The following is a 109,619-nucleotide window of genomic DNA, read 5'->3' on the forward strand; positions in this document are numbered from 1 at the left end:
ATGACGAAAAAGTAACCTCATAAGATAAGCTGAAAGCTAGACTCTGAATGCAATTTTTCTACATCACATTCCCCATAGACGGAATCTGTTTTACACTTCCCCACATCTTAGCATTTCTTTGAAAGAAAGTTTTCTCTGCGTGAATGCACTGGACTTGGACGTGTAAGGAGGAATGTGCCTTTCCTGCCTTCATTTCCTGATACTTGCTGCCGGCTGGTGGCGTTACCGCGCAATAACTAATATTTTTTGCCTTTCAGAACAGCGGAGCACAGTGTCGGACTCAGCTGCAGCTGGATGGGTCTTTTTTTTTTTAATTGCCTCGCCGCGCAGCTTATGGGATTTCATCAATAGTTCCCCGACTAGGGATTTAATCTTGCCCTCTTCAGTGACAGCGTTGACTGGATCCCAGGGAATTCCTAAATCCAACTTTTCTGATCTTTTAGGAAACGCATCCCCGTGAATTTGCCAGCCTAGGGGACTCGACTCACAGTAAGTTCAGCACCACCGCTTCAAGGGTCCAAGGGGACGATCTCGGAGACGACCAAGACCACGCAGGCCTTTTTGATCCGAAGACTCGCCCAGTTCTCCCTTGCGCCCCCAGGAGGTGCAACCTGGTGGTGGGGGACTGCGCATGCGCGGTTTGTCGGACATTGCGCCGTCAACGCTTCCGGTGGCCTCGGGTCTCCCGTTACAGCATGAAGATGGGGGAGGACGTCAGAGGAGCGCACAGCGAAGGGCCACAAAAGCTAGTCCTCTGTGTTCTCTGCGGCCTGCCCGCTGCAGGAAAGTCAACTTTCGCGCGCGCCCTCAGACACCAGCTACAGCAGGAACTGGGCTGGGCGGTGGGCGTCGTCGCCTATGATGACGTCATGCCGGAAGCGGTCCTTGAGAAGGCAAGCGCACGCCCATTGGTCAGTACGAAAGGGGCGGGGCCTAGGCCGGAGTTCCGTTCAGCTCATTTGCTCAGTCGTGTCCGACTCTTTGTGACCCCTTGGACTACAGCACGCCAGGCCTCCCTGTCCATCACCAACTCCCGGAGTTTACTCAGGCTCACGTCCATTGAGTCGGTGATGCCATCCAACCATCTCATCCTCTGTCGTCTCCTTCTCCCGCCTTCCACAGCCAAGGGAAATGTATTATTGGAGGAGACCCTGATGCTGGGAAATGGGAAAGACTGAGGGCTGGAGAAGAAGGGGACGACAGAGGATGAGATGGTTGGATGGCACCATAGGTGGGTGTACTGGATAATGCGTGGTGTGGGAGAAGGATCCCTGATGGAGAAGAGACGGGAGTTCGAGGAAAGTGAGCTGGTTTGCACAGAATAAGTTGACTGTGAATATGACAGGTACAAACAGCCACAGGTATAGGGTTAGATTCTGAAGTTAGCGTGCAAGGTGGAAATCTCCCATTGTCAGATACCCTCCTGAAAATCCTTTGGGAAGGTTGTTCTGTAAAGAGGGACAGACGCTCTCAAAAATTCCAACACAGCCAATTTAACAATCAGCCAGGAAAATCCAGGTTTTATGGGGCTTTAAGTTATGCAGTTTGAGGGAAACTCTTTTAAAGAAGAATACAAAATTACAAGTAACAAGGTACTTACTAGGGTGCCTCCTGTGAAAGTCTAGTCTGTACAAATGGGGAATTCCGCCTCTGAAGCTTGATCTTCATTTGTAATTGGTGTAAACCTGCCACTGCCAGAATAGGAAAAGATGTTGGTTTCTTAGTTGACCACCAGATGAAGTAATAGGCTTGTGTTTGGGTACCAAGTACATACTCAGCTTTTAGCCCTCAGATCACCCTCAGCGGGATGAGATGCATCCCTCTGAGAAACATAAAAACAAAGACTTTTGGGGTAACAGTAGATTGACGGCATTCATCTCATGCTAACTCTAGAGAAAATACTCAGTGACATATTCTGAAATTTTTAAGTAGTTTTGTTGTTTAGTGCTGAATGTAGATGTTTGCATAAATAAAATGCAAATATGGTGTGATTTCAGTCTGTGAGTATATTTGCAAAAATACAGTACATTTGGCATGTGAAAAATTTTGGGCTTCACCAGCAAAGTTATATATTTCCCCATTCTTGGTTAATTGTGAGGTAAATGTGGTATCAGTCCCATAGTAGCAGTGGATTTACTTAGGTAATAGTATTTCACCACTCTGGAGGAAGCTGGAACTTGTCAATAGAGATTGTATTTGCTGTGGTTTTCCCTCCGTTTTCTTACTGTATATTTTCCACTCTCCCCCTACAAAGGCCCTGGGGCTCATCTTGTTACCATGATTAGGATATCTCACATTTTAGGAAGTGATCTATGTTGCTGTTTTCTTTTCAGTGGATTTCACTGATATATTGGCTTGGCCAAAAAATTCATTTGGGTTTTTCTGTAAGAGGGCATGGAAAAATCCGAACGAACTTTTTAGCCAAGCCAATATTAGTTTTGTGTGCTGTAATCTCAGTGATGTGATGGGGCGTGGACAGACAGGAGAGGGATCCTCATCTCCCGTCCTTGTGTTTGCCCTCCAGCCTTGACCTCATAACTGAGTCAGTGCTCTCAAGAGCCCTTGAGCAGCAGCAAGGTTACTTGTGTTTCCAAGCTATTTATTCTCTTCCCCTCAATCTGCTTACTCTCTTTCCCTATCCCATTCCATTTCTATTGTTAGCCTGAGGTCCTTTCATCTGGACCCAGAGACTTTTCAGCTGATCCTCTTTCTGTCTGAAACTTTTCTTATTTCAAGGGCACATGGGCATTGCTATATCTTAGCCAGACTGTTTTTATTTTGGCAGGATATTTATTTTGGTTCCTTCTTTCTCCTGGATGGTAACAGCTTTTCATTCTTTCATTTACTCACTTATTCAGTCATTTCATAAACATTTCCGGAGCATCTGTTAGGTGTCAAACCCTCTGCTGAAGGCTGGGTATACAGCAGACGATTGATCTAGCAGGGACATGGAGTTGCCTAAACAGTGTAAACCCTCTTAGAGTGGAGACTCAGTGTATACAGGTGTCATACTGTAGGCGAAGGAGGGTCTGCATGCCTTCTGCATGGTTGAGTCTGAAAGGAATTCACAGAGAGCTAATATCGCTGACTAGTTTTTCAGTAGAGGGAATAGCTTATATGAAGACATGAAAATAAGAAAGCAAGCTGGGACTAGAGACCTCCAAATGGTTCAGAAATTATCATATGGACCAGGGGGGTGTTGAGGCGTCACCACACTACTGGCCAAAGCCTAATATAATTTTCAGTTCTCTGGTATTTTGCAGCCATCCCAGTGGAAATTGCTTCGCCAGGAACTGTTGAAGTACCTTGAACACTTCTTGCTGGCTGTCATTAACGGGTGTCAGATGTCTGCCCCAGCCAGCAGGACTGAAGCCATGTGGAAGGATTTTATAACCTGCTTGAAGGATCAAGATCTGATATCTTCTGCAGCTGTTGAGGCCCAGTCTCTCTACCCCTTAACGAAGACTGCTGTGTCTAGACCTCTGCTTTTGATTTTAGATGACAACTTTTACTATCAAAGTATGAGATATGAAGTCTATCAGCTGGCTCGGAAATGTAATTAACACATTTTTTTTTCTCACACACAAGGATATTTATTCACATATCAAATTTATTAGTGCTGGGACTTCCCTAGTGATCCAGTGATTAAGACTTCACCTTCCAATGCAAAGGGTGAGGGTTTGATCCCTGGTCAGGGAGCTGATATCCCACTTGCCTTGTGGCCAATAAACCAAAACATAAAACAGAAGCAACACTGTCACAAATTCAGTAAAGACTTTAAAAATGGTTTTTAGTGAGAACTTAAGTGGATTAGGAGGTTTATATGGATTTACTTCATTTTCAAAGCTACCCGTTCAGTACTGTGAATGGTCTTTCCTTCTGCAGATGGGATAACTTATATAAATACGTTTAGTTCACATTTTGGAAAAATACTGCCTGAGTAATTTTGTGGTTTTTGAATTGTTTTCAGATTCATTAGGCTTTTGCCAGCTCTTTTTAGATTGTGCTCTCGAGACCTGTCTACAGAGGAATGCCCAGAGACCACGACCACTGCCTGCCGAGACCATCCACCAGATGGGAAACAAAATAGAAAAGCCCAACCCCGAGAAAAATGCTTGGGAACACCACAGCCTCGAAATTCAGAGTCCAGCATGTGCTTCAGAGGCCAGGTAGCCCACTCAGAGGTGTCTTTTCACCAGGTGCCTCGCTGAGCCAGGCCCTGGGCTGCATACTTCTGTATCCATTTGATTGCTCTTCACACAAGCCTTGGAAAGAGATTATTTCTTCCCATTTGTGTAGAAGAGAAAACCCAGTGAGGAAGTTTAGCTTGCCCAGAGTCACTGAGGTTGTCAGTTACACCTGAGAGGTGAATCCAGGTTTGTTTGCAAATATGTCCTCTTGTTAAAGTTATACAGTTTCCCAGGGATCAGGGCAGGGAGTTCAGAGTAGGGTACCTCTCTGATACTCTTGCTGAAGTAGTGTAGTCTAGATTGCCCAGCAGTTTTCTTTCCTTTGTCAGTTTTTTAAAAAACTTTTTATTTATTTTTTTGGCTGCACCACGAGGCTTGTGGGATCTTAGTTCCATGAGCAGGGATCGAACCCACATCCTCTTCACTGGGAGCGCAAAGTCTTAACCACTGGACCACCAGGGAAGTCCCCCCTGTAGTTTTCTTATACAGAGAAAAGGAATGGAACTGAATCCTGGTTGCGCCTTAAATCTCACTCCGTTACATTGCTTGTGTAGGTGTGAGGCTTGTGGCTATGCTCTCTAATGCATTTGATTACTGAAATAGGTCTTGAGAGTTCTAGAGTTCTAGTTTACAACATTTCTGATAGAAATTTCACCGATGATGGGACTGTTCTGTGTTTGTTTTGCCCGGTATGGTAGCTGCTGCTGCTGCTGCTGCTAAGTCACTTCAGTAGCTGCTGGCCACGTGCAACTGACCATCAAGCACTAGACGTAAAACCAGTGCAAGTTATGACCTGAATTTTGTTTATTTATTTGGCTGCTCTGGGTCGTCTTTGCTGCATGTGAGCTCTCTCTCTAGTTGCAGAGAGTAGGGCTGCTCTCTAGTCACTGCTCATGGGATTCTCCTTTCGGTAGGTTCTTTTGTTGTGGACCACAGTCTCTAGAGCACAGCCTAAGTAGCTGTGGCCCACGGGCTTAGTTGCTCTGAGGCATGTGGGATCTTCCCAGACCACGGATCCAACCCATGTGTCCTGTATTGGCAGGTAGATTCTTAAACACTGGACCACCAGGGAAATCCCATGACCTGAATTTTAAATGTTATTTTGATCACTTTAAACTTGACTGGCTGCATGTGGCCTGTGGGTGCTGCAGGAACAACACAACCCTAGAGGTATGTCCCCCACAGTCCCTTAGTTCCTGCCTCACTGTCCATATGCGATCAACAATTTTTAAAATGCTGTTTTAAACTCTGTACTTTGTATTCTCTTCCAATCATATAAATCTTTTTCTTAAACTCAGTCTTCAAAATGTTTAGTTCCCAAGATAACAGTTTCCATGCATTTTGTAATACTCCTTAGAAGAAAAGTTATGAGCAACCTAGATAGTATATTCAAAAGCAGAGACATTACTTTGCCGACTAAGGTCCGCCTAGTCAAGGCTATGGTTTTTCCAGTAGTCATGTATGGATGTGAGAGTTGGACTGTGAAGAAGGCTGAGCGCTGAAGAATTGATGCTTTTGAACTGTGGTGTTGGAAAAGACTCTTGAGAGTCCCTTGGACTGCAAGGAGATCCATTCTGAAGATCAACCCTGGGATTTCTTTGGAAGGAATGATGCTGAAGCTGAAACTCCAGTACTTTGGCCACCTCATGCGAAGAGTTGACTCATTGGAAAAGACTCTGATGCTGGGAGGGATTGAGGGCAGGAGGAGAAGGGGACGACCGAGGATGAGATGGCTGGATGGCATCACTGACTCGATGTATGCGAGTTTGAGTGAACTCCGGGAGTTGGTGATGGACAGGGAGGCCTGGCATGCTGCGATTCATGAGGTCACAAAGAGTTGGACACGACTGAGTGACTGAACTGAACATTCTAAAAACATTCAAAATTGGATTTAAGTATTGTTCATAGGGTTAATGAAATAAGCTACGGCTGAGATTTCTAATTTTAACTTCCTGTAATATCTTGAAACTTTGAGCAGGCGAACACATAGCTGATTGATGGCTTGTGTTTCTGGAATACTGAAAATGTTTTCCTTCGAAAATGAATGGCTGGTTGAGATATTTAGATATCCCATGAGAGCAACCCAAGGTTATCATCACTGCTTTGGGGGCTAGTTCTTCCTAGAAGTAGGAAGGAGTGTGAGCTGTGCCAGGGCCAGGGCCAACCCTGAGCAGAATCTGCAGGTTTGTCTTGAGTCTTAAGAACGTGGTCCAGGGACTTCCCTGATGGTCCAGTGCCTAAGCTTCTGTACTCCCAAAGCAGGGGACCCAGATTCAACTCCTAGTCCGGGAACTAGATCCTATGTGCCACAGCTAAAGAGATTCCACATTCCACAGCTAAGACCCTGTGCATCCAAATAAATAAATATATAATTTAAAAAAGAAAAACACCTAAACCAGGGAGAAAACAACAACAACAACAACAAAAACAACCCCTGGTCTAAAATAGTCCCAGCATAGCTGTGAAGGGGTTGTCTAAAATCTGGTGGCCTTCTATTGGAAGTTGAAAGATGATATGACAGATATGCCTTTCCCAGGCTTCTGTGAAATACTACAGCTACTAACTGGCAGTTCAGCACTAAAGAATCCGCCTGCAGTGCAGGGACTGCAGGTTTCATCCCTGGGTCAGGAAGATCCCCTGGAGGAGGAATCGGCAGCCGACTCCAGGATTCTAGCCTGGAGAATCCCATGGACAGAGGACCCTGGTGGGTTAGAGTCCATAGAGTCACAAAGAGTTGGGCATGACAACTGAGCTCACATACACAGACACACACACACACACACAAATGAGTAGAAGCCAGGAAATGACTAAGCATGCTTCTCTGGGGAATATAAAGTTGTAGGTGCCTAAAGTTCAGCACTTAATGAGAGAAAAGAGAGTGCCTTTTCAAAGCTTATTAATAGGGGTCTTGGGAAGTTAGTATTTTTTACAGGAGGGATTTTGGGGGGGCTTCTTGAAGTTCTACATTTGAATTTTGCAAGTAGAAGGTAGCTTCCAAATCACTTTGCTTTTCCCCTTCTGTTTAGAATTTTAGATATACCACTTTTATTCCTCTAGAAATCTGCTCAATGCTCAAAAACACAAGTTCTTTTAAAAACATGTTTGATATAAGAATTTATTTAATCCTACTTCCTCTTACAGGCTGAAGCTGACTGATTTATTGATTACTGCTTTGGAAAATCCAATAAAATACGTGGAGGAGAATTTGGAACAAAAAGTAAGTCTTCCAGTTGAGATTTAGCATAAAGAAGGAACTTTCTCTCGGAAGAAGGATCTCCTGTAGGAAGAGCCTTTGGAGCTGAGCATAAAGTATACGTAACGTGTGGAAGATGATCTCTGTCCCTGCCCCAGCATCTCACCAGCATCCAGTCCCTGACACTTGGGTGCAGCAGTGCTCTGGAGGCGGCCTGCGCTGCTTGCTCAAAGGCAGCTGTTAAATTTTCAGAAACATTGGAGCCTGCTGATGTTACACTGGTAGTTTGAAGTGGGCATGGATGGGAATATTTACACCATTGTTGTTGTTGTTCAATCTCTCAGTCGTGTCTGACTCTTTGCAACCTCAGGGACTGCAGCACGCCAGGCTGCCCTGTTCTTCACCATCTCCCAGAGCTTGCTCAGACTCACGTCCTTTGAGTCAGTGATGCCATCCAACCATCTCATCCTCTGTCATCCCCTTCTCCTCCTGCCTTCAGTCTTTCCCAGCATCAGGGTCTTTTCCAGTGAGTCACCTCCTTGCATCAGGTGACCAAAGTATTGGAGCTCCAGCTTCAGCATCAGTCCTTCCAATGAATATTCAGGACTGATTTCCTTTAGGATTGACTAGTTTGATCTCCTTGCAGTCCAAAGGACTCTCAAGAGTCTTATCCAGCACCATAATTCAAAACCATCAATCCTTCAGTGCTTAGCCTTCTTTATGGTCCAACTCTCATATCTATACACGACTACTGGAAAAACCATAGCTTTGACTAAACGAACCTTTGTTGGAAAAGTAATGTCTATGTTTTTTAATATACTGTTTAGGTTTGTCATAGCTTTTCTTCCAAGCAGCAAGTGTCTTTTAATTTCATGGCTGCAGTTACCATCTGCAGTCATTTTGGAGCCCAAGAAAATAAAGTGTCACTGTTTCCATTGTTTCCCCCATCTATTTGCCATGAAGTAACTGGGACCAGATGGCATGATCTTAATGTTTTGAATTGAGTTCTAAGCCAGCTTTTTCACTCTCCTCTCTCACCTTCATCAAGAGGCTTTTTAGTTCCTCTTCACTTTTTGCCATAAGGGTGGTATCATCTGCATATGAGGTTATTGATATTTCTCCCTCCAATCTTGATTCCAGCTAGTATTTCATCTAGCCCAACATTTCACTTGATGTACTCTGCATATAAGTTAAATAAGCAGGGTGACAATATAGAGCCTTGATGTACTCCTTTCCCAATTTGGAACCAGTCTGTTGTTCCATGTCCAGTTCTAACTATTGCTTCTTGACCTGCACACAGATTTGTCAGGAGGCAGGTCAGGTGGTCTGGTATTCCCACCTCTTGAAGAATTTTCCAGTTTGTTGTGATCCACACAGTCAAAGGCTTTATCATAGTCAATAAAGCAGGAGTAGATGTTTTTCTGGAATTCTCTTGCTTTTTCTATGATCCAGTGGATGTTGGCAATTTGATCCCTGGTTCCTCTCCCTTTTCTAAATCCATCTTGAACATCTGGGAGTTCTTAGTTTACATGCTGTTGAAGCCTAGCTTGGAGAATTTTTAGCTTTACTTTGCCAGCATGTGAAATGAGTGCAACTGTGTGGTAGTTTGACCATTCTTTGGCACTGCCCTTTTTGGGGATTCGAATGAAAACTGACATTTTCCAGTCCTGTGACCACTGCTGAGTTTTCCAAATTTGCTGGCATATTGAGTGCAGCACTTTCACAGCATCATCTTTTAGGATTTGAAATATGTCATCTGGAATTCCATCACCTCCACTAGCTTTGCTTATTGATGCTTCCTAAGGCCCACTTGACTCCTCACTCCAAGATGTCTGGCTTTAGGTGAGTGATCACACCACCGTGGTTATCAGAGTCGTTAAGATCTTTTTTGTATAGTTCTTCTGTCTATTCTTGCCACCTCTTCTTAATATCTTCTGCTTTTGTTAGGTCCATACCTTTCCTGTCCTTTATTGTTCCCAACTTTGCATGGTATGTTCCCTTGGTATCTCAAATTTTCTTGAATAGAGAATCTTTCCCATTCTAAATAGACAAACACTATAGATGGGTTTGTTTCTGTCTTTGAAAGCCTATTCTTAGACATTAACCAGCATACTGCCTACACGGAATCCTGTTTACAACTTGATATATTTCATTTAGACCCTCTCCTAGAGAAGAAGGGGGCTTCCCTGGTGGTGCAGATGGCAAAGAATCTGCCTGCAATGCAGGAGACCTGGATTTGATCCCTGGGTTGGAAGATCCCCTGGAGACAGGAATGGCCACCCACTCCAGTATTCTTGGCTGGGAAATACCATGAACAGAGGAGCCAGGCAGGCTACAGTCCATGGGGTCACAAAGAGTCGAACACGACTGAGCGAATAACACTTCCACTAAAGGAGAATGCCTGGAAGAGAAAAGCTACTTCTTCTTTTCTTTCAGTCTCTTCACCTGTGTATCACCTACACTTTAGTCATTTCTTTTATACAACTAGGTAACTGTCCCAATAACAATGTCTTATTACCTAGGAAACAGACAGACTTATCTGTTCAACTAATATTCTTCATCAAGCTGATCAGACCCTCCGAAGAATTGTCTCTCAGACAATGAAGGAAGCCAAAGGTATGCTGAGTAGTTAAGATTCTATTCAATTGAGACTGTTCTCTCCTGCTCCTCTTGTTCCCTGGACACGAGTACTTTATGTACTTTCATTTGTGATGTTTACATCATGTTTTCATTTTTAATGTGCAACTCGGTTGTGTTAAACTTCAACCCCTGGAATCAGGCTTTCATCCATCCAGTAGGTTTTTATCAAGTGGCTACTCTGTACTAGGCTTTATTCTAGATATTGGAACATTTGGAGGGAACAGAATGTCATACTGAGGAGACACACACAAAAAAGAAATATATGAATATATGCCAGCGCTCTGAAGAAAAATAAAGTAGGGCAAGTCAGTGTAGTGATGGGAGGATATATTTTTAAAATAGCAATCATGAAGACTTCTCAGAGGAAATGACATTTAAGCAAAGATGCGAATGAAAGGAAATAGCAAGCCATACTGATGCCTGGAGTATCATTCCAAGTAGTGCCGAAAGCTACTTTACCTGTACCAGGTAAAGCTGGTATATTCTAGAATACAAAAGAAGCCATTGAGTCTAGAGTGAAGTAAGGGATGGGGAGAGATAGTCAGGGCCAGTTGGAAAATCAGCATGGTATCTGAACAAGCTCAGAGCACCGTCAGTCTGAACTTAGATGAAATATGTGGTAATTACAGTTTTGGAAAATTATTCCTTTAGGTTTTAAATATTGAACTCTTTACTATCACCCTTGATTTAAAAAGAAATAACAGCAGCTTAATACTTCTTGAACTCCTTTTATATGCCAAGAGCCTTATATATTATTTCTAGTCTTCAGAATCCTATCAGGGAAGTTTAGTTTTACAAATGGGGAAATGGAGGGTCTGAGAGGATAAGAGTACCTGCTTAAGGCTACACTGAACAGTGGCTATATACTTGGGCAGCTTGGGGCTCAGAGTTAAGTCTGATTCTAGTCTATGCTTTCTGTTATGCTCCCGCACATCATCAGCATTTATTATTAATACCTTTAGAAAAACTTAGGACATTGGAAAAAGAAACAGTGTACTAACTATATTATGTTTTTCAGACTTCTTTTTTTAACCCTGATCCATAACTCGATTTTAATACTGTAACCTAGTGTGTGTAGCCCCTTAACGTGAACACACTCCTGCATAGAAACAAGTTTCACAAAACGCTCCCATGTTTAATGAACTCTACTGTGGTCTATTTGATTGCATCTTAGAAAAACACTGGTTGCAACATGCAACCCAGGTATGAGTTATGATACAAAGTTTGGAAAAGAGCTGGAACAAAAATGGTCTTATGTCAGAAAGAAAACAAGAATAGTTGTAGTAGAAGTTTTCAGCCATTTGCCTTTGTCTATAAAATGAGTTAGGACTGTGACATCACTTCATGGCAGATAGAAGGGGGAAAAGTGGAAGCAGTGATGGATTTTATTTTCGTGGGTTCCAAAATCACTGAAGATGGTGACTGCAGCCATGAAATTAAAAGACACTCCTTGGAAGGAAAGCTATGACAAACTTAGACAATGTATTAAAAAGCAGAGACATCACTTTGCTGACCAAGGTCCATATAGTCAAAACTATAGTTTTTCCAGTAGTCATGTATGGATATGACACTGCTGCTACTGCTAAGTCACTTCAGTCATGTCCGACTCTGTGCGACCCCACAGACGGCAGCCCACCAGGCTCCCCCGTCCCTGGGACTCTCCAGGCAAGAACACTGGAGTGGGTTGCCATTTCCTTCTCCAATGCATGTAAGTGAAGTTGCTCAGTTGTGTCCAACCCTCAGCAACCCCATAGACTGCAACCTACCAAGCTCCTCCGTCCATGGGATTTTCCAGGATGGATATGATAGTTGGACCATAAAGAAGGCTGAATGTCAAAGAACTGATGCTTTTGAATTATGGTGCTGGAGAAGACTCTTGAGAGTCCCTTGTACTGCAAGAAGATCCAACCAGTCCATCCTAAAGGAAATCAGTCTTGACTGTTCATTGGAAGGACTGATGCTGAAGCTGAACTCCAATCCTTTGGCCACCTGATGCGAAGAACTGAGTCATTGGAAAAGACCCTGATGCTGGGAAAGATTGAAGGCAGGAGAAGGGGGCAGCAGAAGATGAGATGGTTGGATGGCATCACCAACTCAATGGACATGAGTTTGAGCAAGCTCCAGGAGATAGTGAAGGACAGGGAAGCCCAGCATGCTATGATTCACGGGGTGGCAAAGAATTGGACATGACTTAGCGACTAAACAACAACATAAAGTCAAGGGGGACTAGGGTTATACCCAAATTACTCTCAACTCTCTTCCTATCTATTAAAAATTTTTTTTCCCCTGGTGAAGGAGATGGCTAGCTTCTGGAACTCTGCTTAAATAAAATTAAATAATTTGGTTCTCTTTCCATCAAGAAGTAAAAGAAAAATCCACAAAATGGGAGAAAATATTTTCAAATCAAATCTCATAAGGGACTTATGCCCAAAATATATAAAGGACTCTCACAACTCAATAATAAAGACAAATAACCCTATTTTTTAAATGGGCAAAGAATCTGAGTAGAAATTTCTTTAGGGAAAATATACAAATGGCCAGTAACTGCATGGAAACACACCTGGCATTATGAGTTATCAGGGAAATACAGATCAAAACCACAGTGAGATACCACTGCACACTCACTAGGCCAGCTAGAATCTAAAAGTCCAAGTTTTAGTGAAGATATGGAGAACTCAGAATCCATGGACACCGCTGGTGGCAATGTAAAATGGTGCAGCTGCTTTGGAAAACAGCCTAGCAGCTCCTCAGAAGATTAAATGTAGTTACCATGGGACCTAGAAATGAAAACATATTCATATAAAAATCCGTACACAAGTGCTTATAGCATCATTATTACTAATAGCCAAAAGGTAGAAGTAACCCAAATGTCCATCAGCTGACAAACATATGGATATGTCCATCTATCCATAAAATGGATTATTCAACCATAAAAAGCAAGAAAATACTACAACATGGATGAACCTTGAAAACATTATGTAAAGTGCTAGAAGCCAGTCAACAAAAGGTCACATAGTATGAGTCCAGTCATGTGAAATGTCCAGCATGGGGAAATCTGGAAACACGAGGTAGATTACTGGTTGCTTAGGGATTGAGGGCAGAGAGAGGGGGGATGGGGCAGGAGGGTATATTAGTTATCACAGATGGTAAAAATGTTTTTTAAGATTGACTATGATCATTGCTGCTTATATCTGTGAATATACTAAAACTACTGAATTCTAGTTTAAATGGTAAGCTGTAATGTTAATTTTACCTCCATAAAGCTGTTCAACAAAAAAAAATCAGTTCTCAGTTACACCACCCACATGGCTTGTGGCTGCTGGACTGAAGGGCAGACATAGCACATTTCCATCATTGTAGGAAACTCTATTGGACAACTATTCTAGGCATATGAGCTTCAAACCCGTCATTTTCTAGCTCTGCTCTTTGGCCTTCCTACTTGTTAATCCAATAAGATGGTAAGTCAACTTGATTTGGCAACAAAAAGCCTTTTCTGCTCACACATTTCATAGCAAGTAATTTAAGTGATTTGCTTGTATTGCATTAAGGTGACCTTTATCTACACATACATTATACCAGCTTAGTTATTATTTGTAGAAGGATCTGATTGGTTTGTCTGAAGTAATCAAATTAATTTCCTAGTGTCATCAGTTCAGCTAAATTTAATCTACCCAAATAATTTTGAGTATCTTTATTTTAGATGAACAGATGCTTCCGTACAACTTGAAGCTTTTGGCAGAAGAACTTAACAAACTCAAAGCAGAGTTTTTGGAAGACCTAAGACAAGGAAACAGAAAATACCTGTGCTTTCAACAAACCATTGACTTATCAGATGTTATTTCTTTTTTCCATTATGAGAAAGATAACATTGTAAGGAAGTATTTTTCAAAGCAGCATTAAAACTTCTGAATCTTCAATCAAATATCTAGTTTGGTTATGATTTTGCAAACTAATTAAAACAATTATGTATTACTGGATGTGTTCTAGTCTAATAATGTGAATTGCCTAATGCAGAGTTGCAAAGAATAGCAAGGAGAGATAAGAAAGCCTTCCTCAGCAATCAATGCAAAAAAATAGAGGAAAACAACAGAATGGGAAAGACTAGAGATCACTTCAAGAAAATCAGAGATACCAAGGGAACATTTCATGCAAAGATGGGCACAATAAAGGACAGAAATGGTATGGACCTAACAGAAGCAGAAGATATTAAGAAGAGGTGGCAAGAATACACGAAGAACTGTACAAAATAGATCTTCATGACCCAGATAATCATGAAGGTGTGACCACTCACCTTCAGCCAGACATCCTGGCACATGAAGTCAAGGGGGCCTTAGGAAGCATCACTACGAACAAAGCTAATGGGGGTGATGGAATTCCAGTTGAGTGGTTTAAAATCCTGAAAGATGACAATGTGAAAGTGCCGCACTCAATATGCCAGCAAATATGGAAAACTCAGCACTGGCCACAGGACTGGAAAAGGTTAGTTTTCATTCCAATCCCAAAAAAAGACAATGACAAAGAATGCTCAAACTACCTCACAATTGCACTCATCTCACAAGCTAGTAAAGTAATGCTTAAAATTCTCCAAGCCAGGCTTCAGCAATATCTGAGCCATGAACTTCCAAATGTTCAAGCTGGTTTTAGAAAAGGCAGAGGAACCAGAGATCAAATTGCCAACATCCGTTGGATCATTGAAAAGGCAAGAGAGTTCCAGAAAAACATCTATTTCTGCTTTATTGACTATGCCAAAGCCTTTGACTGTGTGTATCACAATAAACAGTGGAAAATTCTAAAAGAGATTGGCATACCTGACCACCTGACCTGCCTCTTAACCTGTATGCAGGTTAGGAAGCAACAGTTAGAACTGGACATGGAACAACAGACTGGTTCCAAATAGGAAAAGGAGTACGTCAAGGCTATATATTGTCACCCTGCTTATTTAACTTGTATGCAGAGTACATCATGAGAAACACTAGGCTGGAGGAAGCACAAGCTGGAATCAAGATTGCTGGGAGAAATATCAATAACCTCAGATACGCAGATGACACCACCCTTATGGCAGAAAGTGAAGAGGAACTAAAGAGCCTCTTGATGAAAGTAAAAGAGGAGAGTGAAAAAGTTGGCTTAAAGCTCAACATTCAGAAAACAAAGATCATGGCATCCAGTCTCATCAATCACTTCATGGGAAATAGATGGGGAAACAGTGGGAACAGTGGCTGACTTTATTTTTTTGGTCTCCAAAATCACTGCAGATGGTGGTTCCAGCCATGAAATTAAAAGATGCTTACTCCTTGGAAGGAAAGTTATGACCAACCTAGATAGCATATTCAAAAGCAGAGACATTACTTTGCCAACAAAGCTCTGTCTAGTCAAGGCTATGGTTTTTCCATTGGTCATGTATGGATGTGAGAGTTGGACTATGAAGAAAGTTGAGCGCTGAAGAATTGATGCTTTTGAACTGTGGTGTTGGAGAAGATTCTTGAGAGTCCCTTGGACTGCAAGGAGATCCAACCAGTCCATCCTAAAGGAGATCAGTCCCAGGTGTTCATTGGAAGGACTGATGTTGAAGCTGAAGCTCCAATACTTTGGCCACCTGATGTGAAGAGCTGACTCATTTGAAAAGACCATGATGCTGGGAAAGATTGAGGGCAGGAGGAGAAGGGGAAAACAGAGGATGAGATGGTTGGATGGCATCACCGAGTCAATGGACATGGGTTTGGGTGGACTCCGGGAGTTGGTGATGGAAAGGGAGGCCTGGTGTGCTGCGGTTCATGGGGTCGCAAAGAGTCGGACACCACTGAGTGAACTCAACTGAACTGAACTGAAAGACCTGTTTAAAAAAAAAAAATCAGTCCATTCTTCGAACAAATTCTTAGAAAGGTACAGTCTCCTTAGACGGAACCAGGAAGAAATAGAAAATATGAACAGAGCAATCACAAGCACTGAAATTCAAACCGTGATTAAAAACCTCCCAGCAGACAAAAGTCCAGGACCTGATGGCTTCACAGGCAAATTTTTTCAAGAGAAGAGTTAACATCTATCCTTCTGAAACTGTTCCAAAAAGTCACAGAGGAAGGAAAACTTCCCAACGCATTTTATGAGGCCACCACCACCCTGATATCAAAACCAGACAAAGATACCACAAAAAGAGAAAATTACAGGCCAATATCACTGATGAACATAGATTCAAAAATCGTCAACAAAATACTCGCAATCCATATCCAACAATACATTAAAAAGTTCATATACCATGATCAAGTGGTGAATCCCTGGGACTCATCCCAGGGATGCAAGGATTCTTCAGCATCTGCAAATCAATCACTGTGATACATCATATCAACAAATTGAATATAAACCATATGGTCATCTCAATATATACAGAAAAAGTTTTTGACAATTCAACACCCATTTATGATAAAAACTCTCCAGAAAGTGGATATAGAGGGTACATTCCTCAACATGAGAAAGGCCTTATGACAAACCTATAGCTAGCATCATGCTCAGTGGCGAAAAGCATTCCCTCAAAGATCAGGAACAAGACAAGGATGTCCACTCTCATCTGTTTTCTTCAACATAATTTTGGAAGTCCTAGCTACAATAATCAGAGAAGAAAAAGAAGTAATGGGACTCCAAATTGGAAAGTGAGTTCAACTGTCACTGTTTACAGGTAGTGTGATTCTGTACCTCAGTTCAGTCAGTTCAGTCATGTCCAACTCTTTGCGACCCCATGAATTGCAGCACTCCAAGCCTCCCTGTCCATCACCAACTCTCGGAGTTCACTCAGACTCACGTCCACTGAGTCCATGATGCCATCCAGCCATCTCATTCTCTGTCGTCCCCTTCTCCTCCTGCCCCCAATCCCTTCCAGCATCAGAGTCTTTCCAATGAGTCAACTCTTCGCATGAGGTGGCCAAAGTATTGGAGCTTCAGCTTCAACAGCAGTCCTTCCAATGAACACCTGGGACTGATCTCCTTTCGGATGGACTGGTTGAATCTCCTTGCAGTCCAAGGGACTCTCAAGAATCTTCTCCAACACCACAGTTCAAAAGCATCAATTCTTCGGCGCTCAGCTTTCTTCACAGTACAATTCTCACATCCATACATGACCACTGGAAAAACCATAGCCTTGACTAGATGGACTATTGTTGGCAAAGTAATGTCTCTGCTTTTGAATGTTATCTAGGTTGGTCATAACTTTCCTTCCAAGGAGTAAGCATCTTTTAATTTCATGGCTGGAACCACCATCTGCAGTGATTTTGGAGCCCCCAGAAATAAAGTCTGACACTGTTTCCACTGATTCCCCATCTATTTCCCATGAAGTGATGGGACCAGATCCCATGATGTTAGTTTTCTGAATGTTGAGCTTTAAGCCAACTTTTTCACTCTCCTCTTTCACTTTCATCGAGGCTTTTTAGTTCCTCTTCACTTTCTGCCATAAGGGTGGTGTCATCTGCGTATCTGAGGTTATTGATATTTCTCCCAGCAATCTTGATTCCAGCTTGTGCTTCCTCCAGCCCAGCGTTTCTCATGATGTACTCTGCATACAAGTTAAATAAGCAGGGTGACAATATACAGCCTTGACGTACTCCTTTTCCTGTTTGGATGGAACCAGTCTGTTGTTCCATGTCCAGTTCTAACTGTTGCTTCCTGACCTGCATATAGGTTTCTCAAGAGGCAGGTCAGGTGGTTCTGTACATAAAAGATACTAAAGATGCTACCAGAAAACTAGAGCTCATCAACGAATTTGGTAAAGTTGCAGGTTACAAAATTTAACACATGAAATCTGTTGCATCTCTACACACTAACAAACAATGAAAGATCAGAAAGAGAAATTCAAGAAGCAATTCCATTTACCACTGCATCAAAAAGAATAACATACCTAGGAATAAACCTACCTAAGGAGACTGGTGGTGCAGATGGTAAAGCATCCGCCTACAATGCAAGAGACCCGGGTTCGATCCTTGGGTCAGGAAGATCCCCTGGAGAAGGAAATGGCAACCCACTCCAGTACTCTTGCCTGGAAAATCCCATGGACAGAGGAGCACGGTAGGCTACAGTCCATGGGGTCGCAAAGAGTTGGACACGACTGAGCAACTTCACTTCACTAAGGAGACAAAAGACCTTTAGTTTGAAAACTATAAGATGCTGATGAAAGAAATCAAAGAGGACATAAACAGATGGAAAGATATACCATGTTTGTGGATTCAGTTCAATTCAGTTCAGTTCAGTTGCTCAGTCGTGTCCGACTTTGTGACCCCATGAATCGCAGCACGCCAGGCCTCCCTGTCCATCACCAACTCCCAGAGTTCCCTCAGACTCACGTCCATCGAGTCAGTGATGCCATCCAGCCATCTCATCCTCTGTCATCCCCTTCTCCTCCTGCCCCCAATCCCTCCCAGCATCAGAGTCTTTTCCAATGAGTCAACTCTTCGCATGAGGTGGCCAAAGTACTGGAGCTTCAGCTTTAGCATCATTCCTTCCAACGAAATCCCAGGACTGATCTCCTTCAGAATGGACTGGTTGGATCTCCTTGCAGTCCAAGGGACTCTCAAGTCTTCTCCAACACCACAGTTCAAAAGCATCAATTCTTCAGCGCTCAGCCTTCTTCACGGTCCAACTCTCACATCCATACATGACTACTGAAAAAACCATAGCCTTGACTAGATGGACCTTAGGAATCAATATTGTCAAAATAACTATACTACTTAAGGCAATCTACAGATTCAATGCAATCCCTGTCAAATTACCAATGGCATTTTTCACAGAACTAGAACAGAAAATCTCAAAATCTGTATGGAGACACAAAAGACCCTGAATAGCCAAAGCAATCTTGGAGGGGGAGAAAAAGAAAACAGAGTTGGTGGAATCAGGCTCCCTGATGTCAGACTATACTACAAAGCTAGTCATCAAAACAGTATGGTACTGGCTGCTAAGTCGCTTCAGTCGTGTCCAACTCTGTGTGACCCCATAGATGGTAGCCCACCAGGCTCCCCCATCCCTGGGATTCTCCAGGCCAAGAATACTCGAGTGGGTTGCCATTTCCTTCTCCAATGCATGAAAGTGAAAAGTGAAAGTCAAGCCGCTCAGTCGTGTCGGTCTCTTCGCGACCCCATGGACTGCAGCCTACCAGGCTCCTCTGTCCATGGGATTTTCCAGGCAAGAGTACTGGAGTGGGGTGCCATTGCCTTCTCCATAGATCAATGGAACAGGATAGAAAACTCAGTAATAAGCCCATGCAACTATAGTCAATCTATGACAAAGGAGGCAGGACTACACAGTGTTGGAAAAGACAGCCTCTTCAACAAATGGTGCTGGGAAAACTGGACAGCCACATGTAAAAAAATGATATTAGATCATTCCTTAACTCCATATACAAAAATAAGCTCAAAATGGATTAAAGACCCAAATGTAAGACTGGACACTATAAAACTCTTAAGAGGAAAACAGGCAAAACACTCTCTGACATAAATCCTAACAACATCATTTTTGATCCATCTCCCAGAATAATGGAAATAAAAGCAAAAATAAGCGAGTGAGACCTACTTAAACTCAAAAACTTTTGCAAAGGAAATAAAATGAAAAGACAACCCACAGTGGGAGAAAATACTTGCAAATTATGTGACTGATATGGGGTTAAGTCTCCAAAACTTAGAAACAGCTTGACACTTAATAGCATCAAAACAAACAACCCACTCAAAAAATAGGCAGACGACCTGAATAGACATTTATCCAAGAGGACAGATGTCCAATAGGCACATGAAAAGATGTTCAACATTGCTAGTTATTAGAGAAATGCAAATCAAAACTACAGTGAGAAACAACCTCACAGCAGCTAGAGTGGCTGTAATCAAAACCTCCACAAACAAGAAATGCTGGAGAGGGTGTGGAGAGAATTTAAATTGGTGAGAATATAAATTCTCACTGTTGGTGACAATGTAAATTGGTATAGCCACTATGGAGAACAATATGGAGGTTCCTTCAGTTCAGTTCAGTTCAGTCACGTCTGACTCTTTGTGACCGCATGAATCGCAGCACACCAGGCCTCCCTGTCTATCACTAAATCCCAGAGTTTCAAACTCATGTCCATTGAGTCGGTGAGGCCATCCAGCCACCTCATCCTCTGTCGTCCCCTTCTCCTCCTGCCCCCAATCCCTCCCAACATCAGTCTTTTCCAATGAGTCAACTCTTTGCATGAGGTGGCCAAAGTATTGGACTTTCAGCTTCAACATCAGTCCTTCCAATGAACACTCAGGACTGATCTCCTTTAGAATGGACTGGTTGAATCTCCTTGCAGTCCAGGGACTCTCTCGAGTCTTCTCCAATATCATAGTTCAAAAGCATCAACTCTTCGGCACTCAGCTTTCTTCATAGATATGTGAAGAAACTTTCACATCCATACATAAGCACTGGAAAAACCATAGCCTTGACTAGACGGACCTTTGTTGGCAAAGCAATGTGTCTGCTTTTGAATATGCTATCTAGGTTGGTCATAACTTTCCTTCCAAGGAGTAAGCATCTCTTAATTTCATGGCTGCAATCACCATCTGCAGTGATTTTGGAGCTCAAAAAAGTAGTCTGACACTGTTTCCACTGTTTCCCTATTTCCCATGAAGTGATGGGACCAGATGCCATGATCTTAGTTTTCTGAATGTTGAGCTTTAAGCCAATTTTTCCACTCTCCTCTTTCACTTTCATCAAGAGGCTTTTTAGTTCTTCACTTTCTGCCATAAGGGTGGTGTCATCTGCATATCTGTTATTGATATTTCTCCCAGCAATCTTGATTCCAGCTTGTGCTTCTTACAGCCCAGTCTGACAAAGTCAGACTCAACTGAGACTGAACTGAACTGAATGTTCACTGCAGCACTGTTGATGATAGCCAAGACATGGAAGCAACCTAAATGTCCATCGACAGAGGAATGGACAAAGATGTGGTACATATATACGATGGAATGTTCAGTTCAGTTCAGTCACTCAGTCGTGTCCGACTCTGCAACCCCATGAATTTTTCGGCGCTCAGCTTTCTTTATAGTCCAACTCGCATGTTACTCAGCCATTAAGAATGAAATAAGGCCATTTGCAGCAACAGCACCTAGAATGTCATATTCAGTGAAGTAAGAGAAGGAAATAAAATCAGTTCATTTGTCATAACAGAAACTCCTTCAATCAGTCACTTGTCAGATGTGACATTGTCAGGAAGCATTTAACAGGAGGCTTCTTGTGTGCTGTTTTGGATCTGTCAGGAATTTTCTGTTCCTGAATATTCAGGAATTAAGAGGAGAGGCAAGCCTCTGGGGGGTGGGGGTGGGGGGGCGGGGAATCCAAGCATTTCCTTCATTAGTTTTTCTATATGGTGTTAAGTACCCTCTTCCTTCTTGTGAAAGTGAAAGTGAACCATATGGTAAAAGTGATTATTTACAACCCTCTCTCTTTCATATGCATGACCTCATGGTTCCTTGATAACTTGTAAGTTTTGATTTTATCTCTGCTGAAAATAGCTATCTTGTAAGACAGTATAAATACCTACAAAATGTTGAATAAAACACCTTAGCTTCATCAGAGCTTTGGTCCCCGTGTCTTGCTTTCTCTCTCTCCCCCTCTCTCTTTCAGGCTGATCCCCTGGAACGCAAAGGCTCTCTGAGTTCACTTTCCTGCTCAGGCTTCTAAGACCCTCTTGAGAAGGTGCTCTGCGCCTTCACCCCATCGAGAGGGCGCCGTGTCAGGGGCTTTACTGGCCTTCTCCATAAACCAAGGAGAATCAGCCTCTTTCTCTCTCCTTTACTTTCTTATCGGTTGACTCTGGATCACCAGGTTCCGGTCCATTAAAGGAACCCAACATGACATGAATAATTTGAGCAGCAGAGGATCCTCATTCCTGTGCCACAACACTTTAAGGGGGTCACACCTTAAATAAAGAGAAATTATGAAGGAGACAAAATGCTAATTATGTTACCATTTTTGTTTTTGGTAACTCATGTGACAGATCTTCTCATGGGTAAGGCATTCTACAAATCGAAACCAATGTAGCCATAAAAACTTTTCTTTAAAAAAAAAAAAAATTAACATTGACATACTGAAAAAATATTAACAAAACTAGATCCTAGTTTTTAAAAAAGAAAAATCGAGATCCATTAGAAAGTGTGATTTTTTTATTCATACATTACAAAAGCAAAGCTTCATTCACAATATGAACTACATACTAGATAGAGTTATTTCAGCATTAAACTGCTCTCTGGAATCCCTAAATATAGTGTGTTTTGCAACCATACTCAAGTTTTATATTTTACATACAAAATATGTTCTTTACATCAAAGTACATATTAATGAAACCAAGTTCTAGAAATCATATCTCCTCTAAGACTACTTAATGAAATGTCCTTAGCAGGGAATTTTTTAAAAATAATATTTCCATTTGATAAATATTTTTGTAGAACTTAAATGAGGTTTATCTCTGGACATTTTTTTTAGGTAATATTCCCTTTGTCAAACAGTTCTGCAGATGAATGGCAAACACATTTCTAAAATGAGACAGCACTGGAAAATATCCAATTAAATTTTTTCAAAGTAAAAGTCTAGCTTTTACTTGAGTTTCAAGAAGTTGTAGCTACATACTATATTAGTAAAAATCTGAAATAAAATTATTCCGTGTTAATCTCGTCACAGTTTCTTAAAAAAATATTAGTGGAGATAAATTATCTACCAACTTTAAAAATCTAAACTTATGTTCACTGAACAAAAATAAATTTAGTTTCAGAACATTGCCTGTTATCAGCAAAGTATTATAAATAGTGCGTGTTAAACTTTTCTCAACTCATTTCTATAAAATATATGATTAAAAATAAAATGGGAGAAACATATTCAATACTTAATGGAAGATAATATCTTTCCAATACAGAATTTAATTCTCAAAAAATTTAAATAAAATCCTAAATATTTTAAAAAATACAATACTAAAAAAGTTTCTAAGTTAGATTTGCTTCAAAAACATTAGTGCATTTAGAATTAACTGTAGCTTTCAAGCATTGATACCTTTGGAATACAACTATGCTCTTTAAGTCATAGGAATTTTAACATTATACATTCTAGTTTGTAATTATGAAAAAATTATCTTAACTAAAATGCTCTTTCAAAGCATCTTTAATTGTCAGGAAAAAAAAAAAAAAAACTTGTCACTATTTGGCCCGGAATATACAGTAAATAAACTGGTTTTAACATGAGAGTTCTTCCTTTTTGTTTAATGAAAACTTCCATTTTCTATTTTGTGGTATTGCTTTTATATGAAGAATAAAATAGAAGAAAAAAATAAATACAAAAGCGTCCAAATGACAGCACCCTGTTTCTGACAGTATATACATATGAGGGTCAAGTTACACATTTGGAAAAGGCTGCTCTAAAACTGATCCGAAGAGCAAGAGCTCCAAGCAACAGAGCAGAAGAGACTGCAGACTTGAGATTCACAAGCCTCAGACTGACAAGGAGAGCTGTCTAGAGAAACTCCTCAGTGCTGGTCTTTCCACAGAGCAGTGGAGATTAGATTAAACCACAGAACTCATTTTAATGGCTTTGTAGTATTTGGAAGAGAGGGCAAAAGATCCATTAACTTGGCACTTGGGGGTTTTTGTGGACAGATACCACCAATATTTCCCTTTCACTTTAAGAGTAGAAGTCCTTTTTAGTTAATGCTTAATAATTAAAATGTTTGCTTTAAGAGGCCAATTAGTAACACTTTTAAGATTTGAACCAAATTAAAAACAAAAATTTTGCAAAGTACACAGAAACCAACAGTTAGTAACAATATATTTTATTGTTTGACCAAGCTGTCCTCAGAGTAAGCTAGTTATTACACAATATAAAAACAACAGCCTCCTATTCAAAATTATTCTAGATTTATATAGCAAGTTTTATTTTTGTAAACAAATATGTTTAAATGCATTTTTATATGTATATCCTCTTCTACTAAGGCGACAATTCAGTTCACAGTTTTCATATAGTTTTCTTGCCGTACACGAAAGACTGGTAAAACCGCAAGTAAGTGTTATAACTTGAATTCACAGAAAATATCTTAAACGGCCAATTCTGAAGAGGAGAACAGAATTCGTTGTGGACATATGTTCTCATTTTTGTAAATGTTACTTCACCAACACATTTTCCCATTTGTTTCTATATCTACCTTTCCTTGAGAATTATGCCAATAAATGGATAGAAGGCAGGAAAAGGAAACTTCAGATTTTTTTTTTGGAAGGACCACATTTCCTAGGAATAAGATGGATGACTTCCACTGTACCTCTTTGGTCACCAAAGGAATGGAAGGAATAACAGATTCTCAGTTTGGTTGTAAAATGCATATATAACATTAGAATGAAGATTTAAATGAAAAATTCAAATTAAAAGGAAAAAAGCCATCTTCATAGATAAGCTTCTGATATTTCTAGCGTTCTGGAGTACTTCCTGGTAGTTTTTAAAATAAATTACAATAAAAATACAATGGAAAACTGCTGTGTTTAAACTAGAAACTGAATAAGCAGGTATTTTAAATATTAAACTCCATTTTCAATTTACAGTTTTAAAGTTTCATTTATTTTCAGAACCTTTACTTCATATATTTATAACTTTAATTTTAAAAGAATTAAATGTTTTACATTTGCCCTTATGGAAAAAAGAAAGATTTACTACACTGATACTGCTTTACTATTACCAGGTAATAGTTGAAATATTCAACTAAACTATGTTAACTAATTTTTAATTAAGGGCAATTTCAAAGGCAATTCCTCTACAAAACATTGAAATAAGTTGGAATAGATTTTGAAAGAGAAAGTAATTTATTCTACCATTTTGAAATTATGGCAGAAATAACATCTAGCGGCAATTTAGATGTTGAAATACCAAGAGTATCCATCAGCCTTGATGTTTTTATGGACTGTAAATGTGAGAAATTTAAATAACCACTTGTAAGATTATGATTGCACTCAAATTCTCAAATGTCTAAATGAAAGGAAAAAAAAAAATTAAGATACCAATGTGTCCAACTCTTCTAATACATAAATGACCCTGACGAGGCTTCTATGAAAAAAAGAAAACAGACATTTTGTTTCCACTGTCAAACTTATACTCTATATGTATAAAACTTTAAATTAGCAGACACCTTATTAGGGATGACACCACCCCACCCCTCCCCCGCAAGAAACAACAGTAAACTACAAAACACAAAAAGGCAAAGCAAGGGAAGCAGAGCGCGATTGTTTTCAGTGTTGGTTATGTTGCCCTCTTGCAAAATGACAGGCAAAATCATACTTGTTTTTACATTTGCACCCACATATGTTACACTGAAAAGGATTTTCATACCCATGACATCCCATGTGGATGGTGTAAAGGATATTGTCGGCAAAGTACATGTCACAGTGCTGGCAGTGGTGGAGAAGCTGCGGGTCCTGGACAGGCAGGGTGGGAGCTGGAGTGCTCGGCTGGCTGTTTCCCACGCTTGGAGTACTTGTGTGGGCACTCGGTTCACTGCTCGGCCCTGCCACCGGACTGTAGTTCCTTTGACCGTGTGACGGCCGAGGCTCGGGGCTGGTGGGAGAGGAGCTCTGCGGAAGACTTGCTGACACGGCAGAAACTACCGCCTGGGCAGAGGGCTGCTGCACCATGAAGGGCTTCTCCTCGGCGCAGGGAACTACATCCGGGGACGCGGGGTTTTGGTTTTCAGGTGGCAAACTGGACAGCTGTCCGGCTAGAGTTGAGAGCTGGTTTAAAGGGTTGTCAACCATGAGTTCTTGGGGGTCTCTTGGCAGGCCTCCAGTTGGTGTGGTTTTCGCCATACTTTCATAGGAGTCAGTCTGGATGTTTGGGATTTCGTGGGTAAAATCATTAAGGTAGTCTGGCTTCTGAACCACCATGGAAGGCGGGCTTAAGTTGATGAGTGCTCTTCTGCTATAGTTCAGGTTGCTAGTTTTCTTCTGTAAAACCCCCCACATTTTCTTGCTGCTTAAGGAAGACCTAGTACCTTTAATTGGTACCATTTTATGCTTGCGCCTTCGATGATGGGACAGGTTGCTTCGGTCACTGCAGCGGAAGGAACACAATTCACATTTGTATGGTTTTTCTCCTGTATGGGAACGCATGTGGGCTTCCAGATGACGCTCATAGGCAGATGCAAATGGACACAAGTGACATCGATGAGGTTTCTCACCTGTTTAAAAGGAAAAATGGGAGAGAAACTGCAGGAGTAGCTCATTTATGAGAAGTTTCATATTCTGTCCATTCATTATTTAGAAACTGATCAAAAATAAAACGCTTTTCGGAAATACACACATGCACAAAAGATTATTAAAATCTGTTAAGAAAGCTGCATACAACAATCTTCATACCATACTGACTAGTGGAAGATATTCCTTACACAGAAGGGATGGCTAAGGCAACGTCTAAGGGTTAGCAGTGTCGCCTGCAACTGTACAGAAAGCTCCTCCCTAGTCTGCAATGGCAATGGACTTAGGATAAAGATAAAAACATTTATCACTTCATTCTGCCTTCAGCATTAAGCTGGCCAACATGAGAAGCTGACAGATACGGAGTCTAGATCACGAAGGAAGATAGCTAAGGAAGGGGGAGCTTACAAGGGGCCTTCCTTCCTTGTATGCTGTCATGCTATTGCTTTGTAAAACTGGATTCACTTCTCCATTTACTCAAACCTTACATCAACCTTCATTTTCAAACAATCACAACTATTTATATGACAGATCAACCTGCCCTCCTTGGCCCCTCTCCAGCCCCTTCTCTGTTACCTGTGTGAATTCTAATGTGTTCAATGAGCCGGGCGGTGCCTTTGCTGGCATAGTTGCAGTACCGACACTTGAGCTTTCCATCAAAGGTCCTTTCAAACCCGTCTACTAACATTCCTGAGTTTTCATCCAGGGAAACTTCAACAGATGGGTGATCAAGTCCATTTTGATCACCATCTGTTCCAGCTACAAACAAAGTATAGCAAAAGAAATTATGCATCTCAGCATCAACTCAATTTAGCAATTTAGTGTTGAGTGGTAGGAAATCTTTCATAAACTGACAGGTCACTTAGCATAAAAGTTAAATTCACAAAAATCACATAGTCTTTCTGAACTGACATTAATTCCATACAAAAGCAGAATATAGGAGGGGTTCTCAAATCACTAACACATATCAGTGCTCAACATGCTTTTGAGGAAGAGAACGAGGCATTACCTTTATCTGACAGGTAAGGAGACAGAGGGGAGTAAACAGTGATGGCAATTACATGTTTAAGATTCTAGCCACTTCTATAAATACAATGGGCTGTCATGATCATCTCCCCAAATCCTAGTCTATTTAATCTAGAGTAATTCATGTTGAGTTTTATAGTTCCACTCAGCTTACATGTATGTTCTAGACCCTGGGTTGCATTTAGGATCTTCAAATTCTAATTAAGCACATAAAGGGAAATACTGTACCTCACATCTCTGGATGTCAGAACCTGTAAGAATTTCAGTTAAGAGATGTTTGGCTGTTTAATTTTAATCAACTAATTTGTATAGGTAAACTGAAGGAACAAGCGCTCAGGTCTGGAAAACCAGCAGATGGTGGGGACTACAACCCTGCTCTCTCGGATCTGAGTCCAGGAATTGTACACCAGAGCATTAAGAGGGAGTGTCTATTCCTCCAGTTTCATGGGAAAAGCACTTCTACACCTTCTTCAGGAGGCAGCCATGGATGGACAGTATGGACAGTTTGAGCCCTCTGCTCTATGGCTTCCTCCATCCCTCACCAGGAGGAGAGAAGGGACTTTGCTGGTTAGTGCAAGTCCAAAATCCAGTAGGTCCACTGCACTGGAGGGACAACAAGGCTCAGTGTCCCCCTTTCTCCCATTGCTTTTCTAAGGCAGTGACTTCCAAAATTTTACGTGCTTATGGAATCACGTGGGAAGTGTATTAAAATACACCTGCTGATTCAGTAGATCTGGGGTGGGCCTGATGGTCTGCACTTCTCACCAGCTCGCAGGTGATGCCTCATCTCTGCTGTTGGTGGTCCCTGGATTACAAAGCCCTAGGCCATCTAGGTCAAAGGTTAGCATACTTTTCCCACAAGGGTCAGATAGCAAATACTTCAGGCTTTGTGGGCCACAGGGTCTCTCACAGCTACTGGACTCTGCTGCTGTAACTCAAAAACAGCTACTGAAAATAGCTCAGCAAGCATGGCTCTGTTTCAGTAAAACTATGGATGCTGAAGTTTGAATTTCGTGTTAGTTTTCATGTGTCATGACATTATTTTTCTTTTTCCCACCAACCATTTACAAATGTAGAAACCACTCTTAGCAACCACACCAGCAGTCCAGATGGGGCCCACAGGCTGCAGTTTGCTGCCTCCCAAGAGAGGGTCAGGAAGAGACCTCAGTCCGTGCGGGAGCAAACCTGCCGGTCTCTCTGTAGGGCAGGCAGGACAGATTCAAGTACTCACTGCTTTCTCTCTGCTAGTTTCACCTCCTAGGTGAGCACACGTGGTGGGCCCTCTCTTCATTTTAAGAGAAGAAACAGAAACCTCTATTTTGTCTCAGGTCTAATACAAATTTCCTAATGGCCAAAGGCCTTGTGTAGTGAAGATGGATCCCCTTTGGGCTCCTTGTAACCACTGTTAGCTAATGGAACCTGGAGAATGGGAAGGAAATTTAGAATCTCCAACTTTTGCACAGGAGAGAATGCATCTCTGGACCCCAGGGTAAGCTCTGGGGAGGGGGCTTCCTCTCGCTCAGCAAAACCTGACCCGCTTAAAGAAAGGGGAAAAAAACTGCCCATCTTCTGCCCAAAACAGAATGATTCACATTAGCAAGCAACAGTGGCTTCACACTATGGATAACAACACACAAACATTACATGTATAAAAAATGAATTATTTAATGGTATTAAGAGGAATCTACCTCCCTGAAGAGCCTCTGCTTCTTTGTCCCCACTAACTGATCCAGAAATCATGTTGACATGATGGGTCTGCTGAGTTAGGTATTCCTGGAAATCTTTCACAAAGTCCAAAGGCTCCGGTTTCTTCTCACCCATCTTTGATTTTGATATATATATATATGTATATATATGAATATTTCTGGAGTTTACAGTTCGTTATACCTATGGGGGGAAAATAAAATAATTTTACACTATTTAGGGAGATGCAGTATGTATTAAAACAACAACACTGACGAAGATTATTATGGGCCAGGTACTACAAAGCAAGAGAACACAGTCCCTGCTTTTAAATATCTTATAATCTTCCTGGTGAACTAAAGAAAACATAGAAAAAACAGTTAACAATTCATATATTTAATATCTAAATAAACTGGGATGGAAAGAAATTACAAAAAGAAAAACCCAGATGAAAGAGATCGGCGTATCAGCAAGGATTATCATTGAAGGAGACAGTAGAGAAACCAAGTGGCTCAAACAGGGCTGGTGGAGAGAATTTCTGGACGACGCCCATGGTGCACGCCTGCATTGGCCAGTACAGGTGCTACTAGCCACATGTAGCTACGGAGGGCTCAAATGTGGCTAATACAAATGACTTGAGTTTTGTTTAATTTAAAAGTGAAATAGCTACATGTGGCTAGTGACTACATATCAAACAGCAAAGGGTCTTAAGACAACATTCTCACACGAATGAGAACTCTAGAAGTAGCTGATCTAGAACAGTGGTGGCAAACTTTCTGAAAAGGGCCAGGTAGGAAATATTTTAGCCTGCGATTGTCACTATAGCTAAAAGCAGCCGTGGACAATATGTAAAGGAATAAATGTGATCATGTTCTAAATTCAGTTCAGTTCAGTCGCTCAGTCCTGTCTGACTCTTTGCAACCCCATGAACCGCAGCACACCAGGCCTCCCTGTCCATCACCAACTCCCGGAGTCCACCCAAACCCATGTCCATTGAGTCGATGATGCCATCCAACCATCTTATCCTGTCATCCCCTTCTCCTCCTGCCCTCAATCTTTCATGCATCAGGGTCTAAGCAGGCACAGAGCCAGGTTTGGCCTATGGGCTGAAACTTTGCAACCCCTGCCCTAGAAATCCAAATCACCACCTCTACCACCACTCACCATCCTACTCATTCTGAGAAAAAGAAAAAAAATATTTACAGAAAAGAAAAAAATACCTGATGCTGACGGGAGAGAAACTCTCATGTCAGATTTTGCAGTCATAAACTAAAAACTGGTCTTCACATAGGTGTATGGCCCAAATTCACAAATCAAATAACCAAAAAGTTTTCTAGTAAAAACAAGCTGAGGAAGTCTAGCACCTAGGAGACAACAAGTCTTTCCTTCCAATAAAAACATATTTATGCACGTTCTAAAATATGCCTTACGCTAAAAATTTCTTTCCCTAAACCCCAACTACTTAATGAGTAATTTACTATCTAAGAAAGTTATCTTTGATAGCCAGCAGTAGGCACCTAAAGCTAAAATCACTCATGTCTCAGTATGTATGCTTAACTTTTTCTCAAAGCATAGCACACGCACAGAAAAGAGCAGCAGTCCTAAGGGTAGAGGCTTAGTGAATTGTCACAAAATGAACGCATCCATGAAATGAACACTAATGTCAAGAAACAGAAGGCTCCCAGCATGCCAGGAGCCCCGCTGTGCACCACCAAGGGCTCCACATCCCTGACAGTTGAAACTGCTGGCCCGAAGGGTATGCTTCGGGTTCAGATAATGAACCCTGAAGGTTCAGCTTCAGATAATGCCAGATAGTTTTTCAAAGTGAGTATACCGATCTGTACTCCCATCAGTGCGGAACAAGAGTCCTGTTGCCATACACCCTCACCAACGCTCAGGGTTTTTTTTTGCCTTTTTCATTTTAGCCATCTTGATGGGTGTATGGTGGTATCGCACTGGTTTTAATTTGTATGACTTGATAATTAATTAAGCTGTGTACTTGTTATGTTAACTTCCCGCTTACATAACCTCTACTTCACACCCAGTGAAGCATCTGTTCAAGTCTTTTGTTCATTTCTCTATCGGGTTGTCTATCTAATTAATATGTAAGAGTTCTTCACAATATTCTGGATATTAGTTCTTTACTGTGCTGTGCTTAGTGACTCAGACGTGTCCTACTCTTTGCGACCCCCATGGACTGTAGCCCTCCAGGCTCCTTTGTCCATGGGGATTCTCCAGGCAAGAATACTGGTTGCTATGCCCTCCTCCTGGAGATCTTCCCAACCCAGAAATCGAACCCATGTCTCCCTCATTGCAGGTGGATTCTTTACCAACTGAGCCACCAGGGAAGCCCTTTATTAGGTATGTATATCTTGAGTACTTCTCACACTCTGTGGTTTGCCTTTTCACTTTCTTAATGGTAACTTTTGATGAACAGAAGTTCTTAATATAGTCCAGTTTACCCATCCTCCCCCTACCTTTACATTTAGAGTTGCTGGTATCCTTGCCTATATTTTACATGAAGATGTTCTCCTGTATTTTCTTGTGAAATTTTTATTATGTTTTTACCTTTCATATTTTTATCTGGAATTGAGCTTTGTCGATTGAAAAGTTACGAGTCAAAATACACTTTTTCTCCCCATGGAGATATCCAACTGTCCTAACAACATGCATTTGATAGACCAGTCTTTCTCCACCAGCCTCTTTTCTCACCTTTCTAAACCAGATGATATATGAGATGCTATTTCTGGATTCTTCATTCTGTTCCATTGGCCTATTTTTGTCTCTCCTCACACTACCACCACATAGTCTCAGTAATAAAAATCTTAATATCTCAGTAATTTAAGTCCACCAGTTGTTTTTCTCCTTCAAGAATATTTGGACCACTCTGGGTTCTTTTCTTTATGGTCTGAGCCACCACCCTTTTCAGCCTAAGTGTTTTCGTGGCAAGAATTACAGTGTTGTAGAAATGAGATAAAAGCACATTTTCCAATTAACAAAAGCGTGATCAACTTTAAAAAAATTATTATTTTTTTTTTTTGGCTGCTTTGGGTCTTAGTTGCGGTGTACAGGGTCTTTAGTTACGGAATGTGGGATCTAGCTCCCTGACCAGGGATCAAATCCTGGCCCCCTGCATTGGCAGCATGGAGTCTTAGCCACTAGACCAGCAAGGAGGTCCCAAACTTGACCAATATTTTAAAAACAAAAACTTGTGTTTTAATTAACTAGAAATCTATTAGAAACAGACTAACTTGACAGTGTTGCTACTATAGATTGTGTATACAAATGTTAGTCTTTATTCCAATCCCAAAGAAAGGCAATGTCAAAGAATGCTCAAACTACCGCACAATTGCACTCATCTCACATGCTAGTAAAGTAATGCTCAAAATTCTCCAAGCCAGGCTTCAACAATACGTGAACCATGAACTTCCAGATGTTCAAGCTGGTTTTAGAAAAGGCAGAGGAACTAGAGATCAAATTGCCAACATCTGCTGGATCACTGAAAAAGCAAGAGAGTTCCAGAAAAACATCTATTTCTGCTTTATGGACTACGCCAAAGCCTTTGACTGTGTGGATCACAATAAACTGTGGAAAATTCTGAAAGAGATGGGAATACCAGACCACCTGACCTGCCTCTTGAGAAATCTGTATGCAGGTCAGGAAGCAACAGTTAGAACTGGACATGGAACAACAGACTGGTTTCAAATAGGAAAAGGAATACATCAAGGCTGTATATTGTCATCCTGCTTATTTAACTTATATGCAGAGTACATAATGAGAAACGCTGGGCTGGAGGAAGCACAAGCTGGAATCAAGATTGCTGGGGGAAACATCAATAATCTCAGATATGCAGATGACACCACCCTCATGGCAAAAAGTGAAGAAGAACTAAAGAGCCTCTTGATGAAAGTGAAAGAGGAGAGTGAAAAAGTGGGCTTAAAGCTCAACATTCAGAAAACTAAGATCATGGCATCCAGGCCCATCACTTCATGGGAAATAGATGGGGAAACAGTGGAAACAGTGACAGACTTTGTTTTTCTGGGCTCCAAAATCACTGCAGATGGTGACTGCAGCCATGAAATTAAAAGACGCTTACCCCTTGGAAGAAAAGTTATGACCAACCTAGACAGCATATTAAAAAGCAGAGACATTACTTTGTCAACAAAGGTCCATCTAGTCAAGGCTATGGTTTTTCCCATGGTCATGAATGGATGTGAGAGTTGGAACATGAAGAAAGCTGAGCGCCGAAGAATTGATGCTTTTGAACTGTGGTGTTGGAGAAGACTCTTGAGAGTCCCTTGGATGGCAAGGAGATGCAACCAGTCCATCCTAAGGGAGATCAGTCCATCCTAAAGGAGATCAGTCCTGGGTGTTCATTGGAAGGACTGATGTTGAAGCTGAAACTCCAATACTTTGGCCACCTGATGCGGAGAGCTGACTCATTGAAAAAGACCCTGATGCTGGGAAAGATTGAGGGCAGGAGAAGGGGACGACAGAGGATGAGATGGTTGGATGGCGTCACCGACACAATGGACATGGGTTTGGGTGGACTCCGGGAGTTGGTGATGGACTGGGAGGCCTGGCGTGCTGCAGTTCATGGGGTCGCAAAGAGTCCGACAGGACTGAGCGACTGAACTGAACTGAATTGAGGAACCAATAAGAACACGGGGCGGGGTGGGGTGGGGTGGGGGTGGGCTGCTGGTTTGGTTTCTCTTGTTCACTGGCCCCAGACCGATACATTTTATTTTTGTCTTTTCTGCCTTCCTCTCTCCTAACATTTAATTTGTTCTTTATTCCAGACACATTCAGCCAAGTAAGAATCTGCAGGTAATTCTCACTTTTCTTAAGGCAACATGTTTGAATAGTTTCTTTGCTCCTTTTTGAGAAGATGCCTAGGGGGTCATTATTATTACTGTCTCTTTTCACCGTTTTCTACAAAGTTGAGGCTACTGAAAGTCTGTCCTCTAGATGAACAGAATATTATTGTGGTATTAGGTTAAAGCTACTACCTTAAAGACTCTGAACAGTGTCTTCTCTAGCCTTAGTATCCTATTTTGTAAAATGAGGTAACAGTACCAATTTGCAGTACCATTTTAAGTTTTACACATAATTGTAAGTGTCTTGCAAGATGTGTAGTTTATGGTATGTTTTCAGACAACAGCAGTTTTCTGCAGCCAAAAATGGTTATACTTTAGATTAAGAAATTCCCCATTGTCCAAAATTCCAAGTGTCTTATGCTACCATTTTATATATCTTGTCTGCGGTTACAATGAAACAAACATGGGCCACTTTTCTCCATTATTCATATATTCCAATTTGCAATTTCCCAAATCAACTTACAATTTCCCAAACTCATCTCTTCTCATTTTCCTCCTCTAGGCCACCTCTTTAACTCACTCGCTTTAATCTGGCTCAGCTTTCTCAGTTTTAAGGATTACTGCTGGCTTCTGAACAGTTTGCTTCAGTTGTTTTCCCATCCTGTCTGTTAACCCGAACTGCTTCTCTATGTTTTCTAACCACTGTATTAGTATTTATGACTACACTTGATTCTGCCGATTATTTGTCCTTTAAAATCTGCCCTTTGCTTAGGAAAAAAGAAAAAGTTGGCCAGTCAGCTACAATGAAAAAGACCATCAAGAATAAGATTAAAAAATATAATGATAATAATCTGTAATAGGGACTTCCGTGGCGGTCCAGTGGTTAAAACTCCACACTTCCATGGCAGGCGGCATGGGTTAGATCCCTGATTAGGCAACTAAGGTCCTCCAGGCTGCACAGTGCAGCCAAAAAAAATAAAAATAATCTATAAGAAGATGGACAGGGAAGCCTGGTGTGCTGCAGTCCATGGGGTAGCAAAGAACTGTACATGACTGAGCGACTGAATTGATAAGAAGATTATATCTCAATAAACCTGAAAACCACACCTCAAAATATACAGGGATGGGGAGAAACATAAAAATATACATAAAAAGGTAAGAAATAATAGCAGATAAAGATGCAGAATGAAATCCAAAATGATAGAGAAAAATAAAGAGAAATGCTTTTTAAAGAAATGATCAAGAAATTTCCAGAATTAAAGATTTCTTTCATTTCAATCTGAAAGGGAGCATAGAGTACAAAACAGAACATGTAATAAAATAACACTTAGACACATTATGGTGAAATTTTAAAACCTCAAAGACAAAGGGAGTAATAGGAAACTTTCTAGTGGGAAAAGACCGCCAACCCACGTAGAAAAACAGAGTAGCAGCACTGGGTACAAAACAACAACAAACTTCCTCAAGCTGCTAAAGGCTAACTTCCGGAAATCTACATCACAACTAAGGGATAAAATTTAGATGCATTCCCTCTAGAATCAAGAACGCAAGAATGCTTGCTATTACTGCTGCCATTCAACACAGGTAAAGGCCTCTCACAATATAAAAAGGAAAAAAGTAATAAAATGTATAAGGACTGGGAGATACCCCCACCCCCCCAAAAAAAACCAGAAAAGAATAAGATCTGGGAAATTGTTTTTTAAAATATAAAAGCTGTTAAGGCCCTACAGATTGTGTTCTAATTATAAAGGCTGTAGTTTAGAAAGAAATCCTCGTGTTTCATTTCAACTTAGCATCACTTTTTGCTGATCACTTCATATAAAAACTGATGTTTCCACTGGATATCTGAATATACTTCTTAAGCAGCAAGATAAATTATACCAAATCCTGATTAGAAACCATAACACTGCTAAAGTACACATGACAAAGCAGGGGGGAAAACGCACAAGACTGCAGGGAAAAAAAGCAGGACATTTTTATACATGCGTCTCAAGTTTTAAGAACACAAATGAGCCTAATCACAGAGGATGGCTGGCATATTCTGACAGTCCTGGCTATTATCACATTGTCACATTACAAATTTCACTGTGTTTCCCGCCATAAATTTGATTTTCAATCAAAATGTACGATGGACTTAAAAAAACAACCACAAAGGATGCCAATGAAAAAAGGGAAGACAACATTGGTCAAGAAGCAACAGTAAGAACTGGACATGGAACAACAGACTGGTTCCAAATCGGGAAAGAAGTACGTCAAGGCTGTATATTGTCACCCTGCTTATTCAACTTATATGCAGAGTACATCATGAGAAATGCTAGACTGGATGAAGCACAAGCTGGAATCAAGATTGCTGGGAGAAATATCAGGAACCTCAGATATACAGATGACACCACCCTTATGGCAGAAAGCAAAGAACTAAAGAGCCTCTTGATGAAAGTGAAAGATGAGAGTGAAATACTTGGCTTAAAACTCAACATTCAGAAAAGGGTATCTGGTCCCATCACTTCATGGCAAACAGATGGGGAAACAATGGAAACAGTCAGAGACTTTATTTTTTGGGGCTCCAAAATCACTGCAGATGGTGACTGCAACCATGAAATTAAAAGACGCTTGCTCCGTGGAAGAAAATTTATGACCAACCTAGACAGTATATCAAAAAGCAGAGATGATACTTCACTAACAAATGTCTGTCTAGTCAAAGCTATCGTTTTTCCAGTAGTCATGTATGGATGTGAGAGTTGGACTATAAAGAAAGCTGAGCGCCAAAGAATTGATGCTTTTGAACTGTGGTGTTGGAGAAGACTCTTGAGAGTCCCTTGGACTGCAAGGAGATCCAACCAGTCCATCCTAAAGGAAATCAGTCCAAATATTCATTGGAAGGACTGATGCTGAAGCTGAAAAACTCCAATACTTTGGCCACCTGATGTGAGGAACTGACTCATTTGAAGTCCCTGATGCTGGGAAAGATTAAAGGCAGGAGGAGTTTGAGTAAACTCTGGGAGTTGGTGATGGACAAGGAGGCCTGGCATGCTGCAGTTCATGGGGTCGCAAAGAGTTGGACTCGACTGAGCAACTGAACTGAACACTGTCAACTTGAGAGAAACTCTATTCTTAAGAATTTTAAATGTATCGATATGGTTTATAACCACAGATATCCTGCAATGATTTAAAAATTGTCATTCCATCCCTAAGCACTTTTGTGCCCACTTGACCTACATCACCTCCTCTCACGCAGACCTGCAAGACCCCTCCCCACGGCAGACTTGCAAGCCCTTGCTGGGGTCTAGTCTATAAAACAAGCAAGTATATATGAGAGATGCCTAAATACGAATAGAGTCTACAGTTCAAAACCAAGCTTTCTCCATCTCAAGTCAGTAGTTCTAATCACAATAATTAAAAAAAGAACAATAATTCTGAAACTACAGAAGACTTCCTACTATCGAGGAAAAAAAATTTAAGGGTTTTTGTATCCAAACCATCTTCTTATCTTTAATAAAGTACTCGTCAGTCTCAGGACCCAATGTTTAATTTAAGAACTCCATAAATTAACTGGTATCTAGAGATGCAGCTAAGACAGTGATAAATTTCAAAACTTTCGCAAATATTAACATAAAAATGTACTTTCAGAATCAGCAAACTATAATGTCCTCATTACCATACTTCACTATTATTATTTCCTATGATACAGCAAAATTCTGAGTCCTCCCTGTGACCTCTCTGATTAAAGTTAAGCTGGCATGGTATTCCACGGGTTCTAGATACGTCTATATAGAAATTGGCTAGAATGCACCTAAATTATTTTTATGCCAACAGCTCTCCCCAACTACCCATTCAAAACTCACAAAATTAGGTTCTTACAAAACAACCAGAAATTACCCATGCTAGTGAAAGAAAGAAGCATCTAAAAATAAGTTTTGATATCCCAAAAGAACACAAAAACCTCTTTAAGCAGATAAGTTAAACTTTTCTCTGACCTTCTCTGGGTCCTGATATTCAAGTCCTCTGATCTCCTTCAGTCTCACACTAAGAAAGGGAAGTTGCTCATCAATACACCCACAAACCCTCTTACTAGGAGCTAACAATTTAAAACGGAGGCATCATGATGCAAATTAGAAGACAATCATAACAAAGAGAGGTAATATGAGAACCAGAAGGGGCTCTTTAACCTACCTTCCTTCCAAACTCTTTTTTTAATAAGCTACACTCTCTTTTTAATAACAGGTTTTGAGAACATGATTAGGCAGCAGTAGGATCTATTCTATTTAATCTACAGAAAGTAGTTGACTAACTTCCTTTTACAATAACTTAATTTGGGGTTTAGACAGCCTATATACATACAGTGACTGCAGTTCAATGAATGTATATATACTTTTATACCTTAACAATTATGGTCACTGATTACTCTGCTATAGAATACGTATCAAACGCTTCCTTTGTACAGAGAACATGGAACTTCAGAAAGCATTAGAACACATTTCCTCTGATTACATAACTGGCAAAAAAGCAAGTTCTTGGAAGGCAAAAGGGACATTATGAGGCTTTGAGAAATCATAAAACATAATATAAAACATAAATAAAAACACATTGGAAGAAATAAAGATGTATGCAATCTAACCTTTTCACCCAAATCAGTTCCTCCTTTTTCTTGCCACTCCAACATTGATGAAATGTAGAGTAATCGAAATTTACTCTGGAGACACACCAAGGGACTCCCAAAGGCCATGGAGGGAATTTCAACTAAAATTGAAAAGCCATACAGAGTTCCGCAAAGAAAAATATACCACAAATCAAAACCTTTGTGACAAAAAATTAGCATCCACAGGTTTAATAAGCTAATAAAATAACGTGCCAATTTTACTAGTACCAGAAAACTAAGCTAAAAGAGAAAGACCAAAGCAGCAGCTTCATTTCAGCAAAAGCTCCAACTAAACAACAAAGAGTAACATGCATCAGTGTGACTATCGTTTTTTTTCCCCCTCCGCTGGTGGATTTCTTAAGATTTCATTTTTGGCAAAAAATTTTGTCTTTCTAAGTTAAATTATTTATTTCATTTGTTCATAGTACACTTCTAGGCTCAGGCTTAGTACTGCCGAACAGCTGTAACTGCATAAAAACAAGGTACTAGCCTAGCCCCGCAGGGAAACATTTGCGGGGAAAGGTTTAAAGAAAGAAACCCACCAGGCACGCCCAATAACGGCATATCTGATCCCCATGTTTATTATCCTCTCTATCGCGACTCAAAACACTTCGGGTTTCCTTTGGAAACTCTTGGGATCCCTGGAGGCAAAAAAACACCAAACACCTCAATTCTCTGTAACGAACTCCCAAGATTATATTAACATATATAGTCGTGTTAAATGCACAACATAAATAAAAACTAAAGGGAATCTGTAAAACTGTTAGCTCAGATGTTTAAATAGTCATTCTAAAGAAGTCGTGTGTCTTCCAAACTGAAGTTCTTCAGAGCTCACAACTTAAACAGCCTGTATTTCTTTTCCCACTGGTCGATCCACTTCGGACCTAAACAGCACACTGAGGGGACACTGGGCCGCACGGTTAGGGGCAGCCGGAACCGGTTTAACTTCACTTTGGATTCAGTTACCGAGCACTTAGAAGGTGGATGGCTTGGCTACTCGCACTTCAGCCAGTTACGTTAAGATTTAAATCCTGCACGAACCTCAACAGTTCTTTGTTGCAAAATCCTCCCTACATCTCACATCTCCCCCCAAGTAGAGGGAGTGCTCAAGCAGTAGACAAGGATCAAGACAGGACTGCTGATAAAAGACGGGAGGTTTTAAAAGTCCTCCCAACGTGCAGCCCGCAACTGGCGTCGGGGCGGCATCCTCACCAGGATCCGGAACGCTTAGGAGACCCGCGCCTCAGCGGAGACCTCCGGCCCAGGGACCTAGTGATGACGCGAACCTCGGGGCGCGCCCCGCCCCCGCCCTCGCGACCACCTGTCAGAGCGAGAGGGGCTACTCCCTACCCAGGAGCCTCCAAGCCCCCAACTGGCGGCGACCCCACCGCAGGCACCGCTCCCTCGGGGCTCCGGAGGCCCAGACACCGCACCCTCCGCGCTCCCGTCAGGAAGGTCCCGGGTCGCGACCCTAACGACCGACCGACCAACCACGCCCGCCCCTCCGCTGGGGCTGAGTTCCGGGCGGAGTCAGCCGGCCCGTCGAGAACACCCGGCTCTCTACCCCCGCCGCTCCTCCTTAGCCGCTCTGCTCAGCCCTGTCACCGCCGTCCGAGCCGACGACCAGCTACTTACCGCCTGACAGTCGCACCGAGGAACCCCCACCGCCTTGTTCAACGCCGCTGCCGTCGCCGTCGCCCCCGCCGTCTTCGTCACCGCCACCGCCATGTTTGTTGTGTCTCCGGTTCCCTTCCCGCCCCACTGCCGTGCCCAACTCTCGCGTGAGCAGAGCGAAAAAGCGAAGAGAGGCTATTGTCCCTCTCGGCGTACCGTCGGGACAGGGGGTTGGGGTGAGTGGGCGGGGCTCTGGCTCTACCTGCCTTCAGGTGTTGGCGTGCGGCCCAAGGTTACCCACGCACATTTTCGCTGCATCTGTAGCATCTGTTTTCTAACACTAATGGAGCGAGCTACTGTTCGGCTGCTGCGCGGCGGCGCGCTGGTGAGTGCGCTCGAGGCCGGCGTCTTGGCGGGGGGGGTCCCAGATGACCTTGGCAGCGGCAAGAGGAGTCTTTTCCAACAGGACTGGGGTGGTGTATGCCCGGTCCCTGTCCAGGACCAGCGGTTCCCTCCCTCCGCCAGGTCTGTCCCAAGACCCGTTACCGCGGGCGGGCCACGACCCCGACCTGTTTCCAGGCCTCTGGTGTAACAGGCCTCAGTTTCCGTAAGGAAGGCTGGGAGTAGCAGCTGGTGAGAAGTAGGCGAGGGGCTGGTCTAGAAGCTTCTTTGGAGGAGCAGTCAACCTTGCGTGCGGTCGGAGAGACAAGAGCTGCAAGGAAGCTTTTGCAGGTCATTGGGTCCTGAGAATCTTTGGAGGCATTTTGCAGAGATGTCACTTATCTGATGCCGGCTTTTCCCAATGCTTACATTTTCACCGCCTACCTTTCCCCCTAAAAAGATTGTTGAAATGTGTGCAGCCTCATTCTGCGCAGTGTTCACGCTGTCCTCTTTAACGCGCCCTGCTCCAGAGTTAGAAAGGGACCTCGGAGCTGGTGGGCCTTACCGGCCAGAAAGAGAATATCCTCTGCCTTTTAACCCTGCTGGGACGCGAGCATCTTGCACGGGTAGGCTCATCGTGGCACAGGGGAACCCTTTCCTATCCCTCTCCCTAGAAAGGGAACTGAAACCTACCTCCCAGGAGTTGTACCGAACTCCGCTTTCCAGGCCTCCAAAAACTGTAGACTCTTGCGTCGGGTTCTCATCACGTTGAACCTTCAGCCCTTAACACGCGCTTTCCAGAACTATCCCAATGCACTCCCGTTTGTTGGGGCACTTTATGGGAACTTTCCCACTGCTGGCTGGCTGCTTTTTATACTTATTTGCTTTCGTTTTTGGTGAATTATAGGCCCTCTGCTGTTTCAGTCTGATACCCAGAGGCAAGTCTTTTTGTTTCATTAGAGATAATTAATGTTTGGCTCTTTTACAGGCTTGGGGTATTAAGGAAATTAGTAAAATCACATTAGTGTGTTGTCACAAAGAATTATGTTTTTATGGTTATTGTTTAATACCATTTTATAACCATTGTGTAATATTTTAGCACAGAAAGGTCACTGTATTTCACAATTTGAGCCTCTTTCATGTTCTAGAGCCAACATTTATTGATCACATACTATGTGGCAGCCATGTGCTTGGTGCTTTACCTGTATCATCTCATTTAATTCTCACAACCATTCTAAAAACTAGTTTATAATCTTTCAGAAGCAGAGGCTCACTCTAAAAAAGGTTAAGTGACTTGACTTGCTCAAAGTCACTTAACTAGAAAATGGTAGAGCTGGTATTCTAACTGGTCTGTGTCTTTCCACTCACACTGTTCACTGAACCCAGGGTAGATAAGGCAAGACCAGGGAAGCTGGAAGAAGACTGAAGGAGCTGTGGGGACTGCAGACATGTGTTTATTCTTCAGTCAGCGGCAGCAGCAGCAAGGAGTCTTCAAAGACTACTTACTGATGTACTAAGACAGACAAAGTGACCCATGGCCAAGTGGGCGCACAGGCCCAGTGCTGCGAAGGTCAGAATATCATTGTTTACAGAACATAAGGTGTGAGACCATGAGAGAGTGGGACAGGAGAGCCTGACTGACTCCATGTTGTCAGGTAATTTCTCCACAGTCTGTTTCTAAACTTAACCTTCCTGCACCAGTGCCTCCCCTTCCTCAGAGATATCAAAAGCCTATTGTTTGGATTTGTTGCTTTTATTGTGGCCTTTGGAGCTCTTTGGGCTTCCCTTGTGGCTCAGCTGGTAAAGAATCTGCCTGCAGTGCGGGAGTCCTGGGTTCAACTCCTGGCTTGGGAAGATAACCTAGAGAAGAGATAGGCTACCCACTTGAGTATTCTGGCCTGGAGGATGCCATGGCTTGTGTAGACCATGGAGTCGCAAAGTCATGACTGAGTGGCTTTCATTTTCCCTTGTAGCTTTGTTACATAAGTTAGCAAAATCTGATGGACAGGATGTTGCCTGTAGCAGAGTGGGTTAGAACATGGGTTCCGTAGACTGATCGCTCAGGTCATGGGCAGCTTACTTAACCACTTTGGGTCTCAGTTTCTTGACCTGTAAAATGGGGAGAATAACAGTACTTACACAGTGGGATCTTTGTGAACATTAAATTAATTCGTATGTAGGTGTGAGTGAAGCACTTGAAACAGTGCCCAGCATAGAGTCGGCTCTCTTTGTTAGCTTAATATTGCCTTGCATGAATTAGTGCCAGTGCTAAATAAATAGTTCAGAGATATGTGCTTACAGGAGGTGGGGCTTGACGTGAGCACCAAAAAAAGGGATATCTTAGGTTTAAGTAAAGCTCAGAGGGGTGAAGGTTCCAGACCAAGAGATGTGTTAACAAAGGTGTGGAGGTTGGAATGAGGAATAATTGTGCCAGGATAGCTGACGTGATGCTTGCAGAGGGATGGAACGAATTCAGCCGGCAAGACTCTACCATGTTCAGAGGTTATGTCTGTCTCTACTTGTTCCTATAGCACTGAGTATAGCCCAAACAGCATTGCCCACAGTCACAGACAACAGCCTTTTTTGTTTACTAAAACACAGCATTTAAAATGCTATTACTCATCGGTACAGAAAGAATGGTATTTCTTTGCAGTTTGCTTACCACCCTCCTTTCTCTCTGGTGCCCCAAAGGCTAACCCTAAAGATCTTCTCTGGCAGCCATAAGATTCTTTCTCCTTTCTCTTACAATCGTTGGGTACTAACCCTATCTTTGACTCCCACTGAGATGGAGAAATTACATATTTTCTAAATGGAGTGGCTTAGTGATGGGCAAAGATTGGGATGTTTAAAGTAATTTAGAGGAAACAGGGAAAATAATTCTCTGTTAGACTTTCAATTTTAAAAGATGTCAGTGAAACGTATCTCTGGAGAGTTTGGGAAGCTGGGCAGGATGAGGGTCTGGAAATCAGGAAAACGAGAACTAAAGGAGTAGGTATTAGCTGAAGTCACAGATGACCATGGGACACCTGAGGGACTGAGAGCTCCAGAAAGCACAAGTCTGTCCCTCTTGGGGTGCATTACAGACCATTCTGGGTGAATGTTGCAGAAAGGCAAAGCAAAAGAAGAACAAATGTAGGATATCTGAGGAGGGTTTGTGGCAAACGTGCTTTATTCAGAACTGGAGCAAAAGAAAGTTTAAGTGAAGTCACTCAGTTGTGTCCGACTCTTTGTGACCCTGTGAACTGTAGCCCACCAGGCTCCTCCATCCATGGGATTCTCCAGTCAAGAATACTGAAGTGGGTTGCCATTTCCTTCTCCAGGGGATCTTCCTGATCCGGGGATTGAACCCGGGTCTCCCGCATTGCAAGCAGATGCTTTAACCTCTGAGCCAGCAAAAGAAGGAGAGGGCTATTTCAAGTCCTTTCGTAAGAGCAGAAGTACAAGCAGAGATTGTGCCACATAAAACAACCTAAGGAAAGCAAAGGCAGATGTTTTTTGAGACGTTCCAAATACAGCCGCCTAACCCAGGGCAAATTTATAATGCTGGATTGAAAATTGAAGCAGGGTGTGAACTTGGTTCATAGAACCATGAAGAACTGCCTGAGGTGCTAGATCTGTCATCATTCGGTTTGGCAGCCACCTGGCCCCTGCTGGTGTCGGACTATGCCATGCTTGTTCTTGAATTTAGGTGTGCTAACTTTGACCTTTGTTTCATCTGCTACCAGCCTGGCTTCCCTGAAGAGGAGGAAGGGTCAAAGAAATTCCCAGCTCCCAGAAGGTATTGGACCCAAGTTAATCGCACAGTTAAAAAACCAGATTCATTAATAATTCCTTCTTTTAAGATTCCTTTGGAAGTAAAAGGAAGTTAGTCTTTGCTTTCATTTTTGTGCATTGGTAGTTTGGGAAGGAGAACGTGCTGACTTGCAAAGGTTACACAGAAGGCAAACAGGTCTCCTTTATGCTGGTTCGGGCACTGTACTCTGTCTTGGTTGATTTAGCCCACTCCTGAGGCAGTCTGCTATTCTTCTAGAAGGTGGTGGCATTGTTAGGAACTACTAGTGACTGGAATGTAGAGCTAGAGACTAATGGAAGGGAGAGATTACATGTTCAGTAGTTGTGGGGAACACCTTAGAAGAGAAGCTACTGTTTGGAGAGAAAGCATGCAGGAATTCAAGAGATTCTGTAGCTAAAGTTTTGGCTCTAGCATATTAAAACAGAGAAAGGATCAGCTTTAAAACCTACAGTAAGGTATGCAGTACTTATGTCAGATCTTAAAATGGATATCCTGTGTTTAGTCAGAATTGAGTAGGAACCGTATCTTTCAAATCTAAATTCTGCGTTAACTGACCTATCAACCTATAGAACTGTTTGTATGCCATATTATGCCTTTATCTTCTCATGGAGCATAAAAACATCAGAAAATCACAGTTCTCGTCTTGATTAGGTTAATTAACCTAAAGCAGTAACAAGAAATGAGCATAATTAAGCGCATGCATGTGTGCTAAGTCACTTCTGTCGTGTCTGACTGTGTGACCCCATGAACTATATAGCCCACCAGGCTCCTCTGTCCATGGGGTTATCCAGGCAAGAATACTGGAATGGATTACTGTGCCCTCCTCCAGGAATCTTCCTGACCCAGGGATCGAAGTTTCATCTCCTACATTGCAAGCGGATTCTTCAACCCTGAGCCACCTGAGAAGCCCATAATTAAGCAAATTGACATTTAATCTTGTATGTATTATCTAAAAAAACTTGATATGAAGGACCTTCCTCCTCTCTTCTTCTATTTCCTTTTTGGAGTAACTCATATATATTTTGAAGGAGGAAATGGCAGCCCACTCCAGTATTCTTGACTGGAAAATCCCATGGACAGAGAATCCTGGTGGGTTATATAGTTCATGGGGTCTCACAGTCAGACACGACAGAAGCGACTTAGCAGAGGGATGTCCATGGGGTCACAAGAGTTGGTCAGGACAGAGCAACTAACACTTTCACTTTGAAACGGTTTTTCACCTTAGCCCTACCATTGTCCATTCCTCCCAGCAGGATACGAGAGATCCTGTTTCTCCTCCTTCTTACCAGCAGTTGGAGTACTCAGTAAATTGTTTTAGTTTAGCCATTCTCATAGGTATGTAATTATATCCCACTGTGTTAATTTACTTTTAAAGTAATTCTTTCAGTTTAGCTCAGTTCAGTTGCTCAGTCAAGTCTGACTCTTTGCGACCCCATGAACCGGAGCGTGCCAGGCCTCCCTGTCCATCACCAACTCCCAGAGTTTACCCAAACTCATGTCCGTTGAGTCGCTGATGCCATCTAACCATCTCATCCTCTGTCATCCCCTTCTCCTCCTGCATTCAATCTTTCCTTACATCAGGGTCTTTTCAAATGAGTCAGCTCTTCGCATCAGGTGGCCAAAATATTGGGGTTTCAGCTTCAACATTAATCCTTCCAATGAACACCCAGGACTGCTCTCCTTTAGGATGGACTGGTTGGATCTCCTTGCAGTCCAAGGGACTCTTGAGAGTCTTCTCCAACACCACAGTTCAAAAGCATCATTTCTTCAGTGCTCAGCTTTCTTTATAGTCCAATTCTCACATCCATACATGACCACTGGAAAAACCATAGCCGTGACTAGATGGACCTTTGTTGGCAAAGTAATGTCTCTGCTTTTGAATATGCTATCTAGATGGGTCATAACTTTCCTTCCAAGAAGTAAGCGTCTTTTAATTTCATGGCTGCAATAACCATGTGCAGTGATTTTGGAGCTCAGAAAAATAAAAGTCAGCCACTGTTTCCACTGTTTCCCCATCTATTTCCCATGAAGTGATAGGACTGGATGCCATGATCTTCGTTTTCTAAATGTTGAGCTTTAAGCCAACATTTTCACTCTTCTCTTTCACTTTCCTAAGAGGCTTTTTTAGTTCCTCTTCACTTTCTGCCATAAAGGTGGTATCATCTGCGTATCTGAGGTTATTGATATTTCTCCTGGCAATCTTGATTCCAGCTTGTGCTTCTTCCATTCCAGTTTTTCTCATGATGTACTCTGCATATAAGTTAAATAAGCAGGGTGACAATATACAGCCTTGATGTACTCCTTTTCCTATTTGGAACCAGTCTGTTGTTCCATGTCCAGTTCTAACTGTTGCTTCCTGACCTGCATATAGGTTTCTCAAGAGGCAGGTTAGGTGGTCTGGTATTCCCATCTCTTTCAGAATTTTCCACAGTTTGTTGTGATCCACACAGTCAAAGGCTTTGACTGGGTACATGGGGCTAAAGACAGAACTGGACTCAAGCACCTTGATTAATTTGATTCTCACGGTGTAGTGTGTTCTGAAATGATTTCATGTATGTGCTACGTTTGAGTAAGCAAATTCATCCTAGATTATGAGCCCATAGCCAGGTTTCTCATTGTCAGAAGTTAATACAAGAAAAACTGGCTGGAATGAACTGTTGTGAAGTCTGACGCTTAATGGAATTAAAAAAAAAAAAAGATTCTTGCACATGTGCAGGGAGGAGAGTCAGGGAGGCACAGTGGAGGGAACCGCTGTCTACGGGGGTGCAAGGTCTTGTTGTATCCGATCGTGTCCTTGGAAAAGACCTCTCCTCTGTCTTCCTTTTTACCTTTCAGATGTGTGAAAGCTTCTTGACCGAAACACTTGAAGGATGTGTCCAAAACCACTTTGTTAGCTAGAACGTAGCAGAGAAGGCCTGCGATTCCCTCAGTGAGTTAAACAAGTTTCACCAGAACGCTCAGCAGTTGGGCCTTCTTAAGCATTTTTGTGCTGTTTGTGGAAGGTAGACAGAAATGTAGTTGCGTTTATAGACCTTTTCTCAAAATGTTTTAAAATGCATAAAATATATAGGATCATAAAGGAAATCAGTTACCATAAAAGTGATACGTATACCTTATGTTGTGATACAAGAATATGTGCTTCTTAAGTAAGACCTGACAGAAGTTTGGATAACAACTATAATTTTGAAGTGGTGATGAGCTCCCAACGATATTTCAACTGATGTAAAGGTATCTGTGATTTATTTTGGTGACAGTCACAGATGATAACAACTGTAACTTGTTGCCAACATTCATGATCAAAGAATGTGGATTTCTTTGATTAGCATTACCTGGCGTGCTATGATTCATGGGGTCGCAAAGAGTCAGACACTAGTGAGCGACTGAACTGAACTGAATCAAATATTAGCATAGTCTCTAATATTCCAGTTAGAGGTTAGTGAAATAAAATAGAGTTTTCCCCCCATCTATGTTTCATGGGGCTTGTTGTTCTGCCTGTAGGAGCCTGCAGACCCCAGATTTGATCATTAGTACTTCTGAGCACAGCAGAACTCTGGGCGGTTGAGTAGGAAACAGATCAGACTCAAGCTTCGAAAAGTATTTGGCAAGGCATAAATAACCATTATTCCGTTCAGCTAGCAATTGCTGCTCTATACAAAAAAATGTGATGATGTGGTACAATGGGTTATAACCGTGGAAAATCATTTTGATGGAGTAGACACCAAATTGCAGAGGCTGAGGTCAACACTGAAGGGCAGGGGGCAGTTGAAAATCATCGTGGAAACCTTGGGCTGAGCTGTTAAAGGCAAGGCAAGGAGACATCTCCTTTATTAAGAACTGCTGTATTAAAAGGAAATCTTTTTTTTTTTTTTTTGCCCAAAAGGAGAGGTGTTATCTTTCAATGCTTTGGTTTATAATGGATTCCACTCACTTAGCATATACAGCCACTATTTTATGATGAATATCTTCAGTAATCTCCTATACTCGTACACCACTTCTTAAAAGTACGTTTGCCCCTGTTATCTTATGTCTAAAGTAACTGCTATGGGTTGGATAGTCATATACTTTATCAGTAGCAATACTGAGACTAAGGGGGTCACAATTGTGTCAGCGGGGAAAATTGGATGCAGTAAGACCCCCTGGCATCTTAAGTTTCTCAGTGCTGGGTTTTCTGCTGAAGAGCAGCTTTGGTAGAAAGGTGATGGGTACAGTGAGTTCTGTAGTGGGTTTAGTGAAGCAAATCTCCCCTAGAAATAAGAAATGTGGGCAGTGTATTACAGCTTTTGACATGTAATAGGCAAGATTCCAGAGCATTTTGTGGAGAACGTAGCTTGGTCCATTCTTTCATTCATTCGAATATAGATTGAGGGCCCCATCCAGCCACTGACCAGAAGGGCACGCACACTCGCCTCCAGCTCCCCTTCTCCCACTCTTCTTCCCTCCTTGTGCCTGCTACTGCTGATCACTCTTTCTCCTTCTGCTGCTTAGCAACACTCCCCTGCCCCACCCCCCAGAGGTCGAGTGGGGAGCCCCTTCATATTTGCATTTCTTACTTCACTCCATCTTGTCCTCTGTTTTCATTCTTGTTGTCTGTTTCAACAGTCAGAAAGCAGTGTCTTCGCCCTGCCTTTTATCTAGTCCCAAGTCTTCATGTCTCAGCTCTGTCTTTTAATGAGACAAAAAAAAGGTCCATGCAACTTTGCCCTGAATTATCTGTCTCCTAATTCTCAAAACAGAATCAGCTAGAAAAATTGAGATGGACACATTTTTTTCCCCCTGACTGGCCAGTATTTCTTTTCCCCAGGAGAACCCAGAGCAGACCGCATGTACTCTTAGGCACAGAACTGCAAAGACTAACCCCTATGTAGGCGAGATTAACAGTGATGTCAGACATGATGACTCTTGTTTCTCTTTTCCTCTTTTTATCAATAAGGTTTTCAGTGAGCAGTCAAAGCTATTAAGAAAATATATTGCAATATATTACTACATATGCTTTTCTTTTTTTTTTCAGGCCAGGCTTTATTGGGACTCCTGCAGGTTGGGGGTATATGAGAACAAATCAACAGGTTCCCTTGCTTGCTCTGCACCCCAAGAAAGGCTGAGCTTGTTCCTTATATGGGAAAGGGTAGGGATGTATCCAGGGGTCAGGTAGGAGGGTAGCTTGCTTAGGTGGTCTGCCCACCCCTTAGGTGGTGGTGTGTGCTGTGGCATGCTTTTGCTCCAGGCTCTTCAGACATGGCAGTTGGGTTTTTTGGTCTGTTTGTATCTTTTGCCCAGAATCTGCCCTAACTGCTAAATGCAGGCAGTTATTTTTCATCCCATATAGTTTCTTTGTATTTTATTGCTGGAGGAGAGGTTGTTCAGGTATAAGCTTTGCAGCAGTGCAGCAAAGGGTCCCAGATCCCAGACCTGTCTCATTCCCCACTGAGAGACTCTACATTGTTGTTCCTAAGATGTTGAAGGTCTCTTCTTCTGCAACTTCCTCCTACTAGACAGGGATTATAGACCCTAGAGATATAGAAGTCCCTCTCTGACTGTTCCAAGGACCTGTAGGGACCTGGGCCACTCTCCACTGGAATGGGCTGCGTTCCTTGAGCCACCATGAGCCTTACATCAAGCTGTTGGAGCCAAAAGGACACAAACTTAACCAAAAGGTTAAACAAGCAAGGGATGTAAAGGAGAGCAATAGCCATTGAAAGACCTAGAAAGAGAAGGAACCTGGTTAACTTTGGTCTTCCTTAATGTTGATAAGGGAGGCAATATCACCTGGCCTTGTTCAGTTGAAGCCTCTCTGCCTGGGCTTGTGCAGTGCAGTTCAGTTCAGTTGCTCAGTCATGTCTGACTCTTTGCAACCCCATGGATTGCCAGGCCTCCCTGTCCATCACCAATTCCTGGAGCTTACTCAAACTCCTGTCCATCAAGTTGGTGATACCATCCAAGCATCTCATCCCCTGTTGTCCCCTTCTCCTCCCACATTCAATCTTTCCCAGCATCAGGGTCTTTTCCAATGACTCAGTTCTTTGCATCAGGTGGCCAAAGTATTGGAGTTTCAGCTTCAGCATCAGTCCTTCCAATGAATATTCAGGACTGATTTCCTGTAGGATGGACTGGCTTGATCTCCTTGCAGTCCAAGGGACTCTTGAGAGTCTTCTCTAAAACCACAGTTCAGAAGCATCAGTTCTTCAGCATTTAGCTTTCTTTATAGTCCAACTCTGACATCCATACATGACTACTGAAAAAACCATAGCTTTGACTAGATGGACCTTTGTTGGCAAAGTAATGTCTCTGCTTTTTAATATACTGTCTAGGTTGGTCATAGCTTTTTTTCCAAGGGGCAAGTGTCTTTTAATTTCATGGCTGCAGTCACCATCTGCAGTGATTTTGGAACCCAAGAAAATAAAGTCTCTGACTGTTTCCATTGTTTCCCCATCTATTTGCCATGAAGTGATAGGACCAGATGCCATGATCTTAGTTTTCTGAATGTTGAGTTTCACTCCCCTCTTTCACTTTCTGATATCAAGAGGCTCTTTAGTTCCTCTTTGCTTTCTGCCATAAGGGTGGTGTCATCTGCATATCTGAAATTATTGATATTTCTCCCGGCCATCTTGTTTCCAGCTTGTGCTTCTTCCAGCCCAGCGTTTCGCATGACGTACTCTGCATATAAGTTAAATAAGCAGGGTGACAATATACAACCTAGGCTTGTATTTCCTTAATATTAACTTTTATCTGTTCTGGCACATTGATCCAAGTGCAGCAGGAAGTAGTTGTTCTCCCAGAAGAGTATCAAGAGTCAGACAATTGTCAAGAACCACGTCAGCCAAGGGAACAAGAGCGTTTCCAACTTCCTGTAAGTCTTCAAATAGGAGCCAACCCACTAAATCATCTTACTTAGCTGTCTGATGGTGCCTGTCTTTTGAACAGGTATCTCAGAACTTCTTCTGGCTTACAGGTATACTATTTTCTGTTGTGACCCGCAGGGTTTCTGAGGGCAAAAGCTTTAGTCTGGACAAGTGTACCCAACTAGATATCCCCTGCAGTTTGACAGCAATAGGGGTGGTCAAATGTCCTCTATAGGAGCCCTTCCCTTTTGACAATGGGTGGTCTTGGAGAGACCCCTCTCTCCAGGTTTTAAGAAGAATTTGGTCCCCTGGGTTTTGTTTGTTTGTTTTTGGTGAAAGTGCTGCTCCTTCCTCTGTATGTTTAATGGGGGCTGGCTATGCCTTGTGGGCTTAGTCATATTGCCTAATTTGCTTTTTTTTTTTCCCTCAACTTTACATTTGCTTTTTAATTTTGCAAAGCTTGACTTTGTTTCTTTCCTGTTCCATGAACTCTGTCTTGTCCTGACGGTGCCCTCAGCTTCTCAAAACTGGTGAACTCTGTCCCAATGTGCTCGCAGGCATTTGGCAGATCTTGAGTATATTGTTAATTTTTGTCGGCTGAAAGGAAAACACTAATTTTTTTTAACAGCTTCACTGAGGTTTAATTTACATAGCAATATAATTCATGCTGTGTAATTGTGTGTGGTTGAATGGCATTTTCATATAATTTTTTCATGTATGCAATTTACACTTACCCATTTATTTAACTACCTATCTTTTAATACCCCTACACCTGAGGTCGGATTCCCTGCATCCCAAGCCACTGTTGTCTGTGCTCCTTCTCATCCTCTTTACCTCCATCTGCCTAGCATTTTCTGGGTTCTTCCCAGGTAGAGGTGATACCAGATATCCTATGTACTCTTTTTTTTCTTCACTTTTTTTTAATTGGAGGGTAATTACTTTATAATATTTTGTTCAATTCAGTTCAGTTCAGTCGCTCAGTCGTGTCCGACTCTTTGCGACCCCATGAATCGCACCACGCCAGGCCTCCCTGTTCATCACCATCTCCCGGAGCTCACTCAGACTCACGTCCATCGAGTTCGTGATGCCATCCAGCCATCTCATCCTCGGTCGTCCCCTTCTCCTCCTGCCCCCAATCCTTCCCAGCATCAGAGTCTTTTCCAATGAGTCAACTCTTTGCATGAGGTGGCCAAAGTCCCATACATCAACATGAATCAGCCACAGGTATACATATGTCCCCTCCCTCCTGAACTGCTCTCCCACCTCCCACCCCACCCCACCCCTCTAGGTGGTCACAGAGCACTGGGTTGAGCTCCCTCTGCTGTTTATCTTACTGATGGTAATGTATCTGTTTCCATGCTATTCTCTCAATTCGTTCTGCCCTCTTAACACATGCATATGGAATATTGAAAGATGGTACTGATGAACCTGGTGGCTCAGATGGTAAAGCATCTGCCTGCAATGCAGGAGACCCGGGTTTGATCCCTGGGTCGGGAAGATCCCCTGGAGGAAATGGCAACCCACTCCAGTACTCTTGCCTGGAAAATTCCATGGACAGAGGAGCCTGGTAGGCTACAGTCCATGGGGTCGCAAAGAGTCAGACACGACTGAGCGACTTCACTTCACTTTCACTTCACTGATGAACCTACTTGCAGGACAGCAATGGAGATGCAGACACAGAGAACAGACTTACAACAAGCATTTGAGATCAGATGGTGTCCCTCTCTTCTTTTCATTGAAATCAGATGGTCTCTCTCTGTTTCTGGTCAACAATGGATTTGTTGTTGAAGAACTTGGGACCCTATGACAGGGGGACACACTAATGGCAGGAGGAGCTAGCCTTGCAGTTTCATTGAGTTACAACCCTAACTGCTTCTCTTAGACCACCACTGCTGTGTTCTTAGGGCTCAGAGCAGAGTTAGTCATTACCATTTGTTGAACTCCTACTATACAGTGGGTCCCATGTTAAACCCTTGATGTGGATTGCTTCCACACGGTTATTATCCTTATTTTCCAAAGGTTATTTCCTCATTTTTATAAGGAAGGAAACTAAGACTGAGAGATTTTAACAGAGAGGTTAAAAACCACCCACCCAAGATCCATCTGCAATGCAGGAGACCCCAGTTCGATTCCTGGGTCAGGAAGATCTGCTGGAGAAGGGATAGGCTACCCAACGCAGTATCCTTAGGCTTCCCTGTGGCTCAGCTGGTAAAGAATCTGCCTGCAATTCAGGGGACCTGAGTTCAGTCCCTGGGTTAGGAAGATCCCCTGGAGAAGGGAAAGGCAACCCACTCCAGTATTCTGTCCTGGAGAATTCCACGGACTGTATAGTCCATGGGCTCACAAAGAGTTGGACATGACTGAACGACTTTCACTTTTCACTTCACGATCACATAGTAAGCAGCCAGACTGACACTAGTTCTTTCGGACTCTGGAGCCCGTTTTCTTAACCTGTATCTTCTGGTACTAATTAATGAGAAGCTGAAGGGAAAAAAAAACACTGGCCACAGAAACCCAAGAAGCAGAGCTCCTTGCAGCCAGGCAGGGCAGCTGGGACGCTAGGCTCCCTCAGCTGTCCCCGGGCCCTCACACATCCCTGCCCCACGAGAGAATTCTCTTCACTGTAGTCAGTACTGTTAGAGTCCGGTTTTCCTAGCCAAGAAGTTACAGAAACGTGTCATTTGAAGAATGAGTTCCACCTGGAACGTTCTGTTTCCTCGAAGGTAAGAAGTAATTATGTGGGGAGACGTATTCCTTTAGAACGGCTCCTTCCCAGGTAACGCAGCTTGGGTTTTTGGTCACAGGATGGTGAATCTTAACGCGCCAGACCAATCTCCCTTATCCGCTGAAAGAAGTTATGAGGGGTGGGTTTGTAAAGGTAACTCCCAAAGCAGCTGACGCTCCCTCCTCTCGACGTGCTTTTCTGCCCTCGCGCGCGTGCGTGTATTCCTTACTCAATGGCGACTGTTCCCACAGCTACGAAGAAACTTCCCAAGCTGCCTGTCTTCCTGGAAAACTCCTCCTCATGCCCTAAATTCTTCTCAGTCAGAAGCTCAGCTCAAAGCGACAAGCAATGGACTACCTCTCACCCCTCTGCAAACATTTACGGATGAGGAGATGATGATAAAGAGCGCAGGTGAGTGAACCTGGGTTCACCAGAGTTCTCCCCGGGTCACGACGTGGCCTTTGGTATGAGATCACACGGCCTGTGACAGGACTTGGGGAGGTGTTCTCCTAAGTTTGTGAGTGGAATTTTTGTCATTAATTTTAAGTCTTCCTTTTTTCTTTTTTTTTTAAATTAATACGTGCCAGATATATAAAATAAAGACTTATTAGTATTTTTTTTCCCCTACAGTTAAAAAATTTGCCCAGGAACAAGTTGCTCCTTTTGTTTCAAAAATGGATGAAGATTCAAAAATGGAAAAATCCATAATACAAGGATTATTTCAACAAGGGGTATATAATTAATAATTATTCTAATTTCAAACTTTCATAAATACCTTCCAGTGTTAAAATGTATGTATACTTTTAAATTTAGAAATGATAATGATGGCATAATTTCCTAGTCAGAATTATGTGACTGCTCTTTCAGATTGAGAGCCTAGTTAAAAAAATTTTTTTAGTCAAGTTAACTTTTAAAATTAGAAATACCGGTGCCTTGTAAGTAAAAGGTTAGAAGCAAGAGTGATTTCTTCAGACCAGTGGTATTCAACTGGGGGCTATTTTTGTTCCCCAGAGGACATCTGGCAATATCTGAAGATGTGGTAGTCACCGCTAGGTGTGCAACTGACGTCCAGTAAGATGCAGGCCGAACATCGCAGAGTGCACAGGATGGGCTGCTGAGACACAGAATCATCCAGCTCAGTAACGCCAAGATTACAAAACCTTGCTTTAGTAAAACTTCATACCAGAGCATCTACCTGACTCTCTGTGTATGTAGGAAACCTAAAAGCAAGAGGTTCGTATCTGAAATCCATCAAATTTAACCCAGGCAACCAATTTCCAACTTTTTAATTGTGCTTTAATAGAAGCACAGTATATAAAATGGATAAAAATAGAAATGTTCTGACTGTGAATATAGGGAGAGGTTATCATCATGGGAACCCCATGGAGAACATTTCAGAATCACCAGACTCTTCGTCTCTCCCTTCTGTATAGGTGGGAAGTTTTTGTTTCCCCCCGCCCCAATACTAAGGCTATCCATGGTAGCTCAGCTGGTAAAGAATCTGCCTGCAGTGTGGAAGGCCTGGGTTCAATCCCTGAGTCGGGAAGATACCCTGGAGGAAGGCATGGCAACCCACTCCAGTATTCTTGCCTGTAGAATCCCCGAAGAGCCTGCTGGGCTACAGTCCATGGGGTCACCCAGAGTGGGACATGACTGAGCAACTAAGCACACACATGCAAGGCTACCCCAGGCAGAGATGCAGGTTCTATCCCTGGATTGGGAAGATCGCCCGGAGAGGGCATGGCAACCCACTCCTTGCCTGGAGAATCCCGTGGACATAGGAGCCTGGTGGGCTACTGTCCATGGAGTCGCACAGAGTCGGACACTTAGCAAGTTAGCACACAAGGCTGTCCCAGAACTAATAGTCCCTGTTAGTTCAGAGCCATTGGCTTAAATCTTAACCAGTTATCCTGTTTGAAAATTAGCCTTTTCCAGTAATTTTTTTATTTCTTACTGTTCAAATAATACTACCTTTTTTTTTTTTAATACCATACAATAGTAGTTTTTCAATTTTCTTTTAGCAGTGAAACTGTTGGGAAAATAGAATCTTATGTGAAGTCACAATGGTTCAGAAAGCATCCATTTCTCAGCCAGGTCCATTTACAAAACCTCAAGACTTCTCTGAGAGGTCTTGGGGTCCCGCACTTTGAGCTTCACTCTCGCGAGGGGGTAGTTCTTGCAGGCAGCGTCATTTGAAGCGACAGGTTGCCTGCCACGTCACAGTCACTCCTGCCTGCTTGTCACACACCCCTTGGGGGGGTCTGCTTCATTTCACATCTTGGATCAGCTATTCTCAGCCTCACGTGACTCCTAACTTCTGACCTCTACAGAGGTCACCCGCCAAGATAACTGACAAATATGTCCATCGGTGACCTTTTTAGAGAAGCAATGTCTCTTGACAGCTGTTAAAGATACGATAGTCCGATATTCTCATGCCTCCGTCAGCCTTCAGGCACCTCCCAGTCCTAAATTCTTCCTCATAGAACATCATTGCTGGTTTGCTCAGCCTTTCTATCTTCCCCCTTGTGGTTCTCACTTCCTATCAGCTAAGTTTGTCATCAGCTAAAAACATAACAGCCATACCCTGGCTGTAGCGCATGCAACTCCCTACTACCTGGAGAGGGCAGAGAGAAGCATTCCTCTTTGCCTGGTCACAGCTTTGTGTCTTTTTTCCCCCTCTTAAGTGAGTGAAGTGAAAGTCACTCAGTCATGTCCGACTCTTTGCAACCCCATGGACTATAAAGTCCATGGAATTCTCCAGGCCAGAATCCTGGAGTGGGTGGCCTTTCCCTTCTCCAGGGGATCTTCCCAACCCACAGATCGAACCCAGGTCTCCTGCATTGCAGGTGGATTCTTTACCAGCTGAGCCACAAGGGAAGCCCAATGATGTATTAAGTAAGTATGCTATTTACTCCATTAAATTTTAATAAAGTAGAATTAACCCACTGAAATAATGTTCTAATGTCACAGTAAGGTGGGAATTGCTGATGCAAGCCACAAATATCAGGAAGCAAACTAAAGATAGGTGAGCATGAAAGAATTCTGATGGCCATAAGGCAACCAAGTATGTTAAGTAAGTCTATGCAGATGCTGAATATAAAAGTTAATATTTGGGAACTCTGGGATTTGCATGTTGTTGTTTAGTTGCTAAGTCATGTCTGACTCTTGTGACCCCTTGGGCCATAGTCTACCAGGCTCCTCTGTCCATGGGATTTCCCAGGCAAGCCTGGAATGGGTTGCCATTTCCTTCTCCTTTTCCCCCTTAGTAAAGGGCAGAAGATTTATTCTATGTGAAGAGAAATCAGCGAATACACAGTTTTGGGTCTTGAATTACATATGCACACATTCTCTTTCTGAAACGAGGACACTTAAAAAACAGAATATTGTGGATGTTTCATGTTCCAGGCTGAGGACTGGTTATTGAACAGTCAAGCAGTTACTGAAAAGCCTCGATCAGTTTTGACCATGATTACCAGGCAGCTGGGCCTTGTCTTGTGTGATTCTAGGAAACACTACCACATGTGGTCTGCTAACCATCTGGACTTGCTGAAATGGCCCCAAAAGGAATGGCCATTCAGTTATTTATTCAATTATTGTCTCAGTTTAAAGGGTCAAGGTGGAGGGGACTGACTCAAAGAGATTCTGCTCAATGAGACTGGAGATATTCACTGCTTTCTCCAGTTTCCTTATTACATATTTTATTACTATTCCATTTCAGTATCTTTTAAAACATTTTACCTCTCTTATTTTTGTTTTTTAGATCCCCAAAGCAAATAATTGATAGTTCCAGCATGTCATTTTATCCTTTGAAAATATATATTTCTGTTATAGATTTATTTCTGTTACTTAGAGGGATAGAGCCATACCAAATAAAAATAAGAGATATATACAGAATTTAAAAATTAAGAACTTACATAGTTACAAATTATTTTTGAACTCTTTCTTGCAAGAAATTGTCCCATATAAAAAATAGCTTTCTTAATGTATGTTTCCTTCTTTTTCCTTTAGTTGATGGGTATTGAAATTGACACAAAATATGGAGGAACAGGAGCTTCATTTTTTTCCTCTGTCCTAGTGATAGAGGAGTTAGCCAAAGTTGATGCATCTGTGGCTCTGGTATGTGACATTCAGAACACATTAATTAACAGGATAATTGGAAAATTTGGAACCGAAGAACAGAAGGCTACCTATTTGCCCAAGCTAGCTACTGAAAAGGTGAGTTGACATGAGTTGTTCTGATCTGTCTTGTCTAAATGGATCTGATCTTGTCTAAATGTAGGATGTTTTCAGGAGAAAAGTAGCTACAGTGTTGACTTTTCTGTTTAAGACAACAACATAGCACCACTAATTACTCAGCTCAGTTCAGTCGCTCAGTCGTGTCTGACTCTTTGTGACCCCATGAACCCCAGCACGCCAGGCCTCCCTGTCCATCACCAACTCCCAGAGTCCACCCAAACTCATGTCCATTGAGTTAGTGATGCCATCCAACCATCTCATCCTCTGTCGTCCCCTTCTCCTCCTGCCCTCAATCTTTCCCAGCATCAGAGCCTTCTCAAATGAGTCAGCTCTTGGCATCAGGTGGCCAAAGTATTAGAGTTTCAGCTTCAACATCAGTCCTTCCAATGAACACCCAGGACTGATCTCCTTTAGGATGGACTTGTTGGATCTCCTTGCAGTCCAAGGGACTCTCAAGAGTCTTCTCCAACACCACAGTTCAAAAGCATCCATTCTTCGGCACTCAGCTTTCTTCACAGTCCATCTCTCACATCCATACATGACCACTGGAAAAACCATAGCCTTGACTAGACGGACCTTTGTTGACAAAGTGATGTCTCTGCTTTTTAATATGCTGTGTAGGTTGGTCATAACTTTTCCTTCCAAGGAGTAAGCGTTTTTTAATTTCACGGCTGTAATCACTATCTGCAGTGATTTTGGAGCCCAGAAAAATAAAGTCAGCCACTGTTTCCACTGTTTCCCCATCTATTTGCCATGAACTGATTATTACTCAAGCAATGCTCAGTAAATTAATGCTAACCTGGTGGCTCAGACAGTAAAGAATGTGCCTGCAATGTAGGAGACCTGGGTTGGATCCCTGGATCAGAAAGATCCCCTGGAGAAGGGTATGACACCCCACTCCAGTATTCTTGCCGGGAGAATTCCATGGATAGAGGAGCATGGTGGGCTTCCTACAGTCTATGGGATTGCAGAGAGTTGGACATGATTGAGTGGCTAATACACACTAGAAAAATACACTAGGAAATTTAGAGAATGACCGTTGTACAATTAAATCATTTCTGTTTTATCTATTATTTTGATTGGTGGTTTCGTTTACATTGCGATTATGAAAACCAGTTTAATGAAACATAACTTTGAATATGTGCTTAGATCTTTAAGTCTGACCTAGACAAATAGTGTAATATATTTTGGGAAATAATGCTGTCAGAATGCCATTACTATTTTGATACATACAGGCTTCTGGAAGTAGCTGAAAGTTTTTGATTTTCAAATGTTGATTTTGCTGTAAGTGGGTATTTGTTATGCAGAATATAAATACAAGTCTTAATTTGGAATTTTTGCCTCTCATGTGTAGGCAGCAAGTATCTGCATTTCAGAGGCTGGAGCAGGTAGCGATTCATTTGCTATGAAGACCAGAGCTGATAAAAAGGGAGATTATTACATCATCAACGGGTCAAAGATGTGGATTAGCAGCGCTGAGATTGCTGGGCTGTTCGTGGTGATGGCAAATGCAGACTTTTCTGCTGTAAGTTTGAGGACAAAAGTGCTCACTGTTGCCCCCCTCATCTTTTCTCTTTGTTTCTTTTCCTTGCTTGCATTTTCTTCTTAGGACTTAGTCTTAAATTCTTCATACTCAGAATTGGAAAAGTTAGACAGCCGACATCTTTTCATCCGCTTATTTACTAAACTCCTAAAACAAATATTACAATTAACAATAAATTTTAGCTACATGGAAGACCATTTAATTAATCTCCTAATCTGTTAGACAGGAGGCTAAAATATTGAATTTTATAGAATTTCAGATTTTCTGTTTAATAATGAAGAATTTAAGTAGCTATTTAGTACATTTATTTATTTTTGATGTGGATCATTTTAAGTTTTATTGAATTTGTTACAGTGTTGCTTCTGTTTTATTTTTTGGCCAGGAGGCATGTGGGATCTCAGCTCCCCAACCAGGGATTGAACCCACACCTCTTACATTGAAAGGTGAAGTCTTAACCACTGGACAGCCAGGGAAGTCCCCTAGCACATTTATTTTTTAAAATTCTTTTTCTAGCACATTTATTTTTAAGAATGTTTTATTACATTCTTAAAATAAGAAAGGCTTATTCTTATTTAAAAGAAAAAGGGCTTCCCAGATGGCTCAGGAGTAAAGAATCTGCCAGTGCAGGAGTCACAGGAGACACGGGTTCAAATTCTGAGTCTAGATGATCCCCTGGAGGAGACAATGGCAACCCGTTCCAGTTTTCTTGCCTAGAGTATCCATCATGGACAGAGGAGCATGGCGGGCCACAGCCCATGGGGTTACAAAGAGTTGGACATAACTGAACACGCTCGTACACATTCAGTTGAAAAATAGACATATAGCAAAATGGTAAAGATTGCTTTTGTTTTTTCTCTAGGGTAACATTTAATTTAATTAAATTTTGAAACTTTATAAAATAAAGTTAAATTTAAGATGGGGAATTAATCATGTAATACTTTTGTGTTGCTTAATAATTTTAATAGCAACAGTGGTTTCTGAAAGTGTAAAATAAAGAGTAAAATTCTTGATTTTGAATTTACTTTCACCACTCTGGTTTCATAACACACATGGTGCAATTCTGAGTTCATTAGTAATTAATGCTAAAGTCTGCTTTTAGTTTTCTGTTTACTTTGAGCCCTTTGGGAACAAGAGATCTTCTCAGTCAAAGTGGTGATAGCATTTTAAATCTTCATTTCAGGGGTATAAAGGAATTACCTGCTTCTTGGTTGATGGTGATACCGAGGGCCTTCATGTAGGGAAACCAGAGAACAAATTGGGAATCAGAGCGTCTTCCACCTGCCCAGTCACATTTGAAAATGTCAAGGTGGGTATCTTAGACAAGGAATACACTCTGCCTGTATGCATAGTTGCGAGTAAGGTATCAAAATTGTTAGTCCTACACAGGAGCGTATTTTGTAAACCTCTTGAACAGTGATCTTAGTTGAGGTCATGACCTCAGTGTGCTTCTCACAAGCGTTGAGACCAAGGATGGAAACCTGTCTGCCCAGCCGCTGGTCTCAAGTGTCAACCCCGAGAAGTCATCTCATTCATAGTTTAGCAACCTGTTACTTGTGCACCAAACATGGCTTTGGAGGAGGAAGCCCACAGCAAGGCCACAAGGTGGGGCTGTTGCCCAGTAAGAGTGGAAAACAGCCAGGCAGCCCCCCGCAGGTGAGAGCTGAGTCTTAAAAAGAAAAGAAGCGATGACTAGAATGGGGTGCTTTAGACTCGACTCAGATATAGCAGCAATCCATCAGCTGCCAGTGGTGAGAATGTCACCTTTTTGGCTCCCTGGTGACTGTGTATGTGCTCCTGGGGTGTCCTTATGGGGTCGTGTGAGCCTCACTGCTGTGCCCCAACTCTCTTTCTTCTCATCTCCCTTTGCTTTCCCCACGCTGCCCACTCTTGTCTCCTAACTGCTCATGTTAAGAAGCTAAGTGTATTTTTTTAAAATTTCTCTCCTGCTATCTATAAAGCAGGTTTATTTTTGTGGCCATGCCACACGGCTTGTGAGATCTTAGTTCCCCAACCAGGGATCAAACCTGTGCCCCCAGCAGTGAAAGCGCAGAGTCCTAACCACTGGACCACCAGGGAATTCTGCTAAGTGTATGTTTTTTTTAATTGCTCCTGATCTAGATTTTTTTAAGTATGAGTTAACAACTTAATCTGTTTCTTCACTCCTCCTTTATCTTGTGTCCACGTGCATGTGTCCACACACACCCCTGCATTGATTTCTGTCGCAGTAATAGTCTCAACAGAAGAAAGGCTGGCTACCCGTCCACGTTTTCTGTTATTCCTGAGAGTTTATCTCACATTGTAGCATACAAGTAAGAGTTCGGGGAGGGGGGCAGAAATTGTTATTCATTGGTGTTGTTGATTAATTGTATGAGATTTCATTCTTCTAGATCCAACAGATGTCTGTGCTAGGCTCTGGAGAACGCAGTAGTGAGCAGTGTGGACTTGAGCTCTATCCCTCTGAGAGTGCGTGGGAAGCAGTTTAGAAGGAGTTACAGAGACATACTGGACAATTTCCTTGGAGTTTAATGAATACTATGCTAGAGTGTTATCACAGAAATTGAGAGTATATGTGCATTTAAAAATATATAATCAAAATGAATTATGGCAAATTAAATTGAGAAATAACTGCATATTTTTCTTTTCAGGTTCCAAAAACAAATATCCTGGGACAAGTTGGGCATGGCTATAAATACGCCATCGGGAGTCTTAATGAAGGCAGAATAGGAATCGCTGCACAGGTTAGTCAGATTTTACCCTTTAACTTGACTCTTCCTCACAGTCAATTAAAATGTAAAAAGAAAAAAAAAAATCAGTAAAACCAGTGAGTATTTGGAAGTTTGTCAACACAAGATGGCGCCCTTCCCTTCCATGAAGTGAAAGAATAGCTTCTGGCTGATTTCTTTAAAATTCCGCTTTGGTCAATTATGTAAATGTCCTGAGACCCAAACAGTGGCTTAGAGCTAACAGTTTTTTTCTGATTTGAGAGCATGGAAGTATTATCTAATACCTAGATCGATAACTTAAGTACATTGTAGATTAAATGTGGTAATTTTTTTTGAAAATCAACTTTTCAAAGCATGCAATTCATTTTGCAATTTTAAAAATTAAGAATAAGTAACATTCAGGGGACTTCCCTGGCAGTCCAGTAGCTGACTCCAGGTTCCCAGTGCAGGGGGCCCGGGTTTGATCCGTGGTCGGGGAACCAGATAGCACAAGCCACGGCTGCAGATCACACGTGCCGCAAGGGAAATCAAAGGTTCCAGGTGCCACAACCAAGACCCAGCGCAACCAGATAAATAAACAAACATTTAAAATAAGTAAATAAATCTTTTTAAAAAAAAGGAAGACGTTACAGTCTTAGTGAGAGTCTCTGTAGATAATGAAAGATTTTTACTTAGTGTTTTGCATGTGAAAATCAAACAACTTTTTGGCCTGGCACTTAGAGATAAAATGGCAACAATTAAACATATATAAGATAAGAACTATTCAATTTTTTTAACCAAATTTGCCCTTTAAATAGCATATTAAATTTTTGTATTAAATGACACCAGTTGCTTTCTAGAATCACAAAATGAAATCTTTGGTTTTATGAATTCATTTTTGTAACATATTAACTTATAATCAATGAGTATTCAGAATTCAAAAACTTACAGCTTTTACATTTTGAAGATACTGCATATATCAACTATTTGGAGTAGTTAGATTATAATTTTACTCTAGATCTATTTTTCTTCACTGCGTTAATCTACTAAAAATATTCTTAGCTCAAAACTTAACCCATATTTCCCACAAAGCACAGATAACTGTCTTTTCATTTTAAAGTTTTTCTGCGATTCAGCTTCATCAGATATGGCATTAAAAACTATAGCACTGGATTTTGTTCTTCCCAGACACATAAATAATACAGATGGCTGGCAGTAAATACACAGCCTGGGCTTTAGTCTAATTACTCCAAGTTATCGTATAACCTAATTAAAAGTTAAGGTCAGAAAAAAGAGAAAGAGTAAGGTCTGGTAGTTATTGTTTCTTGATTAATACTGTGAATGACTTAGAGAAGGAGGTACCTGTAACAGTGAACTGAAGGCGTCCATCCTCAAAACTCTATAGTTGTAAAGAATTTTAGTTTTTCACTGTTTATAGTGAACACATTGTACTCTGTTTTGGAAAAGCCTGTGTTGACTGACAAGTGATTACTACAATTTGTGTCCATTTGCTATATTGTTGGCATCCTGTGAACTTTAGTTGTTAAGAGTTTAGCAGCAGCATCTTCTCTCACAGCCGAAAGTGCAGTGAGTTGTGCCTCATTTTAATTTGCTTTTGGGGTTTTGACTTGGTTTGGGTTTTGTCCTTAATATAATGGGGCATAATATTCCGTCCTCCAGAAAGTTCAAAGTAAAAGGCTGAGGAAAAATTTGAATGAACACTAATGAAATATTGATAAGCTTGTGGGCATTTCCCCCAAAAGCTTTAACTATTGATTTTCTTTTTCCTTTTTCTAAAACCTACATGCTTTGATATAATTAGTGATTTAACAGCTACCTAATGTTGAAATGTAGAAACAGTTGCTAAGCTCAAATTCATTCAGTTCTGATAGAGATGGGGATGGCAATGAGACAGTCCAGCTATAACTGCCACTATATCCTGATTTGTTCCTCAGATGTATACATTGATATTTTTACTGGCACCTCTGTGTCAGTTGTCCCCAACTCCCGCTATGCATTAAATCATTAAAGAGTTTTCAGGATGCTAGTGCTCAGGCCCGCTCTCCCTCCCCCTTCTGTCCCACGCCCAGGGTTGGGGTTTGGTTGCTAGACCCTCACATTGTTTGTTTGTTTTTCCACCATTGAAAATAATTTATTGAGGTGAGGTTTGTGTAACAAAATTAGTCATTTTAAAGTGAATAATTCAATAGCATGTGTTATGTTCCCAATGTTGCTTAGCGGTCACCACTCTTACCCTAGAACATTTTCGTTGCCCCAGAAAGAAGCGCTGTGCCTTGAAGGACTCACCCCGAGTGCTGGGTAGACTTACCTTTATGGTCCCTCTCATCAGTTCAGTCCAGTCAACTCAGTCGTGTCCAACTCTGCGACCCCATGGACTGCAGCAGGCCAGGCAGATGGAGGGTTCTGACAAAACGTGGTCCACTGGGGAAGGGAATGGCAAACCACTTCCATATTCTTGCCTTGAGAACCCCATGAACAGTATGAAAAGGGTCCCTCTCATACTCTGCTCTAAGTCAAGTGGCAAGGGAAGGAGGGTGGCTGAGCATTTGTGGTCCTGGAGAGGTTACTGCTCAGGGCGGCCCCACATTGGTATTTTTATGATTTGAGCTCCCCTAGATGATTCTGACACGCTGTCAGGGTTGAGAAACACTGCTCCTTTACGTCCTGACACCCAACCCACTGAAGCTCTTGTCATTCAGTCACTAAGTCCTGTCTGACTCTTTGCAACCCCTTGGACTGCAGCATGCCAGGCTTCCCTGTCCTTCACCATCTCCCAGAGTTCGCTCAAACTCATGTCCATTGAGTCGGTGAATCCGTCCAACCACCTCATCCTCTGTCACCCTCTTTTCCTCCTGCCTTCAGTCTTTCCCAGCATCAGGGTCTTTTCCACTGAGTCAGCTCATCGTAATCGGTGACCAAAGTATTAGAACTTCAGCTTCAGCATCACTCCTGCCAATGAATATTCAAGGTTTTCTTTAGGATTGACTGGTTTGATCTCCTTGCTGTTCAAGGGGCTCTCAAGAGTCTTATCCAGCACCAAAGCTGTTATTAATCCTGATCATATACGAAATGGACCAGAAGATAGAAGGTTCAGAAGCGATAAAATTTCTGAGGCTTAGTTTGTGCCTAGAGACTCAAGCTTAAAGAAGAAGAATCCGTAAAAGTGGGCATAACCACGCCAAAAAGTCTGCCTCCCTGCTGGAGTCAAATGTACTCCTCTTCATAGGAAATTACTCACATTTTCTCCCAATTCACGACTTCATGACTTCCTAATCTAAGCTTAGTAACAGTGGCAATAGAACATAGAGGAAGATGGAACCCCCTGCCCTCCTGCCTGCTTAGTCACATCCAACTTTTTGCGACCCCATGGACTGTAGCCCACCAGGCTCCTCTGTCCATGGGATTTCCCAGGCAAGCATATGGAGTGGGTTGCTATTTCCTTCTCCAGGAAATCTTCCCAACCCAGGGATCGAACCCGAGTCTCCTGTATTTCCTGCATTGGCAGGCAGGTTCTTTACCCTCTGAACCATCAGGGAAGTGTTCTCCCAATTACTAGAACTTAAGTTCTATAAATGCAGTGAGTGAAGGTCATTAACATATGCCTCACCATCTTGGTATGCCTAGTTCTTTCTCTACCCCAACTTTTCAATTTGCCTGTAAAAAGAATTTGTAACCTGAATAATTAAGAACATAAACTATTAATAAAAAATAAATTCTGATTTTTTTTTAACAGATGCTGGGACTGGCTCAAGGCTGCTTTGACTACACTATTCCATATATTAAAGAAAGGGAACAATTTGGCAGAAGGATATTTGATTTTCAGGTATGTAATTATTAGCATCTTTCTACCGTTGCATACTCTCTTGTCTTCCTGTTAATGAAAAGCTTCGTTACAAAGCCGCAAGGGAATCCTCTCTGGGATTTTAATGGGAGAGGCACAGGGAGGAAGGAATAGGTCTCAGTGTGTATACTTGTGACTGCATTGACCTTCTCCAAGGGTAGAACAGTAGTCTTTGAGGCCTGGTTATGGCATGATTCAGGATACACCGGTGAACACTTGGGAGCTGCCTCCTCATGGCTTCCAAATTCCAGAGCCTGGGGTTTGTGGTCAGACATCCTGGGTTAGAATCCTGGTTCTTTGTCTTGCTGGCTTAGTCCTTGAGCATGTTACATCACCTCTGAAAACTTTAGCTGCTTCATCTGTAAAATAAAGATAACACTACATACTCTTTAGGATGATTTGGAATCAAATAGATGTTTTAAGAGGCTTCTCTGGTGAATCAGATGGTAAAGAATCTGCCTGCAGTGCTGGAGACCTGGATCCCTGGGTTAGGAAGATCCCCTGGAGAAGGGAACAGCTACCCTCTTCAGTATTCTGGTCCGCAGAGTTCCATAGACAGAGGAGCCTGGCAGGCTACAGTCTATGGGGTTGCAAAGAGCCAGACACGACTGAGTGACTTTGACTTTCTTTCAGATGTTTCAAGTGCTTGACACAGTATTAAAAATAACACATTTTTAAACATAATTCTATGATAATTTATCTTTTAAATCTTCACGTGCATGCTAAGTTGCTTCAGTTGTATCTGACTCTTCTCGACCCGATGGACTGTAGCCCGCCAGGCTTCTCTGTTCATGAGATTCTCCAGGCAAGAATACTGGAGTGGTTTGCCATGCCCTTCCTCAAGAGAATCTTCTCTACCTAGGGATCAAACCTGCATCTCCCACGGCTCTTACATTGCAGACGGATTCTTTATCGCTGAGCCACCAAGGAAAGCTTTAAATCTCGGCAGTTGTAAACAATTTACATGAGCTTTGAAAAATTTTTCAGAAGCAATATGTGGAGCAGTTTGTTTTAGATTGCAGGTTTTAAACTGCCTTCTGGTGGCTCAGACAGTAAAGAATCCGCCTGCAATCAGGAGACCTGGGTTCAGTCCCTGGGTTGGGAAGATCCCTTGAAGGGGATCTTCAAGGAAGAAGCCCCTTGACGGGGCTACCCGCTCCAGTATTGTTGCCTGGAAAATTCCATGGACTAGAGGAGCCTGGCGGGCTACAGTCCATGAGGTCAAAAAGAGTTGGATACAACTAACTAACACTTTTGCAAAATGAATGTTTATTTTGGGGCAAGTATGTTTTGAATCTGTCAGTGTTCCATATACAGGCAGGATTTTGACAATGAGCTGTGTTTCCAGAAATTGTGATTCTCTACACTGGATCTGCCTATTCCAGGGGCTCCAACACCAAGTGGCTCACGTGGCCACCCAGCTGGAAGCTGCACGATTACTCACATACAACGCTGCGAGGCTCTTAGAAGCTGGGAGGCCAGTCATTAAAGAAGCATCTATGGCCAAGTACCATGCATCAGAGGTAAAACAAACAAGAGTAATGCAGTCTTTTAAAATGTTTTTTTAACTTTTTATTTTGTATTGGAGTATAGCTGATTAACAATGCTGTGATAGTTTCAGGTTGCAGTCTTTTAATTTTTAAGATATTTATTTATTAACCTTGTCATTTAGGAATGTTGCTCGAACATTTGTTTGTTTTTCAAGTAAAATAACATGGACCTTCTAGTTCCTACACAGGAAATGCAAGAAAGTAAAGCTGCCATAGGAGGTGCTTTAACTCTGTAAGTTTCCGTGTTCCCATGGCTCTCAGGTGGAAACCAAGTCACTCAGTTCAGGTGGAAACCCCACTGTAAATCCCTAGGTGGGCCTCAGCTGAACACTGGCATTGTGGCTGTGGTTCCAAGTTGGGGCGAAGCGAATGCCCTGGAGGTAACGTGAAATAGAAAATAGCAGGAAGATACCATCCTCGTGTTGACTGTACTCTGCATGTAACACGTTGGACTTGGGCTGAAACTTGGTCGTATCACAGGGCTCAGTAGTGTGTTAGTCATTCCCTGGCCTCAGATATTTCTTTAACCCCTTCAGTCCCCAGGTCTAATCTTGTGCTTCAACCTCCTTTCTGAGCTCCAGACTAACAGATCCGCTTCTGCTTTACCCACCCCGTCCCCCTCCCCCGAACGCCACCCTCCCTTCCCACCCTGCACAGTCACAAACCTGAGTCCCCTCAACGCCCCTCCTTTGCTCCCACTCCCTGTTGAATCCGTCATCCGTTACGAGAATTCTGCCCCTCAGTTTGTCTTGAATTTGTTTCTCTCTCCCCTGGTACTTATTACCAGTCATCTAGTCCAAGCTGTACCACGTCTTTACCAAACCACCGGAGGCAACTTCTAACTTCTCGTTGGTCCTTGTGGCTTCTTCCAGTCCAGTGTCCCTTTCAAGGTGTCCATGAGGCCATGCTACGCTCCAGTTTTAAACCCTTCAGTGACTCTTCACAACAAATGGGACCTTTTTATTCACCTATTGTTGCTTTGAACAAATTACCGAAAATTTAGTGCCTGAGACAGGACAGTTCTATCGTCTCACAGTTGTGGGGTAAGACATCTGAAATGAGCCTCACAGGTGGTGCAGTGGTAAAGAGTCCACCTGCAATGCAGGAGATGCACAGAGACTCGAGTTCAATCCCTGGGTCGGGAAGATCCCCTGGAGGAGGACATGGCAATGCACCCCAGTACTCTTGCCTGGAGAATCCCATGGACAGAGGAGCCTGACGGGCTACAGTCCATGGGGTTGCAGAGAGTTGGACATGACTGAGTGACTCAGCACACACACGCACATGCATGCACGTTCACACACACGTGTCTGCACACACGTGTGCATGCACATACACATGGGGTGAAATTTGAGTGTCAGTGGAGCTGCCTTCCTAGGGGCTCTGGGGGAAAGTCCATCTCCTCTTCTTCCCCAGCTTCTAGAACCCACTTGCTTTCTGAGTCTCAGGGTCCCTTCCTCCGTCTTCAGAGCCAGCAGTGTGTCGTGTGTTTAGCTCTTCCTGGGTCTGTGGTCACATCACCATTCTCTGCTTCCCTCTTTCCCTTATAAGGACCCTTGGGATGGCACGGGACCTCCCTGGATAACCTGGGATCATCCCTTAACTTAACCGACCTGCAAGTTCCTATGCCATGTAGGTGATACACATTTATACTTTCTGGGGATTCTCCTGTGGACACCTTTGGGGGCCAGCAGGTTATTTAAACTGCTCACATCACATGAGGCCCACTGCTGCCCACACCCATTCCCTGTTCACAGCTTACCCCGATCCCACCCCATTGGTCCTCAGGCCTTGGAGCTCGATGAACCCACTCCCTCCTTGGAGCCTTTCTACGTGTCAGTCCTCAGTGTGAAATGTCCTTTGACTTGTCCTTTAGTTGTCAGCGAGGCTGTACCTTCCTCACCCATTGCCGCATCTAAACCGTGGAAGCTTCTCCTGCAGGCTCTTCTCTGACCCCATACAGTTTTTCAGTTTCGGTGATCATGGTTCAACATCTGTCTCTCTGAATGACTAGCAGGACCTAAAGGGCCGTGACCAGTCAGCACCCAGACATTGTGGCTGGCAGAGTGGATGATACAGGAAGGCCCTTGGTTAACATTTGCTGAGTCAGTGACACCGTCAACAAGTGTACGAGTCTAAAACAAAGACCCTAATTGTCTTAAGAAAAGAAGAATTTTATGAACTAATAGGAAATTTTCCATAAATGGTATAGACTGGGACAAAGAAATGTTAATTTACAAAATAACCTTGATCCTTCCAGTTGCCAATGGCGGTGAATCCATGTTACTAAGAATATTTTAGAGTGTTGGTCATGTGTAAGTTATGTGGTTTCAGCGTCATTTGTGCTTCTTTTTGGTAGCTTGCAGGCCTCGTTACCAGCAAGTGTATCGAGTGGATGGGAGGCGTGGGCTACACCAAAAGTTACCCTGTGGAAAAATATTTCCGAGATGCGAAGATTGGTAAATAGAGTTTTTAACATTTATTTTGTTTTATTTGACTCTGTAGGTGTTTTAGGCTGTTGTATTGGTTTGATATTTTTGTTGTTGTTACTGGTACCTAGGCAGAGGCAGTTTTAATCGCTTCAGTTACTATGTTTCTTGGCTCTCCTTTTTTTGTGGCTGGATTTTTCCCCCTCTACTTCTTCCTTCAAAAAAGTAGGTTTATTCTTTTTTAAATATCAAATTGTCTTTTTAAATGCCTTATGGCCTCTGAAGGCCTTTCAATAAAACCACAACAGATTCTACTGTCTTAATTTTTCTTTTACTGAAAATGTTAATATTTTTGATTGGCTTAATGCTGTTGCTGGAAGCTCAGTTCTAATTTTAGACATTAAGTGGGTAACCAAGCTTGAGCGTTCCACTGCTCTACTGCCAGGTAGGAAGATAGAAACTCAGCAGTTATAAAAGCTGCCTATTCCCAGGAAACCATACAGGCTGGTGCATTGATAGTTTAGGAACGGGAAACTTCACCTGTTTAATACTGATTCTGGGAATCTGTAAATCAAATGGAATATTGTGATCTCTTAGGTAGAGTTACCTTGTCAAATAATGCCACATTGAGGGGACATTGGATAGTGTTCCTGGTAAAGTTTCATAGCAAATGCAGAGGTGGTGTTTGCAGACCTGATTCTCGTACAGACTCTTTTACTGTGGCTCCACTCCTTTATGTTCCTTTTCTCCCCTTTCTTTAAGGCACAATTTATGAAGGAACTTCAAATATCCAGCTGAACACCATCGCAAAGTGCATCCGTGCGGAATACTGACAGGACAGCCAAAGAAGTGGGCCCTCCCTGGTGCCACTGGTATTAAACTTTAACCTCTGTGCCTTGTTGGGGGCTGTGGACCTCCATCTCACTGAATGATCTCATTTGGGCCCTTCATCTTGGATCTGAGACCCTTTCTGTCTTTTCTTTACAATCTGCTTAATTTAGGCACAGAAAATCATTTTTAAAATTTGGGAAGAAATGTACCCGTATTTTCTCCAAAACTACTTTTAAAGCTCTGTATGCATTATCATTCTAGCTTCAGTATACAGAAGTTTCACTTTATTAGAATTTGGAAAAATAAAGACAGTTTAAGTCTTTCTTGCAGATATGGCTATTTTATATTCTATCATTATATATCATTGGTCAAAGAGACATTTGTGATCTTTGGCAGTTCTATAGAACAAACAGATTCAATTCTAAGTTGCTAAACTAGGTAGACACTGATAAAAATTTATTTAGAAAAATCTAAAAGTTTTTGGGAAAGACTCATTGGAAAAGACCCCAGTGCTGGGAAAGATAGAAGACAGGAGGAGAAGGGAACGGCAGAGGATGAAATGGTTGGATGGCATCACCAACTCGACGGACATGAATTTGAGCAAGCTCTGGGAGTTGGTGATGGACAGGGAAGCCTGGTGTGCCACAGTCCATCGGGTCACAATGAGTTGGGCACAACTGAACTGAAAAGTGTTAGTTCTGAATATAAGAAAGTGAGTGGAAAATGAGGGTATAACTCTATAGTTTGTATAATTGAAGAAAACATTTTAACAAAGGAAAGCAATATAATTTGTTACTATAACTGACCAGTGTAAAAGGTGTCTTTTATGATGATTGCAGTAGACCATTTTGAAAACAAGTCTCGAGGATTTCTCTGATGGTCCAGTGGTGAAGAATCTGCCTTGCAGTGCAGGGGACGTGGGTTTGAGCCCTGGTAGGGGAACTAAGATTCCATATGCCACGGAGCAACTGAGCCCATACTTGGCAACTACTGAATGTGCATGCTCCAGGGTCCCCGTGACCCAACTAGAGAGCCTGTGGGCCTCAACCAAAGATCCCATGTGACAGAAGAGCTGACAGCCAAAAAAAAAAAAAATTAATAAATGAATAAAAGATGATCAGACTTAAAAAGAACAAAAAGTCTCTACATTAGTTTTCAAGTATGAAGTCTGAATAATTTGATTTAATAATCAGAATATACTCAACATTGTAATATTCATTTTACCAACGATGCTGTTTACTTCTGTTTATATTGAATACTGAGTAAAATTGTTTACTCAAGCTTAGTTATTGAGCTTTATCATGATAGGTAATTCAGAAATTATACTTTAGTTTGGTGATTCTCCAGAGGGGTTGTCTTACCCTCTTAATGAAGTGTATTAAAATCTTGTAAGGAAGGAGAAATACAAGAGAGCTGTAGGGTTTGAAAAGCATATTGAGATATTATAAAAAAGGACATATCTGGGAAGGCAAAAATCTGTTGTTTTACAAATTATGGAAAGGCAAAGCTCAACAAAATATCTAGCTGGCGATGCCACTTCTTCAGTATCAGGGATTCTTGACCAGAATAGGATCTAAGTCCTCTGTCCCCTAGCAGGGAGGTGGACAGTGAAGGGCTGAGTGTGTTATATTTCCTGAGACAGGGCAAGGATTAAAGGTGTTGGAGAATGTTTCAACGTTCATCCAGTTGTTTAAAGCAATCACTGCTGTCAAATGGGAAGCACTTTAATACTTTAATGAAAAGATGACGTTTATTAAGAAAATGACATTTTCAAAGTAATTTTGCTTTACACATTCATATTCTTCAAATTTGTATAATGCGTATCATGGTTAAGTATTCAGAATTGTGTAAGTACAGTGGAGATAGGAGTTACGTTAGAATATTAAAAAGAAATATGGACAAATTTAGACCTCCGATCAAAAGAGATCAAGTCTACTTAACTTTCAGATAGGGAGCTGACAGAAACTAGTCATTCAGTCTTTCAGAACAAAAGGACAGTACTCTGATAAGGAAAGTAGGGGATGGATGAATCGTCCTAAAGCAGGGCAGGGACACCTTTGATTTCTGTGGTTATTTGAGTGAGGTGGGCTTTTCAGATGACAGAGTAGAAACCAACATCAGTAATGCTAACCACCTCCCCTAGAGTTATAAACATGTGAAGCTACAATAAACCTTGTTCAGATTAGCAGTGCGAGAGAGGCTTCTGTGTATACCTGAACCTTGAATTTTTATTTCATATTAATACAGTTCTAGTTGTGTGTATATTTTTGTGCATGTTCGCAAATAACAACTGAAAATCATGTATTATAGTTCATATCTGTCCCTGCCTTCTTCCATTAGTGAATTTTGTTATTGTACCATTTACCAAAGAGGATGTGGTGGCTTTTCCTCATAGTTCTTCCATGATAGCTTTTCTTAATAACCATGACTTTGGGGGTTTTGAGTTTGTGTCTAGTGGAAGGACAGGCTTGTTTACCTCCTGAAACCTGTCATTACTGTTTGTTAACTTGAGGATAGGGCCATTACGGGGCCCAGAAGGAAGAGACTTGAACATAAGCATCAAGTCATATTTACGTGGGCAGAGCTGGACTCACCCCAACTGCCACATCAGTATTGTCAGGAATTTCACTTTACAACACAAAAATGAATCAGTGTCAAAGATTTATGGAAAGCTCCCAATTCCTGGTGTCTCGGTAAAGAATCTGCCTGCAATACAGGAGATCAGAGTTCAGTCCCTGGGTGGGGAAGTTCCCCTGTAGAAGAGAATGGCTACCCACGCCAATACTCTTGCCTGGAGAGTTCCATGTACAGAAGCAGGCTACAGTTCATGGTGTCACAAAAAGTCAGACACAACTAAGTGACTAACACTTTCACTTTCAAATCTTAGAAAGACTTTAGAGAACCATCCAGCCAACTCTCTTGTCAATGTATGGCAAAACCAATACAGTATTGTAAAGTAAAATAAAGTAAAAATAAAAATTAAAAAAAAAAAGTAAAAAAATAATAATAATAAATAAATAAATAAAAGTGAAGGATTCATATAGCCCAGAATACTTACCCAAGATCATCCATCCAGGTCCAAAGATAAGACAGAAATCCAAATGTACTGGCTCCCAATTCAGTGCTCTTTCTCCTGTTCACCACTGTCTCTGTTCAACACATTCTGGATTTCATCCTTGTTATATTTTAGTCCTCTTACTGATCTGTTTTAGGTTTAACTGATAAAGGAATAACATTTCAGAAGTGTTAAGACTGATGGGTGTCATTACTTATAAATCACCTGCCAAATATACCAGCTCTCCTAGGATGTAGCTGGTATGTCAAATGTGAGCATGATTGTAATCACTTGGTTTTATGATTATGGTGTGTTTTAGTAAATGTACTAGTTATATCCTTGCTGATGTATTTTTGCTGATCTTTCAGAAAGTAAAACTTTTGTCATAATGGTACGCATCAGACTGTAATCAGTGTTACAAAATCAATATTCTGCAGAGAATGAAAAAATAAAGCACTACCTGGAGGTTTTTGCTACTTTAATAAAACCAAATTGTTTGTTATGCATACAGAAGTAAGAAAACAATGTACTCTTCCTGCAAGACAGACACTGCACCTTTGTTTACCAAGCCTGGTAGCTTGCCTGTCACATAAGCCAATTTTGTTTGTTTTCAGGGAAGAGACCAATTTTAAATTCGTGATGCTAAATAAAATGTTTACCAGATTGATCATCCCCCTCTCCTGCTTCTTTTTAAGGCAAAAAAAAAAAAGCAGCTCTTCAGTGGAGAGGTCACTTCTTTTGAGCACATCTTCACAGTATGTATGGGGTTTCCCTGGTGGCTCAGACACTAAAGCGTCTGCCTGCAATGCGGGAGACCCACATTCAATCCCTAGGTCGGGAAGATCGTCTGGAGAAGGAAATGCCAACCCACTACAGTATTCTTGATTGGAAAATCCCATGGACGGAGGAGCCTGGGAGGCTACAGTGCATGGGGTCGCAATGAGTCAGACGCAACTGTGACTTCACTTCACAGTATAGCTCACATAAATATCTAGCTGATATTTATGCCTGTGTTTGTAGTATCACTTCTGGAAATCTCGTATTGTCGGACCTTTTCCTCAGTGATACACTGTTGTCTAAGCTCATAGGAGGTTTCAGCCTCTCTCTTCCCCATCATTTCCTACAATGTTTTGGAAATCTAAGTATCAGTCCGTCTTTACATTTCTCATTCAGCGATGTGAGTCGGGCAGTCACTGCGGCCAAGGGCACAAGGTGCTGTGCACTCCAGGCTGCCATGTAAAGATGCGTAAGACCATAGTCTTATCAAAATGTTTATGTCAGGTGTCTTTTTTTCCTCTTCTCATTAGTGAATCCTCACACATAGAAAACCACCAAGGCCAACCCTATGCAAAAGTATTTAGGGACTTCCCCGGTGGTCCAGTGGTTAAGACGCTATGCTCCCAATGCAGGAGGCCTGGGTTCCATCCCTGATAAAGGAACTAGATCCCACGGGCCACAATTCAAGAGTTTGCATGTGAACCAAGACCTATCACAGTGAAATTAGTTTTAGAAAACTCATCATTTAAAAAAGTATTTCTTTAGATCCATTAGAATGATAACAATAGCACTAAGGTCTCTCGTGCTCTTATCACGTGCCAGCCATTATTCTACGCTCTCGACACGTTTTTAACTCAGTCCTATACAGTAGCTGCTCTTGTGAGCCCATTTTAAAGGCAAGGAGACTGAGGCATGGAGAGAGAAGTAAGTTGCTTATTGATACATGACAGAAATGATTCAGACTCTGTCTGGTGAAGGCCCCGTCAGATTCCTTCCTTTGGGTCGTTAAGGTTTGTTCGTTTATAGCAGTATCCTAATAAAAAGGTCGCTGCCACCTAGCCCTTTACTAGCTAATAATTCTTCAGAGATTGTTTCAGATCATTTCAAGCAGAGAAACTAGCTGAGAACATGGCCTGTAAGACAAATAAACCGGTGTGGTGGGAGCATGTGGGTTTGGTGAGAAAGAATGTCGGGTGGGTGGATAGGGCAATAGGAAGAGGCAGCAGAGGAGTGAGAAGGGCACTGAAAGGGAACTAAAGAGACTCCAGAAGAAACAAGTCATCTCCATCGCAGCCCTCAAAGAACTGCCCCGAGGAAGGAAGGAAGATGGAGCAGAATACAGATCTGGGCGGGAGTGGCTGCAGGATGTTCAACTTGGCATCCCTTGTATGGGTAACTCACAATATAAAGGGAAAAGAAGACATGTAACTTTGAGGACTTCCCTGGTGGTCCATTGGTTCAGAATCTGCCTGCCGATGCAGGGGACATAGATTTGATCCCTGGTCCAAGGAGGATCCCACATGCCCGAATGCCGCAACTAGTCAGCCTATGAGCTGCAGTTTCTGAAGCCCATGAGCCTGGAGGCCAAGCTCCACAGTAAGAGAAGGCACCACAATGAGAACCTCGTGCACCACCATGAAGAGTAGACCCTGCTCACTGCTAGAGAAAGTCCATGAGCAGCAAAGAAGACCCGGTGAAGACAATACATAAAATACAAATTTTAAAAATAATTTAAAAAACCTTAACTTCACACAGCTTTTTTCCCCAAAGAAATTATGGTAAGTGGAAAACAAAGCAAGGTAGCCACACATAGTAAAACTTAGAGGTATAAATGGGTTAAACTCACCCATTAAACTATGTTAAGATGGGACAGAAGAAAAATTGAAATCCCAGCTACGTAATGTTAGTAACACCTAAAAAAAACAGCAGCACAGGAAAGCTGAAATGAAGAGGAGAAAGCCCATTCAAAATGCTATCAAGAGGGAAGCAAGAACAGCAAACTTAGCATCAAAATGGAGTTAAAGACAAAAGTAATTTTAAAATGGCAGAAACTGATATCTAGTAATATAACAGGAAGCCTTCACCAAGAAGGTCCAGTAGTCATGAGGTTGATACCTCTTACAGTGTTGCTGGGAACTATAGACAACCAGACAAATAACAGAAATACAGTGAAAACATTGCTAACGTCATAATCACAGCCTCCGACTTAGAAATCAACAAGTCAAGTAGGAAATGGTAAGAACAGAGAGGGACTGGGTAGCATAATCAACAAGTCTGACATATAGTCGTATACAGGGAGAAGTTTTTCTTTTCAAATGCAAGTGATTTATCTAATTTTGAATTTTTGCCATAGAGGCCGCTTTTGTAAATGCCAAAAAGACAGACTTATAAGCAACATTTACTGTACACAATGAGAAGTAAATAACCAAAAGGTAGGCTGCAAAAGAAACTCATCATAACTTGAAATAACCTTGGTTAATTGGAAAATAAACATATAAATTACAGATTGTTGACAAAAGAAACCCAGCTGTTGTGGTCAGTGCCTCTGGGAGGATGGACAGGAAGGCATGTCAGGGACTTTGAGGGCAGCAGAGTTTGCGGTAGTGACAAATTAGAAATGGCTAGGTGGGAGAATAAATAAATTGTGGACATACACACCATGTAATCCAGTGCAGCAGTTTAAAAGAGTAAGACCCATGTTCCGAGATTAAATCACCAAGTTCCATTGTTTAAGAAAATAACACATCATGTAAGATTTGTGCACAACAGTACAAATCTATATATTCTGTAAGTCCAAGCATGTATATAAATTCTTGGAATAAACTCAGAAAATACAGTCAACATGCTGGGGGCTGCCCTGGGGCTGGGGGTCAAGAGGGCAGCCACGGGAATTGCTGGTATCATCCTGACTATTTGAATTTCATAATTATATTAGAGCGTACAATTGTAATAAAGTAAATATAATCTTGTGTAATTTAAAATAAAATTAAAGCTACCTATGGGGTTACTGAAAGTTTTCCCTTTGTGCATTCGTTTACCTTTAACTGACTGTTCTGCCTTTGTCAAATAGGCACAGCCATGCAGTCAGCTCCATTCAGCCACACGGGACTGAGAGGACAGAAAAGGGGTCTGACACCTGATTCCTTGAAGGTTTAACCTCTGTGGATAAACAGCGCTGACCACTTTGAAAGACCCTCCCTCACAAAGCAGAGTGTGTGTGCTGAGTGGGAAGACTTCCCTGGGGGGGCCTCTCACATGAACTGGACCATCCACCCTGGCCTTGGGATTAGCAGCTTGCCTTTGGTTGTAATTTGATTACATGTGATTTGACTTGAAGTACTCAAACATAATATTTTCTTGGACCCCCCAAAAAAAACACCTAACATTCAAAGCATCTCAAGTCCAAGGACCCAGGTTTAAATTGGGTGGGCAGGACCAGGGCCTGAGGGTTAAATCTGACCTGGTTTTATTATGACCTGCAAAGTCATTTCTTTTTTTACATTTAAAATGCTATATACGCATGGACCTGATATCCCCAAGTGTGCTCCTTGCTTACGAAGCCTAAAGAAAAACTGGCCAACGAGTGTTACCTCCTAAGTCAGATGCTACCGAAGCTGGGCAGTTCATCCGGGTGTCACATCATAAAAAGAGAGAAGAGCTTCCCTAGGAACTTGGATCATTATTCTCTCATAATTTCACTTGTAGTTGGTCTAGGCCAATTGTATGGAAATGAATTTGAACAAACTCCAGGACAGAGGAAGCCTGGCGTGCTGCAATCCATGGGGTCGCAGAGAATCGGACATGATTTAGCGACTGAAAAACCAAGCCCGATTGGCTCCCTGCTTCAGTCTCCAGAAGTGCTCTGGTATCCGCTCATCCTTAGCTCCTGCTCCTTTAATCCCTTTTTGATTGGTGTTCACTTTCGTCAGTGAATGTAAATGATTTTCTTAAAGTTATCTTTTTACCCATAATTGGTGACATTATAGCGTTGGATACCCCTCTTCTTGGCTTCCTGTGCTTTTTGACAAACGTCTACTTTTGATCCACTCTTGGTTTTTTTCCCTAACGTGGACATTCTTTCATCTATCAAGATTCTACTATGACTCATCTTCTATCCTTTGTATCAACGTCCTCACTGTGCTTTAGAGTAACTTCTGGAGTCTTAAAGTGCAGACCATGGAATACCAGTCCCAGAGTTCCTGAGTCGTTAGACACAATGATTCTTTTCAGGTCTGTCCCAGTAGGATGTCCAGCAGGCTCTTGGAAATTTATATGTAAAGTGCAGGAGGGGACATTCCTGGTGGTCAAGTGGTTAGGACTGTGAGCTTCCATTAGAAAGGGCGTAGGTTCGATCCCTGTTCGGGAAACTAAGTGACTTGGCACAGCTTTAAAAAAAAAAAAAAAAATATGGTGGGATGTTGAGGTCTGAGGGACAATGTAACAATTACTAGTGGTGTAAAGACAGCCTTCTCCTGGGCTTTCTGTCCTGTATCACCTGCAGTCCTTGTGGAAAGAGACTTCCTGACCTACCAGTCAGATCCCTGGGCCTGGGATCTAGAGTCTGCCTTTGTCAGGAACCCTGCCCCTCAGCATTTTCATCACACGCTCAAACTTGAGTAATGTTTGAGTAATGATTCCAGCCCCAAAGTCCAAATTCCTTTTCAACTTGTGCAGCACCCCAATATAACAGAACTGACTAAGCAAACCCAGAAGTCTCCGAACACCCACCTGATCAGAGGGGTAGAGCGGAAGGAATGAGAGGGGCACCTCCTACCGAATCCAGAGGTGACTTCATTCAGAGTGACCAGTCACTCTCCCAGGGCTCCAATTGGAAGCCGTGCACTTAGTTCTGTGGAGCCAAAAGCAATCGTGGGCAGTGTGTTCACTGAAACTCTGCCGCCCCAAAATAGGAGGCTTGGTGAGGCTTGCCTTAATGAGAGTTTACCTTTGTTAGCAGCAGAGTTAATGATTAGATAAATCACTTTAGATTTGGTGTTTGCAGCCATGAAATTAAAAGATGCTTGCTCCTTGGAAGAAAAGTTACAACCAACCTAGACAGTATATTAAAAAGCAGAGACATTATTTTGCCAACAAAGGTCCATCTAGTCAAGGCTATGGTTTTTCCAGTAGTCATGTATGGAGAGTTGGACCATAAAGAAAGCTGAGTGCTGAAGAACTGATGCTTTTGAACTGTGGTGTTGAAGAAGACTCTTGAGAGTCCCTTGGATGGCAAGGAGATTCAACCAGTCCATCCTAAAGGAAATCAGTCCTGAATATTCATTGGAAGGACTGATGCTGAGGCTGAAACTCCAATACTTTGGCCACCTGATGGGAAGAACTGACATATTTGAAAAGACCCTGATGCTGGGAAAGATTGAAGGCAGGAGGAGAAGGGGACGACAGAGGATGAGATGGTTGGATGGCATTACCGACTCAATGGACATGAGTTTGAGTAAACTCTGGGGAGTTGGTGATGGACAGAGAGGCCTGGCATGCTGCAGCCCATGGGGTCACAAAGAGTCGCACATGACTGAGCAACTGGACTGAACTGAACTTGGTGTTTTAAAATCTAATCATTTCTCTTAGAGAGAAATTGTTATTTTTTTCCTCTTGGAGATGTAAACGCAATAAAGTAATACCAGAATTGTAAGGTTTTGCATCTTTGGACAGTTGGGGAGTCTGAGAGGAGCACCTCTGATTGAGTAGACAGCTTCTGTGGGTCCTTTGAGTTATTTTGCACTCGGTCATATGAAGAAACCTGTCACTGTATAATGCATGTACAGTTCCTTTGAGTATTAATGCTCCATCTTTTCAACCCAATTGATTTTTCCAAGTAGACAGAAGAAACTCAGGATATACTGCTTATTGATTGCTGCTAAGCTCATTTTAAGTGTATTTCATAATAAAGAGCATCTTGAGGCTGAAACAAACCTGCACTTGTACAGCGGGCAAGAATTCTTGGGAATTACTCAGGTTGAAATGTACCAACACTAAAAACTGACTAGATACAGAAAGGCGTGGATGTTGCTTTACTCAACATTAAAAAACTGAGGCTCCATTCATCTACCGTCATGTTCTAACAGGTCATCATTTGGTGTGAACCTTCCTGCTGTCTTGGAATTACCACACTTCTCACTTCAGTTGGCCTTGTGTGTGAGTGTGGTGCTCAGTCATGTCCAGCTCTTTGCCATCCCATGGGCTGTAACCTCCTCTGTCCATGGAGTTTTCCAGGCAAGAATACTGGAGTGGGTTGTCATTTCCTACTCCAGGGGACCTACCCAACCCAGTGTTTGAACTTATCTCCTGCATCCCTGTATTGCCAGGCAGGTTCTTCAATACTGAGCCACCTGGGAAGCCCGCAATTGACCCTGGTGGTGGTGGTGGTTTAGTTGCTAAGTCATATCCAACTCCTGCAACGCTAGGGACTGTAGCCCACTAGGCTCCTCTGTCCATGGGATTTTCCAGGCAAGAATACTGGAGTGGATTGCCATTTCCTTCTCCAAGGGATCTTCCCGACCCAGGAATCAAACCCAGGTCTCCTGCACTGCAGGCAAATTCTTTTCCGACTGAGCTATGAGGGAAGCCCCCAGTTGACCCTAAATTCATACAAATGTTTGCAGCCTCCCAGCAGGTTTTTTGGTCTAAAATTTCCACCAGGCCTCAGCAATCCATGGCAAACCCCAGAAGAATAAAAATTTCAAGGGACTTCCCTGGTAGCCCAGTGGTTAAGACTCTACACTTCCACTGCAAGGGCTGTGGGTTCAATCCCTGGTCAGGGAACTCAGGTCCTGCATGCCATATGGCTCAGGCTAAAAACAGAAAAGACAAAATTTCAGAACAAGTTTATACAAGCTTCAAAACAAGCCTTTGCTTCTAGTGTTTTTTGACCCCTAATCCCTCTACCATTTTTACTGCCCTACTTTCTGACTTTCCCACGATGATTTCAGCATGCATGAGACAGAACATGGGCCCATGCCAACATCTCTGCAAATGTTCCCTGAAGGCGAGGAGGCCAGGCTCTTATAGCCCTGGGCCTGGAGCTAGCCTACCACCAGAGGCGCAGCTATGGTCTCGTTGGGGTTATTTTAATAATTAATTAAGTTTTTGGAGAAGGAAATGGCAACCCACTCCAATATTCTCGCCTGGAAAAACCCATGGACAAAGGAGCCTGGTGGGCTGCAGTCCATGGGGACACGACCAAGCGACTTCACTTGGTTGTACCTCACAGCTGGTAGGACCTCAGTTCCTTGACCAGGAATTGAACTTGGGCCATGGTAATGAAAGCCTGGAATCTTAACCACAGGCCACCAAAGAACTCCCCTGGTCTTACCGTTTTAATCAGTTATTACTTTGTTTATTTAGGCTCTGCTGGGTCTTCCTTGCTGCAAAGGGTTTTCTCTGGTTTCCGGGAGCAGGGGCCACTCTCTAGCCAGGGTGCAGAGGCTGCTCACTGCCCTGGCTTCTCTTGCGGTGCAGCATGGGTTCTCAGGCTCGCGTGCTTCAGGAGCTGCGGCTCACAGGCTCAGTAGTTGGGGCGCACGGGCTTAGCTGCTCTGCGGCATGTGGGATTTTCCAGGATCAAGGCTCAAACCCGTATCTCCTGCATTGGCAGGCGGATTCTTTACCACTAAACCATCAGGAAAGCCCCAGTAATTATTTTTTTTAATTAATAAACAGGGTGAAATTGCAGAGATTTCAACCTTCTCATGGTGTGCATTTGATGAGAATGGTTTTCACATACTTTACATTTTGTGATCAGTAATTAAATCTTTAAATAAAAAATGTGTTATATCTAGCTTGTGCCCACTTGATATTATGGAGTTTGAAAGTTTTAAGCAGACTACCACCACCTCACTGAAGATTTTCTATTTCTAGTTTGTTTCTACTTTTGGCTTCTAACCTCTATTTTTGTACTTCCTGTTTCTACTATGATCTTATCTACTCAGAATCTACAGGATTAAAAAAAAAATTTTATTCAAAGTGTACAAAAGTAGACTGTACCTTCATAAAAAATATAAATTGAAGTTAATGCAGGATTCATGTTGATGTATGGCAAAACCAATACAATATTGTAATTAGCCTCCAATTAAAAGAAATACATTTATATTTAAAAAAAGAATTTAAAATTCGAATTCTTTTTTCATCTGTTTCCAAAAGTTAGCTTTTAAAGTATTCAAAATAGACTCGGCGGCGGCCACAGCGGAGACCCGACTTCACTCGCTCGCAGTTCGCTCTGCGCCCTCTGCACCCGTGTCTGACAAACCCGAAAGGGCCGAGATAGAGAAGTTCGATAAGTCGAAATAGAAGAAAACGGAAACGCAAGAGAAAAATCCACTGCCTTCGAAAGAAACGATCGAACGGGAGAAGCAAGCAGGCGAGTCGTAATGAAGCGTGCGCCACCAGTATGCACTGCACATTCCACAAGCAGTGCCTTCTTATTTTAATTCTTTTAGCTGTTTAACTGCAAGATGCAAAGAAGCTGGATCGAGTTTAAATGACTGTGCTACCCCTTCTCACATCAAAGAATGGAGAACTACTGACAACGAAGGCGGCGCCTGCCTCTCCCATCTGCCTGTGTGGCTGGCAGGGAAGGAAAAGAACTTGCATGTTGGTGAAGGAGGAAGCTGGGTGGGACGACAGTGAAATCTAGAGTAAAAAGCTGGTCTAAGGTGTTCTGCGGACTGTAAAATGTAGTTTAATCAGAATGCCATTTTTTTTGTTGTTGTTCAAATGATTTTAATTATTGGAATGAACAATTTTTTTAATATGCAAATGAAAAGTTTTAAAACCTGAAAAAAATTAAGTATTCAAAATAGTTAATATTAAAAGGCTAAATAAACTTCCAACCTATATAAAAGTTTTAATTATTTAAACAAAACTCACTTTTTAATTTTGATTTTTGAAATTTCAATTAGTTATAAATGTTTTTTGTAAACAAGAACATTCATAATTCTTGTATTCATCAGCTAATGTAATGAATTGCTGTCACGTGCCATGCATGTTAATTCTAGACCTTCATACACAAAGTCAAAAGTCATGTGAATTATTACTACAAAGCGTGGTCCACCACCATATAAAACTGTTGGAAAGCTATGCCAATTCATGGGAACTTCTGGAAGTCTCCACTGGAACACAGAGGAGCCAAAGAAGGGAAGCTCCCTACTTTAGGAAATGATCTCTGGTTACTCAAGAATCTCTTGCACTCTTGTTTTCTGAGAGGAAAGATTTGACAAGTTAATGAATTTGTCTTTTCCCTAAGCAAACCCTCCTCACCCCCCTAAGCGTTATCTCTCTCTGAAATTCTCATCAGGATTCCTGCTCCTTTTGTTTCAGGCACCTCAGGCAGAGGAGTTGAAAAAGAACCCCATGGCTTGAAAGGTGTTCGTCATGATAGTGGATGCTTAGGGCTCAGGTCACAGGAGGCCAGCGTAGCACCAGACCCTGGTGAATACAAGGACTGTTGTGTGCTTATGAAATTCGAGGGCCCCGGGCAACAGCTCTCCTGCCCATGTCTAAGTTCGGTACTAACTTTGAGAATATCTGTACAATACTTGCACAATGCATCATTCTGAAATGCTCTGAGACAACTAACCCAATTCTCAGAACTGTGATGAAATGTTACACTCTTATCTACTTGTAAAATTGCTTTCGTTGCCACAACTTCCTGTAAGTTGTTAGTTCTGGTTTAAGATTTGGCTCCTGACAAACAAGGAAAGTAGAGTTGGGTACCACCAAGGCCATTCCCAGTGTATAAAGTAGGCACCTCTTGTCTGCAACAGAGCTTCTGCTTCTCAACCCTGACTGGAAGATCAGGTTCAAGACCGGAGAGAAGGTGCAGGCTCTGCCCACTTTTCCCACCCAGTTTAATCCTAAATGCAGCTGATATTCTTTGGGTAGGGGTAAAGGTACTGTGGCTTCCGGTCCCATCACCTTATTTCAAATAGATGGGGAAACAGTGGAAACAGTGACAGACTTTATTTTCTTGGGCTCCAAAATCACTCACGGTGACTGCAGCCATGAAATTAAAAGACGCTTACTGCTTGGAAGAAAAGCTCTGACAAACCTAGACAGCATATTAAAAAGCAGAGACATTACTTACCAACAGAGGTCCGTCTAGTCAAAGCTGTGGTTTCTCCAGTAGTCATGTATGGATGTGACGTTGGACAATAAAGAAAGCTGAGCGCCGAAGAATTGGTGCTTTTGAACTGTAGTGCTGGAGAAGACTCTTGAGAGTCCCTTGGACTGCAAGGAGATTCAACCAGTCAATCCTAAAGGAAATCAATACTGAATATTCATTGGAAGGACTGATGCTGAAACTCCAATACTTTGGTAACCTGATGTGAAGAACTGACACATTAGAAAAGACCCTGATGCTGGGAAAGATTGAAGGCAAGAGGAGAAGGGGATGACAGAGGATGAGATGGTTGGATGGCATCACTGACTCGATGGACATGAGTTTGAGCAAGCTTCAGAATTTGGTGATGGACAGGAAAACCTGGCATTGCAGTCCATGGGGTTGCAGAGTCTGAGCAACTGAACTCAGCAACTGAACTGAACTGAAGGCACTGGGAGGAAAGGATTTCAAAGTTTCATTTTTTTTTTTTCCCCAACGTTTTCATTCTCAATGAAGGAAGGATGAGATGAGTCCTGGCGCCAAGGATTGTTAGGGACTGACTTTCAGATGTGGGGCAAAAGGGAACCAAAACCTTAAGAACAAGAAAGGAGGCAAGTTCAGGAAGTCAGAAAGAGTCCAAAAGTGCCCAGTGATGCCCACTGTAGAGCTGGGAAATCTCCAAAATAATTCTTAGTGTGTTTAGATCTTCTGGACTTCCCAGGTGGCGCTAGTGGTAAACAGTCCATCAGCCAATGCATTTTGTTCCCACCTGGACACCTTACTTAGCCAGGTGATTGTTAATTCTTCCCATAAAAGCAGAAGGAAAACACTCAGGAAACCATATGGCACAATGGGGGAATGCCCAAGAAGGGGTCAGAATAACCTCATCTTGAGTTCTGTGTTCCAAAAAGTTAAGGAAGATGGATCCTGCTTGTGCGCACAGGCCTGAGAGTTGGCACAGGAGGTAGAATGGGATTGTAGATGATATGCTTTCTATAGGATCTTTTCCCTTGAGGACAAAGAAGTATGCATGGAGAAGGAATGCAAAGAGTCAGTGGTGAAATGTAGCCACTTTTGCCAGAGACCCCTAAGGCCCAAGAAAACAACTCCCCTTGACAGTCAATCCTCATTCATCACATGCACGTAGAAAAGGAGACAGAACAGCGAAGGCAAGGGGAGGACAGCACCTGCCCAGTTCTCCCCCCATCAATTCTCAAGCCACAACCAAACCCAACACCAGAGGGAAGAAGGAAAAAGTCAAGAAAGACCCTGAACTCTTCCCCATACCATGCACACACACACACATGTGTGCACACACACACACACTCACACACACATGTGCGCACACACACACAGATACATGTCATAAGCTGTTAGAGACAGAAGACAGATGGGGCCACTGCTGGGATTCTGAATGGATATGAAGGGGCTGCCCTGGTGATCGAGTAGTTAAGAATCTGCCTTGCAATGCAAGGGAAACCAGTTCCATCCCTGGTCCAGGAAGATCCCACATGCCTTGGGGCAGCTAAGCCTGAGCACCACAACTACTGAAGCCTGCACGCCTCGATCCTGTGCTCGGCCACAAGAGAAGCTGCTAGAACGAGAAGCCTGTGCACCACAGAGAAGAGTGGTCCCCCTGCGACTAGAGAAAGCCTGCATGCAGCAACCAAGATCCAGCACAGCCAAAAAAGAAACAGAAATATATATATATTTTTTTAATGGACATGAGGCTGCGGTTTTAAACGAACCGAGCTGTCTTTTGGGGAGTGGGCGCTGCAGCGGGTCTTATCTGTGGCCCTCAGGACCTTTCGCTGAGGCCCACAGACTTTCTAGTTGTAGCACTTGGGCTTCTGTAGTTGCGGCACTCAGGCTTAGCTGCTCCGTGGCACGTGGAATCTTAGCTCCCCGACTGGGATTGAACCTGCATCCCCTGCATTGCAAGGCAGATTCTTAACTACTGGGCCACCAGGGAATTCCCAACAGGGCTGTCTTAAGAACGAACCAAGGCTATTCAATGAACCAAAAAATGATTTTGAATTTCTCACGCTGAACTGAGATCTACAACCGTCAAGAGAGCTACACCTAGCAGGAGAGAGGGCTTGGGCAGAGGGTAATTGGGGATGGTTATTGGAAAACATTTCCACTGAGCCTCAGTGTGCTGTTTCCTTCCTGCTCACATGAGTCAGTGGACCAAGGTCCACACCCGTCACCTGTCTTTGGACCCCCTCCCGGGAGCTTCAGCTGCCCATGATCTTTGGGTACCTAGCTCTGTCTTCTCTCAACTCTTGGGGCTACCTATGGCTTTTCAAAAGAAGCCCCAAAAGCAAAGCGGCTGCTTCGACAAGATAACTTGAAAGGTCTCCTGAAAAATCTTGTAAATATCCAGCTGCTTGGGACCCTAGGGCTTTGTCAGCTGCCCCCTTATTGACATCCAGGGAACCTGAGTCTGAAAAGAGCAAATTCCCTGCTCCCACAATCATGAAGTCAATGACCAAGAGGGTTGAGCTTTGAAATCAGACTGCTGTGTAGGGATGTGTTCCCCGATGTCTTAATTATGCAAACCGAGGTAGCTTACTTGACTTCTGTAAAGTTTTATTTTCTTAATTGGAAAATGAAAATGGTAATACCAATGCCCTCCTTGAAGACTTGCTACGAGGAATGAGAGATATGATGTGTGTGAACCGCAGTGAAATACCTGGCAGATAGTAAGTCATTCGACAAACCTTAGCTCTTATCACCAGCTGGGACCACATGCAGGTCTCCTGGCTCCTCATTCAATACCCTTGTCAGATCAACTGCCAGCGAGTAGGGCAGAAAGTAAAGTTGAAAAACTTCTGAAGCCTCGCTTTTTCTCAGATTATAGCAGCTCCCCTACCCTGACCCGCTTGGTTAGAGGTTGGCCATCAAGGCCACTGCCACATCTGGCTGTGCAGCCAGCAGAAAATGCACAGGCCGTTCAAGCTCTCGGCTTCCCACTCCAAGATGGTCTGCATGACATTTGGGTCAATCAATTTACAGATAATGATTCTTGCCGCAGAGTGGTGCATGTCCAATCACAAGAAATAGGGGTCCCCAATTGATTTTTGTGGACTGGTTTCATTTTCTCAGAAAGCTTTTCAGGTCAAAACATTGGCTGGAGCTAGGGTGCTGATAGGAGGTGGCATATTTCCATCTGCTTTTGCCCAGAAATGTCTGGCTATCATTGTGCTCTGTTAAATAAAATTGAAATCATCAAGCCCTTTGAGGCATTGCAAGGACATTTTTCAAGCAGGACTTTTAAACCAGGGGGATGGGGTGGGGGAGGACACAGAGCATCTGCCTGGAGGAGATACACACACACACGCGCATATACATATACATGTGTGGGATCTTTTTTTCTTCAGGATAAATTTCTCGCAGCAACATAGTGATGTTCAAGAACCTGAGTGTGTATGGAGAGGGGACTGTTTTCCTGAACCGTGTTTTCTACCCTCCACGTGTGGACTTCATTTTTAGCATCTTTCAAATGAAAGTATAAAGAAGCCTAAATAAATAGTTAAAGGATTAATTAAAAATAGGCAAATGGCTCTATTTCTCTCCTAAACTGGTTGATTCATGCCTTGTTGTAGCTTTTTTTTTTTTTTTGAGGACACAAAACTATTAATTTATGTGTGCAGAGAACAGTGAATTAATCCTAAAGAGCCCTGCAGCCTTTAAAGACCTGAATCATATGTTGAGCTCGTTTAAAACTTGCATAGGAAATTAAGGGAGAATAAAACCCTTTAATTTGAAAAGTGCATCTATAGTTGACGTCCCTAGGATATCTGCAGGGTCATTATTCAGAAAGGTTAAGGAGGACTTTATTTTTTTATATGCACTATGTATTTCCCAGTTCCAGCTCACCATGGTGCATTTCAACTTATAAAGAGTAGGAGATAACGGGGGGAGGGGAGCTTTTTATTCACTTGCCACTTAATTTCCTTGCCGCCACGCCAGTCCCAGCTTAATGAATGTAATTGCTACCTTTGATGAAAATACTATTATCAAGATCACACATTACATTGGAAAACAGTTTTTCTTTAAACACAGCTACTGCAGTCTCTAATTATGCATGTAACAAGTGTCTCCCGAACAAAAGAGCATGTTGTCTACAATTGCTAGGAATTGGAGCAAGGCAAATTCGAACAAAGAACAGATTAGATTTGCTCCCGCTCCACAAAGCCCATCCCTCTGATTAATTTCCTGCAAAAACTAAAACAATTCTCTTAAAAGGCGCTCACCCCCTTCTCCAGAATGATCCATATGCCATTTGGATCTTTCTATAGGGTGATAATGGCCCCTGATTTGAACTCGTGTTGGAAAATAAGAAAGAGCTTTTATGAACTTCCTCTTTCATATGCAAATGAGCGGCACAGGATCTTGAGGGATAATGAGCCCCCCCAAAAAGTGACTTTTCAGTAGCTATAAAAGAGCTCACTGGTAGGGGAAAGACAGCTTTGAGCATTTGCAATCCGATTATTTTATTAGTTTCAAGGAACGAGGCATCTTTGGGAAAATGCTTCCTGTGCCTGAAACTGAGGGATACCAGGTTTTCTGGGGCTGGTGGTCCTAAAAGACAGTTTCTTGACTTATGCACAGAATTTTCAAAATGAATCCATGATTAAATATAAAGTACACTTGCTAGTTTTAGTATGGCACTTTGCTATTGATTTTGGAGGCTGCACTTGGCAAGTTTTCTTCCCTCAGATTATCCTATTATCCTGTAATATATCAATTCTACACGCACTCCCAGCATCATTCAAACCCAGAAGAAAAAACCCATGTTCGTTTCCAACACATTACTAGTTATGAATACAAGGTCTGGAGTCAGACTGCCTGGGCTCAAATCTCAACTCACGATTTATCATTTTTATGACCTGGAAGAAAATAAGCTTTCTACGTCTTTATTCCCCAACTGTAAAATGGGGGTAACACTAACCAGAGTAGTGAGGATTAAGTAAGACAATACTTGTGAAATGTTTACATCAATACCTGACATATAGTAAGCAATCACCACATTTTGCTTATTACTATTATTAAGACTTGGGAGATGATGATGATTTTTGTTTGTTGTCATTTCATTTACTTTATTTCACTATAGTTTTAATTGAAATTCATTTGATTTTTTAAAATTATGAAAATATGGTAACACATTTACAGGAAACTTGGAAAATACATAACAAGATTACATATCAGTTCAGTTCAGTTGCTCAGTCGTGTCCGACTCTTTGCGACCCCATGAATCGCAGCACAACAGGCCTCCCTTTCCATCACCAACCCTGGAGTTCACTCAAACTCACGTCCATCGAGTCCGTGATGCCATCCAGCCATCTCATCCTCTGTCGTCCCCTTCTCCTCCTGCCCCCAATCCCTCCCAGCATCAGAGTCTTTTCCCATGAGTCAACTCTTCTCACGAGGTGGCCAAAGTACTGGAGTTTCAGCTTCAGCGTCACTCCTTCCAAGGAACACCCAGGACTGATCTCCTTTAGAATGGACTGGTTGGATCTCCTTGCAGTCCAAGGGACTCTCAAGAGTTTTCTCCAACACCACAGTTCAAAAGCATCAATTCTTCGGCACTCAGCTTTCTTCACAGTCCAATTCTCACATCCATACATGACCACTGGAAAAACCATTGCCTTGACCAGACAGACCTTTGTTGGCAATGTAATGTCTCTGCATTTCAATATGCTATCTAGATTGGTCATAACTTTTCTTCCAAGGAGTAAGCGTCTTTTAATTTCATGGGTGCAATCACCATCTGCAGTGATTTTGGAGCCCAAAAAAATTAAGTCTGATACTGTTGCCACTGTTTCCCCCCATCTATTTGCCATGAAGTGATGGGACCAGATGCCATGACCTTCATTTTCTGAATGTTGAGCTTTAAGCCAAATTTTTCACTCTCCTCTTAGTTCCACTATATATTACCATTATTTTTTAAAGTAGGTAAATTAAGATTTTTAGTTTGAGTTTCAATATCAAACTCTCAAAACTTAATAGAATGAAATGATAATATAATAATGAAATATAATAGAATTAATAGAATGAAAAGTAGAAGAATACAGTAGACCTGAAAAGCACTATAAAATAATTCAACATAACACACAAAAGCAGGATACAAATTCTGTTTAATTTCCAATAGACTATAAACTGGTTTCCCTGGTGGCTCAGACCATAAAGAGTCTGCCTGCAACACCGGATACCCAGGTTCGATCACTAGGTGGGGAAGATCCCCTGGTGAAGGGAATGGCTACCCACTACAGTATTCTTGCCTGGAGAATTCCGTGGACAGAGGAGCCTGGCAGGCTATTGTCCATAGGGTTACCAAGAGTTGGTCACGCTGAGCGACTGACCACACAGACTATAAACCAGGAGACAATGGAACGTAACCAGGGATGAAAAACAAGGTGCAAAAATTTCATGGTCTAAAGGTATTAAAATCATACAAAGTCTGTTATCACTGTGGAATTATGTTAGAAATCAATATCAAAAGATATTTGAAAATAACCCACATATTTTCAAGTGTAAGGTGATATTTACATAGAGATCTTTGACTTAGCCATTGAAAGCCTCAATAAAAAGACTGAAAAAAAAAAACACCAGAGTATGATTGCAGAAAATAAATATTTAAATGAGAAATTAATATCAAAAATACTTTAGAAACCCCATGTATTTGGAAATTAAATGTCCACTTTTAAATGATGTGTGTATCTAAGAAGCCATACTAAGGAAAATTAGAAAATATTTTTTAACAGATTGTGGAAACAGGTAGGCATCTTTTACTATTGTGATTTTTTAAACTATTACTCATTTTAATACCATTGTACCATGATTGGTCAACAGAAAATAATAGAAATCTATACCACTAAAACTGCCATTTAATAGAAAAATCTATAATCACTTTTTAAAATCCAGATGCATGTTAGAATTATCTTGGAACTTTTAAAAATTAGCACAAATGCCCACGTATCTTTTTTTTCTCCGAAGCTCCAGAGGTGATTCTAATGAAGAGCCATGTTTAAAAACAACTGGACGATATGATGAGCTTTTACTTTTATCTAGTTTGTTACACTTTTTCTATTTCATATTCATTGCTCCCATTTTGGTTAATTAACACTTTCCAATTTCTCTCTCTTTTTTTTGTTGTTGCTCTTTCTCAAGCCTTTATCAAGTATAGCAGAAAAACTTTTATATACATATATGTAGTATGTATAATATATATGTTTTAGAAAACATGAATTTTTGCTTAGCTAAAAAATTTATGACATTTTGGTTCCACTTGTTTGACTAAGTATGAATAGAATGCTAGATTTCTAATTTACATTCATTCAGAACTTTGATGCCATTTATTCTGGCTTCTAGAATTATTGCTAAAAGTCTAGAAAGCTTATTATTTTAGTGACTAAAAAAAAAATTGAATGAGGCTTTAAACTTCTAATCCGAACCTGAGAATATAAATACTATGTTGTAAAAAACAAAACAAGCAAACAAGCAGGAAATTAACACGTGATATAGTTTTATTAGCTAAAGTACAGATTTTGTTCAAATTTCACAAAATTTTATGTTAGTGCCCATTATTTATGTTCACACCTTATTCAAGATTCCACATTTAGTTGTACTGAGCAGCTTCAGCTGCATGTAACAAATTCTGACAAATTCTTTTTTCATTTTTTTTTAATCCTATTGATGATGTTTAATGAAATGGATGTCCCTAAGTACTGCACACCACTTCCTTGGATCCTGCAGCCTCTTGCCCCCAGGTAAAACGGCAGGAAAGTGCCATCTTAGATTGAATCCTACACCCTGTCCCGGGATGAGAAGGCTGCTGGGACCCAAATTAAGGAGGGTACAGTTAAATCGGGAGCTCTTTTTGATAGGGTTGGCTGGTCCTTTTCAAAGGCTCAAGTCCCCTATCAGGATGAGTCCCCGACATGGTCCAGGAAGAGCCAGCATAGACCAGGAAGATGAAGCGTGTTGCCTCCACTACTCCTGGCCAGGAGAAGAATCTGGATACATAAAAGAAGGGGCACCACACAGGGCTCCTTGTTATCCTTGGACTCAGTATTTGAGTCCCCCAGTCACATCACTTCCTTAAGGCAGTGAGAGTTGCCATAACACTGTTTGCTAAGAAACGTACCATCTGTAAATGTGGTGCCCAGCCCAAACCCCCTTCTGCTAAACTCTGGTGTCCAACTTTGCCCACTTACACAAAACTCAGATAAATTGATTGCAAAATAAAAATGCAAATTGTACTAAAGTTACAGGATTTCAGGAAGTGAAAATGATGCTGAAGAAGCATCAAATTCTGTGCAAAGCCACTGACAAAGAAGGATCTGGCCATTCTTGATTTGAAGGAAAAAAGGACAAAGCTGATAACACAGCAGACACTCAAAAGGGAATGATTTGAGTGTCATGGATAACGAACAGCTTTGTGAAAATGTAGAAGACTTCGGATCATTTTGCAAAAAATGACACCTGGGAAGATCATGCTGTGAAAATTAACCACAAAGGATGGCTACAGAGTGAGTCATCGCACAATTTTTCTGCTCAAAAATTTATACCCCCAAATCAACATTTGATTCATTCTTTGCTCAAAGATTACAGGTGGTATTACAGTCATAGATTAAAACACAAGATAAATTAATTTTAATAAATTGGAATACCATTTATAAGTTTTAAGACAAATTTAAGCTTTAAGATGAATTCCACATCTTTTTAGTTTTTACCATTTACTAAGAAAGGAGATCCCTGCTTAACACAGGTCCATTTAAAATGGGCCTTTTCTAGCACTAATTTTCCTAGGATGAATGGACCTGGTATACCCCAGGTGAAGCCCCAGGATCCCCAGGACAAAAGGTGGACATTCTTTATGTTATGATTCAGAGCTGCTGAGATTCATCACTTATATGCATTTGCCCAGCATAAGTGAGCAGGGGAAACACACACACACACACACATATGAAAGAGAGAGAGAGAGGAATAAGGAATCAGTTGCCCTGAGCTCTCACCCTCAGGTTCCAGGTGGGGCCAGCCTCTCCAGATCTCTGTTACCTTGGTAGGGAGGGCTTTCCCGATATGAGTGGCTTCTCCATGGCAAAGGACCATTGGTGGTTGGAGAGAAATTTTCCCAGGAGGACTGGACTCAAGCTCAAAGTACCAGGGCTTCAGGACTTGGACATAAGAGGGATAAAAATGGGCAAGTAGGCAGCCCTGGTTTGGCCTCAAGCATGTCCCAGAATCTGAGAACAGAGCTCTGCATGTACCAGGCAGTGTTTTGGCCCTACCCTTATCCACCACCCCATGTGCAAGGATAGGGGCTACCTGGGAGCTGAGAGCCAGCGACGAGTCCAGAAACACCTGCTAGCAACAGGAACTCAAGATCAAACCAGTCCATCCTAAAGGAAATCAACCCTGAATATTCCCTGGAAGGACTGATGCTGAAGCTGAAACTGCAATACTTTGGCCACCTAATTCGAAGAACTGAGTCCTTGGAAAAGACCCTGATGCTGGGAAAGATTGAAGGCAAAAGGAGAAGGGGCAGGGGAAGACAGAGGATGAGATGGTCAGATGGCATCATCAACTCAGTGCGCATGAATTTGAGCAAACTCCGGGATATAGCAGAAGACAGAGAAGCCCGGCATGCTGCAGTCCATGGGGTCGCAGAGTCGGACACAACTTGGCGACTAGACGACAACAAACAGGAACTCTGTTCTTTTACAGGAGACTGATGGAAGCAGCCTGCCTGCCTCTTGGTCCAGGCCCCAACCCCGAGAGGGAGGCCCTGTGGGCAGAGAAGCAAAGGTGGAGATGCTGGCACTGCCCCAAGAGCACCCGGTGCCTGCTGGACCCCAGGCAACCTGAGTGCTGGAGGAGGGCTTCCTGCAAGGCCCGCATATCCATCACTCCTCCTGTCCTCCGGGTGCCTGCATCTCTGGAAATTGGCTCGAGCGATCGCTCTGAGGATCCTCAACAGGGGGACAGCATTAAAGGCAAGTGAGCTTTGAGGCAGCATCTCTGACTCTAGATGGCGGCGCAAATGACCGGCCATTTCCTGGTCCATTGGTTAGCAGAATTAGCATACTGTGCGTGGGGCAGCCTCCATCCGTCTCCTGCGCTCTTCATTACCAGCGGCAAGGTGGAATTGGCAGCTAACCTTTGAGTCCATGAAGGGTAATGTCCCCCGCTCCTGAGAGGACACTCTCACCTAGGACGGGCCCGTCCTCAGTGGGCCATCCGGGCGACTGCTGTGTCTGGAGGAGTTGACGTTTGTGGAGGGCTTGGGGTGAAGATGAACCCCAGGGAGCTCTGGGTAGCTTTGAAGTTGGGAGGCCTGGCCTCTCTCTGGCCTCATCAGTAACTCGGGGGTTGTCCAGCAGGTCTTAGAAGTCCTCTAAGCTTCTGGGCTGTCCTCACTTTCCCCAAAGCCTGGGGGAACCAGCCACACCATGATCCATGATGCCTCCCTCTAAAGGTAATTGGAGGCTCTAGCCCTGCCAGGCTGCAACCCCAAATCTGTTCAGCGGGAGTGATTGACCGTAGCTCCCTCCTTATTTGCTTGTGGCCAACGCACTGCAGGCTGGTTAGGGAGCAGAGTCCCTACGGGAAGGAAAGAGAGACTAGCTTGGGAGAGGGATCCTTCCTGTGGCCCTGTGAAAACAATCTCTAGGATGCTCCGGCTGTCTGCCCAGAGGCACCTCCTAGGTAAGCTGGCTGCTGAAGCTGTGGCCTGTACCCTCTCAGGTGGCCATGGGTGGCCGTCAAGCTGAGCTGCCTGGGGCTTACGGCCTGGCAGGGCTGGGTCTGTACACAGGGGATTAGATCGCTGCCGGGGTGCCCCGAACAATTGGTTGCAGGGTGTTATTTATAGATTTTACTAAGTGTGACTTCAGCTGTTAAGGCCAGGGAATTGGGATCCAGCAGTGCTGGACTGGACCAGGCCGTGGGATGTGACCTTGGGTTTTTCCCCGCTCTGGGACTCGGTTTATTCATCAGCTAAATGGGAGGTTGGGCTTCCCTGGTAGCTCAACTGGTGAAGAATCCGCCTGCAATGCAGGAGACCTCGGTTCAATTCCTGTGTCGGGAAGTTCCCCTGGATAAGGGATAGGCTACCCACTCCTGTATTCTTGGGTTTCCCTGGTGGCTCAGAAGGTAGAGAATCTGCCTGCAATGTGGAGGACCTGGGTTCGATCCCTGGGTTGTGGAGATAACCCCAGGAGGAGGGCATGGCAACCCACTCCAGTATTCCTGCCTGGAGAATCCCCATGGACAGAGGAGCCTGGTGGGCTACAGTCCACGAGGTCACAAAGAGTTGGACATGACTGAGCGGCTAAGCACAACACAGCACGAATGAGCAGTTGGACCAGATGTGGCTAAGATACCTTCCAGCCTTGACCTGGAGGACTCCGTAAACGTTCATGGGGCCTGGAAAATGTGCCCACTAGGGGGCCTTCCAACCGTGTTTTGTGGAGTGTTGGGTTTGGGGCGAAGGAAGCTGGATGGTGTGACTCAGATGCTCTGACTCAACCTTCTCCTTCTGGAAAGGGCTCAGGGCATGACTGCATAACCAGGGGCAGAGAAATGCCATCTGGCTCCCAAGAAGTGCTCTGTCCAGCCTGCGGGGACACCAAAGTCTCCCTGGATCTGGCTTGCTCCCCAGGAGAGGAGAGGTGGGGCTGGGGCCTGCTGTGAAAGGGGGTGGCCTTTGTGATCAGTTTCATCCACCTGTACATTGATTACGGCTGTACTCACACCTCACATGTGTACTGAGCTCCTATTTATCCCTCAAGACCCCACTCTGTTGCTGGCCTGCACTTCCACCTCCCCTTTTCTTCCTGTCCCTGCCCCACCATCATCACACAGTCTGACCTCTAGCTGGCACGTGGAGGACTCCTCAGTGGGCAGTGAGTCCATAAGCCCCTGCAGAGCAGGCACTCTGTTCCCTAGTACATGGTACAGAAGGTCCTTAACCAGATTTTGCTCAATGAATGAATGAGTAGAAGAAGTGAAATGAGCAGATGTGTTGACGAGGACATTCCAGGATGAAGAGTATTGTGGGCAAAGGTCAAGGGTGGGAACAGCCCAGTCTTCAAGGCATAACCAGTACGGACAAGTGTGGGGAGGGGAAAACCTAAGCCCCCTTTTCATTACTCATTTCACTGGTACTTGGGTATTTGTCTTAATATTGGTATTATGCACTAGACTGTGAATCCCACGTGTCCATCTGACTGTTTTCACAGGACTTTGCCCAAGACTGAGCACAGAGTAGGTATTTAATAGGTGCTGAATAAGTAAATTAATTAGATAAAATGGGATGTCTAAGTGGACAGTCCAGTGCTTGTATGGCAGGTCCACAAGCTCCAGAGACCCAGGCCCATTACAAGATTGCCATACAAAATGCAGGATCGCTAGTTAAATTTGAATTTTAGATGAACAAGAGATAATTTTAAAATCATAAGTATGTCTCAAATTTTGCCTAAAACATACTAATCATTCAATTTTATCTGAAATTAAAATTAAACTGCTGGTTGGGGATTTTACTTTTTTCTTCATTTGCTCTTTGGGGGGTGGTTGTTTTTTTGGTATCTGATTTTGTTAGTTTTGTTTGATTTTGCTAATCAAGCAAGCTATCCTTCCCTCTTTACATTTTGTCCTACTTATTCTTGGCTTGTATCCTCGTGATGGCTTTAGAATCACAAGATGGCTGCTGGGGTTCCAGCCTTCTTGTTTGCGATTTAGGAAAGAAGAAGGATAAAGCAAGGATGGACAAGGGACACCTGTCTCCTGTTTGAGTCAACTTCTTAAAAGAGATTTCATAACTTGAATTACTGGCTGGTTAATGTATGGGTTACAAAAGAAGATAACATGGCAAAATATTAACAAGCATTAAATCTGGGCTATGGGTGTATATAGGTGTCCATTACCCTGCTCTGCCTTTGTTTCATGCCTGAAAACTGTCTTAATAAAAAGGTTGCTTCTTTTTAAAGATCGATTTCCTGTAATCCTTGCCCAGTAACTTTTGCTTTCATTTCATTGGCCAGCCTTTGTAAGAAGGGGTTCTGGGAAATGTAGTCTTTGAAGTGGATATATCAATGCCTGGATGTAATTGAGGTTATGTCAATGAGAAAGAAGGGAGAACAGACATTAGGCAGGAACTCACAGCCTCTGTCCAGGGCACAACTCCTCAGCTTTCTCTGCACAGCACACAGAGCATCTGGGGCTGCAGTACCCAAATTTCTGCTTTGGGTTCCTGTTGAATCCAGCTCCTCCTGGTCTCACCCAACCTTGTGATGGGACTTCTACTCTTGGAATGGTGACTAAATCACAGTGAATCCCTCTCCCAAGGGCAGGTATGGAGAGGAGCCCTGCTGAAGCCCCGACCGATGCATTCTGCAGCTTGTCCCCTGTGTGGTCTTTGCCAGGGTGCTGAAAACCCTGGTGACCTGTGAGATGGCCTCTAAAGAACATGCAGCCCAACTCCTTCCCTCCCTCAATGGGAGGGGCTTACATTTCTCAGGGCAAAGACCCCACAGGAAGTGTATCCATCCTGTGTGGGAGGAAGATGCTTGAGCAGAAAGCCACATTCTGAGCTGTTGTCCCAGGTAAGATGGCTGCATAGTCCCCAGCTGTCAACTAACCAGGAACTAAGATTACCAAGGGTGATGCTCGGGGTATACCACAAGCCCTCAAAGCCACGGATAAACTAATGGTGTACTGTTTTCTGCGTGCTTACAGCATAGCAGGCCTGCTATGACTGTTTGGGGAAGGGGCGAGGGAGGCACTCTGGTCCATCCACTAATGGGTGAACTGTGGTCTATCCATGCAGTGGAATATTCAGTTCAGTTCAGTTCAGTTCAGTTCAGTCGCTCAGTCGTGTCTGACTCTTTGCAACCCCATGAATCGCAGCACACCAGGCCTCCCTTTCCATCACCAACCCTGGAGTTCACTCAAACTCACATCCATTGAGTTGGTGATGCCATCCAGCCATCTCATCCTCTGTCATCCCCTTCTCCTCCTGCCCCCAATCCCTCCCAGCATCAGAGTCTTTTCCAATGAGTCAACTCTTCTCATGAGGTGGCCAAAGTATTGGAGTTTCAGCTTTAGCATCATTCCTTCCAAAGAACACCCAGGGCTGATCTCCTTTAGAATGGACTGGTCGGATTTCCTTGCAGTCCAAGGAACTCTCAGGAGTCTTCTCCAACACCACAGTTCAAAAGCACCAATTCTTCAGCGCTCAGCTTTCTTCACAGTCCAACTCTCACATCCATACATGACCACTGGAAAAACTATAGCCTTGACTAGACGGACCTTGGTTGGCAAAGTAATGTCTCTGCTTTTGAATATGCTATCTAGGTTGGTCATAACTTTTCTTCCAAGGAGTAAGCGTGGAGTATTACCCAGTCATAAAAAGGAATGGCATATTGATCCGTGGTATCTCTCAGGTGAACCCTGGAAACATTATGCTGAGTGAAAGAAGCCAGCCCCAAAGGATCACGTACTGTTTGATTCTATTTATGTAAATACACAGAATGTATCTGCCCATTCTACAAATCTCCAGGGCAAATCTACAGAGACAATAAGTAGGTTCATGGTTACTGAGGCTTGGAGGATTGAGGGAAAATAAGAAGTGACTGCTAATGAGTTTGAGGTTTCTTTGGGATGATAAAAATGTTATGAAATTGTGGTGATGTTTGCACGTATCTACAGATGTATTGTGCTGTGCTTAGTCACTTAGTCGTGTCTGACTCTTTGCAACCCCAAGGACTGCAGCCTGTCAGGCTCCTCTGTCCATGGAGATTCTCCAGGCAAGAATACTGGAGTGGGTTGCCATGCCCTCTTCCAGGGGATCTTCCCAACCCAAGTCTCCCGCATTGCAGGCAGATTCTTTACTGTCTGAGCCATCAAATCATACACTTTCAGTGGGTTAATTGTGGGACTTGCCTGGTGGTCCAGTGGTTAGGCCTCTATGCCTCCAGTGCAGGGGGCACTGGTTTGAACCCTGGTCGGGGAAATAAGATACCACACGCCATGAGGAGTGGCCAAAAAGTAAGTAAGCAAATAAATAAATGGGTGACGTGTATTTGTGAATAGTATCTCAATAAAGCTGTTTTTTTTAAAAAAAAAAAAACAAAACAAGCTTCTGGAAACAGGAGATATTATTATCAACAGCAACAATATCACAGTAAGTTAAACCTGGCTAGGACTCAGCGTATGGTGGACTCTCAGGAAGCCAACCTGGAAGATTCCCAGCATGGACTGGAATTCCAGAAGCCGTGTCCAGCTGGCACGGAGTGGGGAGGAGTCCTGCCTGGTCCACCGAGCAGCGAACGGCTCGAGTGAACACGCCTCCACTTACATATATCGATCGTTTACCTCCCTCTGTTCCCAGCGCTAGATCTATGAGCAAGAGGAAAGGAAAAAGGAGTGAGGGCTTAAACTCTTATCACTAAAGTGAGTCCCCTCTACATTAAAAAACTATACAGACCCTGTGGCAGGAATGGGTTCTAGTCTTGGGGCATAAATTTGTGTGTGTGGAAAAAAGACTTATTGGTGAATTTAGCAGTATTTTTCGTTGAACTGGCAGTTGCTAACCATTACACCAGTATTTATTTGATTCTTAAAGAGTACAAAACCATGGACCACAAATAAAGAAGATGGAGTAATAGTTTGTGGCTGGGCCACTATCTTTAAACTTGAAATGAAGTGTCCAGTTTTGAGTTACTGTGTCCAACCACCATTTGTACAGTTTGAAAAGTGGGAGCATTTTTCCAGGCTGTCAGTGAGACTGTAGTTCATTCCCGTGAATGATATCGCTGAAGGAGCAGTTGTTCTGCTGTGAGCACTTCACTCATGACCAGAATATATTAAATGTATTAATCTGGGCCTCCCGGCGTAATTTAGGAAGGGCTTCTATTTGACACATCCCTGTACATCCTTGTTTTATTGCTTGCTCCCGCAGGTAACAATGTCTCAAAGGTCTCGCTCCTGAATGAAGTTAAAATTGCATGTCACCCAATAGCATATGCAGTTTTGTAGCTTATTTTGCTGTCAAAATTACCACCCTGCAACAACATGAGACGTTAATGGGGACGTGGCGTGATTTACCTCGCCGGCTCTGGCCCCTGTGGCCGGAGAGGATGCCCCACGTCCAAGCGGCCATGTGTTTGGGAAAGCTGATACCTCAGCCCTTCAGCTCTGCCTTTGGTACCCAAACTATGTCACCCCACGTGGCAGGCCTCTCCTGAGATGAAAATAAGCGGTGGGTGAGATTGCCAAATAATTGTTAGGGTTGTTTTAAGTCACTAGGGAAGAAAATATCTATTTCAAGCAAGCTAGTCCTCCAGGGACAGAGAGGACTTGGCCAATTTCTCAGTGAGCCCGGAGACTGCGGTCTGTTAAGAGCATGTCCAAGGCTTATGTAAAAATATCTAATTTTAAGGCTAATGGGTGCCTCCTTGACTTACGATTTTTTAATAATTAAAAAGATGTTTTTAACTGGCGTATGATTGCTTTACAATGTTGTGTCCATTTCTATGTGCAGCAACGTGAATCAGCTTTATATATACACGTATCCCCTCCTTTTGACTTACGATTCAACCCAACATTTTCCTACCCCATAAAAGCCAGCATCTTTGGAATGTTTGTTGTCTCGAGGAACAAGAGAAGCCCACAAAGCTGGGCTGTGCCTTTAATAAAATTATGGCTTGCCCATATGGGAAGAATGTTGGAGGCAGCTCAAAACCACCCGGAAGACTGAACCGGAGGCTGGGCTGCATTTGCACTCTCAGGGTCCTAGATGCTTTTGCCTTTGTGTGCTCCTCTTGCCATTAAAAATAAATTTAAAAATACATAATTTAAAATACTTGTAAACTATATAAATATGTATATAAATATATAATGGACTTATGTATTTTAAATTGCATTTTATGACTGCATTGGTATGAAGACAAGTAAAAGTTGCACTAGATTCATGATTAGAAAGACTTTACTGCGATATTAAATTTTCTGCTTCTTATTCTGGAAGAAATGAAAATTAAAACATTTCTTTGAGTCCTAGGGACAGTGCCTGGTGGGTACATTGGCCCTGACCTGGGTTGCAGGATCCAACCTTCAAATTCTCCTCTGAGAATTTCTCTTTCAAGGCCAGGATATCCTGACTGAGGCAGCTCATTGGAGGAGCTAAGATGAAGGGCATTGTGTGTCCCCCATCACGACCCAGACAGCTCCCCAAGCTGCTCTATGGTTCCCCACCCCCCGGTGATGTCAGACATGCTCTCCTTAAACGGCTCCCTCCAGTTCCCATTGATCTGCCTTAATTTAAAACAAATAGGACCATGGCTGTGGATTTTCCGGTGCATTTGAGAGCCGGGTACTGTTCGTGAACGCAGGAGCAGAACTCTCCAACTGCGGGCGTGGTGGGCTGTGATGATAGGAAAGGGCGTTAATGATGGGCTGTGATGGCTGACCCTTGACCTCATCGACCACAGCCCCTCTCCCCAGCTGAGTTTCTGCAGTCTGGTCATCTGTGAGGGGTTTAAAGGGCAGCTGTTGTCCCCGGTCAACCAGCCTGCCATTAATAATGTTTTCATCCGTGACAGTGACAAACCCGTGGTACTTGAGGAGAGTTTATTAAGGTCAGTCTATAAATAAGTATTAAATTTTTTAAAAAATGGGTTGACACAGGTAAACAGACAGACAAATAAAGTGATTGGGCAAAACAATAAATATAAGAATGGACAAGATGCTTGGAGAGCTCTGCCTGGAAAGGGAGGCCCAGGCCATTCTCTCTCCTCCAGCCTCTTTGCAAGTTTAAATTCCATGAAGCTGCTTCAGAGCACATAGGTTTTGTGAATCTCGGCCCTGGCTAATATTTTGTCATGTAATGCCTGTTCTCTCAGCTGATAAAAAGAATTACAGCCATTTCTCTATGTCAAGCATAAAATTGAGGGCTGGTAAAATTTAAATGTCTCATCTGTCCCTGGCTTGCATGCAAATGGCCTGACCCAAGAGCTCTGCTCCAGGCCTGCGGGCAAGTGACAGTTGGTGCTGGCTTGCTGGTCCAGCCCTTGTCTGGGGACTGACTCAGCAAAGTGGCCAGGGAGGCTCTGAGCCAGAAACCTGTCCTCCTGCAGCCTGGTCCTGGCTAGGAGGGCAGGCTTTCCCCCCTACAGTCTTCATGTGTTGGAGTGTTGGCACAGACCATTCTACGTCTTTACTTAGTCACGTGGCTTGTTCTACTCAAGGTTTTAACAATCCTGATGATGATTCTCTTTCTGATTGCGCTGCATAGCATATGAGATCTTAGTTCCCTGACCAGGGAACAAACCTGAGCCCCCTGCAGTGGATTAACCACTGGGTCACCAGGGAAGTCCTGAGAATCATGATGATTTTTAATGACACACTTAAACGTTTTGAATACTCATTTACATGTGTCGGCTCATGGAACCCTCACAAAAAAGGCTCAGGGCAAGTTTGATGATCTCTATTGGGAAGATGTTCTGGGCACAGAGAGGCTAGGCCAGCTTGAGTCACTCAGGACACAGGAGCTGAGCCAGGCCGCTGTCCACTAACTGTGAGGAGAAGAAGTGAAGAAGGCAGTGGGTAGGAAGCCCAGGCTCTGCAGGGAGATGGGACTTGGTCAGTGTTCCACCTGCCAGGCATGCCCATTAGCAAGGACATGGAGTCATCTTGGCCTCAGTGATAACAATGGAGCATGGTGGTTTTTATTGCTGTTCAGTCGCTCAGTTGTGTCCGACTCCTTGCGACCCCATGGACTGCAGCACGCCAGGCTTCCCTGTCCTTTGCCATCTCCTGGAGCTTGCTCAAACTCATGTCCATCCTCTGTCGTGCCCTTCTCCTCCCACCTTCAATCTTTCCTGCATCAGAATCTTTTCCAATGAGTCAGTTCTTCGCATCAGGTGGCCAAAGTATTGGAGCTTCAGCTTCAACATCAGTCCTTCCAATGAGTATTCAGGGCTGATTTCCTTTAGGATGGTCTGGTTGGATCTCCTTGCAGTCCAAGGGACTCTCAAGGGTCTTCTCCAACACGAGAGTTCAGAAGCATCAATTCTTTGGCGCACAGCCTTCTCCATCAGTTCTTCAGCAGTCAGCTTCAGCATCGTGGTGTCAGGCCCTAAAGAACCTTTGAGGTCTGGCTGGTGCTTTATGCCACATAAGGGAATGTTGCTGTGTTCCTTCTTTGAGAGCAATGAGACTGAGGCACCCGTCGTAGTCAATTCTCAGTTAAGGAGAATCATCAGTCAATCAGGATGTCCCTAATGCAGAAGCAGGCAATAGACAAGACGACAAGGTCCCCGAAATGCTCTGCCCCCTGTGGCTTCTCTTGTTGGGTTGACCATGCTAACCCAGACCCAAGCTGGGGGGTCTCAGGGTCCCCCAAAGACAGGGAGCTGCACACAGTTCCCACCTGGAACCACAGGCAGCTGCTACGTGTCTGAAGGACCTTCGTGCTCTCTCTGCGGGAGCCTCAGTTTCCCCCTGGGCAGTGGGGGTGACACCCTTCTGTCTCGGAACCTCAAAAAGCTCTCCGAAAGGGCCTCAGAAATGAGGGTCGAGGGGCACACACCATGGTCTGGTCAGGCCTGGGAGCTGTAGCACACTATCTTTAAAAAGAGAGATATTTATCGATTTGGCTGCGTTGGGTCTTAGTCGTGGCACGCAAGATCTTTCATTGTGGTGTGTGGGCTGTCTCTAGTTAAGGTCTGACTTCTCTCTCGAGTTGTGGCACAGATTGAATGACCGTGGTTTGAAGGCTTCATTGCCCTGTAGGCATGTGGGATCTTAATTCCCCGATCAGGGATCGAACCTGCATCCCCTGCATTGGAAGGTGGATTCTTAACCACTGCACTGCCCTGGAAGTCCCTGTAGCACGATCTTACGCTGGCCTTGTTTTCTGAGACTCTGAGTGGTCCAGGGAACCAGCATTCACCTGGATTTTTCCCCGTTTTTTTTGCTCCCAATTTGACAGCAACATGGACAGCCCATGAACACTGGCCTGGAAAGGTCCTGACAAGTGAGGCGGGAGACAAGAAATGAGGTGGTATTTCTCTTTCCCTCTTTGAATGACCCCCCACCCACCCCAGAGGACTCTGCCTGCTCTTCTCATCCAGGCACCTGAGCTCAAGTTGCGGGAGCAACTGGTCCTGCCCAGGGCACCCACATGTGAGGCACAGGGTGGGCAAGGCAGGTGGGAAAGTGAGTTTAGGGTGGGGGGAGTCTGGCGGGCTTGCTAGGAGAGGGAGAGGCCTCCTCCAGGACCCCAGGCGGCCCCCAGGCAGGGGAGAGAGTCCCTCCAGGTGCCACTCCCCACCAGCCCCAGGAGCAATGAAAACTGACCTCAGACACACCCGTGCCCCTGGCAGCAGCCCCTCCTGGGGCCCTTCCCTTCTCCCCCCCTCCATGCCCAGCCTCTCCAACCTGGCGCCCACCCTCTCCCACATCCTCTTTGCTCACTTTCTTCATGATCTGAAATTGCATGTTTCCCCTTTAGGGCCTGTCTGCCTCTCCCCCTAAGAGTGCAAGTGCCTGGGGCCCAGGGAGCAGGGGGCTCCCCCCTCAATAACACGGGACCAGGAAGTAAATGTGAGGGACACACACGACCCAGAATGATCTTCCACGGGTGGACACCCCCAACCAGGATGGCACCTCCGCTGGAAAGTGCAGCCCCTCCCTGAGCGAGCAGACGTGCCCCCATTCTTCCTGATTCATCTCATGGGCCTGCTTTCCAGGACTCTCCAGAGAGCTTTCTAGAAGCTTCCAGAGCAGGAGTGAGGAAGATTCCTGACCTCCTGTCTCTGATCCCAGGCTTGACGTCTAGGGGCACAGAGGCCAAGCTGTTGCCACTGTAAACAAGCTAGGTTAAGGTGGTGGCTGTGCCTGAGGGTCAGACCGGGCCACAGAGACTGTGGTGGGAGAAATGGACCCTGGCTGGGCATCTTGGGTGGACTTTACTGATTTCTCCCAGTGTTAAAATCAAAGCCCAGGGGCTTCCCTATTGGTCCAGCGGCCCACACTCCGCACTCCCCATACAGGGGCTCAGGTTTGATCTCTGGTCGGGGAACTAGATCCCGCATGCCGCAGCCAAAGAAGTAAATATATATTTAAAAAATCGAAGCCCAAAAGGCATGTAATTGGACTTCTTTCAAAAACTGGCAGCCGTACTTCAACCTGTAATCACACCATAACTGGTGATGCCCCACAACCTCTAAGCTTCTGAGATTCCATCTGTGTGACTCACGACAGCCACCCCCTGGGAGTTAGAACTCACCTTGGTCTCACCGACGTCATGGGGATGATGGTGCCCCTTCCATTCCTTCCTGCATCTGATTCCCTCTGTGACATTTTAATCAGTTTGAACTGGAGCACATCTCCCTTAATCACCCTCTGAAAATCTTTAATTGTTAAAATTCTTTTTTTTTTTCTGCTTAAAGTTTCATTATTTTTAAATAATCCAATTTTACGGGCATTGCATCCTTAATGTGACCTAATTATAGGGGATGTTTTGGTAAAGAAGCAGCGGGCTGCTTTATTCACGAGTCTTCGCCTTCCCACGAAAGTGACTGCCTTGAGAATTTTCAGGATTCCGATCATTGCACACTGTAATTATATGTATTTTTACTGGCAGCTGTGAAAATGCTGCGCTTCAAATAATTAAATGGAACACAACCAGAACTGCACGAGAAGATACACACCTTCATAAAAGCAACAAGATTGGCTTCAGATTACATCTTCAGAGCTACCTTGATGAGACCCCAGCTAATGCCCGCTTTCCACTGTCCCCCAAGAAGCAGTGGGAAATGCACGAATTTGTCTCCAAATAAGTGAATTCGGGACATCTGAGTCCCGGCTCTGCTTCTTCGCCAGCAGTGTGACCTTGGCTGAGCCATTTTCCTCCTGGGTTTTTGTTTCCTTACCTGTAAAGCGGGGTTGATGATGACAGTACAGCTTCCCAGCACAGCCGTGAGTATCAAGTGAGATGATGGAAGTAAACCCACTTTGTACAAATTAGAAGGACCCAGTGAGCTGCTCAGAGCCTCAGCTTCCCCAGAGGATGAATTGGAGGAACTGAAGGCTTGGTGTCCATCAGCCAAGCCAACGTCTTCTACCACTGGGCCTTGTTCTGCCCTCAAGCTGGACACTCCAATACGCTCCCTATCATCTCAGGAGCCCCACTGACCCAGGGCCCCAGGGTCAAGGGTCCTGACATCTCCATTTCCACTCGCTGTTTTCATTCTCCTTGAGGATGACTGGAGATCTAAGGAAATGGGTATTTCAGGAAAGCCCAAAGCACAGGGCATGGAGCCACTGTCTCCAGAGTCAGCCTTCTTTGTTTTTACATAAATGTAAAACTTGACCACGTGAAATCAACCATGACTGTTTTTGGTGAAACCTTTTGTAAAATAATCTGAAAATAAGCTTTTAATACACATTTCTTAAATGAATGGATGGACCAGAGCCATCAAAAACAAAAAGACAAACTTTTGGGAATATAAATAGAGCTAATGTCTCCTTATTTCTTAAATCTGAGCTGGGCCCCTATTTGAGCAAGAAGGCAGGTGCTCGGTTTTCCCGTTGCAAGCAATTCAACAGGCTTGTTCTCACCGTGCCATGGAACCCTCAGCTGGCGTGGATTTATTTCTCCATGGCATCGGACACTGTAGACCCGTCTGAGGTTTAAATACACAGGTCATATTGACAGGACCAGTGTCCTTAAAGAGGAGGGACGTGCAGGTGGACCGTGGCCATCTTCACCATCTGTTGGTGTGCATTCACCTGCCACCTGGAGTCACTCTGGGGCTGCGGGCCCCTCACCATCAGTTTCAGATTCTACTTACTTTTACCTTTTCTCTGCTCTATGTACCACTTGTTTACTCTTTGACGTGACTAATTATAACCCTTGTTTGAAGAATGACACCATTTACAGTCACTTCAGATGCCACGCCATGGGCCCAAGGGCCACCAGAGACATCGAGGGAAGTAGACCATCGTCCTGCTGGACTCTGGGCAGCAGGCAGTTTGCAGGAAGGCTGTTGTCGAAATGAGACCATAGCCCAATGAAACTGAAGGCAGGAAGTGACTTCTTTCAGCAACAGGGGAGATGGCCGGCCGGAAGAACTCTGGGATGGGGGTTTCTGCCAAGGGGCGGTCCTGCCCTGGCTGCATCCCCAGGCCCCTCCACTCCAGAAGCTGTAGCATCCCCTGAGGTGGCTGCCGCCGTCTCCCTCCAAGACAGAAGGTGCCATGGCAACTGTTGCGATTAATCACCCCTGACATCTAAAGGATTGACTGCTGGGGTCATTTGGCACAATGGCAAAGCCCAAGGGACTGCATGGTTCCTTCCCACCTGAGAAGACTAGGAGCATCACTGGCCTCTTAGAACCCCAGTGTCCTTGTCTCTAAAATGGGACCAGGGATAATGAGTTTCACACTAATCATTTAGAGCTTCCCAGATGGTACAGTGGGAAACATTCTGCCTGCCAATCCAGGAGACACAAGAGATGTGTGTTCGATATCTGGGTTGGGAAGATCCCCTAGAGTAGAAAATGGCAATCCACTCCACAATTCTTGCCTGGAGAATTCCATGCAGAGAGGAGCCTGGGGGGCTACAGTCGATGGGGTGGCAAAGGGTTGGACACGACTGAGCGGGCACACACATGCAAACACTAGTAATTTGGTCGTAGGATCATCCATGTAAAATAAACAGCAAATACACTATTCACTATAGTACTCTCACTCATGGTAATCATGTTTTCGGAGAAGGCAGTGGCACCCCACTCCAGTACTCTTGCCTGGAAAATCCCATGGATGGAGGTATCCTTACGATAACTTTGGGGATTTTTATTAGCGTGATGATTTTACTGATGAGGAAATTAGGGTTCCAAGAGGCCCCGTGACTCTTGTGGTCAGTGAGCTGGCAGAGGGTGGTGCTGGCGATCAGCTCAGGGTGCCCTGCACTAGCATGTACCCATTGGCCCCTCAATGCGCATCACCAGTTCAGTTTCCTCAGCAAGTCCCTCCAAAGAGCCAAACAAACCACTCAGCAAGAGCATTTAGATCAGTGCTGTCAATATTATGGACACGGTCACATGTGGCCACATGTAACCAAAATGAAATCAAGTTTAAAATCTAGTTCCTGAGCCGCAACAGAAGTCTCTGGTGCTGAGGAACTGGCTCTATCAGACCATGGTTCTTCCCCTGTTAAAACCATTTCTTCCCCCCATCTCTGGTCTATAAGTATTTTTTTAAAGAAGGAAAGGAAAAAAACCTGCATTGGAATCGACTTCCGTATCAATCCATGTTACGTTGCCATCCATGATTTAAGACTGTATAATCTTGAATAATCTATATCATTTTAACAAATAAATGATTTACTATGACAGGGAAAAAAAGAAATCTATTTCCTCAGTTTTACCAGTTGCTGTGGCGGGTGTACTGGGCTGTACACCGTTTACGCTGGCTCAGAACTTTTCCGAACCTTCCTCTCAGCCCTGTCTTCTCTCCATGGGCAAAATCTTTCTTCAGGTCAAAAAAACTGAGCTTGTTTCATCGGCACCAGCCAGTTAGGAGATGGCAAGTCTTCTCTAATTTGTAGCAAATCTGACAGCAAAGACAGAGATGTAACAATCTTGATCAGAAAGAACAAAATTCTGCTGGGGGAAAAGGGAAAATTCACTCATCAAGTATTGTTTAAATTATTTGAAAATATACTGCATCTGTTTAATGTTTAAAGCCAAAGAAAGTGGCAAAGTAACCGAGC

General features: G+C 43.0%; 3 protein-coding genes and 1 pseudogene across 5 annotated transcripts; 3 read left to right on the forward strand and 1 right to left on the reverse strand.

The window, feature by feature from the left end:
• The first annotated feature begins 695 nt into the window (after positions 1-695).
• Positions 696-13,923, forward strand: PSTK (phosphoseryl-tRNA kinase). 2 transcript variants are annotated; one of them, XM_068961720.1, is made up of 6 exons: positions 696-911; positions 3,264-3,555; positions 3,971-4,169; positions 7,332-7,407; positions 9,906-9,999; positions 13,724-13,923. In XM_068961720.1, the coding sequence occupies exons 1-6, from the start codon at positions 696-698 to the stop codon at positions 13,921-13,923; spliced, it is 1,077 nt and encodes a 358-aa protein (XP_068817821.1). The 2 variants fall into 2 exon arrangements, with proteins under 2 accessions (XP_068817821.1, XP_068817822.1); XM_068961721.1 differs by having other exon boundaries at positions 696-893; positions 3,264-3,519.
• Positions 13,924-25,262: 11,339 nt separating this feature from the next.
• Positions 25,263-40,051, reverse strand: IKZF5 (IKAROS family zinc finger 5). The gene is made up of 4 exons (XM_068961634.1): positions 40,020-40,051; positions 28,937-29,135; positions 26,799-26,981; positions 25,263-26,206 (listed from the first exon to the last, which is right to left on the reverse strand). The coding sequence occupies exons 2-4, from the start codon at positions 29,067-29,069 to the stop codon at positions 25,263-25,265; spliced, it is 1,260 nt and encodes a 419-aa protein (XP_068817735.1). The 5' UTR covers positions 29,070-29,135; positions 40,020-40,051.
• Positions 40,052-40,112: 61 nt separating this feature from the next.
• Positions 40,113-74,588, forward strand: ACADSB (acyl-CoA dehydrogenase short/branched chain). Of its 2 annotated transcripts, none has more exons than XM_068961254.1 (11): positions 40,113-40,165; positions 53,985-54,144; positions 54,364-54,464; positions 57,742-57,948; positions 59,324-59,494; positions 60,693-60,818; positions 62,158-62,250; positions 65,969-66,058; positions 67,462-67,599; positions 69,986-70,085; positions 70,818-74,588. In XM_068961254.1, exons 2-11 carry the CDS (start codon positions 54,126-54,128, stop codon positions 70,886-70,888), a joined length of 1,116 nt encoding a protein of 371 aa, XP_068817355.1. In that variant the 5' UTR covers positions 40,113-40,165; positions 53,985-54,125; the 3' UTR covers positions 70,889-74,588. The 2 variants fall into 2 exon arrangements, with proteins under 2 accessions (XP_068817355.1, XP_068817354.1); XM_068961253.1 differs by lacking the exon at positions 40,113-40,165 and adding an exon at positions 40,260-40,383.
• Positions 74,589-75,846: 1,258 nt separating this feature from the next.
• Positions 75,847-83,103, forward strand: LOC138070227 (thymosin beta-4 pseudogene; annotated as a pseudogene).
• The last annotated feature ends 26,516 nt before the right edge of the window (positions 83,104-109,619 follow it).

This window comes from Capricornis sumatraensis, chromosome 23 (genome assembly GCF_032405125.1).
Source record: "Capricornis sumatraensis isolate serow.1 chromosome 23, serow.2, whole genome shotgun sequence".
NCBI classification, from domain to species: Eukaryota; Metazoa; Chordata; class Mammalia; order Artiodactyla; family Bovidae; genus Capricornis; species Capricornis sumatraensis.

Coding starts and splice junctions, on each gene's coding strand:
- PSTK (XM_068961720.1), top strand. CDS start 696: ATGAAGATGGGGGAGGACGTCAGAGGAGCGCACAGCGAAGGGCCACAA. Junction 7,408..9,905: donor AGGAGAATTTGGAACAAAAA/GTAAGTCTTCCA, acceptor CTTATTACCTAG/GAAACAGACAGACTTATCTG. Junction 10,000..13,723: donor GACAATGAAGGAAGCCAAAG/GTATGCTGAGTA, acceptor TCTTTATTTTAG/ATGAACAGATGCTTCCGTAC.
- IKZF5 (XM_068961634.1), bottom strand. CDS start 29,069: ATGGGTGAGAAGAAACCGGAGCCTTTGGACTTTGTGAAAGATTTCCAG. Junction 26,982..28,936: donor AGCAGAGGCTCTTCAGGGAG/GTAGATTCCTCT, acceptor CTTTGTTTGTAG/CTGGAACAGATGGTGATCAA. Junction 26,207..26,798: donor ACACATTAGAATTCACACAG/GTAACAGAGAAG, acceptor CCTTTTAAACAG/GTGAGAAACCTCATCGATGT.
- ACADSB (XM_068961253.1), top strand. CDS start 40,342: ATGGAGCGAGCTACTGTTCGGCTGCTGCGCGGCGGCGCGCTG. Junction 57,949..59,323: donor CCAAGCTAGCTACTGAAAAG/GTGAGTTGACAT, acceptor TCTCATGTGTAG/GCAGCAAGTATCTGCATTTC. Junction 60,819..62,157: donor TCACATTTGAAAATGTCAAG/GTGGGTATCTTA, acceptor TTTTCTTTTCAG/GTTCCAAAAACAAATATCCT.